Raw genomic sequence first — 137,155 nt, 5'->3', positions numbered from 1 at the left:
GGGCCTGATTCTGACTTTACTTAGGGCCTGATCCAAAGCCTGTTGAGGTCAGTGGGTGTAAATTAGGAGTCATTCCACTGAAATCAGTGAAATTACAGTGGGGATAAGGAAATTACCCCCGTAACTGTTCTGTGGCTCACTACACCTATTTTTCTTTGCCACCTTCTTTTCCCCCCACATTGATAAACTAGTTGTAATGATGCTTCTCCAGATTGAGTAATTTTATTATCTCACTTCATTTAGCATAATGGGGCCCTGATCTCAGCTGGGGCTCTAACCACTGCAGTACTACAAATAATAAATAATAGTAATAATCATAATAGCAGTCAATCACCCAAGGAGAGCTAGATGTAGTGAAAAGAAAGGGTAGACTGCAAAGAATTTTTGGAAATGTATAGCTCCCTGCCCCCAACAGACAAACTTTTTTGGAGTGAGGGCCGATAATAGGTATTCAGGTGTGTTAGCAATACATGTCAATAAATAGAAGAAATTTGACAATAAAATACAAATATATTTGTTTTATTTTAAACTGGTAGGGTTTCAAATTTTGGGGAGAACAGTTGATGATTTTCGGCTGCTGTCCCCTGTGATGCTAGTCCTTTGAGAAAATGAGGATTGCCTTAGAGATTCTACAGAATTCTGGCCTTCAGTGTCCAGTAAAATAGTCGATGATTTTCTGTTGCTCCCCTCCATGATGCTAGTCCTTCGAGAAGATGAGGCTTGCCGTAGAGGTTCTGCAGAATTCTGGCCTTCAGTGTCCAGTAAAACAGTTGATGATTTTCGGCTACTGTCCCTGGTGATGCTAGTCCTTCTAGAAGATGAGGCTTCCCATAGAGGTTCTACAGAATTCTGGAGTTCAGTGTCTGGTAAAAGTGTTGGTGATTTTCTGTTGCTCTCACTGGTGATGCTAGTCCTTCGAGATGACAAGGATTGCCTAGAAGATTCTATAGAATTCTGGCCCTCAGTGTCCAGTAAAACAGCAGATAATTTTCTCTGGCTATCAATGGGAATGATAGACTTTCTAGAAAATGACATTTGTCTTAAGGCTTCAACAGAATCCAGACCTTGCAAATCCTCTCCACTCTGTGGTATATCATCAGAGAATTTTAGAGGAACTATTTCAGTTATTTCTGGCAGAGCAGAGATGTTTTGTTCATTGGGCTTCTCAATTACTTTTACCTTGCCAGTGATTACTTTTGGTTTGGAATGAGCATTTTTTTTGTCACAACTCTTTGAACGAAGCTTTTGGGGTTTAGTGGGTCTTTTTGCATGTACTTGCTGATATACCTCAGCCCAATCAATCTGTGATGATAGCCTTATGCCGCTGCCCTTTAATTTTTTAAAGCCAAACATTATCTCAAGGAGTACCTTTGTTACAGGAACTGAAATAAATCCAAGTTTCTCTGACAGTGACTTTTCGTAGTTATACTTGTACAACACATGTTTGGCTGCATTTTCAACAAGAAAGTCAACAATCTCCTCTTGTCTTCTGGAAAGCTTGCCTTTCAAGTGTCCACCTGATTGATCTTTATTAAAAATCTGGCTGTGAAACTGATGTCTTGAAAGAAAATGACCAGTAGACTATCCAAAATTTCAGTGGGCAAAACAGGAAAAAAGGTTATTCATTAAAAAGTCTATTTAATACCAACATTTTAAATGTAAAATTTAGTAAGTTACCAGTGTTTTAAAGCTATGGGTCCCAACTCTGCAACCACTCACTAGGATATCTCCAAGGATTTCCATGGAGCTATTCTTGATTTATACCCATTTGAGAGCAGAATCAAGCCCTTTGGGCCAAGTTCCACTCTCTGTTAGGTGTAAATTGAAATCAGTAGAGTTATCCTGGATTTACACCAGCCTAACTGCAAATAGTATTTGTTCTGTCAGCTGTGCATGTTTTGCAGCAGATCCAATGTGAAGAGAATCATCCAAATGTTGGTTTTGATTGCTGTTTTTATCTGATTTCCTTTTCGTTATTTGAAGGTGGGGGAATGCAATATTTTGGGCCAGATTTTTAAAGGTATTTAGGCCCCTAAAAATGCAGATGGGCACCTAGTGAGATTTTCACAAGTGCCGAGGCACCTACCTCCCGCTGATTTCAATGGGAGTGAGGGCACCTTTAAAAATCTGGCTCGTTGTGATCTGCATGAATGTGATATGCTACATACCTTCTTAGGGCACTTTCCTTCACATATTTACATTAGAAAATGACTAAGAATTTGTTTTCAGACATTGTCATTTCATCTGCAGTTGTGAAGTAGTTTTATTGCGATGAGCCTGTCACTTGGATTCCAGATGAAACCATTACTCCTACCATTTAGTCAAAGTGTTCATATGTTTGGTCCCATTATTTTACTGTTTGTTAGGGATTACCCTCCTTCTGCCTTCCCCCTCCCAATCTCTTTTGACTTTACAAACCCTTTTATATTTTCTAATTCTTATAAGAATGTGGCATAAAAGCTGTTTGTGGTAGGGACAGATAAACTTATTTGACCTAATTTCAAAAATCATGGACTCCAAGTTCAGCTCAGATGCAAATGTTAATGGGTTTGCATTGTATGTAGGAGAGACTATGAGGAAGAGGAGGGGAATGGAGTAAAATCAGCTGTAAATGAACATTAATTAAATTAAAATATAGACAGGTTTGGACATTCTGACTTAATGGTGGTGTATGAATATTAATTCTAAATAATAGCCAAATCTTGGTCCAGTTGAACTCTAGTGCAGTGGTTCCCAAATTCGATTGGTATATGTACACTTCCTTAAAAACATTGATGTTTGAAGTACCTACCACATGTAAATGTCTCCTTTTTTTGCACTTGTATTTTAGCCTTAATAGGCTTAATATAGATATTTATGGATTCACAGTAAAATAAGTTTTGAATTTGGCTGGTGGAGATCTGTCTGGGGCAAATTAGAAGAGAAGAGAGTTTGCCTGAGGGAGTCTGGGTGGAAGAGTTAGAGGCCATGAGATTTAAAGCAGGTAGGGAATTTTCTGACAAAACCATTATTCATAAGAAAACGCCAGTTTGTCAAAATTGAAACTTTTCATGGGAGCATACCAGTTTCAACAAAACTTGCTGGGAAAGATTTAGCAAATCCAGGATAGAATTTCTGGTCAAAACCAGAGAGAGAGCAAGACCAACCCCATGATAACCTGGTGGCAGGGGCATTCACTTGAAATGTAGAAGGCCCAAGTTCAAGTCCCTGCTCTACTGCATATTTGATTTATACCATGTTGAACAATTCCACCTGAAGATATTGAGAAAGACCCACTCCCTGAATAGTCTGTGGCCAGGGGACTCACCTTGCGTGTGGAAGATACAGGTATAAATCCCTGGTCTGGCTGATTCAGACCAGGTACTTGAACCTGGCTGATTCAGACCAGCCTACATCATAGGTGAATGCCCTGTTCACAGGCTATTGTCTAATCTGAGGGAAGGTAGGGGTTTCTCACTTCGTTGTTGTGGGACAGTTTTAAGTGAAGTATCAGAGGGGTAGCCGTGTTAGTCTGGATCTGTAAAAGCGGCAAAGAGTCCTGTGGCACCTTATAGACTAACAGACGTATTGGAGCATAGGCTTCCGGGGTGAATACCCACTTCGTCAAATGCATGTTCGACAAAGTGGGTATTCACCCATGAAAGCTTATGCTCCAATACGTCTGTTAGTTTTAAGTGAGTGTCTTTGTGTGAGACAGAGAGAGAGAGAGAGAGAGAGAGAGAATTTGAAAGATCTCAGTTTTGTCCTGAGGTGGAATAGGAAATTTTTTGAAACCACGAAAAATGTCACGAGATATGAATACCATTTCTTGGCTATCTCTAATGAGGTTAGACTTATGTTAGTGGTTCCAGCAGGGGAGCTCTGGTGCTGTGTGTGTGCGCAGCCCCTGGATTCTGTCTGGATTGTCTTTCCTACATGTCTCCTCCTCCTGTTCTCACAATTCTTTCCTCTTGGTTAAGGGATTCCACAGCCCTCCTCCATGGGGTTGTGCTGTGATTCAAGCAGGTTTCCTAATCCCACCCGTATCCAGGTTCCAGCCCTATTCCATGAAGCCTCTCTTGGTCTCATTCATTTCTTGCCTTTGGGGCCCCCACAGTCCTCCTCTGTGAGGCTATGGTGTGATTAAGGCAGGCTTCCCTAGCCTGCCAGTCTCCCTTCTGTTTCTAGGTCCCATCCCAGGGAACCTGTCTTCTGACTTGATGCTCCCCTGTAATTCTGCTCTCCAAGTGGCCTGCCCTCTATCTCCTCCTGGGAGTCATCTAACATCTAGGTTTTATCATGTTAAGGTGATAGCTACATGATTAAGGTGGGGGGGGAGGGATAGCTCAGTGGTTTGAGCATTGGCCTGCTAAACCCAGGGTTGTGAGTTCAATCCTTGAGGGGGCCATTTAGGGATCTGGGGCAAAAATTGGGGATTGGTCCTGCTTTGAGCAGGGGGTTGGACTAGATGACCTCCTGAGGTCCCTTCCAACCCTGATATCCTATGATTAACACCTGGTCCTGTTCCCCAGCTAGTCTGTTGCTCCCTTGAAAACCTTTTTCCTTAAAGGGGTCATGTGATGGAATAAAGGTTGTCTGGCCTGAGCCTCGCCACTTTTTAGGGGGGACAGACCACGCTGTTACAGTGTACCACTTCCAACAAGACCACCTACCACAGTTTGGGAATCCCTGATATAGAGTAAAACTCCAGTTGACTTCATTGGGACTAAGATTTAGCCTTAAATGCATATTTAGGCCCTGATCCTGCAAGATACTCCACCCAGGTGGACCCTGCACCTATGCCGAGTCCCACTGAAGTCACTGCAAAGACTCAGGAGTCTTCCCACATGCATTTCCTTGCAGAATCAGGGCCCTAGTTTAACATTTTCATACTGGAAAATTAGCCATTTAATATTAAACCCTATGTGACAGTAAAAGTCGCCACAATCACCACCAGAGGCCAACTCCTCCCTTCATTTACACTGATGCAGCCTCTCGCCCTTCCCCTGGACCAGGTTCTGATCTCATTTACCAAAGTCCCTGATCCAGAATGGGAATTAGAAAATCAGTCTCCCACATCCCAAGTGAGTGCTCTGAGCATTGGGTTGTAAGGTTAAAGGGGCGGAGGCCACCACTAACACCATTTCCTCAATTTTTTGAATGGCTCCAAAGTCCGCTTGTGAATCCAGTCCTTTCTTTCCAAATTTCCCTTGCTTTTATTAAAAAAAAAAACAAAACGCCTGAAATCTAAACAAAATGTTTAGTTTTGGGTTGAGTTTTGTTCAATTCCAAATTAAAATGTTTTCGACTTTTTGATTTGCTGAAAATTCCAACAAGTTTTGGTTTTGGGTTGACACCAAATAATTTTTTTTTCAATTTTTCAGAACTGCCAGCAAACTGAAAAAAAATCCGTTTTTCACACAGCTCTGCTCCTGCGTGTCTGAAGTACAAGGGCTGCATAGTGACCACTGTGAGGTCTCCTAAATTGAACACAGTCCTATAATGACTGAATCTGTGTTTTGAGTCCCTGCTGTTCAAGTGGGCATGAAATCAGGCAAAATGAGTTAATTCATCCCTGATTCTTAAATCGACCTCATACACTATGAAGTAGGTAGAAGTAGCACCAAGCACGATGGAATGATAACAATACTCAAGTATTCCACAGATATATGATTATAAATAATTCTGGTTGAGCTAAAAAAGCAAAGGTACCTGGGAAAATGGAAGTTCGTCTTCTACCATTGCTGGTTTCTTTGGTTTAGGCTTAGGAAGTGGGGGTGGCACATATTTTGGTTTGGGTGGAGGTTTCTCAGCTGGTGGCTTAGGCTTGGATTTAGGGAGTGGGGGAGGTACATATTTTGATTTGGGTGGAGGTGCCTCATCTGCTGCCCTAGGCTTGGATTTAGGGAGTGGGGGTGGCACATATTTTGGTTTGGATGGAGGTTTCTCGGGTGGTGATTTTGGTTTGGACTTATGAAGTGACTGTGGTCCATGTTTTGATTTTTGTGTAGATTCTTTTAATGTTTTCTCTCTTGTCTTAGGTTCCTTTCCCTCTTCTGTCTTTTCTTCCTTTGTCTTTCCCTCCTCTGCATTTTCTGAAGCTGTTTGAGTCGACTCATCTATATTTCCAGGTGAAGAACTTTTTTCATAGAGGTTTGTTACATTCAAATCATCACCAGTAATGCCAGAGTCATTGGCCATGTTAAATAAAGGGGATCCATCTTTCTTTGTTGCATTCAATATTTCTAGAATGGCTTGATTTACAATATCTTGAAGAGCAGAGACTAATTTATTTTCTTCTAAGAAATCAAGCGTTTCAAATGGCTGCTGACCAGGATAGTCAGTATCAGACGGAGTGGGTTGTTTCAGGACATTTGTGATTTCTTTTTCAATGTGTTTAATATCAAAAGATGAGTCTTTTTCAGACTGAGACTTATCTTTCTTCTTAATCTTAGAGAAAAAATCTGATGTAGCTCTTTGTTCATGGAGGCCAACAGAAGAGTCTGCCAGTTGTGCCCAAATGTGAAAGTGTTCTTGACGGAAATAATAATCAGATGCTTTTTCTGAAACACTCTGTAACAGAACAAAAAGAAGGTGAAGATCTGAAAAGAGTAAATAATGTAATGGATAAAAGCAAAAGGAAGCATTAGGACATTGTAGCAAAGGAAGGAAAAGAGGTAAGGTTTCAATAGACAAATCCCATTTCAGATTTGAGAGCTGTGTCCTTGAATCTAAACCCTGTGAAATTCAGCAAAGACTGGAGTTTAATCCTTGTATCTGAACCTGTCCTTTTCAAATATTGGTTCTGGGATGGATCAAAAACCAGAGAGACCTATTTTCTGTTTGGATGCAACACAACTCTTCTGAGAACATTCCCATGAACTGGCTGCATGTAGGGGTGGAATTGTTCTTCTGAGAACAGCTGCTCTCATGAGACTTCCAGCACTTAGGTTTAAAATTGCAAGATTGCAGTACAATAAAATCCAAGCCTGTACTGCAGCTTTCATTCGGCCTCATGCTCTGTTGCCAACTTTTGCAATTTTATCACAAATCTTGCAATATTTGGTATTATGCTTGAAGCCCCAGCTTCTGGAGTCGTGTGAATACAGGAGAAGCTGAGATTTCATATTTTTAAATAAGTAATTTTGTAGCATCATGATTGTAGAAAAAAAGCCTGAAAATGTGACCCAAGTGCACTCTAGAGAAACCAGAAGGCAAATAAAAAGAATCCCAAATTAATTATATGTGATTTTTAGGTACATGATTCATGGTTTCTGAACTGTTGGGCTAGCAATGCTGCCCACACCTGAACCTTTAGAGTAAATCAGATCCAGCCCCAAACACCACTTTCTTGGCCCATTTCCAATTTATGTCCCCATTTTCTAGTTTATAGCACCAGTTAGCTTAATTGGGACTACTCAAAGTGCATACTGTGGTGAAGGGAAAAGCAGTGGAACAACCATCCAGGGGAACTGTGCAGTTCCACAACAGGTTTGAGCAAAGGAAGGGTCCCCAGGCCAGCTCAGGAGATGAGCGGCAGCCCACATCTGTAGTGCAGACGACAGTCCCTTCCATGACTGTGCAGCACAGGCCAGGACGAGGGAGCCTTCTGTGGTGCAATAAGCAGTACACAATGTGCTTAGTGAGGCTGGGAGCTGGAAAGCAAAGTGGGTAGGGTTGCCCAACGTTTTCTATTATAAGATCCTGTTTTCAGTGGTTTATAATTTTGCCAGACTTTCACCATTCAGGCTGAAATTTTCCATGGTTGGTGTCTGCCTCAGGATGAGTTGTTTTTAGAAAATTTCAACAAAAAAGATTCAGCCATTTCTTAGAACGAGATAAGGAAAAAACGTGCTGTTTTACCCATATTAGAAAATTAATACAGCTGTTCACTGACAAGTTCTAGCACCTTCATGCTTTGGAGAAGGAACTTGAAGTTTGGCCAGGGAAGGGGGACTTTGGTGTCAGGGACGTGCTTTTTGCCGTCTCTGTGAAAATACACCCAAATTTGGCCAAGTTATGAGCCTCTGAAAATCCCAGTTTGCATAAGTAAAGCAGAGACTTGTTAAGAGTCTGGCAGCTAAATTCTGCCAACAATCCATTTGCACAGGGATGCAGGAGCTGAGCAGGACTCTCCTGGCAGTTGCTCCTCGGGGGAGCCAGGGGCTGCTGTGATGCTGGGCATAGGAACTGAGAGCAGGGAGACTCTCTCTCTTGTGGTCTCAGTGGTCCCCCTGCTGTCACCCAGGCAGCAAGGAGAAGGAGGAGGAAATAGCCTGACTGGAATACAGAGGGGTGAGGAGCCAGGCCTGGGATAGTGATGGGGGGGACTGTGTTGAGGATCTGAGGGAGAGTGGGCTGGGACTGAGAGATGGCACTGTGGCATGGAGGAGGAAGACAAGCATGAAGAGTCAAGGATGTGTGTGGGAGGGACTGGGACAAGAAGGGGCTGCAGGGACTAGGGTCAAAAGTGGTCAGGTTTTGATGGGACGGGCAGATGGGTCTGAGGTGACTAGAATACACTCCCCTCAACACCTGGAACAGAACCCAGAATTCATCCACTCCAAACAGCTCCACCCCTTCAGCAACGACTGTAAAATATTTCTAAGGTTTCTATCACAATTCTGTACCTTCATTTGTTAGATCTCTAGTCTGCAATTATTTTTGGTGCTTCCTTTGGTGGTTTCCCTGTATCTTCAATGCACAGCTTTGGTGCAGAGAATTCATGTCTCTTTTAATAGCTGGATTCTTCTACATTGTGTTTAATTTTAGAGATGGCTATATCATTCTTAACTCACCATATTGTGCCTAGATAATGCAATGCCCTTCAGACACGGGGACACATACTCCCTGAATTCCTTTGTGGTAGACTAACACGAAGCCCAAAGGAGAAAGTTCAGGATGAAATTTTAGCTGGAACTTGGAATTGCTTGGCTTTTATGGCAAGTATTCACAACTGCATGTGTACACAAAAACGTGTGCATTTGCCCCCATAATTTTTATGTGCAGTTAGTGCAGTTGCATGTGTGTTCACAGCACTGGTGCATGCAAAAGGCAAATTAGATACCCAGAAAGTTATACATGCATATGGATTAGGCATGTGATAGATTATGGGTCAAATCCAGTGCAGTGCTGCATGAGTAACCTAGCTTGGGGGCGGAGGAACAGGGCATAAGAAACCTCTTACCTCCTACCTCTACAAAGCAGCTAGCATGCTGCAGAGCACTAGGGTGGGGGAGTTTGCCTGCACGGGCAAGCACAGCACAGGCCTCCTGGGACATGATCTGGTGACTTGGTGGCATGGCCAAGTCCCCAGCTGGTGAGTGTGCATGCTCTTTGGCATGTGCTACCCCAGGTGTGTATGAAAAGGAGGAAAAGTATGTGCTTGGAAGCTGCCTGCCATGAGCCATTTCGTCACACTCTTGCAGAATGGCTCGTGCTCTGAGTAAATAGCAGGCACAGAACCCTATCTCTTCCCCTGCCACTGAGGCACCTCCTGGTAAGGGCAGAATTTTGCTGCGTGTGTGTCTGTGATAGTCTATAAAAGCAGTGTCAAATAAAAATTAGGAGCACTTTCTTTCCTACTTTAATCTTACAGAAAAGAGTCCTAGTGCCCAGAGAATTAGAAGAGAGGAGTAGAAATACCTTTGTGTGGAATATCCCAGCCACTTCCTCCGTCCCCCTCCTTGTCTCTTTCTTTGTGGCTTGAGCTACAAACTTATCTAGCATGCACTGATTCTGGAGTTTGGTTTCACTGCCCAGCTTATGCCCGGCCTTGCTTTTGAAACATTCTTTACAGTCTTCGTCTGAGCTGGATGTGGAGGGATAATGACTTGAGCTGAAACAATCACACTGCTTTCGACAGGAGATAATCCAAGACTCACTTTCTGGACTAGAACTGACATCCTCTTTGAAATCAGGTAAACCCCCTTCATCCTCCACTATTACTTCCCTTATTTTCCGGATTGCCTCTTCCATGGTTTGCTGGAGGCTGTCCAAGGCATCAATGTCCATCAAGAAGTCCACAAAGTTGGAGAAATCCTGTGCAGCCCCCTGGATATTAGAGAAGGGATCATCCTGCTTCCCTTTTTTCTCCAGTTTATTGTCACTCTCAAATGCGCTAAAAGCCATAACATCTGGTGATACGGTTGGATTCTGGCATCCACAGGGAGAAGCCGGTCTCAGCAGGGCTTTCCAGTCATATGTTTTTCTCACTTGGGTGACAGTTGGCTTGTTTGATGATTTGTCTGTCTGTAACTAAGCAAAGCAGGGAGTGTCATTAATGAGGAGACTGGGAAGATCTGAAGCCCCATTGCCCGAGACTGTGAAAAACGAGATTGGCTTTTGCAGTCTTAACTGTGAAGTCACTATTGTAACTCAATAGTAAAGCCTGAGAAATTACACTAATTATGGAATAAGCCTGCATGTGCAGGAGGAAGGACTAGATTAGTTAGTAAGTCTTTGATTAATAAGAGAATAATCATTTAAGAATACTTTGCACTTTTCTGGTGCTTTCCATCTGTGATCTCTAGATTTTACAAGCATTAGTGAATGTAACCTCACAATAGCCCATGAAAGAGGAATGTTTTATCACCCCGATTTTACAAATGGGGAAACTGAGGCACAGAGTGGTTAAGTGACTTAGCTCATACAGTGAGTCAGTAGCAGAGCTGGGACCAGAGAACTCGGATTGCCTGTCGTGTGCTTGACACTTTGCTTTGCTAGCTCTAACTTTTGTGATTCTAATATTCACTTTGCAAGGAAAAAAGTTTAAACGTTATTTCTGGTGAACAACTGTGAATGTGACCCTGAAACTGGTTGCAGGTATGGAAAGGCCAGGTGTCGAAACTGATGCATTAATGGGGTTTGTTGAAAGTTTATATAAGTCCAGAAGAGGAAACCATCTCACTCCTCTGAGGAAGCATTAATATAGACATTCTGATGAGCTGTAATAAGCAGCCTGTTCTTTACAAAAGCTACTTGTCGTCTCTCTCCTCCCACACTGCTCCCCTGTCCAAAACATATGTTTTACCTACAGCAAGCAGAACAGAAATATCATGGGCAAAATATAGGCCTGATTCTCCTCCCTTTTTCAAACCACTTCACTGGAGTTACAATTGATCTACACCAGTCTCAGTGAGTTGAGAACCAGGCCCAGAGGACAAGTCAGGCTGTCTCTGGTGTGTGCAGGGTGGCAGGGGGAGGGAGCAAGGAGCATGTATGTGGTACTGGTGTGTATAGGGGGTGAAGATGGGGTCCGCTGGGAGGTACTGAGGTACGTCTGGATGGTGTGTGAGAGGGCGGGGGCATCAGCGGTGTGTTTTTGAGAATAAGGTGTGCAAGGGTGGGCAGTGCAAGTGGTGGTGGGGATTGATGTGGGTGAGTGTGTAAACTGGCAGGGAAGGATGACGTGCACATGTGGGTGGTGAGGATGTTGTGTATGTGAGTGTGTTGGGGTGTGGCAGGGTGCATGCGTGGGGGGGTGGCTGGTGAGGTGTATGGGGAGCAGGGGGTGTGTATGAAGGATACTTGGGAGTATTATGGCGGTGGGGGGACAAAGATGAAATCTGTGGGGTGGGAATGGATGTGCAGGGTAGATGGGAGGGACCAGAAATCTTTCCCGTGGGATTGGAAATAAAAGGTTATTGGGGTGACTTCAGGTAGGCAAATGGTGCAGGCCCAGGAGGCCCAGAGTCACTGCTGTCTGCAGTGTTATTAGTTTAAATAATGAAATCCTTATTCCAGTGTGCCCCCACAACCCCCATTGTGTAGACAGATGGCAGGATGTGTCCCTAGAAATGCAAGCTAAGGGGATGTTTTCTCTTTCTCTGATTCTTACCTGGGCTCCTTGAAGATCTTCATCATCTGCCAGATAGCCTGAGTAGTAGCGGCCCACCATGGTGCTGAAAGGACAGCGACTCTCCGTCCTCTCCTGCCTGCAGCTCCCTCTTCTTCTTCCTCCTCCTGCTGCAGCTGCACAAGGCTCTGGAAAGAGTTTTCCACACAGAAGGGCTCTCGAGGGATGAGAGAGACACAGCACTGGTGAAATCCTGACCCTATTTAAGTCAGTGGCAGTTTTGCTATTGTCTGCAGTGGGGCCAGGATTTCACACCATCTGTCAAATACCCCCTGCCATCTCCCTCTGCACACTCATCCCACCCAAAAGCCTTAGAAGTGCCTCAGGAGAAAGTCTAAAAGAAAATCCAAGCACATTTCTAGATCAGATGAATTTGTCACAAGGGCAATAAAACAGTGTCAGAATAATTGGAGCCATTCTGGATTTACCCCAGTGTAACTGAGAGCAGAATTTAGCCCCTTATAGCATATTAAAAACATCAAAATGCCATCAAATATCTAATTTTTCTAGGGCATTTCTTACCAGAAGATAACCAGATAAGAACACAAGAATGGCCATACTGGATCAGACCAAAGGTCCACTAGCCCAGTATCCTATCTTCTGACAGTGGCCTTTGCCAGGTGCTTCCGAGGGAATGAACAGAACAGATAATCATCAAGAGATCCATCTCTTGTTGCCCATTCCCAGCTTCTGGCAAACAGCCTTCCAACTGTGTTTAATACTTACAGCTACTTTAATAAAGGCTGAACTATCCAGACAATTAGAGAGTGTGGAATCCAGGACTTTGGTTTCTTATGATTTCTTCCAATGCCATAAGATCTGAAGATGGAAAGTGCCTAATTTTGAAGTCAGCAGAGTTTCAGTGGACGAGACCTTGCAACCATGAAGGAAAAACCTGACTTGAAAGGTTCAGATGGAAGCCAGAGAGTTAAGCACATCACAGCCCCACCCTCTCTTCCAAGCAGTCTTCCCCAGTGATTGTTATGCAGGAGATTCTATTTGTTTGTGCAAAAGATTCCATGCATTTGCATAGAGGATTCCATTCATTTACATAGCATGACCTAGCTGGTGAAAAAGCAGTTCCAAGCTCTCATTTCACTGATCCTAACAATCATCTCTCTTTAATGCTCTCCAGAAATCATAAAGAATATTCTGCATAAAATGAAAGGATGCACAGTTGTGCATTAAAAGTTTGTAAATATGCCCAAAGATAAATGATATAGGGCATGACCCTTTTCTAGTTGAAATTAGGGGGCCCCCACCATGTAAGACGAGGAAGTGAACCTGAGGAAAGTGGATGGCTCAGGGAACATGGAGCCTTTCACCTCTCAGATGCTGTTTCAAATTAGGTTTGATTTGTTAGGGACCAAAAGTCATTACCAGATAATGACCCACACAAGGACTTGAAGACGTGTTTGTTATGGAGGCCTATGTGAAAGGACTTCATGGTTGCAATCCAGTTCCTTGGAGACAACTGGTTGCAATCCAGTTCCTTGGAGACAACTGCCTTTATCACAAAACAGTGTGTGACAACTGGCCTCCTTTTGAGCAGTCCCACCAAAGAGAAAGGATTGGGTGGGCATAGGAAATGAATTGGTGGCCTCTAATTACCATGCCACAATTCAACCATGAGCTGTTCCAGATTGTGACTTCCCTCTGCTGTGACAATTCTAGAGAAAGGAGGAGAGAGAGAGAGAGAAACAAGGAAGAGGGGGAAGAGAAATGGAGAAGGAGAGGAACAGGGGGGAACTGCCTCTGATGTCACAATCCTATCACAAGATAGGATATTCCCAGCGTGGAAGCAGAGGGAGAGGGAAGAGAAAAGTTGGGGAAAGGAAGGGGCCAGGTGAAGGCTGAAAAGAAGATCAAGATGGGAGATGGCGGGGGGATCAGAAGAGAGGAGAGAAGGAAGAAGTCAGGGCTGTGACCTACCCCTGATGTAAGTACCCCCCAGCCAAAGAAAGTGACACAGTGAGAAATGGAGGAACAGGCAGGGGAAACAAGAAAGCTTTTTAAGGTGTAACTTGCCTCTGGGGTTGCATTATCTCCACTTATGAGTGATCTGCAGAAAGGCTTAAGGACAGTGCTGGATTAGAGCAGCAGAGGGAGGAAAGATGAGGAAAGGCAAAGAAGAAAGGAGTGGTTGGGGGCTACTTCTCCTGTCAAAATCCCACTAACCCACCCATCCTGGGTAAGCTACCAGCTAAGCTGGCTTGTATACCACAGTTGCTTTAAGAGTGTTACTTTTATGTATGGTGAGCACAAAATTATCACCCTCATCCAGTAAAACACTTGATCCTGCTTTCATGAAAGTTAATAGTAGTTTTGCCATTTACTCCAATGGTAGTGGGCCTAGGTCCAGAACCCTTTACTTTCCATGCTGTTTAAGGGGCATCTGAATGTGTAAAAGCACCCCTTTGAAAACAACCTACATATACAGCATGGGGCACACATGACTGTCAGCATGTGACTGTGGAGCTCAGACTGGTATATGCTAGTGCAGCAAAAGCTGGATTCATGTGGGCAAAACTCAGGCCCAGGCACCATCTCATGCAGGCTGGAGCTCTAGGGCTGCCATATTTCTTTGATCTATCTGATGTGATTAATTTATGCATTTGTTTCAAGAAGCACTCCCTAGGAATGGGGAAATGTGCTCTTCTAGCTCACTAAAGCAGTGGTTTTCAACCTTTTTGTGGACCCCGAAAAAATGTCATGTGGCGATGCGGACCCCTTTGGAAATCTTAGACATAGTCTATGGAGCCCCAGAGGTCTGGGGACCACAGGTTGAAAACCACTGTTGTAGGGTAATGACAACCTTTCACGAACCCCTTAGACATATTCTGTGGACTCCCAGGGGTCCGCAGACCACAGGTTGAAAACCGCTGCACTAAAGATTGCAATTCACCTTTCCTGTCAAATTGTATGAAACATGGTCCCAATGGACCTGGCCCTCGGTTCCCGGAGTAATTATGTTTTTTTAATAATTCTACTCTGTTCTATTTGGGTTCCATCACAGCGCTTGATAATGACAGATGATCTGACATTGCCAAAAGAGGCTTTGCATCCAGAGCTGTTGGAATTAAAAATAAGAGAGATAAAGAGGTTTAAAATCCAACATCCTTATGGAAGCCATTAAACTGTCATTAAATGTATTTCGTAAACCGGTGAGACTGGGTCAGAAAAGAAAATTATATATTCTATCATTTTAAAAACAGTTCTTGTATCATCTCATTAAAAATGTCTTTCATATTTTATGAAACACACTAATTTCAAGTAAATTTTATTCTAGGGAAAAGATCCTGTCCCATTTAGCAACCACTATCATCTCAAATGAACATTAACTGACAGCAGCTGAGGGAACAGAAAAACAAAATGCATTTTAATGTTAACATGTACAGACAAAGAGATTTCCCAGCTTGCTGGAAGCATTAATGGTTGACCAAATGACCTTCCAAAATGCAGGAAACCCTTGACAGTGCTATTGTTGATCAGGAGTTTAACTGATCTCTGGGGAAAGTGAGCTAGCCCCTGAACCAGGAAAACACTTAAGCTCATGAGCAACTTTAGGCATGCAAATAATCCTATTGAGTTCAGTGACTTCAACTTAATTCCATGAGCTCCATAGGTTGCTTAAAGTTACGCACATGTTTAAAAACCTGATCTAAGGACCTTTTGAGTCAGTGGGAGTCTTTCCGTTGACTTCAGTCGTCTTTGGATCAGACCCTAAAGCCCAGATCCTTAAAGGTATCAAGGTGCCTAACTGCCATTGAAATTATCTTCTTACTCCACAGGTCTGCTGCTTCTGAGTATTTGGAGTCAAATCAACTGACTCTAGTGACTAGAATAAGTTGTGACTGCTTTTTGTTTCTGTTATCCCTGCAGAGCCAGCCCAGCCCAGCCCAGCTCTAAGACTGTGAGCTGAATTCTCTTCTGACTCATGCATACTCAACACAAGTGTTAGCTAACATTCCAATTGTGGGGTCTTTATTAAAGATGACACACTGGGACCTAGCAGGGAAAAATGGCTGCCTAGATTTGGAGCTCTTGCTTGGCCCCGCTAACATCTGCCGTCATCCGCTATAGTAAGGCCACAGCTTTTATTTCTGGATGGTTCATCCTGCTTTTTAACATCATAGTAGCAAACAGATCCATTTTGAACCCCTCTCTCTACTTGGACTCCCCACAAAGTGTGAAGAAGCAGAGGTTCTCTGACAGCTCTGTACCAGGCAGCCTGGCACAGCTTGAAGAGGAGGTCCCAAGAGGCCTGGATCAAATCCACAAAATGCTGAAGCAGATATCCGGGGAACAGATCCTGCTAAGGAAAATATCAGAGGATCTCTCTTTTGTAATTAAAGCTACAACTGCAGCACACCAAGACAGTTTGCATGGGCAATCCTCCAGGACTGAAGAGGCAGAAACTAGAAGCTCCACCTTAGAAGACAATATGGGCTCTATTAGGATCACTCCAGACTGACAACAATGTCTGATCTGAAAGCTACAAGTTAAAATCAACGACGTGGAAGGCCAGGCCAGAATAAATCATTTGAGGGTGGTTGGGTTCTCTGAGGATGTGGAGAAAGGGAGGCCAGTGGAATTTTTGTGTAAGACCCTCTTGAGATCCTTTCTTTACACCTGGATACAGAGGCAGACGTAGAAAGAGCCCACTGCTCCCTAGCTCCTAAACCTACAGCTAATGCCAAGTCCAAGGCATTTATATTAAAATTCCTAAAATACCATGTGAAAGAATCCATCCTTTAAAAAGCCTGAGAAAAAGGAAACCTGGATTGGATGAGGCATAAAATAATGATATTTTCCAGCTACAGTGGGCCACAGTTGAAAAAAGGAGCCCTGTTCAGTACCTCAAGGAAGCTGGCCAAGGAGAAAGGACTGACCTATTTTATAGCCTTCCCAGCTATTTTTAAGATCAAGTGGGATTGCCAATTCCTTAGCTCCTTCAGATTGATGGAGTCTGGTATTGCCTCGGATGCAATCTTACTTATTTACAAGGAATGTATAAAGTCTTCCTCTGAATGTTGGAGGAACCAAAAGGGGCAGTTTCTTAGCTTACAACCCCAAGCCTGTTAGCCACAACCAGACCCAAAAGCGCTCTCTCTAGCTTTTTCCAGAGTAACACTGTGCATGCAGACTCCTGCTTGGCTCTCGTGCCATTTGCTCTCTGTATTCTTGTCCATTCCCACTTTCTGTATATTTTTCTTCCCCAGCACCAACGCAAAACAATACTAAGCCAAAAGCTGCTGGGTGGGTTTACACATATCTTTTGTTTTATGTGGGGGCTTCTGCTTCCAGTTACATTAATTGAAGGATGAGTTCACCCCAACCAATCTCAATAGGGTTTTAACTCAAATCATAAAAAGGTTTCACCGAGCTCATAACACTTGGAACATAAAAGAAATTGGTAACATTTTAAAGAGGAAGAAAAATGGTCTCACTTAAGAAAGTTGAAAGCTGATATAATACTCCTCCCAGAAACCCCCCTTCCTTGAATCGGAGACTGACAAGCTCTAAAAAAGTCTGGATTGGTGATGGCGTTTTTAGTAATTACTCAGCCAAGTCCAGTGGAGTGTCCATTCTCTTCAATACAAAACTGACCACACAAATCCTATCAACTGATAAACATATGAAGGGACGATTCTTAATGGTTGAAGTTTGTATCTCCTATGTTATATGCACTCTTGTAACCCTCTCGCCCCCAGCAAAGAGGAGCCTTCCTTTTTCAATCTATTGTTTTCAAGACTAATCGTCTCCTCCCTACAAAATTTGATTCATAGCATGGGGCTTCAACAAAGTGTTAAACCTGCTTTTGGACGGATCAAGCAGACCTCAAAGATCCCAATCATCTACTATGCAGACCATTATTGCCCAGATGGAGGAATTGGGTTTAAAGTCTGCAGCACCATATAGGTAGATACGACACCTTTTTTCCCCTCCACGCTTTCACATACTCATGGTTTTTTGGTAATGGGCGGCTTGGTGTGCTCTGTTATTAGCAACGAAATAAAAGTGATTATGATCTCTGATCACGCACCTGTGGTGTTGCAGCTCTCAGCTCCTATAAAACAAAGGGCTACCAGAAGATGGAGGTTAAATTCCTCTTTACTACTAGACACACAATTTAAGAATGTATTTTCCACTGAATGCATCCGATGAAGTGAGCTGTAGCTCACGAAAGCTTATGCTCAAATAAATTTGTTAGTCTCTAAGGTGCCACAAGTACTCCTGTTCTTTTTGCGAATACAGACTAACACGGCTGCTACTCTGAAACCTGTCATTATGCAAGGCACTGAATTTAGCCATATGGAGTGGAAATCTATCCACTTCATGAAAAAACTCATACAGATACAGACAGACATCATCTTCCTTTCCAAATGCAAACAGATGGACATCGTACCAAAAGGACTGAAGGTAAAAAATCCATTACAATCTACATACCACACAGACTATGCTGACAGCTTGTGCCACACGCTCTCAAAGAAACTGCGGAACCATCTGATCAACATCCTCTACAGCAAACAGGGAAAGATTAAGAATGAGCTCTCAAAACTGGATACTCTCATAAAAAACCAACCTTCCACACAAACTTCCTCGTGGCTGGACTTTACAAAAACTAGACAAGCCATTTACAACACACACTTTGCTTCTCTACAAAAGAAAAAGGACACTAAACTATCTAAACTACTACATGCCACAAGGGGCCACAACAGTGGTTCCCTCAACCCACCCAGCAATGTTGTTAATCTATCCAACTATACTCTTAGCCCAGCAGAAGAATCTGTCCTATCTCGGGGCCTCTCTTTCTGCCCCTCCACCCCCACGAACATGATACAGTTCTGTGGTGACCTAGAATCCTATTTTCGACGCCTCCGACTCAAGGAATATTTCCAACATGCCTCTGAACAACATACTAACCCACAGAGAGCTTCCTACCAAGACTACAAAAAGAAGGATTCTGGGTGGACTCCTCCTGAAGGTCGAAACAACAGACTGGACTTCTACATAGAGTGCTTCCGCCGACGTGCACGGGCTGAAATTGTGGAAAAGCAGCATCACTTGCCCCATAACCTCAGCCGTGCAGAACACAATGCCATCCACAGCCTCAGAAACAACTCTGACATCATAATCAAAAAGGCTGACAAAGAAGGTGCTGTCGTCATCATGAATAGGTCAGAATATGAACAAGAGGCTGCTAGGCAGCTCTCCAACACCACTTTCTACAAGCCATTACCCTCTGATCCCACTGAGGGTTACCAAAAGAAACTACACCGTTTGCTCAAGAAACTCCCTGAAAAAGCAGAAGAACAAATCTGCACAGACACACCCTTGGAACCCTGACCTGGGGTATTCTGTCTGCTACTCAAGATCCATAAACCTGGAAACCCTGGACGCCCCAGGCATTGGCACCCTGACAGCAGGATTGTCTGGCTATGTAGACTCCCTCCTCAGGTCCTACGCTACCAGAACTCCCAGCTATCTTCGAGACACCACTGACTTCCTGAGGAAACTACAATCCATCAGTGATCTTCCTGAAAACACCATCCTGGCCACTATGGATGTAGAAGCCCTCTACACCAACATTCCACACAAAGATGGACTACAAGCCATCAGGAACAGTATCCCCAATAATGTCACAGCAAACCTGGTGGCTGAACTTTGTGACTTTGTCCTCACACATAACTATTTCACATTTGGGGACAATGTATACCTTCAAATCAGCGGCACTGCTATGGGTACCCGCATGGCCCCACAATATGCCAACATTTTTATGGCTGACTTAGAACAACGCTTCCTCAGCTCTCGTCCCCTAATGCCCCTACTCTACTTGTGCTACACTGATGACATCTTCATCATCTGGACCCATGGAAAAGAAGCCCTTGAGGAATTCCACCATGATTTCAACAATTTCCATCCCACCATCAACCTCAGCCTGGACCAGTCCACACAAGAGATCCACTTCCTGGACACTACGGTGCTAATAAGCGATAGTCACATAAACACCACCCTATACCGGAAACCTACTGACCGCTATAATTACCTACATGCCTCCAGCTTTCATCCAGACCACACCACACGATTCATTGTCTACAGCCAAGCTTTACGATACAACCGCATTTGCTCCAACCCCTCAGACAGAGACAAACACCTACAAGATCTCTATCAAGCATTCTTACAACTACAGTACCCACCTGCTGAAGTGAAGAAACAGATTGACAGAGCCAGAAGAGTACCCAGAAGTCACCTAATACAGGACAGGCCCAACAAAGAAAATAACAGAACGCTACTAGCCATCACCGTCAGCCCCCAACTAAAACCTCTCCAACGCATCATCAAGGATCTACAACCTATCCTGAAGGACGACCCATCACTCTCACAGATCTTGGGAGACAGGCCAGTCCTTGCCTACAGACAGCCCCCCAACCTGAAGCAAATACTCACCAGCAACCACACACCACACAACAGAACCACTAACCCAGGAACCTATCCTTGCAACAAAGCCCATTGCCAACTGTGTCCACATATCTATTCAGGGGACACCATCATAGGGCCTAATCACATCAGCCACACTATCAGAGGCTCGTTCACCTGCACATCACCAATGTGATATATGCCATCATGTGCCAGCAATGCCCCTCTGCCATGTACATTGGCCAAACCAGACAGTCTCTACGTAAAAGAATAAATAGACACAGATCAGACGTCAAGAATTATAACATTCAAAAACCAGTTGGAGAACACTTCAATCTCTCTGGTCACTCGATTACAGAACTAAAAGTGGCAATACTTCAACAAAAAAACTTCAAAAACAGACTCCAACAAGAGACTGCTGAATTGGAATTAATTTGCAAACTGGATACAATTAACTTAGGCTTGAATAGAGACTGGGAGTGGATGGGTCATTACACAAAGTAAAACTATTTCCCCATATTTATCCCTCCCCCATTGTTCTTCAGATGTTCTTGTCAACTGCTGGAAATGGCCCACCAAAAGGTTCCCCTCCCACCCCTGCTCTCCTGCTGGTAATAGCTCACCTAAGTGATCACTCTGGTTACAGTGTGTATGGTAAAAAGAAAAGGAGTACTTGTGGCACCTTAGAGACTAACCAATTTATTTGAGCATAAGCTTTCGTGAGCTACAGCTCACTTCATCGGATGCATCAATGCTCCAATAAATTGGTTAGTCTCTAAGGTGCCAGAAGTGTGTATGGTAACACCCATTGTTTCATGTTCTCTGTGTATATAAATCTCCCCACTGTATTTTCCACTGAATGCATTCGATGAAGTGAGCTGTAGCTCACGAAAGCTTATGCTCAAATAAATTGGTTAGTCTCTAAGGTGCCACAAGTACTCCTTTTCTTTTTACAGTTTAAGAAGTTTGTGCAGGAAGAAATAAAATTTTTCTTTGACACCAATAACAACCCCTCAGTCTCCCAAGCAATCTTATGGGACACTAAGGGTATGTCTACACAGGAAAGAAAAACCCGAGGCTGGCCCCTGCCTCTCAACTCGAGCTCGTGGAGCTCGGGCTGTGGAGCTGATCATTGCTGTGTAGAGTTCCTGACACGGGCTGGAGACCAAGCTCTGGGACCCTGCCTGTGTGTGTGGGAGGAAATTGAAGCCCCACCACTATTAGAATCAGTTCTAAACTCAGACTTCTATTATTTCCCTAGGGAGAAATTGGTCACAATTGTGGCTATAGGTAAGCCTAGTATCTGGTTGTGTTAAATTTAAAAGCCATCCCTTATTATATTCAGAGTCTTCAGTCTGGGGTCACTACAACATTTCAATTGCCCATAGACCCATTCTGTGGCCCCATGGGATTAAAAAAAGGGATTTTGAACATTCACTCCATAATTGAAAATGATTCCTTCATGTTCTTGCCTCGCTTTAGAGAGGTTCCAACTGGCTCCAAGCACCCAGAGAAGGAATAACAATACCTTCAACTTAAACATGCTCTGCAACACTAGTGTGGGCTGGATGCCTTTGAAGCACCAGAAGCCTTTGACCCCTGAGGCTTTCTGAAAAAGTTATACCACCTACGTAGGCCATTGGCCAGTCTGTAGCCATACCTATCAGGCAAATTGGCAATCAGCAGTGACAGTGTTATTAAGAAATGGGAACGTGAACTGTCAGTTTCCCTTACCAACATTGTTGCATTCCTCATCAGTCTCAGAGCCGCTTATCTGTGACCGTGCAAACCTGAAAGTCCTGCCTATGCAGCTCTCCTCAGTTATATGTAAAAAAAACTATGGAAAGAATGTGCCTCAACCACATACTTGACAGGTTTCAGAGTAGCAGCTGTGTTAGTCTGTATTCGCAAAAAGAAAAGGAGGACTTGTGGCACCTTAGAGACTAACCAATTTATTTGAGCATAAGCTTTCGTGAGCTACAGCTCACTTCATCGGATGCATTCAGTAGAAAATACAGTGGGGAGATTTATATACATAGAGAACATGAAACAATGGGTGTTATCATACACACTGTAAGGAGAGTGATCACTTAAGGTGAGCTATTACCAGCATGAGGGGGTGTAGTGATAATCAAGGTGGGCCATTTCCAGCAGTTGACAAGAACTTTGACATGGCCCACCTTGATTATCACTACAAAAGCTTCCCCCCCCCACCCCCGCTCTCCTGCTGGTAATAGCTCACCTTAAAAAGAAAAGGAGTACTTGTGGCACCTTAGAGACTAACCAATTTATTTGAGCATAAGCTTTTGTGAGCTACAGCTCACTTCATCGGATGCATACTGTGGAAAGTGTAGATCTTTTTATATACACACAAAGCATGAAAAAATACCTCCTCCCACCCCACTCTCCTGCTGGTAATAGCTTATCTAAAGTGATCACTCTCCTTACAATGTGTATGATAATCAAGTTGGGCCATTTCCAGCACAAATCCAGGTTTTCTCACCCCCCCCCCCCACACACAAACCCACTCTCCTGCTGGTAATAGCTTATCTAAAGTGACCACTCTCCTTACAATGTGTATGATAATCAAAGTGGGCCATTTCCAGCACAAATCCAGGGTTTAACAAGAACGTCTGGGGGGGGGGGTAGGAAAAAACAAGGGGAAATAGGTTACCTTGCATAATGACTTAGCCACTCCCAGTCTCTATTCAAGCCTAAATTAATTGTATCCAATTTGCAAATGAATTCCAATTCAACAGTTTCTCGCTGGAGTCTGGATTTGAAGTTTTTTTGTTGTAATATAGCAACTTTCATTTCTAATCGCGTGACCAGAGAGATTGAAGTGTTCTCTGACTGGTTTATGAATGTTATAATTCTTGACATCTGATTTGTGTCCACTTATTCTTTTACATCCACCAATGTGATATATGCCATCATGTGCCAGCAATGCCCCTCTGCCATGTACATTGGTCAAACTGGACAGTCTCTACGTAAAAGAATAAATGGACACAAATCAGATGTCAAGAATTATAACATTCATAAACCAGTCAGAGAACACTTCAATCTCTCTGGTCACGCGATTACAGACATGAAAGTTGCTATATTACAACAAAAAAACTTCAGATCCAGACTCCAGCGAGAAACTGTTGAATTGGAATTCATTTGCAAATTGGATACAATTAACTTAGGCTTGAATAGAGACTGGGAGTGGCTAAGTCATTATGCAAGATAACCTATTTCCCCTTGTTTTTTCCTCCCCCCCCCCCCCCCAGATGTTCTTGTTAAACCCTGGATTTGTGCTGGAAATGGCCCACCTTGATTATCATACACATTGTAAGGAGAGTGGTCACTTTAGATAAGCTATTACCAGCAGGAGAGTGGGTTTGTGTGTGTGGGGGGGGTGAGAAAACCTGGATTTGTGCTGGAAATGGCCCAACTTGATTATCATACACATTGTAAGGAGAGTGATCACTTTAGATAAGCTATTACCAGCAGGAGAGTGGGGTGGGAGGAGGTATTTTTTCATGCTTTGTGTGTATATAAAAAGATCTTCTACACTTTCCACAGTATGCATCCGATGAAGTGAGCTGTAGCTCACGAAAGCTTATGCTCAAATAAATTGGTTAGTCTCTAAGGTGCCACAAGTCCTCCTTTTCTTTTTGCGAATACAGACTAACACGGCTGTTACTCTGAAACAGCTCACCTTAAGTGATCACTCTCCTTACAGTTTTCAGAGTAACAGCCGTGTTAGTCTGTATTCGTGTGTATGGTAACACCCATTGTTTCATGTTCTCTCTATATATAAATCTCCCACTGAATGCATCCGATGAAGTGAGCTGTAGCTCACGAAAGCTTATGCTCAGATAAATTTGTCAGTCTCTAAGGTGCCACAAGTACTCCTTTTCTTTTTGCGAACCACATACTTGTTACGAATAGTGCTATTTATTTACAATAAAACAACTTCCCTATTGCATTTTGACTGTGTTACAAAAATGTTCCAACCTAAGTCTACAGAAACACTATCTATGTATAATGGTAATTTAATAATAGTAGGGCTGTCAAGCAATTAAAAAATTAATCGCGATTAAAAAAATTAATCGCAATTAATCGCACTGTTAAACAACAATAGAATGCCATTTATTTAAATATTTTTGGATGTTTTCTACATTTTCAAATATATTGATTTCAACTATAACATGGAATACAAAGTGTATAGTGCTCACTTTATATTTATTTTTATTACAAATATTTGCACTGTAAAAACCACAAGAAATAGTATTTTTCAATTCACTTAATACAAGTACTGTAGTGCAATCTCTTTATCATGGAAGTTAAACTTACAAATGTAGAATTATGTACAAAAAAAACCTGCATTCAAAAACAAAACAATGTAAAACTTTAGAGCCTGCAAGTCCACTCAGTCCTATTTCTTGTTCAGCCAATTGCTCAGACAAACAAGTTTGTTTACATTTTCAGAAGATAATGCTGCCCACTTCTTGTTCACAATGTCATCAGAAAGTGAGAACAGGTGTTCTCATGGCACTGTTGTAGCCGGCGACTCAAGATATTTATGTGCCAGGTGCACTAATGTTTCATATGTCCCTTCATGCTTCAACCACCGTTCCAGAGGACATGTGTCCATGCTGATGTTGGGTTCTGCTCGATAACAATCCAAAGCAGTGTGGACCGACGCATGTTCATTTTCATCATCTGAGTCAGATGCCCACCAGCAGAAAGTTGGTTTTCTTTTTTGGTGGTTCGGGTTCAGTAGTTTCCGCATTAGAATGTTGCTCTTTTAAGACTTCTGAAAGCACGCTCCACACCTCATCCCTCTCAGATTTTGGAAGGCTAATCAGATTCTTAAACCTTGGGTCAAGTGCTATAGCTATCTTTAGAAATCTCACATTCGTACCTTCTTTGTGTTTTGTCAAATCTGCAGCGAAAGTGTTCTTAAAATGAACAACATGTGCTGAGTCATCATCCGAGACTACTATAACATGAAATATATGGCAGAATACGGGTAAAATAGAGCCGGAGACATACAATTTTCCCGCAAGGAGTTCAAGTCACAAATTTAATTAACGCATTATTTTTTTAAAGAGTGTCATCAGCCTGGAAGCATGCCCTCTTGAATGGCGGCCGAAGCATGAAGGGGCATACAAATGTTTAGCATATCCGGCACGTAAATACCTTGCAATGCCGGCTACAAAAGTCCCATGCGAACACCTGTTCTCACTTTCTGGTGACATTGTAAATAAGAAGTGGGCAGCATGATCTCCCATAAATATAAACAAACTTGTTTGTCTTAGTGATTGGCTGAACAAGAAATTGGACTTAATGGACTAGTAAGCTCTAAAGTTTTACATTGTTTTGTTTTTGAGTGCAGTTATGTAACAACAACAAAAATCTACATTTGTAAATTGCACTTTCACGATAAAGAGATTGCACTACGGTACTTGTATGAGGTGAATTGAAAAGTACTGTTTCTTTTGTTTATAATTTTTACAGTGCAAATATTTGTAATAAAAAATCATAATATAGATTGAGCAGTTGTATTCTGTGTTGTAATTGAAATCAATATATTAGAAAATATAGAAAAACATCCAAAAATACTTAATAAATTTGAATTGGTTTTCTATGGTTTAACAATGCGATTAAAACTGTGATTAATCATGATTAATTTTTTTAACCGCGATTAATTTTTTTGAATTAATCATGTGAGTTAACTGCGATTAATTGACAGCCCTAAATAATAGGCATACTAAGCTTTGATAAAATAATGTTTGGTTAAAGAAATGAACTGAAAGCCCAGGAACTTTATTCATTGCTATGTTTATGATTGATCTGTGATCACACCAAAACGTCTGGATTTCCACAAGTCTCATAATATCATAGGAGAATTAGGTGAATTCTTGAGTAAGTGCCCTTGAAGTATTTCTAGAAAGACAGTCCTGTACTGAACTGACTAGTATTTATGGGCACTACTGCCATCTACTGGAAGAAATTAAAACTGCTCGGCTGCATGTTAGGTAGAAAGAGGCAAATAATTCACATAGAAAGAAAAGGAGAACTTGTGGCACCTTAGAGACTAACCAATTTATTTGAGCATAAGCTTTCATGAGCTACAGCTCACTTCATCGGATGCATACTGTGGAAAGTGTAGAAGATCTTTTTATACACACAAAGCATGAAAAAATACCTCCTTCATGCATCCGATGAAGTGAGCTGTAGCTCACGAAAGCTTATGCTCAAATAAATTGGTTAGTCTCTAAGGTGCCACAAGTACTCCTTTTCTTTTTGCAAATACAGACTAACACGGCTGTTACTCTGAAACAATTCACATAGAATTATTTCTGCAATGAATTTCACCTTTCTCCCCCCCCCCCAGCTTGTGGATCATCCAAACACCACAAAATTCTTGAGCATATTTGTTGTTCACATTCAGTCACAAATTTCTTCTTCAAATTAATGCTAGCTTGCAGATTGCTTGCAATTTGTTACAATATTGTGATGCAGACAATTCACAGTTATTGGAGGGTAAGCTAGCAACAGCCAGACCTCACAGCAATAACACACAAATAAACAAGAAAACTGTACATGAATGTTTTTGAGAGTACCCCAAAATAAAGTTGGGAGGACGCGTGCAATTAGATTTTCTTGGACAGATTTGGACTCCAATTGGAAATCAAACTATATATAGCTCTTCTGCTTATCTAGATCATGTACTTATAGCCCTTATTACTATAGTATGTGAGTATCTCGCAATCATTTAGCATCACAGTACCCATGTGCAATAGGGCAGTGCTATTGATCCCCATTTTACAGACAGGAAATGAGGCACAGAGAAGCTAAGTAACTTGCCCAAGGTCACACAGGAAGTCTGTGGCACTGCAGGGACTTGACCCAGAACTCCCAAGTCCTAGGCTAGTGCCCTAACTACTGGACCATCCATCCTCTCTTGTGAGCTACTGGTTGTCCCCTGTACCTTTATGCTTCTGAGACCCCTCTTTGTCCTGACCACAAACCAGACAGATCACTTGCTTTTATCCTCCCTCTGCTGGACTATTTGAGTGCAGATCTGTGCACCCATAAGCAAAATGTTAGCTCACAGAAAATATAGTTTTTCTCACAGAGATTTCTCAGCTTGGTTGGAGAGAGGTTTCCAGCCCTCCATCAGCAGATGTTTGCACAGAGGGTCAAATTCAGAAAAAGTGCGTAAGATGGTGTAAGTTAGGCTACACTTCCCCTAGCTCTACTTACTCCCACTCTACCAATGTTTGAGGACACTCGTAATTTACATGCTGAGAAGCTGGAAGAAGCCAGAAGAAGCTACTGTTATTTAAAGTACAGTGGAAGGTTCTAAAATTTACAGTTTCTTCCACCTCTTCAGCACGTAAGTTCACCAAGTTCGCTCCTTCACACCTCAGCAGAGTGTGTGTAAGTTGAGCTAAGGCAGTCTGAGGGAATGAAAGAGGCTCTGTACGTTACACCACATTATGCAGCACTGCTGCATTTGGGCCAAAGGCTTTGTAGCTGGTCCACATAAATGAGTTTATTAGTCAAAGACGAACTTGAGCCCTCTGTATTCAACAGACGTGATAGTCCTGGCTGCATGCAAGACTAGGTCCTTACAACTCGTGTGGGACAGAGAGCTTGTATATTCCCACCACCACCGGTCCTGTCCTTAGCTAGGGGAGCCTAGAGCCCTTTCAGTGTAAATGCAATGTGGAATATTATGTTTTTGAGAGGATCAGCTGTGTGGGGAAGGGAAGAACAGCCAAGCCAGGTGGTTGTGGGGAGGGGAGAAGTGTGCAAGGGGCAGGTGTGGGCAGAGACAGAGGGCTGGTTATGAGGGGAGGAGGAAGGAGAGACAGGCCTCTACTACCCACTTAAAGGAGAACTGGAGAGAACTCATTTATACTTCTGAAATGATTCACCCATCAAACATCAAGAGAGAAAACAACCAGGCACTTGTCGCTTCTGCCATAATCTTCCCAGCCAAGAAACTCTGCCTGCCAGGAAACGCTTGAGGGAGTTAACTCACAAAACCAGACTCACTACTATTTGATCCACCCTGGAAAATGAAGATTGGGTATTTTTCCAAAACTTGCTATTTTGGAAACTCACATGGAGACAGCAAATAGATGGTCTGGATATTAGGATACGGACTATGGACAATCATATTGCCATATAGAGACAGGTCACAGACAAAGGCCAAAAACATTGGAATTCGAGAAGCCTGGTAACGAAGATATCTCAGACATGGTCACTTTGATGGACAGCCTGGTGCTCCAAGTTCTAAAACTTAACATTCACAAAGACCTGAGTTAAAGTCCCTAGAAATACCTGTTCTGAGTGTGTCTAAAATGAGGAGACCAATTTTTAAACTTGGGCTTTGTTAGGGGACTCGGTTCTCCATCTGGGCACTCACGCTGGCATCTGAAAGAACAACATGTCTATAGTTCCTTCCATCTGAGGCTCTCAAAACACTTCACAAATATTAAGGAATAAGCCTCCCAGCTGTCCTGTGAGGGAGGTGATTATTACTATCCCCATGCAACAGATTGAGAAACTGAGCGACAAGAAGTATAAGTGACTTCTCCAATGTCTCTCAGTAAATCTGTGACAGCTGCGATTGGAACTCAGATTTCCTGATTCCCAATCCTGTGCTTTAACCAATGACTATTTGAGTGCAGATCTGTGCACCCATATGCAAAACTGGGTGTTCTAACTTACGTGTCCGAGTTTGAAAATTGGGCCCAGTGTCATTGTTCGCTCACAAATACCTAGTCCCCCTACTTGCTGCAGCTTGTTTTACTCTGATTGCTTGTAATTAAAAGCCTCAGAGTACTTGGGAGTAATATATTCCTGTTTATCTTTTGACAGACCAATAGATACTAGAGCCAGCAGCATGATTAAAGACTTAAAAGACTAATTTTTCACAATAATAAAAACATATTAAACATTTCATTACTTATTGATGGCAAATTGCCATCCTGTTGATCATTAGTCAGCACACAATTAAATAGTGATAGGAATAATACACCAAGTGTAATGGATAGTCTACTAACTTACACTATATAAAGAATGCTCTCTGAGAGCAGCTTGGAGTAAAAGTGCTTTTAAAAAATATATTCCTAGCTGTATCACATGCTTGGCTTATAGTCACTCCAGTTCTTTATGCATTTTAAAATGTAGGTCTCTCTGTCTAATCTTAAGGTTTTAATCTACTGCCTAGCAATGTTGTGTCTGAGCACCTTCCAAGTAAAACTGATAGCAATCAATTTCCTATCATCACTCACAATTTCTCTGTCACTAAAGCTGAACAGGTTATTTATTATTTGACAGTGCTCAGGTATGTACTAGGTGCCTCCCAATACAGATAAAAGAACAAAGGAGCTTACAAGCCATGTCACAGATTCAACACATGCTTAACTTTAAGCGTGTGAGTAGTCCCATTGACTTCAGTGCAACAACTCACAAGGGGTTCATGATAAGTACGTGTATGAGCCTTTGCAGGATCCGGACTTTATTTCAGACATGACACTATGCAGGGAGGGAGGATAAGAAGGACCTGATCCAAAGCCACTGAAGTCAATAGGAATCTTTCCAATAACTTTGATGGAATCTGGATCAGATCCCAAGACAGCAAGAAGAGCATGGGGCAAGAAGGGCAGGGGTAACATTAATATGCAGTTGCTCAAGCCAGATCTACACTAGGAAAGTTTTGCCAGTATAGCTACAATTGGCAAACTCTCCTAAGCTTTGTCTACACTAGCTTTTGTCTGTAAAACTTTTGTCAGGGGTGTGAAGAAACAACCCCCCTGACCGACATAAGTTTCACTGACAAAAACACCAGTGGACAGCGCTATGTTGGTGGGAGATGCTCTTCTGCCGACATAGCTTCCACCACTCGGTAGGGGTGGTTTAATTATGCTGGCGGGAGAGCTCTCTCCCGCCAGCATAGAGCAGCTACACGGGAAACCTTATAGTAGCAATTTTCTTCCTCAATCAGTGCCACTGTATGGTCTGTAGTGTAGACAAAGCCCTAGTGTAGACAGTTTATATTGGGGAAAATGCTTTTGCTGGTATACCTTATAACAGTTCCTTGACTGAAATAAGCTATACTAGCACAAACAATTCTATGCCAGTTTAACTCAGTCTACTCTAGGGCTTTTGCTGGTATAGGACTGTCCTAAAATGAATCAGACCCCTAACTGACATTGCTATACTGGCAAAAGTTTCTAGAGTAGAACTGGCCTCTTTGAGGCTAGTGCCCAGCACAATGGAGTAAAGAACCTGTGCTTGGTTAAATACATGCAATATATAAAAGTCCTTGCTAGCCAGTTTCTCATGGCATAGGGTAGTAGCCTTGGGATCAGCTCAGCAAGTGATTTTGGGGTGGGATGTGGCAGCATGGAAGGGATTCAAATATGTCCTAAATTTGCTGAGAGAGAGAGAATAAAAAGATGTCAAAAGGGGGCAAAATGGCAAACTGTAAATGTCTCTTAAGGTGTAGCTCTGCCTCCTGCAGCCCTGATTCTGCAAAGGTTTAATGTGTGCTTAGCTTTAAGCATCTGAGTTATTCCAGTTAAGCCTGCAAGTCTTTGCAGGATTGGGGCCTAATTTAGTAAAAGAATGAAACCTGTGTTAGTACAACATGCCTAGTAACCTTCTTTGCTCTTCTCTGTCCATAATGGCTCCTGCCAGTCCTTCTGTGGCACTGACTGAGGGAGAAAACTGTATACCCCTTCTGTCTAAAACCTTGTCCCCGAGCTGTTACCTAATCCTAGCTTTGCCTCCACTGTGATCAGAGCTCAGTTCCCCTCCGCAAGGTGCCCATATAACAGCTAGCAGTTACTTGTTTCAGGTCATCTGATAGAATCATAGAAATGTAGGGCTGGAAGGGACCTCAAGGGATTATCAAGTCCAGCCCTTTGTGCTGAGGCTGGACCAAGTAAACCTAGACCATCCCTGACAGGTGTTTGTTCAACCTGTTTTTAAAAACCTCCAATGCAGCGATTCCACAGCCTCCCTTGGAAGCCTGTTCCAGTGCTTAACTACCCTTAGAGTTAGAAAGATTTTCCTAATATCTAACCTAAATCTCCCTTGCAGCAGATTAAGCCCATTACTTCTTGTCCTACGTCCTGTGGATATGGAGAACAATTGATCACCTTCCTCTTTATAACAGCCCTTACATATTTGAAGACTGCATTAAATAGTCCCTCCCACTCCCCCAGTCTTCTTTTCTCAAGATTAAACATGCCCAGTTTTTAAAAACTTTCCTCATAAGACTCCGTGGGTGCTCCGGGTCTGGACAAGATGGTCATTTCCTTTGTGGGAAGCTCGCTCAGACAATACATTCCTTTTGGAAACCATTTTCCACTGACTAATGTTTAACTTTTGCCCTCTCCCAAAAATGAATGACTGTTTTCTGGGGGTGTCCATGTCTCATCTCTTTCTCTCTGAGAGTTGTGTACATATTCAGTCTCCTTTGTCGGGCTAATGACTCTAAACAACATCAGCATCTGCAAGGAACTCCCTGAGATTTGGATTTCTTATCCTAGGATTTCACAGAATCGAGAAAAGGCTTTTGGTTCCTGGAGAAACCTACCAAAAGGGATTTGTCTAAATACAGGCAATTTTAACAGGATCCCACACACAACAATGGAGTACTTCAGTTAGCCTCTCTCTAGTCCAGTGGTTCTCACACTTTTGTACTGGTGACCCCTTTCACATAGCAAGCCTCTGAGTGTGACCCCCCCCTTATAAATTAAAAACACTTTTAAAATATATTTAACACCATTCTAAATGCTGGAGGCAAAGCAGGGTTTGGGGTGAAGGCTGACAGCTCGCGATCACCCATGTAATAACCTCCCGACCCCCTAAGGGGTCCTGACCCCCAGTTTGAGAACCCCTGCCCTAGTCCAACACCAGCTACTCTACTTAACCATGCTACTTCTTCTTCTGGCCTATGCAAGAAGAGTACAGCCGTAGTCTGAACATTTAGGGACAATCCTAACAACTGAGATGAGACTTACTGAACATTGATGAAACTTGGTCCTCTACCTTCATAGTTGAGAACATTGATAATACATTTTTGGGACTATTCACACAATCTATTAAACCTTTTTTCTCTCTGTATTAAGGAAAAGAAGCAGTTAAAAGCCCAGAGAAACAGGATTTTACATGCAACATAAGAGATAGGCCTGAATCCAATACTAAATGGTAGCTTGTGATCTAAACTATGTCCTCCCAGACGACTTATCTATTCCACCCAATGCCCCTCCCCATCCCAGGATAAGAATCTTAGGCACTTCCTGGTCAAGGTCAATTGGATTGGATTTCAGCTCTAGATCAACACCTAAACTCAGAGCTGCAAACAGACAAAGGTAAGTAAAAAACAGGACTGAACAGCTACCCTGGCAATTCATGAACCAAATGGTGCCAGTGAAAAAAGATTTTGATTCATCTTACACTGGGGAAACAAAAGAAAACATCTTGTGTGATTGCACTAGTCATGCCATTTACAGCTGCAGGTACAAATCTAACCTCATCAGTAGGTCTGAGAAAGGGAATCATCTCTTTATATGGTGAGTGTTGTGGGCATTTTGTCTGGGAGAGAAGGATATTCTACCTATCTGTCTATGTCAGGGTTTTCTATACCACTCATTACTGTAGTATCTAAGTGCTTCCCAGGCCTGGTAAGGCTGTGTTTGGGAATAGTTTTATATCTGAATCCATCGGGGCATGTTGGGATGCAACAGGTGGGAAATATACACCAAGGTCATACAGAAAATATTAAATACAGTAGAACCTCAGTTTTATGAAGGTCTCACAGGACACCTAAGACCTTTGTAAATGTGAGGATTCAGATAACTCAGGTTTTCTTGATAATTGGTTGGTTGATTTAGCTCACAAGAGCTTCAGTTTCATGGATCTTAGTGGACCTGTAGAGCTTAGCAGATGGTGAGGAGTGAGGCTTCAGTCAGCACAGCATTTGGGGACCTACCTGCTTTATTGTTGAACAGTTTGGACAGTTGGATTTGCTCTAGGAAGCCCAGAGTAGTTGATCCAATGAGGTTTTCTTTCATTCTGAATAACATGCATTTTCTACTGATGGGATTCAGGTTCTCATTAACCTGAGAATGCAACACAAAACTCAGCTGAAACCAGAGCATTTCAACTAGTTTTGTGACAAAGCTGTACAACGATGCAAACTGATGTGAAACCATAAATCAGCCCTAGGTTCAGCTATGGAAAAAAAAATTAGACCAAGGTCCGTGGAAACATCCAGCATTGTAGTGCATCTTTGCATAAATGTAAACTGATTTTTTCATTTATAACAAAGCAGGAAAGAAGGAGAGGTGCCTGTGTTTTCTAGTTTCAGGAGTAAAGTTTGGTAATAATACCATCCCATCTTCTTGCCCTCTTGTACCATGGTGCTGGGTTAGGAACCCTGCCCTTTTGGTATAAATGAGGATACCTGGCATTCTCAGGTACTATGGCACTGAGCTCTGTGGAAATGCCCACCAACAGTCACAAGGTAAATAAAATATCTTTTATTGGACCAACTTCCAATGGTGAGAGAGAGAGACAAGCTTTCCAGCCATGAAGAGCTCTTCGTCAGGTGTGGGAAAGGAACTCCCCGGGTCAAAACAAAATCCAAGGTGGAACAGATTGTTAAGGAAAAGTAGTTCACACATATTGTAAAAGACCATTCAAGGTAGAGTGGCCTGTTAATACCTTTGCTGTCACAGGACAAAAAGAGGGGGTTAGTGGGTTATACGTTGTTGTAGTCGACATCCTGAGAGTGAAGGGCTACGAGGTACAGATGGACGCCCTGATCGTTGGAGCCCTGGGCGCCTGGGACCCCTGCAACAAGCGTGTGCTGCGGACCTGTGGGATCAGTCAACGCTATGCACGGCTCATGCGGCACCTCATGGTCTCGGAAATGATCCGATGGTCCAGGGACATCTACATCAAACACGTCACCGGCCACCGACAGTACCAGGAGGTGTGAGCCGGAGCGACATTGTGCTTCGACTACGAGAAAGGGACTAAGAGACTTTGTCCATTGGACCATATGAACTGGAACCATAATCTCACTGAACGTTAAATCTCGCCAAATGAGGGTCAATCCATCCTCATCATCGTATCCACTCATTATATACTCCACACCTGAACATAGCCATTATATGAACAACATACCCTCATATCTCGATGTCTGTAGTGTGACCCATCAACCTTTTACCCCCAATCAGAAATATTACAGTGTTATACCAATAAAATAAAAACCAGCAGGATCTTATTAAAGGGGAAAAGGCAAAATGTCACATTTATTGTGAATACAGAAAGAATCATAGTAAGCAGTTAGTTATAGCTATAACATTCCATTCAATTTCATATGTATTCACACATTCATTCATACACACACACACACACACACAGGTTCTTCAAGGTTGTTATCATAGTTATCAGCCTTAGAGTTGCTCATGCCAAGCCACTGGCCAGGTGGCCTGGACATGAGGAGGGAGCAGGGCCTTGTCAGATGCTCATCTGACGCTCCTGGAAGTTGGTTTGCAGAATCAGACCCCAAAGTTCTCACTTTCTAGAGTCCATTTTTATTGGAATTTCTTCCTATGCCAGTCTATGGGAATTGCTTCATCATGCTGTTGCTGAATCAATCAGCAGATGGCACATTCCTGACGGCTCCGTGCTGCCAGATGTTATCTTGTTCTTTGGTTCTCCCATTCTTGAGGCTGTTGGGTGGATTCCAGTCTGCCCTCCGGGGGTCCTCTGGTTATTTCCACTTGACACCTTCTTCAGCTGATGGACACTGGATTCTTAGGCTGGCACCAAACTGATCATTCAGTTATTATCCACACCAAGCATCCATCCACATACGTCCTCTATCTCTATTTTAATCACAATTGTTAACAAAGCGAGATGAATACAACAAAAGGTCGGGGAGTCTCTGGGTGCTGTTTCTGTTGTTACAGAGTATTGCTTTGAGTCTCTCTCTGTGTGAGTAGTTGTTGTTACAAAGAATTGCTTTGAGAATAGACTCTGTCTTAGAATGTACTAACACAATTAGCAGCTTGCAAGTTTCACACATAGAGGGAGAGAAACAGTACCAAAAACCAAGAGACCTCTTAATTAGTAATACCCTGGAATTTAAACTATGGGGAATCAAACTCATTTGTGATTTTAATACAGAACTTCTTTAATATGATCCAACAACAGATTATGTATTCCTTACGCCATCCGATCCTAAACTGAACTTCGCACTCCTTGATAATCTGTACGTTATTTCCTGATAACAAGAAACTTCTATGCTTCAACTTTGTACCATTCGCTTTTTTTAAACATCATCTTAATAAAATCCAGTGTCTCTGTTCAGTCCATGATTTTTGATGTCTGGCACAGTCATGAATTTAAGCTCCCAGGCTCATCTTTTGAAAGTGTTGTGCCGGTTTCCTCTGAGGATGAGGACTGACAGGTCAGATATACAGAGATCACTTTGTGAAAAATGTTCATGCACAGGTGATACGGTGTTTTTGTGTTTTATCATTTTCCTGTGTGTGTTCATTCAAGAGCATAGTGATTGTCTGGTTTCACCCACGTAGTTGTTATTGGGGCATTTAGTGCACTGGAAGAGGTATACCACATGTTGTGATAGGCATGTTTAGGACCCATGGATCTTGAAAGGTGTTTTGTTTGGGGGTGTGGATCATTGTAGGAGTGGCAATATGTCTGCAGGTTTTGCATCTGTTGTTCTGCCAGGGTCTGGTGCTGCTCTGAGTTGTTGTGTCCTGATCTGTCGGGAGCTTGCTTCTGATGATGAGCTTGGAGAAGTTCGGGAGTTGTCTGAAGGACAGAAACAGGGGTTCAGCAAAGATTTCTTTCAGGATGGGGTCCCCATCAAGTAAGGGTTGTAGGTGTTTGATGATATCCTGTAGGGGTTCCAGTGTGAGGTGGTAGGCAACAACTAGGGGTATGTAGGCAGAGGGGGTTTTATTTCTGTATTGAAGCAGGTTTTCTTGGGGTATTTGGGTGGCCTATTCCATGATGCAATCTACTTCTCTGGTGGAGTGTCCTTGTATGGTGAAAGTGGTTTAAAGTGTGTTAAGGTATATCTTGGACTTTCTCCTCAGAGCATATTCTGTGATATGGCTGTAGATAACAGATTTCTTGGTGTGTTCGGGGCAGTTAGTGGATCTATGAAGGTAGGTGTGGTGATCCGTGGGTTTCTTGTATATAGTTGTCTGTAGGTTCCATTGTTGAAGCTGATTGTGGTGTCCAGGAAGTTGATGTTAGTGTGGGAGTGCTCCAGAGAGAGTTTAATGGATGTGAGTTGGTTGTTGAAGTGGAAATCTATGAGGGAGTTTAAGTTGTCTGTCCAGAGGATGAAAATATCATTGATGTATCTCAGATATATCACTGGTTATATGGTGCATTTGTTTAGAAATTCTTCTTCAAGGTGGCCCGGGAAGAGGCTGGCATATTGGGAAGCCATCTTAGTTCCTATGTCTATGGCCATGGTTTGGATAAAGTGTTTGCTGTTGATTGTAAAACTGTTATGGGTGAGGATGAAATGGATGGAGGTGTTAACTGGCCACTCTACCTGGAATGGTCCCTTATAATCTCTGCTAACTACTGATGCTAAACAATCCCTTCCACCTCGGATTGTGCTGTGAGTGCTGCCTGTGGCTTGACAGCTTCTCCCTCACCAACAGAAGTTGGTCCACAAAAAGATATGCCCTCACCCACCTTGTCTCTCTAATATCCTGGGACACACTGGGCTACAACTACTGCGCATACAACAGTGGCGCCATATCAGACCCCCACCCCGCAAGCATCCAAAGCTTAATTTGCAAGGAAAGATGTGATGGGGCTCGAACATTGCCCCCCCATTCATAACTGAGGCGGCAAGCCCAGAGGTGCGGGGGCTATGAACTGCCAAGCCCTAGAGGTGCCAGGGCTCAGCCCTGGCACAAATTTAGCGCCGCCTGCCAATCACTCCAGTGCACCGGGTCCATCCCTCTTTTTACTGCCTGCTGATCTGTCGGTGCCCCAGCTGCAGCAGGCCCCTCCACATCCGAGCCGCCGCCGCCCGCCTTCACCACGACGGGGCGCACCGAGCCCCAGCGGCTCTGTGCAGCGCAGCGCGGCGGGGGCGCCTGGCTCGGGAGCGTGTCGTGGAGGCCGCAGCAGCAGCTGCGGCCAGGGCTGGGCGGGCGCTTCATGATGGGTGAGTCCGGGGACCCTCCGCGCCCGGGGGGCGAGCGGGAGGGAAGCGGCAGCGCCGGCGCGGGAGCAGCCGCCGGCCTGCGGCGTTCAAGGGGAGGGAGGCGGCCGCAGCTCCGGGCTGGCCCCTGTGGACGCCGCAGCATGTTGGACTCTAGCTGAAGGGCCCGGCGCTGGCTGTCAGTGCCGGGGCCGGGGGCGGCGCTCCGGGGAGTGGGAGCCCCCCTGCAGCGTGGGGCCCCCCCTTTGCTTAGTGCGGGGCATCCCTGGGGCAGCTGGCAGAGAGCCCGGCTCCCGGGGCAGGGGTTGTGCCGTGGAGTCGCGGGGCTGGGGAGCCTTCTGGCAACAGGCGGCTTAACTCAGGGACGAGCCAGGAAATCATGAGGGCCACACCTTCACCCCAGGACCTTAGGGGGGTCTGACAGCAGCTTGCAGGGGTCAGAAGCCCTCCCATCCCTGATTGAGCAGGGGCTTTCTGGTGCCTGTCTGTCTTCTTCAGGGCGTTCCATCCTTGCCCCAGCAGGGGACCTCCCCTGCTCCTGGTTGTTTCAGGGGGATCAGGGCAGTTGCTGTCACTCCACAAATGGGATTGCAACGTCCCTGCCTTTAGGAATTCTTGTGATGAAATATTGTAGCAGACAGAGTTAAGTGCTCCAATTAGGGTGAGCAGATGTCCCGATTTTATAGGGAGAGTCCCAATATTTGGGGCTTTTTCTATATAGGCACCTATTACCCCCCACTCCCATCCCGATTTTTAACACTTGCTCTCTGGTCATCTTAGCTCCAATTGGGGGTGGTTTGGGGCTATATTTTTATATGATCTACGAGCAAAGGCAGCATGGCCCTGTGAATAAAGCAGATGGATTATACTGAAAAATCACTTAGAAAACGAGACAAGCACGCTATTGCTTCAGCCAGTTACTTTCTGCCCTGTTGATTTTGGGCCGCTGTTATGAATTCTAGGTCTCTTACCCTCTCCATAAGCAAACACTGTGTGGAGTATATAAATAGCTCACTTCTCTGCTGCTGGAGGCACTGCACCACACTTCCTGCTTGTTCTCAGCGCATGCACAGCAGCTGCCTTACTACTGCTGGAGTCCCAGCTCAGAAAAAAAGGCACAGAGACGACGAACCGCTTCTAACTGAAAAGAAGAAAGGAAGAACAATAGAGGGGGTGCAAAAAAAGAGGGTCTGATTGACTCCCAAGGGGCGCTGTGCTCTCAGAGCTTTTTCTGGTGAGGCAGGAAAGCTCCAGCTTCCTGTGTGTCCAATGCCGAACAAACACCGTATGCTCAACAGTTAAATGAGCCTCACATCTGTGTGACAGAAAAGTGCAAATACCGATGTGAAGGAATCTTGCTTATTCTTCATCAGAGGAGGCATGCAAATTGGAAAGGGAGAGGCAGTGTGAGGAAATTAAGACTCTAACCTCTTTCCCTTGTCCACTGTTTTACTTGAAAAAATACCAAATGTGATGCCTTTTTGAAACCCTGATGTGGGAGAATGTAAGCTGCTTCTGTGGAATAGCTGCAGAATTCAGACAGCGTATGCAGAACCAGGAACCAGCACGTACCTTCTTCGTACTGGACTTTTATTGAGATTTGACTATTGGAAGAAGTCCATCTTTTAACAGAGACTAATGGTTTAGTTTCTTCTAGGATTGTCTGAGCTCTGCATTCCTGATGTTTCTCCTCTTCAGATACTATAAGCTAGCTGCTCAATATGATGGAGTCCAGAAACCAGAGGATTCTGAACCTTGATGTACCATCAGTCATTTAAATCATTATGTAAATCAGTGACCTGTTAAACTGGAAAAAACTACTCTTAATCCAGCTGGGTAATATAGCATGACATTCCTTCCTTCCCTGAATAGAAAAGTGAAGGAGGCTGATCTTGGCACTGAGGGAGGGGCAGAGTACTGTGAGTGAGAGCCACAATTACAGTGAAATGAAACTAGCACTGCCAGTATATTCGTCATTACCATTGTAAACAGCTAAGGTGGAGCAGCAGATCTGGCAGGAGGCGGAGTCACTTTTTGATTCATTTCTCTATTCTCTCTCTCTCATTCATATATACTGATCCTGCCTTTTCCTGTAGCCTTTTAATGTGCTGCAGCGTTCATTGCTTTGATTTTGTCTCCTTTGATTTCCTGTCAGGGCTGACCCCTAAGGATGCTTCAGGCCAAAGTGAAGTTAATTGTAACCGGAGATGACTTTGGCTACTGCCCAAAGAGGAACCAAGGAATCGTGGAGTGTTTCCTGGCCGGAGCAGTTTCCAATGTTTCCCTTCTGGTCAATGGCAGCGCTGCGCCAGATGCAGCACAACTGGCGAGAAGGTGAGCTACTTACTTTAGTCCCCTTCACGTGCAGCCTCTGCAGGCTGTATGAGCAGAGCCCAGACTGTAACGTTCAGTGAATTCATAACATTTATAGCCAAATGGAAAAACTCAACTTTCCCAGACTTGGGCAGGAAAACTAGAGCTAGAGCATAGAGAGACAAGGTGGGTGAGGTAATATAAGTTATTAGTCCAACTTCTGTTGGTGAAGAGACGTTTTCGAGCTTACGCAGAGCTGTTCTTCAGGTCTGGGAAGGTACTCAGAGTGTCACACCTTCTATTTAGTTGTAACATCTTGTTACATAAGAAGTTAACACATTGCAAGAGTCCATTCAAGGTCAAGTGGGCAGTAATTTGACTGCAGTTGTAGGACAAGGGAGGGTTAGTGGATTACAGACTGTTGTAATGAGCCATACATTCAGTGTCTATCCAGTCCATGATTTTTAGTGTCTAGCACAGTTATGAATTTAAGCTCTCAGGCTCATCTTTTGAAGGTGTTATGCACATTCACCAACAGAAGTTGATCTAGTAAGAGATATTACCAACCTGACCCACCTTGTCTCTAATATACTGGGACTGACACAGCTGCAACATTACTTTATTAACATAGTCAAACAAAGTATACTCATCTGCAAACGTTACTCTAAGGGTACGTCTATACTGCAGTTCAACACCTGCGGCTGCCCCGGGTCAGCTGACTCAGGCTCGTGCTAAGGGACTGTTGAATTGCAGTGTAGATGTTTGGGCTCAGGCTGGAGCTTGAACTCTATGACCTCCCTCTCCTGGGATCCCAGAGCCTGGGCTTCAGCCGGAACTCGAACATCTGCACTGCAGTTAAACAGCCCCGTAGCCCGAGCCCCACAAGCCTGAGTTGTTTTTAATTGCAGTGTAGACGTATCCTAAATGGCTCTGCTTTCTCTTAGCCACTACTTTGCACATTTTTCCCCCTCACATGTATGGGGGGTGGAATGGAGATTATACTGATAGTTATTTCTTTCATTGTCACAATCTGGGTTTGTTGGTCTCTCGCTTTCCAGAGCACTTCAAGGGACACCACCACGCTTTAAAAAGCAAATGTCCTTACTGAACTGCTTACACCCTAGATTATTAGAACTGAATTAATTTTAAACATCTCACTTATTTTTACTATTTATGCTGTTTGTTTACTTTTTGCATTTCACTCAGCTTGGCCACTGAAAATAAACTAGCGGGTTTCACTCTCTCTGGTTCTCAGACACTAGCGCAATTTTGCAACGTTTGGGTTGCAAACCTGTGCAATTCCAACCAAAAAACCATAGTTTTTAACAGTCATGAAAGCATTTTACTCATATTAAGTTTTGTAAAACCATTAATAAAAAACACACACACAAAAAGAAGTTTGGGATGTCAGGTACCTAACTTATTTTATATATTCCTGATTACTGCAGGGGCTCTTTAAGAGATGCTGTCACACTTGGCTCTGTATCACATCACACGGTATGTTCAGGGCTCCTGGACTAACCCAGCAAATCCTTTAATATGAAATATTACTTGTAACTCATTTAGAAGGTAAAAGCCAGCTTATACCGCAGCTCCAGACTGGGTTAGCACTTGGAAAGAGAAGTACTTCCTGAAACAGTGAGCAGCTCGGTGAGCTGGACCTTGAAAGCACTGTGTAGTCTAAAAAGCGGGCTCTGCTGGGACTCTGAAACCTTGTGTCCCATTTCCCAACTCCAGTTGTTCACGGGTGACAACTTTATATTGGGAACTTCATGCTAGTTCTCAGTGCACATCCAAAGCCGCCTTTGGAAGAGGTTTGGATATGCTTGGAGGGTGGCATGTGTGTTTTGCATGGTGTGTATAACTGTAGTCATATTTTAAAGACAAGAATGTCTTCAGTGAATTTGGCCATCAGGGAAGGGGCCCAATTGGCAGCCCTACAGACTGATCTTCTAGCAACAGATCATAGGTGGCAGGTTTCCCACCATCATACATCAACCCTGAGCTAGGGACTTTCTCTAAGGGAAAGGCCTCCAGGCCTCTTCAGTCCATCGCCTCTCTGCCTAGAAGAGAACAATTATTAGTGGTAGGTTTGTCTGTTGTTAGAAATGATATGCTACTGTTGACAGGAGAGCAGATCAGGCAGAAGGAAGTGTCAGGGGGAAATGTAACCTAGAGGCCTGCTTATTAGTAAATCAAAAAAATCATGTAAAACAGTGAGTTTAAGTGAACACTTTCCCAAGATACAGCTATACCATGAAAAGCTTTAAACCCTGGCACTCTGGTAATAGTCTACTATATATAACTCTACTTTCCAGCCCTACTCTCCGGCAGGTTTTTAAATATAGACTCCACCTGGCCTAGTTTCTGATTACTTACACTTCTGTATTCAGAAAGTAGACCATGTGAGTGCAGTTTTAAAAGGCATGACTAAATCCAGGTCACAGCATTTATACTGTCAGCTGACTAAGTGTTCTAGAGCAGGGTTGGAGGGCCATTTGCCAGTACAAACTACAGCCCTCCTTTCCCCTCCCTTATTTTATTAGTGCAAACAGGGATTGTTTTGGATTCTAAACGTGTGAAATTGATTTAAATCACTTCTGGGAAAACAAGCTGTGTGGCCTGGGAAACATTTTCATACGGAATAACTGTAGCCCAGGTCTTGCAAACACTTACACATATGAGTAACTTTAAGCAGCTTTGGTAGTCCCATCTAATGCAATAAGAAAAGGAGGACTTGTGGCACCTTAGAGACTAACAAATTTATTTGAGCATAAGCTTTCGTGAGCTACAGCTCACTTCATCGGATGCCTGTAGCTCACGAAAGCTTATGCTCAAATAAATTTGTTAGTCTCTAAGGTGCCACAAGTACTCCTTTTCTTTTTGCGAATACAGACTAACACGGCTGCTACTCTGAAACCTGTCATTATGCAAGGCACTGCATTTAGCTGTATGGAGTGGAAGTCTATCAGGAATGCATAAGATGAAGTGAGCTGTAGCTCACAAAAGCTTATGCTCAAATGAATTTGTTAGTCTCTAAGATGCCACAAGTACTCCTTTTCTTTTTGTGGATACAGACTAACACAGGTGCTACTCTGAAACCCATCTAATGCAATGTTATTCATATGCATAGATGTTTGTAGGATGTTATTGTTTATAATGCTCCAAAGTGTTAACTCCCAGGGGAGAGCCAAATTCAGGTAGCGTTTTTGCTTGTTGCCACAATAAATGTAGCATCTGATTATGTAAATGAACCCTTTTATCTGTTTCTGCTGATTGAGATACTAGCAGCTCTAATATAAAGGCTCAAGCCAGCTTTCTGTCAGAAATCTGATTTTAAACAACCCTGAGGCTGTGACCTTCTTAAAGTCCTTAGTGAATCCTGCACCAAAATTTTGACATCCCACAATGCCAGGTGCAGGAAATCCCTATTGTCTGAGTGACTCTCTCGTGTATGGAGATTTTGAAGTTTAAGCTTTACTATGAATTTTGTGGCTTTTCAATGCTCTGGCTTTTGGGGAGAAAACTACAACATTCTTTCCTGGGTTCCATCCCAGCCCACGAAGTAACTGGCAAATATTTGCAACCTGAATTCCATAGTGAGGTTTTCAGCCTGAGAATGGGCAACAATATTGGTGAGGCACTTACCCGTTTTGAAATTAGCTTTGGATTTAGAGAAGGAGCCTTAAAGTAACTGGCCTCAAATTTATCAGATGCAGGCAAAGCTTAACTATGAATACAAATAAATGAGGGCTCTTCTCTCTCTCAGATATCTCCTTTCAGAATGACGTCACTTCTTAAGCAGGTTTCAGAGTAACAGCCGTGTTAGTCTGTATTCGCAAAAAGAAAAGGAGTACTTGTGGCACCTTAGAGACTAACCAATTTATTTGAGCATGAGCTTTCGTGAGCTACAGCTCACTTCATCGGATGCATACTGTGGAAATTGCAGAATACATTATTATATACACAGACACCATGAAACAATACCTCCTCCCACCCCACTCTCCGCAGGAGAGTGTAATTGTAAATGGGAAATCATCATCATTAAACAGGTGTATTTCTAGTGGGGTCCTGCAAGGATCACAGTTCTTGGACCTACACTAGTTAACATTTTTATTAATGATTTGGAAGAAAACATCAAATCATCACTGATAAAGTTTGCAGATGACACAAAAATTGGGGACGTAAATAATGAAGAGGACAGGTCACGGATAGAGAGTGATCTGGATCGGTTACTAAAATGGGCACAAGCTAACAGTCTGTGTTTAATTTCATCTAAATGTAAATGTATACATCTAGGAACAAAGAATGTAAGTTTTATATACATGATGAGGGACTCTATCCTGGGAAGCAGTGAATCTGAAAAAGATTTGGGGGATGGAGTAGATAATCAACTGACCATCGGTTCCCAAGGCAACATTGTGGCCAAAACGGCTAATGCAGTCCTTGGATGCACAAACAGGGGAATCTCACGTAGGACTAGGGAGGTTATTTTACCTCTGTATTTGGCACTGGGTGACCGCTGTTGGAATACTGTGTCCAGTTCTGGTGTCCACAGTTCAAGAACAATGTTGAAAAATTGAAGAGGGTTCAGAGTAAAGCCACGAGAATGATTAAGGGATTAGAAAAAATGCCTTATAGTGACAGACTCAAGGAGCTCCATTGATTTAGTTTAACAAAGAGAAGGTGAAGAGGTGTTGTGATTACAGTGTATAAGTACCTACATGGGGAATAAATATTTAATAATGGGCTCTTCAGTCTAGCAGAGAAAGACAGAACATGATCCGATGGCTGAAAGTTGAAGCTAGAGAAATTCAGACTGGAAATAAGGTGTACATATTTAACACAGACAATAATTAATCATTGGAACACTTTACCAAGGGTTGTGGTGGATTCTCCATCACTGACAATTTTTAAATCAAGATTGGATGTTTTTCTAAAAGATATCCTAAAGGAATTATTTTGGGGAAGTTCCATGGCCTGTGTTAGACAGGAGGTCAGACTAGATGATCACAACAGTCCCTTGTGGCCTTGGAATCGATAATCCCAGCCAGAGATTCAGTGAAAGTGAGGGTGGGATCTGCAAAGCAATGCTGTGAGGGATGGGAAACCTGATATTTGCCAAGTTGTCCATCTCAACACTGCACAATTTCTGACTGCAAAGGCGCTGCAAGTTAACATTACCCAGGGCAGCCCTGCCTTGTGCATGGGAATAATTATGTGCTGGCTGTTTGGCTCACAAAGGCTGCAGATGCTTGGGGGAAAACACAAGTCATCTGTCCCCACTGTGGATGGCCTGGGACAGAGACTGTCTAAATACTTCCATACTCAGAACTACCGATGGCTGAGCAGCTCCTCTTGTCAAAGTGCAGGGTATAGCAGTTTCCCGGAGACGCCACTGACAGCTCCTGCTTCTCTGCAGTGGGGTTTCACCCAAGCTCACTGTTCCTTACAACACTAAGGAATGTGTGCAGATCCATGCGCATCTTAGAGCAACACTTCACTGTAGACTTTTGCAGATGCTGAATACCTGCACACAGACTTCCCCCAAAGTTTTCTGAGGCAGGAGGCCATGCAGTACAGCTCCGCAGCAAATAAGGCTGAATGCTGGTATTCCTTGCATGGGGGCTCAGGGACTATATGAGTGGCTGGAGAACAGCCAGACAGGGGACACTGTGGGAAGGCAAAGATCTACATCCGGATGTTGAAAGTTGGCGGGGGAGTTGGTATTTTTATTTTTTTTGCTGCTGTTTGCCACACTCTACAGTCTCTTGTTTTGCTTTATAGTAGCTAATTCCTGCTGTCTTTCTTCTGCTGAGTCGCCCAACCACAGCATAAGGCAACCTATGGTGCTCCAAAGGAGGCCTAGCAAAGTGGTGGTGAAGTGAAGTCTAGGATGACACACACTTCACCATCACCGGGCTTATCTGAACAAATACTTAGTTTGCAGCAAGCTGGGGTGTGAATCTTCTGTGCGTGAAGTTTCATGTGAACCCTGCTGACGCTCACTAATAGTTCCCTAGTGTACTTTGATCTACTCCTGTGTCAAACCACGATAGATCAAAGTGCACTACGGAGCTCTTATTGCATGGCTGCGGACACACAGTCTCCAGCAGGATACATTCACACCCTGGCTAGCCATGACCTAAGTATTCATTTAGACAAATCCATAGCGTGGCACAAAAAGAAACTAATTCCCATCAGAAGGGTTTTTACTCCTACCATTTCAGTGCAGGATGGGATGCTTAAGAAGTAAAAAGAAAAGGAGTACTTGTGGCACCTTAGAGACTAACCAATTTATTTGAGCATGAGCTTTCGTGAGCTACAGCTCACTTCATCGGATGCATACTGTGGAAATTGCAGAATACATTATTATATACACAGACACCATGAAACAATACCTCCTCCCACCCCACTCTCCTGCAGCTTTTAATGCATTTAATGTGTGCCATGTTAAATGTATATCTTTCTAGTTTTTTAATCAGAATGTCATATGGTATCAAAGTCAAATACCTTATATTAGTCTGTAAGTCTGTTACATCAACACTATTGCCTTTCTCAACAAAACTTGTAGTCTTACAAAAAAGAAAAAGATCTTGTTAGTTAGACGGGATCTGTTTTCTATAAACCCATGTTGATCAGCATTAATTATATTACCCTCCTTTATTTATTAATTGAGTCCCATGTCAGCTGCTCCATAATTTTGCTTGGGATTGAGGTCAGACTGACAGGCCTACAATTACTCTGGTCATCCCATTTACCCTTTTAAAATATTGCACAACATTAGCTTTCCTCCAGTTTTCTGGAACTTCTCTGGTGTTCCAAGACTTATTGAATATCAGCCCTGACAGTCCAGTGAGCTCCTGAGCCAGCTCTTTAAAACTCTTGGATGCAAGTTTATTTCAACTCGTTGATTTAAAAATGTCTAACTTTAGTAGCTGCTGTTTAACATCCTTTGACATACTAGTAGAATGGAAATAATGTTATCATATGATATGACTACGTCATCTGTTTTTTCCCTAAATACAGAACAAATATTTATTGAACACTTCTGCCTTTTCAGCATTATTAATGATAATTCTATCATTTCCATCTAGTAATGGACCAATACCATTGTTAGGATTCTTTTTGTTCCTCATATGCTTAAAAAAACTGCTTATTGTCCTTAACTCTGCTGGCCATACATCTCTCCTTGTGTCCCTTTGCTTCCCTTATCAGTTTTCTAAAATTCCTAGTTTCTGATTTATATTCATTACTGTCAACTTCCCCTTTCTTCCAATTGTTGCGTTTTTATAGCTGCTTTCACATCTCCTCTAAACCAGGTTGTTTTTTTAAATCAGTATAGCCTTCTTCCTCAATTGTGGGATTGTGGCTTTTGGGCATCTAGTAAAGTGTTCTTAAACAATTCCCAATTTTCATTCGTATTTTTCTGATTAAAGTCTTGGTTTGCACATGGGAAATTCCTTTGCATATGTGGGGTTTTATACCACTGTTGGGGTTGTGTTCAGGTTTTGTCTCACAACACTTAGCTTGTCAGTTTTCAGTACTGCTTGGCTTACTTTGTAGTGCTCTTCTTTGTTCCATAGCTCACAAGACACTAGTCTGCAGCCATGTTTGCAGGTTTTAAAAAGCTGAATAAATACAGCCTCAAAGATATAAGATGCTAGTCTAATAGTCTGAAAAGAAAAATATGACTCCCAGGGGCATTCGGGTTAACACATACAAAGTTTGAAACATCTTTTCCCCTTGTTAGGCCCCTCATTATATCCTGCTCTGAATCTTGGCTCCCAGTCTAATGTGGCACCTTCCATCATGCCCCAGCTGAAGACACCTCCACAGCAGGTTATTGGGTGTTCTTGCAAAGTTATATTAAAAAAGCACAATGAAGCCCGGCTTAAGACAGCCACCCAATGGGCCAACAAAACTTGGTTGCCTGATGTAGACAGGACTTTTACTGAAGGTCAACTTAGTTCACACTGGAAAGCTTGGGGACGTTTTAAAGATACCTCTGAAGACAAGGCTTGCCTATTGGAAACGGCCCTGAGTGCAGGTTTCACTGTATCAATCACCCAGTGGGACATAAAAATATCTAAGGAACTGAGGTACACTTAAGGGGAATTCCCTGCCCCCTCTGCTGGTTCAGTGTGACCAGCTGTGTGTTGCAGCAGGTTTGTGGGTGATCAGAACAAGGCCAGGATGTTGCAAGACTTGAAAAACAACTTTAATATCTTCTTTCTCTTAGCTCGTTGTGGGACACTCGTAAAAAGATTTATTGATCACCCTGAATTGCAACTCCACCAGTATCACCAGCATTCCATAGGAATGGAGACTTAGACCTGCTACGGTTATTTTATTGCCCTTCATAGATAGATTCCAACATCTTATCCTTGCTGGAGATGGAAGGGCCTTTTAAATGCTTTCCACAGTATTTTCTTCATTCTTTTGTCAGTTCAATGGTGACTGAACATCAGCGTCCCTTATCTCTTATGTGCTGCTTAAACCAAAACATTTGATGAAAAAAATGAAACATTGTGAAATGGACGTTGATAGTCTTCCCTACTCTCATTTGTTTTTATAGCTCAGCTGTAGAATGTTGGTTGCACAAACTCTACCGCATCTGGGTACATTTAGAAGAAAAATTCGAACCAAACCACATGTAATTGCCCTCTGTTTTCACTTCCTTTCCCATCAATGCTAATTGCAAAATGTGTGTGTAAACAGTGACTTCATTCTGATCCTCCTGCTTGACATTTACCTAATCTGGAAGTATTTCTGCTGCTCCCTCCACACTCTCATCTGACTGCTAACTGCATCGCCCTCACTTCCTTAGTGAGCTGTGATGACCCAACCATTGAATGAAGGGGGGGCTGCACAGTATAAGGCCTTGTCTGCCTGCGAGGTAGTGTACTCAGCCTCAGGAGCACCCTCTTGGATCAGGGTGCAATGCTGGAAGGGGCCCTTGTCTCCAGTGCCTCCTGGAAGCTGTCTGCCTCTCACCAGGTCTCTTGTGGCTCAGCCCTCTGGCCAAGTCATAAAGTTCAGTCCCCTTCTCGGGTAGCACAAGGTCCAACTGATAGTCGAAGCTAAATGTCCAAATAATAATTCTTCCGCCCTCAGGCTCCATTGCAGTGTTTCTATGGGCCCTTCCTCAGGTCTCCCTCCCAGGAGCCTGACCTGCTCCTGCGGAGTTCTTCCTTCGTTACTTCTGGTCTGAGCAGGTTTTCCCTCACTGCCTGCCTGCCAGGTTCCCCTAGACATCTCCCTACTCTTGTCAGACCTAGCTCAGGACTTCCCACACAGGAGCCTAACCTACCCCCTGGGGCCCTTCTACCTAACTTTGTCCCTGGTTAAGCCCTAGCTCAGAGCTTCTACCCCCACAGGTGCTGGACCCTGCTCTGCAATCCACCCTCCCACCACTGAACTCCTAGCTCTGCGTAAGTAGCAGTTCATGATTCCCTGCAGCTGGGATCACGAATGATCATTAAATGGCCACATCACTATCAGCCAGGAGCTAGCTACTATGTGACAGAGAAGGCTGAGCCTGGCTTGCCTTGAGGGCCAGCCAGTGACCTTCCCCTCAATAGGGTTTATTGGGATAGCTATTCCAGCAAACCCTCCTACTGTAAGTGCAGCTTATACCAGCAAAAGTGTGCTTTTACTGCTGTAGTTTATTTCATTCAGGTAAGTGGTATCCGATTACTCCAACAAAAGAGTGCTTTTACCAGTATAGCTTATACAAGCGCCCCACATGAAGTTACCTATACGGCAAAAGGACTTTTTTTGCATCTGCTTGAGGGCTTTTGCCAATATAAAAGTGTCCTAATAAAACTACACCCCTAACCAACATTACTATACCAACAAAAGTTTTTAATGTAGATCAGACCTAAGAAGCCTTGTCTCTGTATAAAAGGCCTTGGAATCAGAAATAATGGGAAGAAAAACAAGAACAAGATGCATGACAATTAGACGTGTTCTTTGACCAGCTCTTGAAGTTTGCCAGAGGGAGGCAGTGACTAACTCTTATGCAACAACCTTTTTTGTATAAATGTGTTAGATGGGGTGGGATCTGAGTTACTACAGAAAATTCTTCCCTGGGTATCTGGCTGGTGAATCTTGCCCATATGCTCAGGGTTTAGCTGATCGCCATATTTGGGGTCGGGAAGGAATTTTCCTCCAGGGCAGATTGGAAGAGGCCCTGGAGGTTTTTCACCTTCCTCTGTAGCATGGGGCACGGGTCACTTGCTGGAGGATTCTCTGCTCCTTGAAGTCTTTAAACCACGATTTGAAGACTTCAATAGCTCAGACGTAGGTGAGAGGTTTTTCGCAGGAGTCAGTGGGTGAGATTCTGTGGCCTGCGTTGTGCAGGAGCTCGGACTAGATGATCATAATGGTCCCTTCTGACCTTAGTATCTATGAATCTATTTGGCAAGCTGAAATCCGGAGGTGCTTTGCTGGCACAAGTTCTTGTAAGCATTGCATGGCTTAGCATGGCTTTTCCTGGTGCCAGACACTGATACTTACAAACGTGACATCTGTATGCAGATATTTCTATCTTCATCATGTCACCACTTGTAATAAAAGCTGACAAGCCCAGCCAGCTGGTGGTTTCCAAGGTAGGGATATAAACAGGATGCAAACAGAGATGCATTTACTTATAAAGGAAGAGAATAGAATTCACCCAGCAGCACTGCTATTCGATGACATGCAGCTTAAAGCAAGAGCTCTGTGTAAGGGCCTAGGAAGATCCCTTCAAGATTCCCAGCTAGGAATTCAAAACAACTGAAGATACTGGTCTCTAAGAATGAATCCCAAGTTTTGCACTGGGCCCAGCATATGGCTGATCAGGACTTGGGGTCAGGAGACAGACATGTTCAGAAAGCTGATGGATATGTTAACAAGAAGTTTAATGCAGTTATGCATGAAGCTCCCAGTAACCAGAGATACTCAACTATATTCTGAACTCAGCGTTTACTGTGATTGAGGATAGGTCAATTGTTTCAGCAGGAACATTTGCTTAGAGTACTCACACTGAGAAACAACAGATCCTTGAAAAGGAAACTATTCCAATGATTCATTTATCGGGTTTATTCCCCTCCCTTGTTTGCATTTCCCACAAGAGTGCATTCTCCTCTCCCTACCCCTGATTTGGATGATGGTTTTTGAGAACACAGCCAGTGGGCTGGCTTTGACAGTTACCCTTCACTCAGGAGAAGCTGGATGCTGTCCCATTATTGAGTGCTGACAGTATGCTCAGTGTGGTACAGAACACAAAACAGACTAGAAATCTGCCCCAAGCAGATTACAATCAAACAACTAAATCCTCCTTGCCTGATTCCTGTGGATAGCCCCATTGGTTATTTGTCATGGTGTGTGTCCGAGTTCTCAGAAATTGTGTCTTTTTGGCTTTGTTTATCACAATTTAGTTAAACCCTGGTGCTGCACAGCTTGTCCTTCTCTCTGTTACTCAGAGATTATCAAGACAATCTTGTAAACATACATTTGCAGGTCTCAGTCAACTGATCATAGAATTGTGATTGTTGCTTAACACTTGGGTAAAATCGATTTAGAGACCAAACCCTGGTCTACACGGGTGGGTGGGGGGGTGGATCGATCTAAGTTATGCAACTTCAGCTACGTGAATAACGTAGCTGAAGTCGGCATACTTAAATTGACTTACCGTGGTGTCTTCACCGTGGTGAGTCGACTGCTGCCGCTCCCCCGTCAACTCCGCCTGTGCCTCTCGCGGCAGTGGAGTACAGGAGTAGATGGGAGAGCACTCGGGGGTCGATTTATCGTGTCTAGACTAGACACGATAAATTGATCCCCGCTGGATCAATCGCTGCCTGCCGATCCGGCAGGTAGTGTAGACATACCCCAAGTGAATCCCTTTACTTTAGGGACTCTCTTCAATATGTTCAGTATTTTGCATTTCAGGCCATTGGACAGCAACTGTGGTTGTGACAAGTCAGCGGTGTCATCAGATACCGTTTGTAAAGCAGAAAAGTGGTATCAGTTTAATTAGATTGGGTTTGGAGTCTGATCTTTTAAAAACCATTTGTGTTTGTGGCCAGGAGTGATGGACCATGCTCATTCTGGAACTGCCTGTGAGGGAAGGGGGCCCATGCATAGTCCGGACTGCAAGCCAGGAGAGCTGCATTCTGTTTGGCCACTGAGCTGCTAGTTGGACAAGTTATTGTCTCTGTGTGTCAATCAGTGCAGTGAGGATAACAATCCCTCCCCTCCTTTGTAAAGAGCCGTGCAAGAGTAAAGTATTGCTACTTTGTAGGTGTGAGACGTTATCTGCCCCAGGCTGGAAGTTTTCTTCGAAGGAAGGGTAAGGGTTCATAGAATCATAGAATATCAGGGTTGGAAGGGACCTCAGGAGGTCATCTAGTCCAACCCCCTGCTCAGAGCAGGACCAATCCCCAATTTTTGCCCCAGATCCCTAAATGGCCCCCTCAAGGATTGAACTCACAACCCTGGGTTTAGCAGGCCAATGCTCAAACTGGTTGTCCCTCCCTGTTCCTAATGGACATGAGTCTTGGGGATCCTCCCCACATATCTCAGCTTTCACCATCCTTTTCTTATATAGCTCATCAGTGGCTGGAGAGGTTCCTTTTCAGTGCTGAGAGGCACTGCAGCCTGTAGAAGTAATGCCCATTGGAGTCCGCTCCTATAGACTTCAGTGCCCACTGGGTCAGTGTTCGCTCCCTGGTGTTGTTCCCTCCATACACCTGTACCCCACTGACCTGGATGAAGTGTGCCTGGGATCAGGAACAGAACCCTGTCTCCCTCGCGGCAGTGCAGATCGCTGCCAAAATGCTACTTTTGCTTGTGTTTTGCATCCAGTTTAATAAATGTGGGAGAGTATCTGTCCCCAGCGTTGGAATTGTTAGGAACACCACCCACTGCAGAGCATCTGTTGCTGAATAAATGCAGGGACTCAGCGTTAAATGGCTTATGGTATCCCAAAGAAAACACACACAGGTAGGACAGGAAGATGACATGTTATCAATACCCCTCAGAGGACTATAGAGTTAGAGATCTACAAGAGCAGAGGGTCAATCTCTTTGCCAGAGCAGAATATAGCTCCTCAATAGAGGACTTACCAGATGTTCAACTGATCTTAGCCAAAGTTTTGGAAAATGCTCTGAAGTTACCTCAAAGCCTCCTTTTACCATGAAAACAAACCCAGCTCTCTTAACCTTGTGACTTCAGCATATCTGCTGAAGGGAAGGGAAGCCAAGAAGCAACAGAGCTGGGAGCAGGATGTGCTCATGGATTCCCCACGATCCAGGGGACTGTCCTTTGTATTCCCTATGGATCCAGTGGCCTCTAGAGCAGTGGTTCTCAAAGCCGGTCCACCACTTGTTCAGGGAAAGCCCCTGGCATGCCAGACCGGTTTGTTTACCTGCTGCGTCCGCAGGTTCGGCCCATCGTGGCTCCCACTGGCCATGGTTCGCTGCTCCAGGCCAATGGGGGCTGCGGGAAGGGCGGCCAGCATGTCCCTTGGCCCACACCGCTTCCCACAGCCCCCATTGGCCTGGAGCAGCGAACCATGGCCAGTGGGAGCCGCGATCGGCCGAACCTGCGGACGCAGCAGGTAAACAAACCGGTCTGGCGCGCCAGGGGCTTTCCCTGAACAAGCGGCGGACCGGCTTTGAGAACCACTGCTCTAGAGCCTTTCTTCAGGCTTTCCCTCCCTGACAACTAGAAAACTCCCACGTGGCAAACCATACAGAATATCCATTGTAAGTATTCCAGCCCCATCGAGTGCCCTGTCACGGGGAAAGATCAAACCCCATACGCATCGCTACACCAGGGAATGGTAACGAAGTTCCCAGGTAGGTTCAGCTGGATTGGTATTAACTGCATTGGGGCCCTTGTGGAGAAGGTTCTCTGGCTCCAGCAGCTGTTTTTAGCGCCATGTCAGGTAAATGTGCTCAGAGCATGTGGCTGGAAACAGCTGCTGGAGCCGGAGCCCTGTCCACAGGAGGGCACCCAATGTAGCTGACAGCAGTACTGCTGCCCCACGTAGTTTAAAAGTGGGGCTTATGGAAGTCAGGACGCACTGGGGAACCCAGGAGTGGGGCTGGCTGGCATGTGGAGTTTTGAAATAATAAGTTCACTTTTGCCAGCTTTGTTCTGGAATCCATCGTGCCCGAGAGTTCCTACTGCCCTTTGCAGCACCTACGTGTAAAGGTCACATGAAAGGTGGGATTTAAATGGTTGCAAACCCGACCGTTTTCAGGTATGAAGGTGCAATGGCAAAGTCCCTCAAAGTGGCCACTCAGAGGCTGGTAGTGCTCTATCACGGCAGCCGTGTTGCAGCAGAGCTAGTGAGAAAGGCACTATATTAGTCCTCCACCCCTTCCTGGGTCTACAGGAGACCCAGGAATAGCTCTGGGAGGCGTTTCAAAGCAGAATTCAGCCAACACAGAAGCATTTCCAGAAGCAACAGAGAAACAAACAACATATCTGAGCACTTGTGGTTCCTGTATTCATTGTAGGGGAAACCATAATAAACACTGAGCAAGAAAATGTAATTGCTATGCAAAGCATTTCAGTAAATTACATTTCAAGAGATCTGCTGGCTTTTGTTAATTTTTAATCCAGTTATTAAGTCAGACCCTTGCTGTTATTTAAGTGTAGGCTTTGCATTTATCCTCTGCCAACTCTCTGCTGTTGCCATCCTTCTCTAATAGAGAGAAGTGCTAATTCGTACAACACCATCCATGTTGTTCAGTCAGCAATTGTCCTTGTACATAAACAGAAGACCTGGGCACTGTCTGTGACCACAAATTCAGCCTGTTGAACTGAGTTGCCCTTAAATTCTGGGGTTTCTTACCATACACTCGTAGCTTGCACTGTTACCATAATATCTACTGTATAGGTCTTATGTACTGTCTATAACTGGATTTTATCAAAGGGCATCTTAAAAATAAGCTGTCAGGCAAACCTGGAATATCCCGTAAACAATGTATTTTTAATGTAATAAACACCATCTCTGGATGCATTGTCTATGAAAATACCAATGAACTGCTGTCAGAAGCAGGGTGATGAGGGCCAAATTCACTACAATGGAGTTACAGCAGGGCAGAGTTTGGCCCAAGATTTTTCATTGCTTCTGTTCCTGCCATTGTGTCGCACAGAATCAAAGACATTTGAGGTGGAAGGGACCTATTAGATTGTCTCCCAGCAGACAGCACAGGAGTGATCCCCAGAGAGGATCTACTCTTGTTCAGCATCTTGCTCTGCCTCGCTTTCCAGAGGAGCAGCAGCAACTCTAAATTTCATGATGAAAAGAGACTCTGAAACCCCTCCACATAAATCCAGCTCCTTACCTAGGACCTCGCCCACTGGCTACAGGAAGGTGAAACTTAACCAGCCTTTTGTTCATATTCTAGGCATAACATTCCAATAGGTCTGCACGCCAACCTGTCCGAGGGCTCTCCCGTCAGCAAGGCACTCAAGAAGAACTCCTCCCTGCTCAACAAAGACGGATTCTTCCACGGAAAGATGGGATTCAGGACAGTTCTAGCAAAAGGTCTCCTGAAAATGTCAGAGGTGGGAGAAAAAGCAGCTGACGCTACCCAAACACTTTCCGTAGACATAATTTTCCCTAGAATCATTTTGCTTTATTGCTCATCCATAGATCATGTGGAAAGCTTCTCGAGGTCAGAGCTCAGGGTGAGCTCCAGGATTAACGTGGCCTGTGTTGGAGACTATTGTCTTGTAGTTGGAGCAGGAGCCTGGCAGGCAGGCGCTCTGGGTTCTACTCCTAGATCTGCCTTGTGACTATAGGCAAGTCACAGCGCTTTTCTGTGCCTCGGTTTCCCCACATGCAGCTATGTTATAACCGCTTACCTAAGTGGATGGGGTTTTACAGGAATTATTGTTTATAAGGTGTCCTGAGATCATTGCATGGGAAATGCAATAGAAGCACTTATTAGGATTAATTTGCCTGCTGAAAAACTGTTTGATTCTGATAGTTATCAACTTGAAGATTCAGAGTATGTTAAACCCATTGACTTGGTGGGTTGGTGCAAGAAGTTTTCATCTGTGTTCCAACAGGATTTTGGTAGCAAGTCAGAGAAGTTTTGTGGCTTCAATCTTGTCCCCAGTGACTCTTTTAGAACACAAAGCCACCACACAATTTAACACCTCTGGGTGGATCTTCAGGAGAGGCCCAGGAGCGTGGTAACGTGTGCTAAGGTGCATGGGTGGGTCAGGGTAGGAATCACCCACACAAGGGCTGGCGAAAGCCAAGAGCCTTCACTTCCCTGTTGTTTGTGAAGAGCTGCGCATTCAGCCACGGATAACCACATTCAAGGAGAGGCTTCCCTGCGAACCTGGCAGTGGTGCCTGAAGGCCCTGGCCAGGACAGCCCCGTTGCACAGACTGAAAGGTCGGCAGTGCCTGCTTCAAAGAGCATACAGGGATGTTGGGCTCAGATTGTCAGAGCTGAACTCCTATTTCCCATTCACTTTAATGGGAACTGGAAATCCAGCTCCCTTAGGTGGCTTTGACAATCTCACTCTCCATGTATAGCCCGCGCACACAGGCCGTGCTCTAGGGGCCTGATCCTAGAAAGCTAATGGGAACCCAGGGCCCTTGGCAAATTACAGAGTAGAGTCCAGGGTTGGCTTTGCTGCCAGTTGAGGGTGCTCAGCACCTCCGAGGAGCAGGCCCTACAAGAGTAATAATGGACGGTGTGGTGGATGGGGTGGGGTGTACTCCAGTGAATACCTTGTACCAGACATCTCCTATTCTCTACACTAGTGACAACTCTCCCTCTCTCTCCCCTCCCCCTCCCCCCACCATCTGCTGTCTTCATTATTTAGGTGAAACAGGAGCTAACGGCACAAGTTGACCTCTTTCGTGAATTGACAGGTCATGTCCCTCATCACATGGACGGACACCAGCATGTTCATGTTCTCCCAGGTAGGGCGGTGGTGATATTCCTCCCAGCCCCACAGAATTAAGGATAATTCTGCTTTGAGGGAACACCCCTCCACCCCACCCCCACTCTCGATTTGCTGAATGATCCTTCACACAAAGGTATTTGGTCAAGAACTATAACATGAAATGTCCCCAGCCAGCACGAGAGGAAATTATCCTTCTTGTGCCTGAATCAGCTGCCATTTAACTTCCCTTTCGCTGCCTCTAACATTGAGGATCTTCACAGTCCTAGAATGGCAGCTTCCCTTCCAGGGCTGACAGTTCAGAGCAGGGTTTTCCTCTACTAATTCCCTGCCCCGTCACAGTTGGAGTCAAGCGGGGGACGGGCAGCTGACTGGCCATTCTGAAACTCAGAGCGTTACAATGCTGTTGGGGGAGATTTTTGTTCTTAAAATTGTTTTAATTTTGTCAATAACTGGGTGTTTCTTTCCCCCGCATTTTATTAGCATCAGACATTTGAGATGATTGTGCTTAAAGGCATCACGACAAGAGAAGAAGAGACCCTTTAATCCTTTCGGGGGAGGGATGGGGCAGAATGTACAGAAATACAAATGGCAGTTAGGTGACTGACTACATTTTGTGCCTTTGAACATGTTCCCTTCTCCCCCCGGATATCTGTGCTGGGCTCTCCTTAAATGGCAAGGCTCTCTGGCCTGTGCTATGCAGGAGATCTGACTAGCTGATCATGAGGGTCCCTTCTGGCCTTAAATGCTCTGAATCTATGAATCATTCTGACTCCCTGCCCAAACCAGCAGTTGTTTTGCTGCCATTCACTGCAGCTTTCTGATCTCCGCAGCACATTTCTTATAATTAAGTAGCAGGAATTGCACACAATACATTTAGGGCTCCTACGTTTCTCCCTCTCTGCTGAGCACAGAGGGGAGCAAGCGGGTGGAGAAGGATCGGAGAGAGATTTGTGGGTGGGAGGAAGGAAGCTGTGCTATACCATCCTATGCCCCTTCCTGTCAAATACATGCAGTGCAGAGGTCTGTGTTCAAAGAGGCAGGTGGTCAGTCCAGTCAGAGAGGAGTTGGGAAGACATTTTACGCTGCATGTTTCCCAGACACGTCTAGATAATAGATGCTGAAAACACCCAGGGAAATTCAAGCTTCTGAGTGGAGGGTGGAGATTTCCCTGGCTTCCCTTCCAACAGAACAACTCAAATGCTGCCTGTTAATTCTTAATTATAATAACAAAGAGCAATAAATATAAGATTTAATTATAATAGGAAGAACTGATCAAATTACGCTTCCAAGCGGCCCAGGCCTGGTGAGAGAAGTTGTTGTTCTGATCACACTGTCGTAGGAAGATTTTGTGCAGCAGTAGGAGGTGCCAAAGCTCCTGAAGTGCTAACACCAGAGCTTTGCATGCAAACACCCAGAAGTATATCATGCACTTGGGAGGTTTCAGCCAAGCTGTTTATCCACCATAGCTGTGGTGCTGGCTTCAGGGAGCAGTAAATGGAGTACAGCTGCTGACAAGACTGGAGAGGTTTCCGCTTCTGCCAGTCTCCCAGGACAACAGTAACTGATCAGCTGAGCCTCACTTTAAGGTGTACATTGGGAGATCTGGCAGTGGGCCACAGAGCTGCTATTTCTAGGGTGAGGAATTTGAAGCCCCAGCTTCAGAGCAATTCAGGCCCCACTCTTCCAGCAAGTCTCTGAGAATCACAGGGCCTGACTGGAGTCACCTTTCACCCGTCAGCAGAGATTCAGATAGAGACAGAGCCTCATTCTAGGCCAATCAGCTCATTGCAGCAAAAGAAAACTTCACTGGCGGCTGGTGATTTTAGAGCAACTCGGTGAAATTGACACATAAAGGTGCACTCAGAGCCAGCTTCTATTAGCAGGGTCACGATATATGTGAGTCACAGTAGCTCAGGATGGATACATCCTGAAGAGCCTCCACTGCAAAATCCCATGTTAGCAGATCATATTAAAGCTGATGATGTCTTCAAGTACAAACAGCCCCTAATGCCAATAATGCTTTGTATTTATGGAGCACTTTCCATCCAGAGATCTCAGTGTGCTTTATGAAGGTGGGGGAGTATCTTTATTCCCATTTTACAAATGGGATCAGTGGGGCACAGCCAGTGCACTGGAACCCTTTTAATAGTGGGGATGCTGAAAGCCAGTCCCTTTACCCCTGTCCGTGCCTCCCTCCGCCCTGGAGCTAGGACCGGGAGCAGTGCCGTGTCTCCGGGAGCGGGAGACCCAGACAGGGGTAAAAGTCTGGGAGTGGGCATGGGGCCAGGAGCGGAGCCCCAGGCACAGGGCCTACAGCTGGCACCCCGTGTGCGGGGCCAGTAGCAGAGCTCCGGCTGTGGAGTAATTTTACCAGGTGCTGATGGGATTCTTTGGACACTGTGCTTTGTGGGTGGGAGGGAGGTAAAGGGAGAGGGTCTTGGGACGCCCCACAGGTGAAGACCCTTTCAGGGGGAGAAAGGCTATGTGGAATTATATTTTTCAATTGGAAGGAAAAGGGGAGCTGATTTCCTAGTTACCTAATTTCTACCTGTACATTCTCTCTGGCTTTTCTTGTAGAGGTTAGATGTGTGTTTGCCCAGGTGTTAGAAGAGTATGGGATCAAGTATACACGTGTGCCAATAGAGCCAGGCCTTCACAGCTGTGCGTGGATAGAGCCACCTCTAATGGACTTTTATTTGGGAGTGGAAAAAGATTCCCTTGACACAGTAGATGTGTTTACAAGACATGGAATAAGGTAAGACAGACACACCCATCGCATATATACATTAAAGAACTCAGATTTTACCAGTTCTTGATGTTCTTCATCTTCCCATGCAGAACATTATAGAAAGAGAGAACAGGCATTGTCCTACCTCAAAGGGACAGTTTCTGTCGTGGTTTGTGTGTCCTTTGGACTCAAGGGCACAGAGATAAACACTGGGTTATCTTATAGGAAACACCATCTTGAATCAGGTAATTGGCCTGCAACTGCTGCTGATTTATAGCCTCCCACAGCACCAAGTGGTGGTAGACATGCGGCACTGCAGTCTCCCACTGAGACATGAGGGAAAGTGTAAATACCAACTTCTGTTTGCAGTGCTGTAGCCATGTCAGTCCCAGGATAGGAGCGAGACAAGGTGGGTGAGGTCATATCTTTCATTGGACTAGCCCTCTGTTGATGAGAGAAACAAGCTTTCAGCTTCAGGACCTGAAGAAGAGCTCTGTGTGACCTCTCTCTCACCAACAGAGGTTGATCCAATAAAAGATATGACCTCACCCCCCTTGTCTCTCTGACTTCTGTTTGTTCATGTCTGTTTTACTTCCACTTCTCCATCTAGGCCCCTGTTGGCCAAAGGGGCAAACTGTGATAAAACAAACACATGCAAAAAAAACAATAGCAGAGAGGTGGAGGGAGACAAAATGGCTGAAGCCAAAGGGAAGCAGAGCGAGACCCCATGAAACTGATCTCTAGCATCTGTGCAGGCCGTTCAAACCAGACTTCTTAAAGTGCTCCAGCCATGACTTTGTATAATTGGTATGACCCTATGTTTATTGTGTAGTAATGGTGGTTATGTCAAATTCCATCAGTTTACAATTAAAAAGACTGAGTTGCTGTCAGTCCTGCAAACTCAGCCTGAAATCTGAAAGTCACATTGGGGTCTTGCCTGCTTATGCACCATTCGCAGTAATACAGATTAAAGCAGTCACTCACACGACATTCTGGTGCTTCCGGGAGCAGTGTGGGCCCACCCCTGCTGGCATGACCTCATGTGTCCAGTGCGTGAGGTCCCACCACACAGAGGCGGCTCCATCTTTAAGAGCTTGCTGCCCTGGCCCCATCAGCATAATCTTGTACAAATGGCGCATTCAAGGTCATGCCACACAGGGGTGCTATTTTTAAGAGCTGGAGGGGGCAGAGCAGAATCCCTCAGCCAATACCGAACAAAACCACATCCAGTTTTGTCCCAGTACCAGACAGGGGACAAACCTTTCAAAAAGAGGACTGTCCAGTTTAACACCAGACAAGTGGCCTTCCTAGGCCAAGTTCTGTCCTCAGTTATACCTGGGAACTTTATTGCGTTCTAATTCTGCACTCCCTTACACACATCAAACCCGTTTGGGATTGCACAGGTGAAACATCAAGAGTTTGGCCCCGCAGCTGGAACATAGTCAACAATTCTGTTGCGAATGCATAAGAATGCATTGCCTCTGGCTCCCTGCCTCTTGGGTTTGTTGGCTCTTCCGTACTAACTGTAGGAAAACCCTGTAATTTTGTCCCTAAAGTAAGCAAGCATGTCTCTGCTATGCACAGGGGGCAGATCTGTTAGCAAGGTTTCCCATTTTAGAGTCAAATTTAAGCTATTAGAGGTAACTATAACCTGAAACTATGATTTACTCATTTTAAAAAAATGAAACTTTCAATAAAAACACACTATTTTCATGTATAGTAGTAAACAATATCCTGCATGGTCACCACCCTTCCTCCCCACATTCTAAGGTGGGTCTACAGCCACAGGGCCCCAGCAAGAGCCGTACCATGACACATTTAAACATTCTCCAGTGGGACTAGGGTTGACTTTATCGGGGCTCTCTGTGGGAGCAGGGTCCTCCCACACCGAACAGCCTGCAGGAATGGAGCCTTTGTTCAAAAACTGATGTGTAAAATGCCGGTGCTCTGTGTTGGCGTATGCTAATAATGAAAGGAGGAGTTATCCTGTTCAGTGGTAGTTGTATTTGATTTTATTTTGTATTAAATATTTACACTAACAAAAGATCATGTGAAATTAACTTTTTTTTGAGAGTCTAAGGCTACAGCTAAGTTTCATGCCTTTTGTTCATATTAATTTTTGTATCCTCCCCCCAACAGGTGGGCTGACATTTATATCGGTTTGAGCACCATGGGCAAAAGCATGTCTGTCAGCAACATTCAAAGCGCCATTGATACTGCCGTGGCGGCTTCTGCCACCAAGGAAAACTCTCTGATGACTCAATTTTCACCTCAACATCAGCAAAGCAGAACAGTCACAATTGAACTGATGGTACATCCAGGGTACCCCACTATTCCACCTGTTGGTGGCTGTGGAGAAGGACCAGATGATTTTTCACAGTCATGGGAACGCTTGCATGAACTCCAAACATTAATGAATCCAGAGTTGCAAAGCTATTACAAAACAAGGAACATTCAACTTTGCGCATTTAAAGATCTTTAAGCAAGAGAAGCTAAATATAGCTTGTGGCGGGGGGGTGGGGGATCTGTCGCTGATCGTATACCTCTCGTTAACACAGAAGGGAACTGTGAATGGACTGGCAGCAGCCTATATTTGCAGTAATTTGAAATACCTGGACTCTCCAAAGCACCTAGTGGCAATATCCCAGTCTGTCTCTCTCTCATTGTCATCAGAGTTGTAAAACACCCCAGCTGATTGGAAAGTGATGGATTTCCTGTGTGTAACATATTCACGCTCCACCCCAAAATTTAACTTGAAAGCCAAGGCCCAACTGACAGACTAACAATCAGTTCCTGCAGATGCTGCAATAGCAGATCCACACACGGCTGACAATCACGCATCAATTTTTGGAAGATTTTGTGTGTGTGAGGTGGCAGCAATTAGTTGCAAAAAGATACATACCCCAGACTCAGCTGGCCCGGGGAGGCTGATTTTTTGTCAGCCTAGTAGCCTTGAGCATTCCCCTTTTTAAAGTAGTTAAATAGTCAGAAATTACTGTATTTGTCTTTCATTTTTTTACTGTTGCAGCTTTACTCATGCCTACGGAAAAGGAATGGTCACTGCAGGCCTTTTTTTTTTTTCACTAAAAGTAATCAACTCATGCTATTAGCCTTCTGATGCCTTCAGTCATACTCCACACAAGTAGTTGGATGCAGAGTTACTGTTCTATTTAGGTAGGCTCTAGGCATTACGCAGTCGAAAGAAAGTCATTTTAGTGACAACACTTCCAGACAGGCTTTTTAGATGACTTTACAAGAACAGCAACCATTGACCCATTAGATAGTTCATGAAGAATGTTACCTGTAAAAATCCTACCATCGCCTGTCAATACAGCATACTCTTCCCTTTCATGAGCTAGTTCCTGTGATGGCCACTTACTGTAAACATGAAGGTAGTCTAAGGTCTAGAGGGAGCAATGACAATGAGAAGGGCAAAACAAAACTCTGATTATCATCAGTGCTTTCTAATTTCTCCAGTTCCTGGCACCATTTGCTACAGTTCTACTACAGGTCAGTTTTCATTCATCTAGTACTTTCTGAAAAATCCTCCTTGAGGTATGTTTCAGAGTAGCAGCCGTGTTAGGCTGTATTCGCAAAAAGAAAAGGAGGACTTGTGAGAGTCCTTAAGAGTCTAACAAATTCATTTGAGCATAAGCTTTCGTGAGCTACAGCACCGATGAAGTGAGCTGTAGCTCACGAAAGCTTATGCTCAAATAAATTGGTTAGTCTCTAAGGTGCTACGAGTACTGCTTTTCTCCTTGAGGTATGAGATTTTTCTAAGCTTAGTGTATCCAAAGTGTAGTTTAATGTGTCAGTGTTGTTCAGCCATCTTGGATTTATAAAGAGATGGAAAAATGCACTTCATCCCAGCCTGTCCAGTGTTTTTCCCCTTTTAGACAACGCAAACCTCATTTTAGCACAATGCCTTTATTTTTATAAAGTCTTAACTGTTTGAAGCATAAACTGTAGAAAAATCAAAGTCTACAACTGCCCAGTCATACCAGGGCTGTGTGCTCAGAGGGCACGATTTTTTCCATGATTAACAGGACCTCGTTGGCCTCGGGTTCCTAACCAACTGGGAACTTACTTTCTGTAAGGGGAAAAAACCCAAACAAAACTAACATTAATGCACTATTAAGATTGCTATATCAAGCACCTTTCAGGGCAATTCCATAAATTTAGATTATGCCACAATATTAATTCCAGATTTACAATCTGTATTGTAATATGTACATGGTGTACAATGTGGGTGAGGCAAAATTACAAAAGAAACCAATTTCTGGAAGTGCTCGATACGTCAAACAACTTTACATTAATACCAGTCTTTACATTTAGTGGTAAAGTTTCCAGGTTACTGATTGTGATAAAGTAGAATAAAAGAACAAGGAATGGAAGAGTTGCACTCAGCCATGAAAGAATGAGATTGTAAAAGTGCTGTTAGAAGTATGAGTGCCACCTAGTGTTTGATGATATGTTTTTCATGTGCAGTAATATACCTGGAGGCACTGTGGATTATCTAATACTGGATCGCAGATTTTTACACAACATGACCTTGTTTTATTACATAATTTTCAACCTTTGATTTATTCTCATGAGTACTTAGTATGAATTTTCTTTGATCACACAATCATCAGAACATCTTCTCTTTTCATGTACTGTACTACCATTTGTGCTCATTTTCTGCTTCCTTCACCCGCACTGAACACTGTGAAATCAGCATGAGTGGCCTTAACCGATTCAGTTCTGTACTGTGAATATTAGATAATTTTGTAAATGTCCATATTTTTAAATAAATAGGACAAAAACAGGATTTTAACAGTCAAATGAATTGAAAGCACTTTCAAGTGGAAGTGTGAGTAAAGAACTCCTCATTTTAAGTACATGGACTTCTAGCTGAACTATTTTTATGTAAATAGGGAAATGATAAAGTGCTCTGAGAAAGTCTTGAGAGATATGAAGTTCACAAGAAGAATACTCAACAAACCAACGATAAGCTTTCCCTGTATACAGATATTTTCAAAATTCAGTCTGTCTAAAAATAAATCATGCCACAAAGCCTTTGAGAGCATTTTTATTACAGATAGCAGAATGGAATTGCAGAAAGCCTATACCAATACTCTCGGGTGTATAGTTTCACCAGTATGCTGTAGTTTGGGGTTTTAAACTGGATGTTTAGAATTGAGCATGGCTTAGAGAACCAGACAGGACAAGAGCTTGAATTCCTGAGTTAACACAGGACTGGCTTAGTACCCTTCATTTGTCTTCTCCCACTTCAACCATACAGTACACATACTTATTTGGTCTGTATCTTTTGCAAAGAGAGTCACCTATAAGTAAAAGCTACTACTTGTGTTTCACATCTTGTGGTTTGGGTACTGGACTATAAAGAAAGCAAGAAGAGAACTGAGATTAATATTTTCTTCCACCTAACCCCTACACATAAAATTAGATAATAGGCACGACCTTGCTATAGGCTGATGTGAATTTGAACTGCAGTTCCTGGAATTATCCAACCTCTTCAGTTCCCTTTCAGTGGTATCTAATGGCACCAATTCACATGTATGCAGCATTTATCCTGAGAGGTTTACAATCAGAAGGTATATTCACTTTTATATAGAAACAAGAGTGACAAACAGGTGCTACAGTTTTTATAAATATGAAAGGATAATTTGGGCAATGGCAAGTTTCCATGCTAACAGACGTGATCAAGAGGAGAGAAAAAACAGTGGGCTATTTAGGTATCTGAGGCAGAAGTTACACACACTTCAGTTTGACAGATAATTTGGCTTTTTTTTTTTTATTATGAATCAGTGAGCGTGAATGAAACAAAATCAGTACGAACTTTCTGCAAATGAAGACACAAAGATGAGAAAATTTGGTAATAGACAGTGCTCTCACCAAGCCTGAAAACACTTAGGATAAGGTGACCATGGTTTAACTTTATTTACCTGCCAAAGAATCTGTCTAAGAATACTTAAACATAAAAGTTCTTAAGGTCCCTCACTTTTAAAATGTTTTACTTTTCAACAAAGGTACTGGGCTGTCATTCTTTATGCTAAATTCTGAATCAAAGCTGGATCTAGATAAAAAGGGCTGGGCAGAAAAGACTGGAAACATACAAGACATTAAAACCGAAAGGGTCTCTACTGCTCCCTAGACACACAGAAGTCCTGAAACATCGCAAAGACAGAGGCTGTACTAATGCTGAGCATAGGAGTACAAATAACCATCTGGGTGTGAAGAACTTACTAATACAGCTTCCTGCACATCAAAATGATATGCACTCCTAATTTCTGGAAATTAACCTGCTTGTTCAATAAGATATCAAAATTCTAATGGTTGAGAAGAGAAGGCGGTTTGTGTGGCTATGACCTCACTTTAGATTTAGGGGGGAAAAACAGGCAGCTAAAAAATATGAAAAACAGATTATAAAGGGTACTGAGTCCTGAACAGTCCTTTTTTCTGAGCAGGCATGCCTTGGATTGAAGGGAAAATAACTTATTCAGGTAAAAATAAGATAGGAGGGAGTGTTACTTTAAATACTCATTGAATCATCTAACTCAAGCATAGTATATTATTTCTTACAGATATTTATGAACAGTACTAGTGAAATGTATTCTATTTATTAGTTTATTGCTTAATGCTATTCTCATACCATTTTCAAAAAAAGAATCATACAATAATTTGGGGGGGGGGGGGTGGCCATCCCAAAAAATACAGATGGTTTCATAATACATTTTGATGGAAAGATGTACTCAAATGATTAGCCGTGGTGTCAGATTTAGCTTTTAATTTCAAAATTAACATTTCCAAAAAGTATTGATTTTTAATTCAAACACAGTTTGTTACTTTGGTACCTATTGGTCCCCAATTTCTGAAACTCTTCTAAAGTGGTTGAAATGCTGTTCTGTGCAATTTTTTCCTAGCTAGTCTGCATAGATATTAAGAATTAAAGTGAAAGAACTTCCTAATCACATTCCACTATTCATTTGCTACAGAATTTTTTTTTTTTTTTTTCAGTTTTCCGAAACCAGCACATAAGTCATATTTTAATTCAATCACGCACACAAAACTTGGGTTTCCCCATTTAATAAACATTATTGTGGTAACATCAGCCAGATTTACATAAGACCTAGGCTTTGTTTCTGATTGTTTTTGTGGGGGGTTGTTTTTGTTTATTATGTTACAAACTGAAGTTAAGGGGAACTTGCAACCTAAGTTCCACAAAGCACAGTGCAACATCTAAAGAGAAAAGTAAACAGAACTGCCAAACATTCAACCATTTTCTGTCAGGACAGGAATATATGTTTTCTAAGACATCAGTTTGGGGGAAGAAAATTAAATGAAAAATTAAATGAACGCAAGATAGTGGGAACTGCAAGGGAAAATAAGAAATAGCCACAACCTTTTGAATTTTAAGGGCAGAATATAAGTCTAAGATATTTTTGATAAATTCTGACAAGAAAAAGAAACAGCATCCTTTAAAGTATACTGAAGCAGTGATTTTTAAACAAAGAAAGCAGAACTAGAACATCTTAAATGTTTAATCCTTTCTTTACAGGTTACCTAGACCACTTTTGATTAAGAAAACTGTAGAAAGTTAGTAACAGCCACAAGTTAACACCAAAAGGTGGCACTTGTCAATTTTCCATAGAGTCCTGCTTTGTGGTGTGTCTGAAATGCACTGCTCCGGATCTTCTAACACACGTTGCTGACATCAATTGTGTCAGATTTTAGTCCACTGGTCGCTTTTCACCATATTTCTTTGTAAACTCTTCAGCGTTCTTACAGAATTTTTTACGGTCCTTAGAGTATTCTTCAGCTAGGTCAGCCCGAAGGGGGTGCTCGGGCTGTGGGTCATTCACCAGTGCTATGAGGGACTGGATTACTGTCAAAAGAAGTACAAGTACTGTCAGTGATTTGAACATTTAATTTTTAAATAGCCAAAATGTAAGAGAGATGCACTAAAAATAAGAGTTTAAATGGTGTTAAAGAATGTCCCTATAAATCTGTATGCTTTCCAAAGACAGGCCAATACATTGTATGAACAAGTACATAGCAACCGCACGCAGTTCAAAATTTTAGGTTGGTAGTGATTCTGAATTCATAATTCATCTCAAGAAGGGAAAAACTGGAAGTTGACACTAGAAAACTAATAGACAAATCCCATACAGCTCAAACCGCATTCCAGATTTTCTGGCTAAGTAATTGGCGCGATTGATGAAATATATTTTATCTAGCTGTATATGGAAGAAACTACCATTGTTACAAACAACCTGGTCTAAAATGAATACAATAAATTGGATATTCTCTCATTTCCTGAAACAATTTCTACCATTACTCCAACATGAATTGCCAAATATACCTGCTGGTGAAGATATACTGGATGAACAAACTGGTAATACTTCAGGGTGATTATCACCCCAATATTCATGACCATGCTCTAAAAACGTCAATGTTCTTCATGAGAAATGTCTGTCTTAACCACATTAACCTAAACTAGACTCAGCACTCAAATTATGGACCTGGCAAACTGCTGTGAAATCTAAAGCTACTTTTTTTTTTATGTTCCTTTGGCCATTAGGAACTAATTATCTAAACTGACAGGCTGCAGCAATCACAAATTCTCATACTGTACTACACGGTGTGCAGTCATTGAAAGGAATATGCACAAATGGAAGCTAGGTTATCTGCGATAAATATCTTACATCTACAGAAAATAGGTGTGTAGAAAAAAACAGGAGTTCACTGTTTGACATTCATTCATCATACCCCAATCCAGTCAGATTTAGGGGTCTCAAACAATATACAGCATTGCTCCCCTGCTTTTCAGGCAACTATGCCAAAACTCTATTAACTTAATATTTTCCACACTGGTAACCAGCTGTCATATGGAATGGAAAGCAGCTCTCTGGAATGTTCGGGTATAAAAATCATTTAAAGGAAGCTTCCCTCCCTCAACACCACAGTTGCTTGATAAATATAGTACTTGTAGAAGAGGGGGAAGAGGGAAGTCTCTACTATACCACTGAAATGCGCTACAGACTTTTGTAACATGTTGCAAAGGCTGTAGCAAAATTCAAGGGGCATGGTTAACACACAGTTCAGTCTCATCAATGCTATAAGGATGAACCATATTATAATCTTGTGGGAGGATAACTGTTTGGACATGTTTTTGAGAGTTTGGAATGGCCTCAAATCAGGCTACAAATTACTGTTCTCCTGCAGGCATATCATCTTCCTTCTCCATACTTCCCAACTTTAAATGCACTCATATTTCCCCATGCTCAACTCCACAACAGCGTCTCAGCAGATGAGGATTTGGACTCTGTTCATCACTCGGGCATCTATCACATCATTTCAGAGTTCACCAAAATGGTAACTAGAATACTACATTCAGGTGCTTCTGCCAGAGGGTCTAACATATTGCATTCACATCACTCGCCCGTCTGGGAGCGAGGAACATAGCTCGAGACCAAAACTTGGATCCCAGTAGGATAACCTATTCCTCTACTTCTAAGGTAGGGGCTGGCTTACATGTGCTTACCTTAAACTAGAGTTGTTTAAATAAAGTAGTGTTGATATTGGCTGATTTCACAATTGACTTATGAGACAGCTGCATCTGAGACCTGCCACCATACGAAGCCAAATATCAACACTACAGTATGCCACAGCTCCTCTTTCACAGACATTACATAATTAAATGAAAAAAAATATTACAGCAATATTTAACACACACAAGTCAGGCCCTAAAATAGTATTAAGATGAGTTAACAGTAATTCAATCACAATGCACATGTATCTTTTTAATATTAAGCGGCTGTAACCTTAAAATATATATAGCCTTAAGAGGTGCATTTGGTATATGAAAGGTGCGATGAGTTGAAACCCCTAAACTTTCCTTTTTCCTGACATTTGTGTGTTTAAAGCTATCATGATACTGCATTGAGTGATGCTGCATTTTTCCCTTTGGTTCCTGCAGACTGTAAAAGTCATATCTTGTAGCACAGCATGGGGATGAGGAAGAGTGCAGGGGACTGGACTAGATGATCGAGGTCCCTTCCAGTCTTACGGTAAGAGGAATGTGCACCTCAGCCAGACTGGCAATATTTGGTTGCAGACAGTTTTATGCAAGGCTGGGGCAACAAGCAGTGAATTCACATTGTGAAGACTCTTTGCCATTGCAAGAGAGAAACTGAATTTTTAAACACAGCGTAAACTTGCAAAATGCAGCAAAAATCAGCAATGTTTTTTCACCCAGGATTTTTCCAGATTCCTGATTTTAAGGCAGTTTTATTTTTCCCCTTGTTTATTTTAAAAAGAGGATTTTGCTATTTTCAATTATTAGTATCAGCTGAAGCTGCTGAGCAAAGCCCAGGTGTTAGGCCAAGTAGAGAGACTGTATAGTTCTCCTTTTACTCTTCTGTACCAGACATACTCTGAAGCACCATTTTAAGTTTTTAGCAGATGCACAGTCCCAACTTAAATTTTCCCCCAAGTTTGGCTAAAGGGCTATTCCTCCTGGAGGACTCACCATGTGATAGATTTGGTGGTTTTTATTTGGCTATTTAAGTTACTGGTGGGCAAAAATACCTCAATTAGTTTCCTAAATCCTTCTCTGGGCTGAGATCAGACATAGTATTAGGAAGTTATGAGTATATGGAAGTGAAAAGGGGAGGTCAGAGATGTAAGGGTTTTCATGGACATCCATATTAACTATAGTATTTGTTTATTGTCAACACATAGTTCACGGCGAGAAACTGACAGATGGGGACTAGGAGAAGGGAAATTTTTGGTCAAGGATACCTGCACAGACTCTGCCTCCTACATAAAAAAAAAGCTCTTTGTGGTCACTAAAGCTCTGATGAAATATAGAATCTCTCTATTATTAATTTGGGTTTATAACACTAAAAAAAGCCCATACAAAAAAGGAGCTCCCTAACAATAGTTATACTTACAATAGTCACCCAGCAGCATTCAATACCAATATATAAACCAATTAGCTCTGCCAGCCAGCATCAAACGGAGACAAATTCTCAGCCTGACAATAAATGGAAATAGAAAAAAGTCCCTCAAACCCAACCGTACCCTAAAATGTTTAAGGTCTTATCCAAGAGACCTCCACACTAAGTCTCAGAGTACTCAATTTATCATCTTTTAAGAACTAAGAGAGGAGCCATCTTTGTTAGGATTTGAATCTGTCGTTCTATGGTTTCCAGGTATTTCAAACCTGACGCTCTGATCATCAGTGATGGAGCTCCACAGCAACACATGCTAAGTCATGGCATTATCCTAACGTATAACTGAAGATCAACCACCACTGATTCACTACATTCCCAGAGGGGGTACTCCATTGCACAAACCTACAGACAACAGATACCTTGGGATAATACCAAGCATCCCTTGGCTTTAACCAACACAGTTACTTGAGATTAAGCTCACCATACACAGTGTCTTACCTTGGTCAGTTTTGGTTGCTGGCTTCCAGTTTTCAGCACTAATTACTGGCAGACAAACCTGCCCCTTTTCATCGATGTTAGGGTGATAGATCTTTGTTTTAAATGTAATCTTAGGAGGTTTGAATGGATACTCTGCTGGAAAGTTGATTTCGATTCTGAAGGCTCCCTTATCATATGGAGGATTGTCCTGCAAATGAGAAGACAGAACATTACGGGACTTAAGACATCAGAAGAGATACACGGGAAGGGACTGTGTGCTCAGTCTTTTGAATGGTCCATGTTTAAGATACACCTGTTGTCTGTATAGGCCTTCAAGTCCATTTACATGTCTAGATTTAGGTTTATGTGCCAGAAAATATCAAAACCATAATATTCTTTTGCAAAGGGGTAATAGTGTTTTGTCAGTATTTGTATTTGCCTTGAAAGGAAAAAAAAAGCCACGCATGCTATGGCAGCCCTGAGGGGTGGCTGACGTGTCTACTTGGTGAAAGCAGAACGTTGTGACATTGATAAAGAGGCCTCCAATCTCACAACTGTTACTTATTCCCAATTTCACAAAGGTTTTCGAGTCCTTTCTTAGATACCAATTTTCTTCCTCAAGTTTTCAGTTTCTGTCTCTAAACCTAGTTATTTCATTTCTCCCAACATGGTGGTACAAACAGAGCAATTTGACTTGTCAGGTTTCCCTCTATGTTCTGAGAGAACCTTTTTGCTTTAGCTGACTGCATAAAATCTGCTGATCATTCATATTTTTTTACTACTTCTGCTGATGAGAACACTGAATTCGTGTGCGGTTTCGGGTGCTTTTCATCAGATCATATTGGGAGGACACAATAAGAGGACTATGAAAGTAGGGAGAGTGAAACTGAGCAAGACAATGCTCAGAAACTGACAGCAACTGCGGCTAGACACAGTAGTCCTAGTTTCAAAAATTATTTTGAGAAACCCAGAAGAAAAATCAACTATTGATATTTTTAGAGTTTATCAAAATATAACATTTTATACTGCAAACAATAATTCCAGCATGATAAAACTACTCAGGATACTGGGGAAAGGGAGATTCAGAATAGCTGGAAGTGAGTTTTTACTTAGTGTACGGTTTAACTTCCCCCACCTAGCAGCCAGTCAGTCCAATCCCTTTAATCAAAGCCATTTTAGAAATTAAAAATGAGCTCTCCAGTATTAGCATCTTTAGGGAAAGAACAACACTCTACAGGGAAAGGAAAATAGTATTAAACCTATGGGGAGAGATTCTGTGTTGTCCTCGAAGATAGAAAAGAACTCAAAAGCTAGGATGTGGGGTGGTGAAGATGCCTTTAAACCACTTTACATCCATCCAGTTTTCTCAAGTGACCCTGGCATAACTTAGTCAGCCTTGGAAGCCTGTTTAACTTACAACAGCGTGCCCTATGAGCCGTAGTGCTTCCTGGAATCTCTGCAACACTTCATACTGAGGCTTCGCCCTGGCCCAGATACACTGTCGAGTCAGGGCTTACAAATCTTTCACATATCCTGTGCTGGCCAGATCCTGGGCTTTTACAGCTACTTTATACAGCTATAACCCTTATTCCCAGCACAAGAGGTCAGAGCAGGGGTAAGGATCTGACTCAAGAAGCTGAATTACAAGATTGCATGCAAAGGGTTGTTCATCACTTATACCTGAACATGCATGACTGTAATGCTCACTTTGAATGTTTGCGCTACACCTTTCACTTCCCAAAGGGCCATCCATTGTGACCAGTATTTAAAAGGAAGATTCAGTTTATGATAAATCAATAAATGTATTTTACAAGGGCACAAGGAGTCTGATGTTCTTTTATGTTTCATATTTTGAAACTGAAACAAATATAGTATAGAAATTCAATGACATGCATAAATTTGTTTCAATGTATAGAATACGAAACCATCTTATCCTGCAAGGTTTTTTTTTAAAATTAATGTCCTGTTATAAATCATGTAAAACAAGCAATATAAAAAAAATCTGACACAAATCTGTAGAGGAAAAACCCAAGATAAGAAGCTGTCTTTGACTTGTTTCATAACCGGGTGACTGCTTATTTCTTTAACAATGTTTTAGAGACAAATGTAGCAGGCTGAGCTACTTCTAGAACTGTATCCTCCACAACAACCTTAACGGGGCATTACACAAAATATCACTCAGTAAGCCTGCCTCCTGCATACGCCAGATAATTTCTCAACTGTACATCAAGCATCACTTTTACAAAAGCTGTGGAGAGGGGTTGGCCAGAAGGGAGATTAAAAATATAGAACTGGACAATCAATAACTAGCCAAAGCTAGTTGAAATACTGATAATTTGTTGTTTTTAAAAAAATCCTTGTCAGCACTTTTAAAAAATACATATACCTGGTACTTCAAAAGCAAATTTAACATCAAAAAGCTTTCATCTGTACCCAGATTATGTCTGCCGATTTAAAAAAAAAAAGTTTACTCAGTGTGACAGCTGAATTTCAGACAATTCTAGACCAGTGAAGCAAAGAAAGGAGAGGATTATTATTTGTATTATGTCCTCCCTTTAAATAATGACCCAAGGTGCTTTTTAAATATGTACAGAAACATAAGATCCTTAATACATATAGATTCAGCGACAAAACGTTATTTTAAAATAATTTCCTCATAATAATGCCAAAACAGGAGCTCAAAGTTCCATTTCTCCTGCAAAAGCACATAACAAAAACCTAAAGCGGTCTTTGGGATGCAGCTCCCTGCAATGCTGTTTTTGGTGTTTGTGATGTCATGTACTTTGCAGAGGAAAGTATTCCAAATTCAAGTCTTGATGAGCAGAAATCTTTGTTTTAAACAAACACTTCATTTTTAAAGCTACATATTTTCTGTTAATTTTTTTTTTTTAAATCAAACATTTTGAGGGTTTTGGGGTTTTTTTTTTTTTATTTATTTTTTAAGAAATAGATCACCATAAAATGTTTTTCTTTTAAAAAAAAAAGGCACACTCTCAGCTTTAGGAAGAATGCCAAAGCAGTAAAATGCTGTACAAGAACAGTGTTTTATTAAAAATATATTACTTAATAGAAATCTCCTCTCTAACAGTCAAATCCTGCTCACTTTATTCACAAAAGAGGCACTAAAGACTCAAAGGGATTATTTGCATCAGTCGTTCTACAGTGTTTCAAATCCAAAGGATCAGCAAGAATCTTGATGTAGCACACATGATCCACGTTCAGGAGTGGCTTTCAACTAACAAAGCCAGAAGCGCTGCAGAGCTGATGTTGAAAGTCTTTCAGATCACATGCAGATTATATTTCTCTCCAGCTTTCTACTGCATCCAACCAAAAGGCAGTATTGATGTCCAAGTAGCCCAACTCTCCTTTCCACAGACTAGGTGCAGCTGTTCATTCAGGAAAGTGAGCACGAAACTTGGCAGTGGAAAATGCCCAAAATAAAGAAGGTGAAAATCCATATGACTTCAACCAAACAATCCAATACATTGGATTCCTCCCTTCCCCTTTCCAACAAATCCCTCTCTATTTGACTAGTATAGTAGTAATTTACTTTTAGGGTTTGTCTAAACAGTGGGGTAATACAGTCTACAGAGGTGTGATTTCTAAAGCGCTCTAACATATCAATATATCCCTGTGGATCCTGCTGGTGCATACTACAGGTTCCCTAGTGAGTTTTCACATAATATAAACAGCATGCTGTTAAGCACACCAGCAGGTTCTACACAGACCAATTAGTGCACAGCACCTTAGTGCACTTTAGAAATCATACGCCCATATAATACATTACCCCACCATGTAGACAAGCCCCAAAGTTGCCTATTAACACTCCTCTTTCAAAAATACAAAACCACGGGCAAGGTTTTTAAAAGTGGATGCCTAAAGTTAGGTACCTAAATCCTTGCCTAAGTGCATACATAAGTGGCCTGTTTTCCAAGGGGTGCTTAGATTTTAAAAACCTAGCAACTTGAGCCTAACTTAAAATACCCAATCCTGAAAATCCAGGCCAAATTCTTTCGCACTGAGCATTTTAAAGTAGTGAGACTAAATTTTTTTGGAAAGGCTATCAAATGGAATTAATTGCACATGTTTTCCCATGTATTTCCATCCTTTTCTCCATTATCTTGAGTCAACAGTTTTAAACCATGTGGATAGTCAGCTATGATACCACAGTACACCTTCGACTCCAGCTTTTTTTGTACTGCCTGCACCAGTTTAAGACCTGTTGGTTGAGGCCCACCTTCACTGGCATAAAGAAAGCATTCTAGCAGAGCTGTTTTAAAACAATTTCAAAATTATTCCTGCTAAAATGAGGGTAAATACGGTTTGCCTGGCTACTATTATACAACCATAACTGTTTTAATACTCTTGTCACCAAGTCTTAATGGCCAGGCAAACTATGTTTACACCAAATTAGCAGGAACCATTTAAAAATAGTAAAAATGGATTCACTAACATGATCTAAGTGCCAACATACACAAAGCTTTTGTATTTGCTTAGTCTAGCTGTTTCAAAGCAAAACATTCTTTACATGTTACTGCGTGACCTGTGAATTATGGGCTACCTCCACATAAACAGATACCCGGAAAATAGTAGCGTGCCTACATCTCTCTCTCTCTCCCCACCCGCAACTAAGTTGACAATAAGTGATTGTTAAGCAACTTAAATGCTCAAATCACCTTACAACAGTGTTTGTTTTATAGTCTACGCAGCTTAATCTCGAAAGCTCCGTCCTCCCTAGAGACTTCTAAAAATTTCATTATGCATCACGTACAAACCTAGGTTACATTTAGTGTGGTCAGAATTCAATTTTTTCTAATTTTTACTGTTGAAAATAAAAATTATTATTTTTTTTTTTTTAAAAAAAAGGTTTTTTTCCCTATTTTGAACTATTGTGATTTTTGCTGTTGGGGGAGTGGGGGTAGGGCTGGGGTTAGGGCAGCGCTAACAGCAGGGTTGCAGGGGGTTTCCTGTGCAGCTGAGGGGCCCAAGACACCAGGTACAGGGGATGCTGCAGTCATCCTGGCCCAGTAGAGATCTCCTTCAGACCTGGCCGGGGGTAAGGATTAGCCCTGGGTCATGAAGCTGGCCACCCCACTGCTGAACTGCTTCTGCTTGGGGATGGCTCCCATGTTCTGGGCTGGTGAATGAACAAGTGGGGCTGTAACCATGGAGCTGCAGGGCCGGTGACACTGGATCCCTGCAAGCACAAGGTGCAGGGAAGGCTGGGGTCCTGGCGGGGCACAGGAGAGATCCCCATCCAGGACTGCGAGGAGGAAGAGGAGGAGGACAAAGATGAGTCCCTGGCTGTGGGGGAGGCCACCCCACTGCTAAATGGCTCTTGCCCAATGATGGAGCCATTCAGCAGTGGAATAGCCTCCTCCACGGCTGGGGAGAATACTGACTTCTCCTCACAGTCCTGGCCAAGGGTCTCTAGTCTGCCGGGCCAGGACCACAGCTTTCCCTGCATCTTGTGCCTGCAGTGATTAGGTGTCTCCAGCCAGGAATGTGTGAGCCAACCCCAGGCAGGAACTCTTCAACTACAGGGTGGTGTCTGGCACAGCCAGAGACTTGTGGTCCTTCTTTGCAGTCCTGGCCAGGGATCTCTGCTCCGATGGGCCAGGATAATCGCAGCCTCCCCCACACCTAATGCCTGCAAGGATTGGGTGTCACTGGTGCTGCAGCTGTCTAGAGAGCCCTCTGCAACTCTGCTGACACACAAGTAAGGGAGTGGGGCTGTGACAGCGAAGTTTCAGTGGGCTCCCTACATGGCTACAGCACTGGTGATACCTAATCCCTACAGGTGCAAGGTGCAGGGAAGGTTGCAGTCTCCTGGTACTCTCAGCTGGTGTGAGAGAATGCAGGTCCGTGCTAGTGAGGATGCAGAGGGCTCCCTGAACTGTCGCAGGAGCCATTCAGCAGTGGGTTGGCCTCCCCCACAGCTGGAGGCTCGTCGTCCTTCCCCTTGCAGTCCCAGCCAGGGGCCTCGACCGTGGGATCAGGTGAAGCGCAGGGAGCCCTCTGCAGCTGGACCCACTCACTCCCCTGACAACAGGACTCCAGAGTACTCCCTGAATCACCAGAGGGCCAGTGACACTTGACTGCTGCAGGCAAAGTGACTGTTACCGATTTATTTTCTTTTTTGTCAATTTCAGTGTGTCATCTGAAATCAACATTTACCAAGTTATAAATTAAAACTGAATCCTGCTAAGCCTAGTTATTTTTATAACCAGTAAATAACAGGTATATTTTCAGTCAACCATTCACTGGATCTTTTCTTCTTCAAACATAACCAGAATAACCAAAGTAATGTTTTATAACAGCAAATAATCACCCATTTGTCAGGGTGCAACAATTATGTAATGGCCACCTACAGTACTAATAAACTATGGATTTGTGAGAGTTTTTTCCCCCCTCAGCACAAGTCATCACCAGGTACAAATGGTCTGTGGATTGCTTTTAAGCACAATATAAGTGTTCTATACTCACAGGAACAATAAGCCCTTGCCAAGTCAATAAATTAGCTTCATCAACCTGGATATTACGGAAGTTTTTCATTCCACATTTGCGGATTTCTTCAAGCTCCTGAAAAGCAAGCAGAGCGTAAGTATACATTAATAACAGTAATAAGCAGCATGTTCATTTATTTTTTTTCAAGAAACGAAAATGGGTTCCTTTGTTTTATATTAAATGAGTTTGTGGTTTCAGAAGTGACAAGCCACATAATTAATAAAACAAATGGAATTCCTACACCTATAAAGAATCGGGGTTATCTAAGGCAGGGAATCAAAATCTTTATTTGCTGAATTAAGGGATATGCCATGGAGCTACAACAGAAGCATGGTTAATAATATTGCATCATAGCTATATATTTTATTTACACTTTTGTTACACTCACTTGTATATCAGATTCATTTGTTTAAAAAGCTTATTCTCAAAGAATTTGTGGATTGAGAATATTGTATCAACTTGTCAGCTACAAATACAAGTAACAGATGTGTTAGGACTTGTCTATGCGAGAAAGCTACGCTGGTTTAAAGGTATTATTTTAAACCAATCTAATTAAATTTATACAAACTACCGTGTGGACACTTATTTCGGTTTAAGATTTAAACTAAACTGAAATATGCCCACTTTAAACCAAAATAAGTAACCAGACAGAGGTCTGTACCAGTCTAATTAGATTGGTTTTAAAACGAATCCAGTGCACCTCCATCATGTAGACAAAGATCCAAATTAAGGCTGAAAAACAAAACAAAGTTAACAGCAATATTACAGCCATTTGGATACTTACTTACCTACCTTCAGGAATTGCAATATAGTTAACTGCATGAGCTAAGAAACTATATTTTCCCTTCCTTCAGAAATTATTTCTGAGGGAATGACAAGCCTTGTGAGCCAAAATGTTATTAACTAGTTTTCAGTGAAAAAAAGCGCCAATTACATACAAGTGTACACAATATTTTAAGAGAGTTTAGGTCAAGGAAAACAAACACTACGTCTATCTCCTTTATTAATAAATACGTCAGTAGTTTGCAAAGGGCACTCCCAGTGAAACAAAAAGACTACTCTCTTATTCTTTCAGAACTAGAGTGTTACTATGGCATCATGATTAAATGTAAGTTCAACCGGAAGACCAAAGTCCAAACTCACATACAACATACACAATAGAAAATGAACCTTTAAGTATGTCAGAATAGACATAAGCAAGTTAAGGAGCATGTCCAGAACATAAGGTTCAGACTTGTTTTCGGGACACTAGAAATGACTAATTAATTAGTCTGGTCCCCTGGCTCCAGTGCCATTAAATATGCCCCAACTTGTTCAATATTACAGAAATAGGGGTTTTTGTGATTAGATTATGCTTTAGAGCATGAAGACACACACATCACGAGTCCCATGGATTGCCATTCATAGGGATATGCTAAACCTAAACCATGCTGTTCAGTGGAAGATAACCTTTATTAGCAGCAGCAATAAGGAGGCATCATATGTCCATTTTAACTATGAATCTAGTACTATGCTAGGTATTTGGTTTTGGACACTGAAAGTACAAAAGGTCTCAGTTCAAAAGCACAGAAGATTGTGGTGTTTTTCTGAGAAACTCAGGAAGGTACGTAACTAATTCAGTTGCATTTTCAGCTGGTTCATTTCTTTTTTTTTGCATGTAGCACTGTTGTGCAGTCACACTGAACTACCCTTTTTCATAACCCACAATTTTAAACAATGAAGCCCATTCTAAACCAAAAATAACTTATGGGATATCATGAAACAGGCAAGTTACAGATACAGATCAACCAGCACACATTTAAAACAGAACATATGCATGACTGATGCCTTCTCCCACAAAACACAGATGGATAGAAAAATTGGTTATTTTAGACATTATCTAACTCTTGATAGATGTTTATATAATATGTATAATTTATATTAATTTCTCTCAAATGGCCCCCCATTTAAGATCACGGTCACACTGTACTAGGTGTTACACAAAAAACACAGGAACATATGGTCCCTGACCGGAGAGCTTACAATCTAATACATATAAAAGCAGATGAAGGATGAAGTAGTTATATAAAGACAAGTTGTTAACTATCAAGTGATCAGTGTCTGTCTCCCTCTAAATAATTAACACATTTAAATGTGGTAAGCTTTGAAAAAATGAAAAAAAAAAGATGTTAATTTAAAGAGGTAAACTCTCAAGTTTGTTTTAAAAACTTGACATGTCTGTAATGTGGTTGATTTAAGAAATACAATAAATACAGTGCAGAAGTTAACTGTGATCACCACAAAATTATTAAGCTTTGTATGTAACCAAAGAAAGTTTCAAATGAACCAGCAAGCCTCTCTCTGGTTCCCTTAAAATCCTTCACTCAAAGTTGACAGAATTAAATTTTTTTCGCCAGTAACCCTACTGGCTCTGCAACGCTTCCATGTGAAATGACATATAATAGTGAAACCCATTCAAGAGATCCCCAGCCCATCAAGTATCCCCAAATATCTGAGCCTGATTCTCCACCAGCTTTCACCTACTGTAGCAATTTCTACTTATGCAAAGGAAGTACAAAGTAGGTATAAAAAGTTGCCATCTCAGACTAGAATATAATACATATATTTTAAACAGGCATGACTACACAAGGTGCAAGATTGTGGAGAATCAAGTCCTTGAGTACAATCCTACTCTGCCTTTACTAGATCATCATCTCCATTAGACAAACATTTTTTGTCAGTCCCTTGTGTGGCTGCTTAAAGTTTCACTTTATACTCAAAAATGACTGTCTGAAAGTAGCACTGTGAGGTTCCATATTTATTGCAAATCAGTAACTTCCATATTAAATTTATTCAGTTTAGAAGTGGCTTTTTGCTTACTGCCCCCCCTGCAAATTCAACCAGCAGCTGCAAATCAAATTGTGTTCTTTCTGGATGATGCAATGCCAGGAATAAAGATTTTGTAACAGAAATTTAGTTACTTTTGTTGGTGATACACAATTCATAATAAAATATTAGCACAGCAAAGGCAACATAGCTAATGAATAAAAACATACTTTTGTCAAAGAAGAAAGAAAATATGATTCTGCTGAATGTCCACAGGCAACAGGCTGGTAAAAGGTAGTAAGTACCATGTTCAGAGACAGAAAAATGACTAATTTCACCTTAAGATCACTGACTCTGAAAGGACAAAAAGGTCTTTTGGAAGTGAGAGAGTGAGGCCAAACATGCATATTTTTCAAAAAGAAACCTTAAGGTTAGAAATGTAGCGAATAGCTGAATTCCCATTCTCTCCCACCCCCTTTAATGTTGTTGTTTTAAATAATGTAAATTATTGCCTCTGAGAGAATGTACTAATAGCTAGAACACAGAAGTGGGAGTGCACACTCCTAATTCCAGTTCTGCCACTGACCCTGCGTGTGACCTTGCTGAATTAGGTTTCCCTTTTATAACATGGAGACATCTACTTATTTTAAAGGGATGTGTTGGGACTTCAAGTCTGTAAAGTGTTTCGACAAGTTCAGATAAAAAACACAGTACAGTATATAACATGGAGAATATACTGTTTGATATGTAATATTTAATCTTCAGGTACAGCACTGAAGGGACCGGATCACAAAAAGCATTTAGTATTTTTCCTTACATATGTTACAGTACTGAAAATGAAAAAAGTACTTTTCACCATTTATGCTGTTTGAAAGCATAAATTAAAAATTCAAAATCAAGCAAAAAGTAAAAAGAAAAGAAAAATAACTTGAAATCTAGTCAGTTAAAAAAGAGTTAAAAGTAATTTCAAGTACTGCACTTGCACCCGAGTCCCTCTGTCAGTTTGTGATTTTATAAACAGGCTAAAAAAAAAAAAAAATGTTCCTGCTGCTTTCTGAAAAAGCCACACAAACAAGGAAAACCGACTTTGGTCTCAATCCTGCAAACTCTTGCGCATATGAACCATCCCAAGACTGGGGCCTGCCTCAGTGATTGTCTACACAAGGAAAACAGGGAAACTGACTATACGCAAAGGGTTTAAACCCAAAGCCCATTGAAATCAGTGGAAAGACTCCCATTGACTCCAATAAGCTTTGCATCAGGCACAAAGTAAATAAACCGAATAGAGAAAAAATATTCTGTAATCTTTTATTTATGAACAAGAGTAGGTAAACAATTTCTAAACATAAGTGTTTTTATGATGAATATGTCTCTTAGCCAGTGGTAAGAAGCTGATCTATTTCAATTTCTGGTTCTCTGGTACTGCAGGGTAGTGTTTTGTTTTTTTAAAAAAAACTTTAAATTTAAATTAAAAAAATCATGAGAATATTTAGTTTTCATAAAAGCTGCAGTTAAGGTTCCATTGAAACATTACAATTGTGTGTTTTCACATATTCTTTATTTTCTGAATAATTCTTCTTTCCAGCAGAAAGTTTCTACGTTTGATCTCTGCTCAAAAGTGAATTTTGAGTAAAATATCGTCACCCATTTTTGAGTTATAAAACCGTACTGTTCTCACTCCTGCTGTAAAATGTGTAAGCTTTTTTTAAAAAACACCAACACGAAAACAGATAAAGTTTATGTTTCTCCTGACTAGTTGTTACTGAGGAGTAAAGGCCAGAACAATTAAAAACCTACACATACAAAGTATGAAAGCTATAAACTGAAAAAAATCTGATTAAAAATACAAAATTCTCAATAAATTTGGGGTTGTTATACTGTTTACAACACTAAGGCATAATGTAAATACATGCCATCAACATTAATTACATGGGTGTGGTTCTGAGATTTACTTCACCGTGGAGTTCAATGCTTCATAAATGTTTGCTATGCAAATATGGGAGTACACAAAGAAAAGATTAAAATAATCTTCCTTTTCCATTCCTCACTTCCTTAAAACATAAAAACAAAAGCTTACATTAACAGACTATTAATTATACTTTGTTAAACACTAAAAACCCCCAGGAAGTGGAAATATTATAGACCTAATAGAAACCTTTACTTGGTCATATTATAGTTGGGACTTCAACAGGAGCTTTACCTGAGGAAGGAGTGTCAGATACTGTCCAAGAGTGTCTTCTGGACTACTAATTATGTTTTTAAGTATATATCTCTATATACAGTAGTCCCAACCCAATTCAATAAAAGTACAAGTTCCATACATGGTATTTTATATTAACATGATGTATACCTACAAAGACAAGTAACTTCACCACCTTTCTCATATAAGCCTCCCTCTCATCTTTAACTGTACCTCCAGCTAGTGTCATCTCTCCATCCATCTACCTTAGGATTTTATACTGTTGCCTATCACTGTGGTATCCAAGTGACTTCCGCATAAAATCAATAGCAACAACAAAATCCTTTATTATGGACACCACGGAGTCTCTGGCACTCCTCCCTTTCTGGGATCAAAACTCTACTTGGGGTAGGGTTTTTGTGGTGTTGGTGGATGAGGGTTAGTAACAGTCTGGAAATAAACAGGGTCTTTGAATTTTGAGTGTCAGCTACGGTGTAAAAGCTCTCTCAAAAGGGAAGTCCTTACAGGGTTTCCTAAGACAGACTCCAGATTTACCACTTCCCTTCTGAAAGACTGTTCCATAGCTGGATCCCCTCGACAGAGAATGCTTTGTCACCAGCTCTCACATGCTTTGAGATCTGCACTGTCCTAGAAGAGCTCAGCTGTCACGGTGGCTCATAGATTAAAACTGGGTCTTTGATGTACTCGGGGCTTAATCCACTAACTGCGTTTGTTATGATAAACTTGGGGCCTGATCCTGTAAAATGCTCATGCAAGTAGCCCCCAATGACTTCAATTAGACTATTCAAATGAATGAGAGTTTGTGACGAAACGCCATTATTTGCTGTTTGTACAGGGCCTAGCACATCGGGGGTCAGGCCCCTAGACACCACCACAACGCCCCCTCCCTGTTTTGAATGTTTATGATTGTAACCATACAATTGCATTTGTGTAAATTTTAGTATGTCATATTAAGATTTGAAAGTTAAATATAATTTTAGAAATATTTGATTTTTATTGGTAAATATCAATTTCACTGTCACAAAACAAATTTCAATCAATAATAACTAAAATGTATAGCCAGGCAAAGAAAGAAAAATGCTACTTGAAAACAGAGTCAAAACCCAGGGATTTAGACTTTTGAATTAGACTTGTTACGAATGGACTAACGAGAGGACTAGTAAAAACAGCTATGATTTGTTGACTTAAGGATATTTACTTTGTATATTTTGACATATTGAAAATTTGCATTTTAAGTTATAAAGCTTGAATTTTTTGAATCTCAGTGTCTACTGTCATTAAATAATCTTCTGATTCCCCATAGCTTCCTGCAGCTGAACATTTAAAATGATAGAGAAAAGTGCTTATGACCCATAATTTCACAGAAATGTAAAAAAATTAATTGATAAAAATCTAAAAAATGCTCAAAAATAAACATCAATATTATCCATTGAAATTACAAAAAATAAAAATTGAATTCTGCCAAGACTAAATATAAATACTGGCTCTCTCAATTTAAAGAGAGAGATCAGTTTTCACCCGTAAAGTGGGGGTGATACTACGATCTCCCACACTTTGTCTTGTCTCTCTTCACAGCAAGCACTATCACCTACCACAACAGGACTCTGATCTCAAGTGCAGCCTCTTGTTGTAGGTGTAATATAAATAAATAACCATGATCCATGTCAATGGTTCCAAACAACTCCAGTACTTTGGAAATTGTTTTATTTTAATTCACTTACATCCTTGTTCACATGAATGTTATATTTTGAACAATCTGCAGGAGGTTCCAAATTTATTTTCAGTTATAAAACAAACTATATTTAGTTCAAAGATCTGTAAGAAAGTTAAGAGATTTTAAAATTATTATTAATTATTATTATTAACAAGTGTGAAAATACAGAGCTAAAATTGGATTTCCTTTGAGGTTTTGAGCATTCATTACATTTTATGACCCTAAGCTTTTTTAAAAAGTATAATTTAAATAACTGAGAAAACATCCAATTATTATCACTATTTAAAAACAAAAAACAGAATCTGTTCAGCAATGGAACACTTACGGATGCAGTTTGTGGTACTGTGGAATTGTACTACAGTCCAAAATCCTGAAACTGGGGGTGGGGTAATGGGAGCGGGTAATAATATCTACTAATTGTGGTGTATAAGAAGGAAATTTCTGAACTGTTAAGAGCATTTTGCAGCTGCTGAACTCATGGGGAAAAGTTTCTGATTACCATGATTCATGAACACGAAACAAAAATGAAAGTAAAATCGAGTAATAGATTCTCTATTCCCAACCAAGCTCTCAAATCAATCAAGGTCTGGCCACAAATTTCTTCTAGAAGAGATATGTCTAAGTGCAGACAGAAGAATCAAATACTTCAAAAAACTATCATCTATATACTGTCTCTGTAAACATACTGCGGCAATAACACCATAAAATGTAGCAGAATGATAACTAGCTTTGGTAGATACTTAGCAATATTAACTATTGCCTCTGCAGCCCTCCAGACTTTTAAGATTATATTTTTTTGCTCCTGTTTAGAAATGTACTAGGAGTATTTATGTACATTTTTTACTTTTCACAAATTTTAAAAAGGTATATGACTGAATATGAAATTCAATTTCAAATAAAACAGAAAAGCTAAGGTTATTAAAACATAAAATAACTACTCTTGTTCACCATGTGAAATGGAGGGGGTTCTTATTCTGACATATTTGCAACAACAGCTTCATATGTGGTAGCAGTTAAGATATATTATTAAAAATAAAATATATCAAAAAATAAACAAAAACCTAAGTTAGTTCAGTCTCATCAAGCTCCTCAGGAGCAGTTTATGTTCCTCGCTGATGTTATGGATGTTATCTTGTGTGCATGACTCTGCATCGAAGGTGTTCTACTGTTTAAATTACAATCTACACTCAGAACAAATTTAAAAGAGCAAAGCTAATCTTAAATGAAATCAATATTAAACTATCACAATTCTCTTTGTCCTTATAATCCGTGGGCATTTTTGAATGTATAACTCAAGTTTCACACCCCAATCCAGCATCCGGCTCGACAAGGATAGAACCCTATGTCCGGGTGGAACCCCACTGATCTCAGTGAGGCTCTGGGCAGGGTTCCACTGGCCTGAAGCCAGTTTCAGAATCCAGACTTAAAAGAACAAAACTAACGGAAGTGGCACCAAACTTCTCTCCCATCAAGTACAAGATATGGGAAAAATGAAGAACATTGAACAATATTCAGTTTAGTTCTTGCATCTATGTATCACGTGGTTAAACTATATCATCTATCTAACTCAGGTTATGAACACCTAAGTGCAAAGATCAAGGTATGTTTGTATTAATACCAGGTACAGAAATAATGACAGTTGTTGCAGTCCCACTAGGTGCTAAACAGAAAGTGTGGCAGATCCCTGCCCTGAGTAGTATGCAATCTGAATTGATGATAACGATGTCATCCACGACAGAAGACTGTAAACTTCTGGGGGCAGTGACTGTCTTCCTAGGCATCGGAAAAGCATCTTACACATTGTGAGAGCTATTGCAAGAGAACAAATAATAAAGATACAAAACTGAACAACAGAATAGAATAAAACTACTGAATAAAACCAGCCTTAAGTAAAAACCAGCCACCACAGGCGGCGGCCGCGCTTTACACTATTATACATACGTCAGAAGGAACGGAGGTTTGGAAACGCAAATGCGTTTGTGTTTAAGGCAAACTGAGCGAAGTGACTTCTGAACCCAGGCCTATATGTCAACGGGATAAACCAGCCACGTCTGCCTCACGCGCGGGACAGATTAACGTTAAAAGCACACAAATGCCGGACAAAACTCAACTTAAAATAAGCCTGGGAGGGGGGAACCCTCCGTCCGTCCGTCCCACCCCGTCCTATCCTCGTGGTCCCGGCAGGCCGGGGCTCCTGCCCGCCGGGGGCTGCGGGGCGCTCGGGCAGCACTGCAGCCAGCTCGGGCGAATCGCCGCCATCCCGGCGAGCCCGGGGGGAGAAAGCCCCCGCCCTTCCTCTTTGCTTAGTCACGGCAGGAGCCCCCTCAGGGAGGGGCCCGGCCCGGCTCGGGCCCCCCCAGCGCCCTTCGCTGGCTCCCCACACGGGGCCAGGCAGCCGCGGGGGCTGTGGGGCCCCCTTGAGCCCGGCCCCGGGCAGAGCGGGTGGAGCGAGGCCCCGCCGAGGCGCGGCCTAGATGCCGGCTGTTCCCGTTCCGGTCTCCTCGTCCCGCGGGCTGCCGCGGGGGGGGAGGGGAGAGCTCCCCGCGAGCCCCGAGTCGGGGGGGGTCGCTGCCTGCCCCCCCCCGGCACGGAAGGGGCCCTGGGCGGAAGCGCGCCCTCCCCAAGCCGCCCCCCGCTCGATCCTTCCCCGGCGCGGGGCTGGATGTTACCTTCATCAGCCTCCTGCTGGCCGCCATCTTGGATCTGCTTCTGCTGCCCCACAATGCATAGCGGCTGCGGGCTGGGCGGCTAAAGCCCGGCGCTTCCTGGAACGGAGGGAGGGGGGGAGCGTGCGAGCGGCCCCTGTCTCCGCGCCGGGGCTGCCCCTTCCCTCGCTCCCCCCACCTCGGGGGGCAGGAGACCAGACCCCGCCCAGGGGCAAGGGGATGCTCGAGGCTCCCCGCGCCTCTCCCGTGGAGAGCCTGCAGCTCTGGGCAAGGGGAGAGAACACACCCCGTCCCCTCCTAGGGGGCCTGTACCCTGGGGGCAGGAGCGAGGGGTCCCCCCGCCCCGGAGGCCTGCAGGGAAACATGAACTCCCCTCCCCCCCCCCCAGGCACACGCTGCGAGTGCGAGCTGCACACTCTTGCGGGGGGGCCACAGGGACTGCACAGGCCACCCTTCTGAGAGAGGGACCCCTGGACCCCTTTGGGGGGCTCCCTCTCAGTGCTCCTGGGGGCCTCTGTGTGCGTGTGTGTACGAGCAGAGATCTACACACACAGTCCTCTTGGGGCACAGGGCGAAAGAGGGGAGGGGACCCTTCGTCCAGCCCTCTTGGAAAGCCCTGATGCGGGGCAGAGGAAGAGCCCAGCATTCACACTTCTGGGCTGAAGGGAGGGAAAACTGGGGAGGGCGCTGCACAGACCTTTCTTTGGCACTAGCTTTAAGACAGTTTTAAAAGCTCCTTCCTTTATGTTGTTTGGGTTGGGTGGTTTAGTATTATCCGTTTTTTACTATTACTACTGCTGCTGGGTTGTATTTTATTTACTGTGCACCATCTTCCATGGAAGCATCTGTGGAAAGAGGAAATGTTACTGAATAAATCCACCTGATTCTCTGAGCCACTAATACTCCCTCTTTGGGGGTACCCTTACAGGAGTGGGGGGGCTGCAGTTCCAGCATAGACCAGGAAGTCATTTGAAACTATCATATGCCCCACTGATATCAGACAAGATGCGCTGAGTAGCCCCACCACAAAATACACTAGTACAGCTAGTTCAGGTGCCATCATCCTGCTGGCTTCCCCGCTGAAGCTGTGCATTCCTACTTTCTCCAGAAAGAATGAAATCTGTGGAATAGTATAGCTAATACTAACCAACACAACAATGTGATGTGCTTTATAGCCTTTTCCCAGGTCTCCAAACATGGTTGCTCCCCAACTTCATCTCTCCCTGGCTGGCTTCTCAATTTTCAGTAGACTTTCTAATTAACATTGTTGGCACAATCCTCTCTGGGAGTACTACCCAACTCCATTCTGTTTGTATTTGTGCCCCTTAGTTCCTCTCTGCATTGGACATGTCCCCAAGTGACTGAGACTTGGCAAATCTGACTCTTTAGGAAATGCTCTTCCTCTTTCCTGAAAAGCTTTAAGTCTTACAACAAACTTGTAGAGTCCTGTCAAACTCAGGTAATTTGAAAGGGTGAAATTTCAAACTGTTATGAGAGATTTTTAAAGTCTCATTAAAACATACAGAATAAATTCCTTTGAGTGGCATAGAATGAATCCATCATATAATAATTATTATTTAATCAAATATTTTGCCTTTTTGTGGTGCTTTTTGTTCCAAGAACTCAAAGAACTTTACTAACATTAGGTAATGAGTTAAATCATGCTACAACCCCTGGCAACTAATTTAATACCTACCTCATCGGGGTGTTGTGAGAAATAATTAGTTTGTAAAATGCTTTGACGGTTAAAATGCTATATAAATGTTAAGAGTTATGATTACTTTATTCTAATATTAGGCATTTAGGGATTATTATATCCATTTTGCTGATGGGGAAAATGAAGCACAGAGAGAGGTTAAGCAAAAGGAGCAGGGTGACTCAGAGAGGTAACTGTATATGTAGAGCAATTGCAGCTGTGCCTAGCAGGTACACAGTGGGAGAAAGCTGACTATTGCTCAGGAAAGAAAGGGGAAAAGGCAGATGAGATGGAAAAGCTGCAGAGTCTCTCTGATAAAAGTTCCTGGTGTACTACTGAAGTTGGATGTTTGTACTAAAGGTTTAAGAACATTGATATTTGATTAACAAGGACTAGTTGAAGTCTTACTGTACTGAAACCTGAAATATCCAAATCTGATACCATACTGACTGGGGAGAATAGCACTTATGTGTCTTCCAGTCCTGTAAATATGTGACACATGAACTGTTTCAAACCTTATCTTCATTTCTTCTCTGCCAAAACTCTTAATCACACCAAGGCTATAGTCCTTCAAAGACACCATAAATCCCTTTTCTTTAAACTTCAGTTTTTCCAACATACAGATGCTCAGGTCCCCACCTGTTGCTGGAAAAAGAAATCCACCACCTTCTTCTTCAACATGAAGTCCTAAAAGCACTAATGAAAACTAAGCCATCATCTGCAATTCTGATGAATGCCCTCCGTGGCTGGTAAAATAGAGTCCAAACAGTATCTGTGACCCTTACTAATGGAGATAGTCAACACTTCCTTTGTAGAGGAAAAGCTACCACCCATACTATAGTAAGCTATAGTCCATCCATTCTTAAGAAACCATTGTTCATTGCAGTTGTCTTCCCAAATAACCATGTGAATCCCTAAATCCCTTTTCTAGCCAGATGATTGAGAAGCTTGCAAAGAACTGTGTACATTCCACCTACCAACTACCAATATCCTGCATACCCCTCAAATCAGGTTTCAGACTGAACACAACAGATACTGTGGTGATCACACTGGTGGATGATCTCTTGTCCATGGACAAGGGCTATGTAACAGTGACCATGCTGCTGCATCTCTCTATGACATTTGTTATGGTCAGTCATGAAATGCTGCTGTATCATCTCAAAGATGTGGCAGGGGTTTCCTCCCCCAGGGAACTGCTCCTTTGCCTCCAGAGCCTGTACCACCATTCTTCCACATGGAGTGAGACCAGGACCCCCAACTGTACTGAATTTGCAGCATGTTCTGCATTTGGCTAACGTGATCCCAGCTTTTGTGACCTTCAGGCTTGACTACTGCAATACGCTATACCCAAGAATGAAACTTATGACTTAAGCAAAAACAAGAAAAAACACCTCCAAGAAATTCAAAATGTATGATTGAGTTTACTTGACAATGAATACTGTCCAGAGCACAGGTTTCAGTCCTTATCTTCCAAATCCTCCAAGGGCCTGCCCAAAACTACCTTAAGGGCCTCTTCGCACTCAAAGATCATGATCTCCCATGACAGTTCCATTGTTGCAGGATAGATAACTCATCCTTGAGAGGAAATAAAGTTTTCTCAGCCACTAGCCCACAACAGCAACTCAGTCCCAGAGGATATGATATTAGACATATCTCACAGACTCATTAGACAAATGTAAAACCCATATCTTTGATTAAGCTTTCTCATAATAACAAAAAAAACCCCACAAAAACCCATGCTGACCCAGGGTGAGGGTGGGCGGGTGGAGCAGAGAGAAAGAAATCCTTTATTATGTTTACTTGTAGAATTTGTATATGCTTAGATAGAAATTCAGTTAAAGGGTCTATCTCTAATCTAGTACTGTGAAATTCACTTCCAATAACTACTACTAATAGGATAAAACATTTACAAAAATCCATTTTCCATGTCCCAAACCATTTTATATGCCTCTCAATTGCAACTGTTAAAAGAATAAAATGGATAAAAGAATGAAGACATACTTTAACTTTTTTCATTTGAAATTCTTCACCCTACATTCCCATAAATTTGCTGACAAATGCTGTTTTTATATGTGTTGCCTTATCTCTTGAGTTGTTTTCTAATAGTAAGCATTTTTAAGCAATGAATTATGTATTGAGGTGGTTATTGTGACTCTTACTCTCTCATTTGAGGATTTAATACAAATTTATAAACTTGTTTTTTCTCCCTCTGTCTTGCCTTCTGTGATTTGGGTAATGTACATTGTCATATTAATTCTGTTTTAGGCAGATGCTTTCTACGTTATGGAACATTTCTTAAAGCATTCATGAAAAAAGTAAATACAGCCTCCCAGCCCCTCTCCCTCCAGAAAAAAAAGTTCACAAAGCTCTCCATCCTGAGAAAAAGGCTGGATGTGTTGACTTAATTGGTATTATTGTGTGCATAACACTAACACGAACAGATGCACAAAACCTCTAATACAGAGGTTTCTCACGCTTTTAGATAATATGGGCCATGTCTTAATGGACAGATTGACTCACGGACCACTATTCCTCCCATTCACAGCAGTCGCCTCCCCTTCCATTCATGGTCACATAACACCCGTGTCACAACTGCAGTAATTGCTTCCATGGAAAAACAATATTTGAAAATATGAAATATATTTTTAGCTTCCTTTTAATGTGATTTACCAGCTGGAAACAAGGAAAGCCAGCACCAGGTGACCAGCCTGTTCTGCACAGACCAGCAGTCGAAGATCGAGTACTGTTGCTCTAAGAGCTAGCAAGATTTCAGCTAATACATTACTTGGGATCCACATATACAGAGTTTCCCCAAAGCTAGGAAACAAGTTAAAACACCATTTCTTCAAATACAGTTATGTTGGATAAGGTGAATGAAGCGTAACTTTGTTGAAAACATTTTTGAAAAATGTCCTCAAAACCTAGTCTTGTGATTTGTTTTGTATATATATATATACATATATGTACAATTCACAAGACTAGGTTTTGAGGACGTTTTCAAATATATATATATATAGAGAGAGAGAGAGAGAGAGAGAGAGATTTAACAAAGATATACTCAATTTACACTGGCTGACATGACATTTTTTGCAGAAACCATGTTTAAAAATTGGTGGCTGACACAGGAAACTAGTGTACAGAATACAAAGCTTTGGTGATGCAAACTTGTACAAAGTATTAAAATCAATGTGCTATGAAGCTTTACTTTATATAGATATAGATAAAAATCAATTTTTAAATTTGTATTGCATCAGTGTCTAGTTGCCCCTATCAGGGATTGGGGTCTATTGTGGTAGGCACGATACGTAGATATAATGAAACGACAGGATCTACTGAACTGAACAGAGGCCAAGAGTACATCCATATCTGAATAAGCTATGGGGTTTGATGGTTCTAAAAAGTAGCATGACATTTCTTGCAAGCTATTTAATTATATCTTAAAATAGATAACTTTATGGCTAACAGACAGCTTACAGACAGCCCTCCAACCTGAAGCAAATACTCACCAGCAACTACACACCACACCACACCACAGAAACACTAACCCAGGAACCAATCCCTGTAGCAAACCTTGTTGCCTACTCTGTCCCCATATCTACTCTAGTGACACCATCAGAGGACCCAACCACATCAGCCACACCATCAGAGGCCCATTCATCTGCATGTCTACTAATGTCATATATGCCATCATGTGCCAGCAATGCCCCTCTGCCATGTACACTGGCCAACCTGGACAGTCCCTACGTAAAAGAATAAATAGACACAAATCGGACATCAGGAATGGTAATACAAAAAGCCAGTGGGAGAACACTTCAGTCTTCCTGGACATTCTATAACAGATTTGAAAGTAGCTATACTTGAACAAAAAAACTTCAGAAACAGACTTCAAAGAGAAACATCAGAACTAAAATTCATTTGCAAATTTAACACCATTAATTTGGGCTTGAATAGGGACTGGGAGTGGCTGGCTCATTACAGAAACAGCTTTGCCTCTCCTGGAATTGACACCTCCTCATCTATTGTTGGGAGTGGACTACATCCACCCTGATCAAATTGGCCCTGTCAACACTGGTTCTCCACTTGTGAGGTAACTCCCCTCTCTTATGTGTCAGTATATTTATGTCTGCATCTGTAACTTTCACTCCATGCATCTGAAGAAGTGAGGTTTTTACCCACGAAAGCTTATGCTCAAATAAGTCTGTTAGTCTTTAAGGTGCCACCGGACTCCTTGTTGTTTTTGTGGATACAGGCTAACACAGCTACCCCCTGATACTTGACATTTATAGCTAATGTTATTTTCTACATATTGTGCATGTTCTTTAGTTCCTGTTCCTCTCTGATGGAAGTTTGATTATACTTTAGTTCTAATCACATGAATGCAGTATGCCATAGCAGGTGTATACATAATCTCAATTCTAGCAATTGCTTTATATTCTGGAGATGAGGCCTAATTTGAGCATATGCTACATGTGCCATCTATTTTGTGAGCAACTAGTTTGTGACTATGTGTACCAGTGCCCTCTATTGGAGGTTTTATGTTTGTCTTTTGCTTTTTAATATTTCTTTTTCTTTCCAAAACTAAGATTTATACACAACAGAACCTATTCCAAAAGCAGCATGTTGTGCCAAATCTGAATTTGGTCCACTATCAATCATAAGATAAGAATATAAACAATAAATCAAAAGAAACTCTTACACGTAAGATAATAAAATTACAAAGTAGATGAACAAGAAATATTAATAATAAACTACAAAAAATGGGAAACAGAAAGAAAACCCAATCAACAAATGTCCCATAATTTTTTCATTTTTATCAGTCAATTGAAAGGAATCCCACTGGCTAGACCCATGTCAACCTCCATCAGTTCCTTCTACTCTCTTTTCTCTGACTCTAACTCACATGAAGTTGACATCATCATTTGGCCCCATCTACAGTGGGATTTTACATTTGATAGAAATCATATTTAAACTTTATTTAAAGTAAATTAAGCAAAATATTTTAACATGGTTTAGCCAACCAGACTATTTGAAAACATGATCTAGCATAGCACAGACTAGAGAGCTAGGCTCAGATCTTCAGGCCCACATTCTCCCAATTTCAGGCTGCTTCAGGAGAATCAACTGAATGGTGGCACAGAGCTGGTAGAAGCATTTCTTCACTCTCCCTGTAGCTGGGGCATTTCTGCGCTAGCTGCTGTGGTGACTCTTTGGAGCCACTTGCAGGCAGCATAAACTTATGACCGGAGACTGGACTGATGCACAGACATCCCAAGAATGAGAGTGTGGCTTAATGTCACCTTAGCACTCTTCTTCCCTGAGCTGTGCTGTGCATTCCTCAGTTGTAGCCAAGGATCTATTTTTAAAAATGTCTTTGCCAGCTCCATCCACAGTAGCTTAGACAAACTGTATTTCAAATGAGTTTGTCTGAATCAGGCCAAACTGTTCAAGCAATATGGTTCCTCACCCAGATGGACCCTAAAGGGTGGCTACAAATCTGAAACATGGATCCCCACTGTTCCCTTCCTTGTGTTCTGCTGGGAATGAGAAGGGTCACTCATCTTACTGTCTCTCTTCTATTGCTACACCTAACTTTAAAAGTTTATTTGCACTAGGAAAGCAACCCATTACCAACAGTCTAAGGCCCTGATCATACACAAATTTACCCATATGCTTAACTTTACACTTGTGAGTATTCTCATTGAGCTCATTGGACCACTCGTACGCTTAAACCCATCCATAAATCTTGGCAGGATCAGGGTCACTGTCAATAATGAGTCCTCCTGAACCAATGTTACAAATGGTTTGACTGCTAGTATAGATATGAAAAATCTGTTTTCAGCATCATTACAAAAACTGACAGAGACTTTCAGAACCAAGTGTCCCTACTATATGAGTGCTTAAACCATTTTCAGTACTAGTTCAGTGACCTATTGATAAACATTGTCAGCCACGATCACTTTCCTAATGCAGAGGAAGTTCTAGTAGCTGCTGCCATTACCTTGTTTTGAACAATGATGGCGTGTGTGAATGACTTTCTCAAAAGCAATACATCCTGATTAATGAGGGGACAAAGAATGGGGCATTTTTAAACAGCAGTTCCCAAATGTGGTCCTCTGAGCACTGTTGCTCTGAGGAGTTTTCACTGGCTGGTAACATAGTTGCTCTTGTCCTTGTTTCCAACTGCCTGTACATGAATTCAGATCCTTCAGTGCAAAAGAGTGGAAATCTGTAATACTTCCAGATGCCTGGCATAAAGACAGCAAAAAAAGTACACAAATATTTTCCGAACAAAATTGCTGTATTTGCAACAGGGAATTTAAGGCCATGTCTACACTACCAATTTGTGTCGACAAAAGTGACGTCGACACCCGTAAGTCGACATAATAAAAATCGCAATTTTGTGTTCACACTTGTTCCCTCTGTCGGCAGACCGCATCCACAGTGGGGGCACCATCATCGAAGGTGTGAGCAATGCCCTGTGGGTATCTATCTCACAGTCCTTCTGTCGCTAGGTGTTGTGGGATGACGGAGTGGAACGTGGTGCATCTGGGGACAGTGCTAAGTGTCCCGTGATGCACTGCTTTCTGACCCAGCACTCCATGGGCTTCCGGCTTTCTTTTGCAGCATTTTTTCAACAGCCCTTCTTTGCTGTGCACCCTGGCATCTTTGTGAGAAGGGATGGATCTCACACTGCTGTCCTATGCTCTGTTAACTGTCATGAAGACATTGCAGATGGCAGTGCAGTTAATCATGAAGTTCCTACCTGAAGAAGACTCACAGGTGCCCGACATGTTGCGTGATATGGATAGGAGCAACTTTAGATTGCTTTTGGCATTCACAGAGCAGGTGATTAGGGTAAGCTGTCGCTTTGGGGCTTGTAAAACAAGCACTGAATGGTGGGATCATATCACCATGTAGATGTGAGATAGCGAGCAGTGGCTACAGGACTTTCGGATGCAGAAAGCCACCTTCCTGGAACTGTGTGCGGAGCTCGCCCTGGACCTGCAGCGCAAGGACACCAGAATGAGAACTGCCCTCTCGGCAGAGAAGCTAGCAACTCTGTGGAAGCTAGCAACTCCAGACTGCTACCAATCAATTTAGAGTGGGGAAGTCGACTGCAAGTGTGCAAGGCAATAAATCGCATCCTGCTATGAAGGACTGTGACTCTGGGAAATGTGCGTGAAATAGTGGACGGCTTTTCAGAAATGGGTTTCCCTAACTGTGGAGCAGCAATAGATGGCACACATATTCCAATTTTGGCACCAGATCACCTTGCGATGGAGTACATCAGGAGGAAGGGGTACTTCTCCATGATGTTGCAGGCACTTTTTGATCACTGTGGGCATTTCACTGACATCAACGCGGGGTGGTCTGGGAAGGTGCATGACGCTCACATGTTCAGGAACAACAGCCTGTACAGAAAGCTGCAAGTGGGGATTTTCTTTCCTAACCGGAAGATTACAGTGGGGGGTGTTGAAATGCTCATAGTGATCCTGGGGGACCCTGCATACCCCTTACAGCTGTGGCTCATGAAACCTTATATGGGACACCTGGACAGCAGTAAGGAGCGGTTCAACAACAGGCTCAGTAGGTGCCACATGGCAGTTGAATGCGCCTTTGGCAGATTAAAGGCACGCTGGCGATGCCTTTATGGGAGGTTGGACCTCACTGAGGATAATATTTCTATGGTCATATCTGCATGCTGTACGTTGCATAATCTCTGTGAAGCTAAGGGTGAAAGGTTTGCTCAGAGGTGGAGTGCTGAGGCAGACCGCTTGACTGCTGATTTTGAGCAGCCAGAAACCAGGGCTGTCAGAGGAGCCCAGAGGAGAGCTATTCAAATCAGGGAGGCTTTGAGGCAATGACCACCAGTAACATATTTCTGTCTGAGTTGCTTCAATGTTACCTTACATGCAGTTTTTCTATGGGGCAATGGTGACATTTGGGGCCTTATATTCCTGTAATAAAGTGATTTAAATGCCTGTGCCTGTATTGGCAGTGCCTGCAATCTCACCTTGAAGAAAAAAAATAAAGATGATTTACCATTATAAAAGTTTGCTTTTATTGCACAAGAAGCTAACTTTGTCCTCGGGGTTAGGTCCTCTTTCCGCCACCTCTGTGGCGTCTGAAGTATCCATGGGACTCTTGGTGATGGAAGTGGGGTCATCACCAAGGATGGCATCCAGCTCCTTATAGAACTAGCGGGTCTTAAGTGAAGCACCCGAGGGAAGATTTGCCTCCGTCGTGTTATGGTACGCCTGCTTCAGCTCCTTTATCTTCACGCTGCACTGCAGCGTGTCCCGATCATAGCCTTTTCATACAAGCCTCGTGAAATCTGCCCATAGGTATCCCAATTCCTATGGCTCAAGCGCAGCTGGGACTGCATAGCCTCCTCTCCCCATATACTGAGCAGATCCAACAGCTCTGCAGTGGTACAAGCGGGAGAGCGTTTGCTGCGATATCCTGCCATGTCATCTGGGAAGATGCAATGAGACCTCTCCACCCCGAGCAAACAGGAAATGGAATTTCAAAAATTCCCAGGGCTTCTAAAGGGAAGGGGCGGATGGTTGTTTACCTGACTACAAGGCAGTGGAGTTCAAACAGCTGACCACAGTGGTCAGGATGGGCATTGTGGGACACCTCCTGGATGCCAATTAAAGTGATGAAATGAAGCGTGAGGTCTACACTTGCACTTTGTTGACAAAAAAAATAGAGGAAAAAGATGTAAATCTCTCATGAGGGTGGATGTATTTTGTCTCCAAAACCGGGCATTTTCCCCAATAAAAGTTGCCTCGCAGTGTGTACACACTCACTGTTTGGATCAACAAATGGCAGTTTTAGCGACAAAACATGGCTGTGATGGTAAATGGGAGAAAAGGTGATTCCTATAATAAGGAACAGGAAGGCTGCCAACGAGATACTTCTTGTGTTACCAAGTGGGCCATGCCATTAAAACGTTTGACAACCCCTGCTCTGAATGCAACGCAGCAATTCCTCTGGAGTTTCAGCAGATGGCATCTTTGACTTGCTCCGTTTTGGCTGTCTCAAGGGGGGTGGGGTTGTTGCATAAGTGGGAAGAGTAGCAGCCTCTCAGGTTTGGAAGATAATCTTGATTTGGTGAAGAATGCTTTATGCTTCTTTGTGCATGCAGTCCGGTTCGCGCTGCTGCTAGGGGTTAACCCGACACAGGAGAAATCCACGCACGGGCTGGGGATATGGGGAGCGGGGTTACCCAGCGCACACCGAGGCGATCTCTGAGGACTGCCAAGACGCTGACTGTTCACACCGGCCCCAGGGGCTGGGGCAAGGCCGGGTCAGCGGGATGGAGGCAATGGGGGGCAGAAGGGGGCCGCGAGGAGGCGGCTGCCCCGCTGGGGAAGCGGGGAGTTAGGGCCTCGCCCGAGGGGCCCGAGCCCAGCGCTGAAGGGGCCGCGCGCGCGCGCCGGCGGCGGTTGGCGGCCGTTCCCCGCCGGCCCGCGCTCCTCGCTTCGCCCCTCGGCCGGCCCTGGCCCGCCGCCGCCGCGCCTCCCCTGGGCCATGACCCGAGACAGCCCGGGCGGGGGCCCGCCCCCGGGGGGCCGGCTGTCTCCCCGCAAGGCCCCGGCGCCGCCCGCCGGCAGCCAGGCCCAGCACGACGAGCACAAGCGGGAGCTGGAGGCGCTGCGGGCCGAGCTGGACGGGGAGCGGCTGCGCTCGCAGGAGAGCCGGCGCCGCTTCGCCGCCGAGGCCCGCGAGCTGCGGGAGGCGGCCGAGCGCGACCGGCAGCTGCTGGCCGACCAGCTCCGCTCCAAGTGGGAGCAGCAGCGGGCCCGAGAGCTGCACCAGCTGCGGGAGCTGAGCCTGCGGGAGCGAGAAGCCGAGATCCGCCAGCTCATTCGCTGGAAGGACGCCGAGCTGCGCCAGGCCCAGGAGCTGCTCCAGCGGGAGCGGGACGCCGCCGTGCGGCAGGCCCGGGACCTGCAGCGGCAGCTGGCCGAGGAGCTAGTGAGCCGGGGCTACGGCAGCACCCGGGGCGGCCCCGCGGGGCTGAGCAGCGAATGCCGCGGCAAGCTGCAGGAGGTGCTGGGCAAGCTGCGCTGGGAGACCGATGGCGACCAGGCCGCCCGCATCCGCCACCTCAGGGCCGAGCTGGAGCTGGAGCGGAGCCTCTTCCTCAAATACATCCTGGAGCGCTTCGAGGTCGAGCAGCAGCCCGCCGGCTCCCCACACAGGCCCAGGCACAGCCCGCAGCCCCGCCTCAGCAGGAGCCTCCTGGAAGGGCCGAGGCCCCGCTCCTTGGAAAGCCTCATCGCCGCCGCCTCCCCAGATGGGGGAGCCGCCAGGTCGCGCTCGCTGGACAGCAGCCTAGCCAAGCCCAAGTCTTCGCAGGCAGCGCGCCAGGCCCCGCTGGAGGGGAGCCCCCCGCAGAGCCCCTGCCGGGGGCAGCAGCCGGCCCAAAAGGCATTAGAACAAGCTGCCAGCCCCCAGGAAGGAGCTGCCAAGGAGCTCCCTCTGAAGCCCACCAGCCAGGAGCGGCCCCTGGAGTGCCTGGACTCGCCTCCTGAAGGGAAGATGGGCAGCTGGGGGTCTGCAGGAGAGGGTGGCACCCTGGCAGTGGGGCAGCAGCAGGAGTGGCTGTCTGGCAACAATTACAACCAGCTGGTGAAGCAGAACACCGACCTGCTAAGTGCCCTGGAGGATCTAGAGCGGCGATGCACGGCCCTTAAGGAAGAGAACGGCCTTCTGAGGAGGAGCAGTTTCCTTGAGATGCAGGAGAAGGTGAAGCGGCTCAAGAAGAAAAATGCAGATCTGGCCATCATTGCCAAGCGATTGGAAGAGAGAGCCAGGAAACTCCAGGAGTCCAACCTCAAGGTGGTCAATGCTCCAATACCACTTTCCCTCAAAGGCTCCAATGTGGAACTGTGCAAGAAAGCATTTGCCCGGCAGCGGGCTAAAGACCTGAGCGAACAAGCTAGCATCCTTCTAGCCAAAGATAAACAAATAGAAGCCTTGCAGAGAGAGTGTTGGGAGCTGCAGGCCAAACTGGCCACAGGCAAGGAGGGCTCATGCTGGCTCAATTTAAGTGACTTTGATCGTTTGTTGCGGGAGTCTCAGAAAGAAGTGTTACGATTACAGAGACAGATCACGCTGAAGAACCTGAAAGAGTCTCTACAGTCCTCCAAAATGGGTCCAGACAGTTCTTCTCCAGCTGTTACCATGTGCCTAATACAGGAAACACTTGCACCAAACATTGGTGCAAGCTTAGATGGTTCATCTTTGCCAAAACAGACACCACCAGGATCAATCACTTTGGCAAAGGATATTAAGCCAGTAGTATTACCTTCTGGAAATGTGTCTGAGGAATATGAAAACATCCCTTTGAAAACAGACCCAGACAGCAAAAATCAAATACAGCATTTGGAAGTAGAGCTTAGTAAGAAAAGTAAGCAGTGTGAAAACCTTGAACAAGAAATGGAGAAAAAGCAGAAAAAATGTGAAGAGTTGGAAATGCAGCTTCAGGAGGTGCTGACTGAAAATGCCAAAGTGGCTGAGGAAAACGCTCAACTCAGTGGGAAAACTAAATGGACAGAAAAGGTTGAATCTGAAAATGCTGACCTGAAGGTGAAACTAATGGGAGTGACAGAGGAGCGGAATTCTGCTGTCCAATTGACCACAGGACTTCAAACCAAGGTGGAGGATTTAGAGCATGTACTGAAGGACATGAAAGAAATGGCAGAGAGAAGGCAACAGCTGGAGGTTGACCATGAGGAAACACTGTTAGCACTGCAGAAGAAAGAAGAGGAGGTCAAATATTTGCAGCAGGCCCAGGTAGAAGCAAAAAGGGAACATGAAGAGGTAGTACAGCTATTAGAAGCCCAGGTGAGGAAATTGGAGAATCAGTATCACAGTCAAACTGAACATTTTAATCTTCTGTCTCAGGAACTCGAACAATTACAAATAAAAAATTCTGACCTTGTGACTTCAAACTTGCCACATGCTACATGCTGTTCCTCAGAAGATTGCCATGCTCTTCAGTGTAGTAAAAATATTAGTGATGTAGACTTTGTATCCACTCCTGCTGCTTCTAAGAAGCAAACCAAGAAACTGGAGTTCCAGTCAAACTCCTCAAAATCAGAATCCACACAGTACAGTCCTAAGTCGTGCCCCACTCCAGAGGGGGATAGTGCAAGTGAGGTGGATGAATTGGAGACAGACAAATTTTCCCTAATCTTGGAGCCTGAGAGACAAGGTCCCGCAAAACTTCAAGTGTTTTTAGCTCGATACAGCTATGACCCTTTTGATGGTCCTAATAAGAACCCTGAGGCAGAGCTTCCACTGACAGCTGGAGAATACATTTACATCTATGGAGAGATGGATGAGGATGGCTTCTTTGAAGGAGAGCTGATGGATGGCAGAAGAGGGCTGGTTCCCTCTAATTTGATAGAAGAAGTTTCAGATGATGACCTCATGACCTTTGTGCCTCCAAAGACAAGTGACCTCTCCCATACTTCAGATCATGAAATGAGTTTCCTCAGCAGAAGTGCTAGTAGTGGAGAAAAGAGTGATTGCCATGATGAAGAAATCAGTGTCAATCTATTGCCCAGTAGACTAGAAGGAGACATGGAAATGCCTGATCATACAGCGGTGCCTTATCCAAGAAATTTGACTCTAATCAAACAGTTTGCAAGAAGTGTTGTTATAGGCTGGGAGTCACCACTCATGCCAGCTGGCTGGGGAGATGTGCAGAGCTATAACATTTATGTAGATACAGAACTATGCCAAAATGTGAGGTCTGGTTGTCAGACTCAAACAGCAATTGAGAATCTGGATTTAAAGATTAAGGCTTATCGGATCTCAGTACAAAGTGTGACAGAGAAGGGAAACTCGGATAAGATGCAATGTACCTTCCTTGTAGGGCAAGGTTTTCATATAGCACCAGCACTTCTGAAACTTAGGTGCATCACTGCCACTTCAGCAGAGGTCACCTGGTTACCAAGCAGTAGCAACTACACTCATGCAGTGTACCTTAATGAGAAGGAGTGTGATGTGACAAAGGCAGGGATCTACTGGTACACTTTCCATAACCTGCAACCCAGCACTCAATACAATGCAAAAGTGGAAACACAGCTTCAGAGGACAGTATGGGATTTGCCTCAAGAGAAATGGGAGCAGAAATCAGCAATGATTAAGTTCGTAACTCCATCAGCAGGACCACCTGATGCTCCACTTGATGTCCAAGTACAGCCTGATCCCTCAGCGGACATTCTAGTTATCAGCTGGCTACCAGTGACAATTGATGCAGCAGGATCATCCAATGGGGTACGTGTTACTGGTTATGCTGTGTATGTCAATGGACAAAGAGTAAGAGAAGTTATATCTCCAACAGCTGGCAGTGCCATAGTAGAACTGTCCCAGTTAGACATGCTACAAGGGTCTCAGAAGGTTTCTGTGAGAACTGTCTCCCCCAATGGAGAGTCAGTTGATTCTGTGCCAGCTCTGATTCCCTCAGCCATGTTAAATGTTCCCAGTTGTTCTTCATCATCAAAGTCTATGTCTACCAGCCTGACCTCTGGACTACCCTATGGGGAATTCATAGATTCTCAGCATGTGAAAATCCCTTTGACACATTGCATATCTTCACCCTCTTCAGAGATGTTCATGGCCAGTCAAGATAACAAATTCACCATTCACTTCACCTCCAACTGCAGAGACTCAGTAGCTTCTCTGCCAGCAAGCATCCCTCCACCCCAGTTGTTCTCCTCGCAGAGTTCTTCCTTGATACATGAGCTTTCAATGTGCAACATTGGTGATAACGTAGCAAGAGATAAAGACGATAAATGTTTAAAGTCTTATCAGCAGACAGCAGTCAGTGTGCAACATTCAGGCCTTGTCTTTCCAACTAGATGGTATGAAGAATCAGTCAATTCCAGGATGTCACCGTTAAAAGAACTTGCTGAAGACAGCCAGAGAAAGAGGATAAAAAAGCTCTTTGTTACTAAAAAAGCTGTGCTTGAAAATCAAACAGACACTAGCAACATGAAAATGTCTATGATCACCCACTACGTGCACTCTGACAACAAGTCTGTGAAAGATTCAACCACTGGAGATATTGAGGGATATGATGAGAGCTGCTTGAGTTCTGTGCCTGACCAGTGTTCTAGTCAGCTTGAATTGGAGGAGGACAGTTACAGAGACATAGGTATACATGATATCTGTGATCAGGAAGTCCCAGATATTTCCACTGAGAAGAAACAGATGAAAGGATTATCCAAAGAAGTCCCCAGCCTAGCGATGTCTAGAGGTGAAATACAGGAAGACCAAATATCAAGAACAGAAAACTGGCAATTGAATCCTGTTGGTGACCACAGCCACAGTTCTGATCTTTCAGATATTTTGGAAGAGGAAGAAGAGGACCTGGATTTAGACACGCAGGAAGAGAATAGAATAAAGGTGGTTGGTAATGATTCCAGGCTACCAGAGCTTCCAGAGTTTCCCATGCAGTGGGCTCAAAACAGAAAAATGAGCAAGGCTTTAAGAATAGGCCAAGCAGGGACATCTTCATTTTCCAAAACAGGCCCTCTGAGAAGCTTCGTCTCAGAGGAAATAGTTAATGATGATTCAGTAAGGATATTTGTGGCCCTTTTTGACTATGATCCCATATTGATGTCACCTAATCTTGATGCAGCTGAAGAGGAGCTCCCATTTAAAAAGGGGCAGATTCTAAAGGTGGTTGGTGATAAAGATGCTGATGGCTTTTACAGAGGTGAATATGCAGGAAGGGTAGGGTATATTCCCTATAATATGGTGTCTGAAGTGCAGGTGGAGAGTAATGAAATGAAACAGCACCTGTTAAAACAAGGTTCCATTACTGATGAAAAATCTGTGATAAACTTAGTAGAGGTGGATACACAGAATAACAATAAGTCTCGCACAGAACATAGCTGGCAGGATAGCAAGGCTGAACAGCTTACTTCTAAGACAATGGTGGCTGTCTTTGACTACAATCCAAGGGAGAACTCATTAAATGTAGGTGTGGAAAGTGAGCTGACATTTAGTGCTGGAGACATCATCACAGTATTTGGGTCTGTGGATGATGATGGACTCTACTATGGGGAGTTACACGGACAGAGAGGCCTTATCCCTTCTGACTTTCTAAAAACTATCTCTTGGGATGAAGAGTAAAAGAGGATTCATTTAAAAGACACCTCTGCAGAGAGTTATAGAAGAAGGAAAAGAAAAATCTGATATATCAACAACAAAAAAGCACAAAATGTAGATGAAAAATTAAATCTTTAGCGAAGTCTAGCATTAAAAACTATCCATGCAAATGCCTCCTACAAAATGTATATTTTTAAGAATTGAACAACTAGACAATTCATATGTACATGAATCTCCGCTCATATGAGATTAATAGTTTGAACTATTTGCAGGAGACTCCAAATAGATTTTTAGTTGTGAAACAAACTGGGTACCTTTAAATTTGTTTCAAAGACCTGTAAGAAAGTTAGAAGTAACTTTTAAATATTTTCCTGTAGGGATTATGAAAAGACTGCATCGCAGAGATAAAAGTGACTTTCACATACAGTTTAAAACATTGTATGACCTTAATCTTTTTTTTCTTTTTCTTTTTAAATAAGGAGGAGATGTACATAGAGAAAATATGTTAGTACTTAATGGATCAACTTTTCCCACTTTCTAGAGTACATACAGTATTGGTGTGAAATGGCTGTTAAAAGCATGCCAGATAATCTTTTTCTTAAGGGGTAGATGAACTTTGACTACTTTTTAGTATGTCTTTCTCTACAAAAATAACTGATTCATTAGCCCACTTCTCTTCTTCATTGAGAGTTGCAGTTCAAAGAGAGGAAGATGTTCCAAATGTGTAGAATGCTACAGTGACTGTGGGCAGAATGTTCCAATAGCTGACATAGAGCAAAACAAAAATATTTAACGGTAGACACTTACCTATTACAGTGTCCAAATGATTTCCAGCTCTGAACTGAATATAAACCCTTTTTCATTTGAGATTTGATTTTAAGGAAGACACTGGTTTCTCTCTAGCCAGTTGCTCCCATTAAAGCTCATATTATCTAGGAGAAACTTAACAGCTACATATGCTTTAATACTGTGGTTTCTTTGTGTGATTTACACTGAAATGTTTCTTTCGTGTTTCAGAGTGGGAGGTCTGTAATACCTCAAAACTTGTTGAAAAGAATATGCCCTCTCCTGCTGTCATTGAAATCTGTAGGAGTTTTTCAGTCAATTTCAAGGAGAGCTGGATTGCGTCCACTGGTTGCACTTCATTGTCTCACATCTCAAGGGTTACTAACATAGGCATTTGTCCTATAAATATGCATTTGTGCTTAGGATCACATAAGCCATGCTCCACATAGGAGTTAGTACCAAAAGTGTTCTTGCACTAAGGGCTGTGTTAAATAGCTTTGCACACTGTAAGGCTTACATTTGCTGCAGAGAATAATCCTCCCAATGACAGGCTTTCATAGGAAGGATTCTGTTGGTTAACGTTAGGCTCCCAATCTGGAGATGACTCCATTCAGGCACAGCAGTCCGCTTGCACAAACTTACTCTCAGGGACAGGGCGTCCTTTTGTGCCGTTTGTATTGAAAATGGAGGGGTCAGTTTCTGTCCTTTAACTTATTTAAATATTTTACTTGTTCACTTATTTATGGAGATATTAAACTGTTTTACTTGTTTACTTATTTAAATATTTTACTTGTTTACATATCTAAATACTTGTTTTACTATTGTATGATTCAGACTATGACTACAGAAGCTGTGAAGAGTGACTCAAAGCTCTTGAAGTAGGATCAAAGCTGTATATGTAGACGGGTTTGAAAACAGGAAAGTTTGCAGATGTTTCCTTATGAGATGTATTCTTTGTGTTATGATGTTACTTTTTAGACCTATGGGAAGTTTACTGTCTTTTATACCAATGTTAATTTCCTTGCATATTTCACTTTAATTGTCTTAAGAAAGCAATTTGTTTCATTTTGAAATTTGAATTTTAAAAGTGATATCCATCGGTGCTGGTGATACATTTTTATTTTAAAAAAAAGTATTTTAATAAAACTTATTTCTTATTTTCTGAGAATTTGCCCCTGTTCTTCATTGACACTTAAAGTGGTGTTATGAACTTGCAAAATTTTGATTAAAAGTTTTTTGACTTCTCTTGTTTGGTTTTCCCATTTCATCCTGCGTCTAAACAATACACCAATCACTTTGAAGCCTAATAAATTTTCAGATTTAAGGCCCTGATTTTGGGTTGTGGCAGAATTGACCTTGGTTTATCCCTAAGGGTAGAGATGGTATTTTTATGCCACCTTTGAACCTCCTGGATTCTGGGCAGCTGGGGGCCGGTTTTGTCCCGGAGATAAGTAATTGCCCAGTAGCCTAGAATAAACAGAGCACAGATTGTTCCAGCCATGCCTCCTTCTGTTGTGCACCCTTCTGTGGTTTCAGATAGTATTTCTTTCTAACATTCATTTATTTTCTAGATTTAAATGAGCATGCATGGTGGCAACAAATACTTGTTATGAGAAAATTGTCACCCATGCAGAAAACAGCAGTATATGCTAATTATTCATTTATATAAATAATTATATGGTACCACTAGATGGCAGCAGAGCCCACGGTATCAGACTATATGGCCGTGTTAGCTAAGGACATGGTCAGGTTAAACATCACTTTGTTTTTTTCTAAGCTGTTGGTGGTGACACCGTTAGATTATTTTTAAAAAGAACTGTTAACACTGAATTTACTTTTAACTGTTTATGCTGTTTATTTTTTGCATTTCTCTTTTTTGCACAACATCCCAAAGTGCAGAAAGAATAGCAAATATGGCAGGCGACCAGCTTGGCTTAACAGTGAAATCTTCGGTGAGCTTAAGCTCAAAAACGAAGCTTACAAGAAGTGGAAATTTGGACAGATGACTAGGGAGGAGTATAAAAATATTGCTAGAGCATGCAGGGGTGTAATCAGGAAGGCCAAGGCACAAGTGGGGTTGCAGCTAGCAAGGGATGTGAAGAGTAACAAGAAGGGTTTCTACAGGTATGTTAGCAACGAGAAGAAGGTCATGGCAAGTGTGGGACCCTTACTGAATGGGGGAGGCAACATAGTGACTGATGATGTGGAAAAAGCTGAAGTACTCAATGCTTTTTTGCCTCGGTCTTCACAGACAAGGTCAGTTCCCAGACTGCTGCACTGGGCAACACAGTATGGGGAGGAGGTGAGCAGCCCTAGGTGATGAAAGAACAGGTTAAGGACTATTTAGAAAAGCTGGATGTGCACAAGTCCTTGGGTCCCGATCTAATGCATCTAAGGGTGCTGAGAGTGTTGGCTGATGTGATTGCAGAGCCATTGGCCATTATCTTTGAAAATTCGTGGCGATCGGGGGCAGTCCCGGACGATTGGAAAAAGGCAAATATAGTGCCCATATTTTAAAAAGGGAAGAAAGAGAACCCGGGGAACTACAGACCGGTCAGCCTCACTTCAGTCCCCAGCAAAATCATGGAGCAGGTCTTCAAGGAATCCATTTTGAAACACTTGGAGGAGAAGAAAGTGATCAGGAACAGTCAACATAGATTCACCAAGGGCAAATCATGCCTGACCAACCTGATTGCCTTCTATGATGAGATAACTGGCTCTGTAGATATGGGGAAAGCAGTGGGTGTGATATATCTTGACTTTAGCAAAGCTTTTGATACGGTCTCCCACAGTATTCTTGCCAGCAAGTTAAAAAAGTATGGATTGGATTAATGGACTATAAGGTGGATAGAAAGCTGGCTAGATTGTCAGGCTCAACGGGTAGTGATCAATGGCTCGATGTCTAGTTGGCATCCGGTATCAAGTGGAGTGCCCCTGGGGCTGCTTTTGTTCAACATCTTTCTCAATCTGAATGATGGAATTAATTGCACCCTCAGCATGTTCACAGATGACACTAAGCTGGGAGGAGAGGTAGATACGCTGGAGGGTAAGGATAGGGTCCAGAGTGACCTAGACAAATTGGAGGATTGGGCCAAAAGCTGATGAGGTTCAACAAGGACAAGTGCAGAGTCCTGCACTTAGGAAGGAAGAATCCCATGCACCGCTACAGACTAGGGACTGACTGGCTAAGCAGCAGTTCTGTAGAAAAGGACTTGGGGATTACAGTGGATGAGAAGCTGGATGAGTCAGCAATGTGCCCTCATTGCCAAGAAGGCCAACGGCATATTGGGCTGTATTAGTAGGAGCATTGCCAGCAGATCGAGGGACATGATTATTCCCCTCTATTTGGCACTGGTGAGGCTACACCTGGAGTATTGCATCCAGTTTTGGTCCCCCCACTAGAGAAGGGATGTGGACAAATTGGAGCGAGCCCAGCGGAGGGCAACTAAAATGATTAGGGGGCTGGGGCACATGACTTACAAGGAGAGGCTGAGGGAACTGCGATTATTTGGTCTGCAGAAGAAAAGAGTGAGGGGGGATTTGATAGCAGCCTTCAACTACCTGAAGGGGGGTTCCAAAGAGGATGGAGCTCAGCTGTTCTCAGTGGTGGCAGATGACAGAACAAGGAGCAGTGGTCTCAAGTTGCAGTGCGGGAGGTCTAGGTTGGATATTAGGAAACACTATTTCACTAGGAGGGTGGTGAAGCACTGGAATGGGTTACCTAGGGAGGTGGTGGAATCTCCATCCTTAGAGGTTTTTAAGGCCCGGCTTGACAAAGCCTTGGCTGGGATGATTTAGTTGGTGTTGGTCCTGCTTCGAGCAGGGGGTTGGACTAGATAACCTCTTGAGGTCTCTTCCAGCTCTAATATTCTATGGTTCTCTGATTCTTGGCTCAGACAAGGAAAATAGAGTAGTCAGATTTGCTTTGGTTATGAATACTGCAAGTGAAGGTTTGGTATTTTTAATTTTTTTACATTAATGGAAGCATTTTCCTGTTAGTCTTAAGTTTGGAAAAGCTTGTTTAAAAAAATCTAAATTTGGGACCAAACTTGACCTGACAGCACCCCTTCAAACTGTGAGTGGCTGAGGCCCCAATCCTACAAACACACATGAATTTGCTCTTAACTCTGAGCATAAGTTGTCCCACGGAAGTAAATGGTATTACTCAGATACTTTATGTTAAGCTTGTGAATAAGCGTTTGCAGGACTGACACATGTTTTAATTGCTTGACAAAAGGATGCTATGAGAACCTTTAGGAAACCCTACGTTCAGATAGTTGTCAACATTGAACCTGCATTATTTAGGTTTCAGAGTAGCAGCCGTGTTAGTCTGTATTTGCAAAAAGGAGTACTTGTGGCACCTTAGAGACTAACAAATTTACTTGAGCATAAGCTTTCATGAGCTACAGCTCACTTCATCAGATGCCTTACCTGATCACTCTCGTTACAGTGTGTATGGTAACACCCATTGTTTCATGTTCTCTGTGTATTTAAAATTTCCCCACTATTTTCTACTGCATGCTTCCGATGTAATCTCATATTTCTTTGACTTCTGTGTAAGTCAAAAGCTGTCTCTTTCACCAGCTGAAGTTGGTGCAATAAAAGATTTTTGGTACCTCAGTAAGACTGAATAAATAACTGGATGAGGGATAGGGAAAGGATGCACTGAGAAAGTTTGCTGGTGGACAGTTTAGACGATGAGTGTGATATGAGGAGAAGAAAGGAATGAAACTGATTGTGGGGCAGAATCGGTTTTACTAGCCAATGCTGATATGAGAAGTCATCTCATATTTCACAGGTTCTCATATTTTAGAATAATTTCAGGGAAACAAAGTTTTTAACACCAGGAAAAACAGATTTTGATTCCCCAAAGCTATGCTATAATTATGCTAACATTAAACAGATAGGAAAAGCAGGAAACTTACCATATATGTAATATATGTCGTTACAGGAAAGTTGGTCTTTATATGGCCGAAGTGCTTGTAAATCTGCACTGAAGTTAATAGAAAAAAGACATAATAAATATAAGGAATAAGAAGAAAAACTATAGGTTATTTAGAAGAACCTGTAATGGATCAATGAAAATGCAGTTAACATAATGCTAACTGAAAATCCTAAACTTGCTTTTAAATTGCCCATATCATTCTTTTAAAGCCCATACCTAACAGTGATTGTAAAATATAATAATAATATAATAATAATGAAGGGTGGCTTCTTTGCACAGGCTCTTCAGAATCCACCCCAATACGGTTACTGATGTCAAGGTCAAAGTTAAGAGATCAGAGTGGTAAATTGCTCCAAGCAATACTTTAGGGAGGTAATATCCCCAATATGCTAGAAGTCAGACTTTCTTGTTGAAAATGGAATGCACTTGAATCTGATTTCAGAGATAAGAACATGGTCCAAAGGGGAGGCCAAATTGTATGCAGTTGCATCTTATATGTGTTTGAGCTAAGGAGTCCTGTGTGCCACCCAGACCCAGTTGGCTTGGAAGCACCTGGAACCTAGCTACTGGGGCCACTCACAACCAACTGGTGCCATACAAAATAATACTGGGCCAGGCTGCAACAGAAGGCAGTGCTGTAGACGTAGGAAAGAGGAGAGAGTAGCTGTATATGATACTAAAATTAGAAAATTAATGTGTAGTTGTGTCAGATTGTGAGCTCTTTGTTATGCTGAGTGAAAACAAGTCTGGAGATGCCCAAAGACAGCCTACTATAATGCATTCAGACTGCTGCCCTGCCCAGGTGTTTGACAGCTCATTGAAAGACTAACGCTAAAAGCCATCAAGAACAATCCACGTGGAACGACTCAACTGCTGTCCCCCTCCGCCATGGAACAACAGTTTTTCTACACTGGTGGGGTACATGTGACTGGGCAAGGAGACTGGAGCTTTCCTGCAGAGCACATCACAGAAGAGAGACCCTACTAAAGACCAGGGTTCTGCTCACTGCAGGGCGTCCACCAATCACTACATGTAAGCAGAACGAACAGGCGAGAGGGCAGGAAGGATTCTGCCCAGCCTGATGATCCTTGGACTCACAGGAGGAGTGAGATTAGACTAGGGGAGGGTGCATCTGAGAACTTTTGTTGTTTTCAAAGCTCTGTAACTCTCAAGTACTTTAAGAGTAAAGTTTCTGTGGTTAAAAAATTCCTTTCCTAAGCCTGTATTCCTTGCTTTTTGCTATGTTGTCCCTGTGGGGGTTAAACTAGAAATGCAAATTGCTCAGTGCCTAGGCAGAGCTCTGGGGGAATGTAAACAGCTGGGGGGGGGGATTTTGGAGGTCTCACACACACTGGTTTCACAGCCTAGGGAGGTTGGCTGGCAGTGACCCACCTCTCAAGAAAGGGCGTTAGACAGGCAGTCTGAGTCTGCGAATGTGCCTAGAGTCCTAGAGCTAGAAACATTGACTAGACTCCATCCAGACGCAGTTGGCTTGGGTGCATGTGGAACCAAGTGATTGCGTTTACTCACAACCAAATGGTGACCGTACAGAATGGTAGTGGGCTAGGCTGCAATAGAAGACAGTGTAGTAGGTGTAATATTTGGATTTTATTGAAACATGTGCACTTAGCAATGTCTCATGAAATCCTACTTAGAAAATCTAGTTGTCTTGGGTATTATTACGACTGCCACCTGGTCTGTAAACTGGATGAAGGACCATATAAAGTAAACTAAGGGCAATGGTGTTGTTACAGTTGGCAACGGACTTTGGAGGATTTATGTAGAAGGATGCTGCAAGGGTCATATGTAAAATCCACTCTTACTATATCTTAATTTGGAAGTGTGACTACACAACATGTTGTGTGCATTGTTGTAGCCATGTGGGCCCCAGGATATTAGAAAGACAAGGTGGGTGAGGTAATATCTTTTATTGGCCCAACTTCTGTTGGTGAGGGAGAAACAAGCTTTCGAGCTTAAGAGCTCTGTATAAACTGAAAAGATTGTCTCTCTCACCAACAGAAGTTGGCACAATTAAAGATCTTATTCACCCACCTTGTCTTTCTACACACTATGGTAACAGAATTGGCACGTGCGGTTAACAGAGAGAGAGGTTAGTTTGGAGTCTTGGTCAATCTGAGCCCCATTTAAACTTACTGATTGCGTCAACGAGGCATCTGATTGTGAGACCTTTTTTCCACTTCCCTCTGCAAAACCTTTAACTTATGTTGAGATAGTTATACAACAAGAGGATGGATGCCAGGGGTTGTAGATCACCCCCATATTGTCTCTTTGCCTCTTCCTCTCTGATTATCAAGCGTCTGTGTTTTTAGAAGGTATTACCCAAGTCCTGCCTCACCTAAGATTTTAGGTCACCCTTGTTTGTGATTCTATTTTCATTACATTTTGTTACATCTTGGCTTCTGATCACACTGCTAAATTATTTCATGAGATTCTAACACATCATGGTTTACAATGACAAGTTTGTGATGTGAAAATCAGAAAGTTTTGTCCTCAACTATATGAACCGTGATCTGCATCCCATGACACAGAGGCAAGAAAAAAGTTTTTAATGATTTTTGATAATTAAATCATAAAGTAGAAACCCATTCTATTAACCATATCACACATTGCTATTCTTCTATCAAGCTATATTCATGTTTGATAACAAGTACATTTATTTGTGCCTTTAGCAGCACTTCATTACATTTTTGATTGCAAATATAGCCTTCAAAACTCTACCAGAAACCTTAATTGCCTATCTTATCCTAAGGAAGAAAGACAAAGAGAAATATTCCAGGGAGAATAATGCTTCCATGGCTTATAGCTTTTAGAAATTACCTGCCGAGTGTGTAATTTTAAAGTGATTGTCTTCCATTAGGGCTCCAATAAACAGCACGGTGGAAAATTCAATCTGATTAGCTTTTCTAATGAGCTGTAGGAGGTCGTGGAGGCCAGAGCAGAAGAAAACTAAACATTTCATCATTCTGACTACAAACATGCCTTTGACTTAAAGAGATAATGAAGTGCATGGTTTTAATGAACCCACTGCTATCAACAAATTATCAATGATCCCCATGGACTTTTGCTGTGCTGAAACTCATTCTTTCCAAGATTTCCTAAAATAGTGAGGTTGCAAACAGCATACATATTTCATCTGATATATAAATAAATAAAAGTTATAAAGGTCACTGGAAGTCAACCTCATAGTTAAGGATGCAGAATGATTTCCGTTATAGTCCTGTTTCCATTTACTCATAAGTTGATGAAACTTCCCTGTTTGATCTTCTGGCTGGCGGTTGAGGCAATTTGGCCAGGACACTAAGATTTAACACTATGAGCTAAGTTCCACTCTCTATTCTATTGACACAACCCCACAACCAAATTGAAGTCAACGGCTTTCTATCAGTGCAAATGAGAGCAGAATTTGTTTCAGGTACTGCATGCTGTGTAATAACAGGAGAAGATTCCATGTTTCTAAAATAAATTTAGCACTTTATTAAGAGTACTATAGAGAGAGATGGTGCAATTGTAACTAGCATTCCAGCCATGTGGTCACAGACTGATTTACTGCCACCACCTCCCAATTCTTCCGTCCTGCAATCTGTGCTCCTCCCTCCCATTCCATGCAGGGTACTACAGAATTTAGCTAGATATTTGCATTTTACAGCAGAAAAACTTATACCGGTACCTGAATGTTGTTTTTTCTAGCTAGGCAGGAGGATATACAGAGGGAAAAATAACACTATGTTTATGGTTTTAGCAACATCAGCATTTCCCAGTGAGGATTAACCCCATGACTGTGCCTAAGCAGACTAATATAAATTCTTGTGAGACAGGGAGCTAGAACTCCGTTTGAAGCATAAAGAGAAATTGACTCAATCGCTGTTATTTCTATGTTTTGGGACATTCTGCTCTTGGGATCTCTGTTCAATTTCTGCTTTGTCACCACCATAATCCTTCGCTGCTTTCTGGATAACAATCATATATCCTCCACTTAGAATACAAATTGAGAAACTAAAATGCTATAGGCAAGCCTTTCAGTTAAATGATCACTTATTGATTTATAAAGTACATTTCACTTGCACTTTTAACAGGCTGCTGAGCAAAATAATATGTTTCAGTTTGACAGCACCTTTCATCCAAAGATCTCAAAGGGCTTTACAAGCGTTACTGAATCAAGCCTCAGAACACACCCCTATCGGCTAGGTGATAGTATTGCCCATTTACAGTCCATAAACAAGTAGACCCTTCCCTGGACACAGCTGAACCCCTGAACAGTACACACGTGCCATCTATCTTCATTTATTTATCTTCAGAATTAATCAGATGGAGTCATTACGAGAGATCTTTTGCTAAATCCTTCCACCTATTGTTCCTGTATGTTTTTAGCTAAGAGCAGACTTTGTATTTACTGTTAGCCTATTCCCCCCGTGGTACTGAAGAACCTGACTGCTCACACTATTCTGCTGCCAGTTTCCTTGCATGTCTTCTTCTTTGGTGTTTCAGATACAGGAGCTAATCTATTAGGAAATCCTGCTGGTTTTCTGTAACAGACATAGACTAAAGCACATTTTCGATGCAGCTAAATGACCAAACCACTGGGAACACGAAAATTTCACGAGGCCTATTTTACATTTGTTTTTCAATTCACTTAAGAGCAGAACTGATGGCACGTCACTAGAGAAAGTGAAAATGCAGAATCATTAGAATGAATTGACTTATATTTTATATTATGCCAACATTTTCCACTTAATTCCAGAAGCTTGGTTACATCTCAACAATGAAAATAAGTTAGAGGAAAAATTGTATTTTAAACAGTTTTTATTTAAAAGTCTGTTAGAACTTGGCTTCCTTTTGTCTTTTCTTGTATGAGGACAAATAAAATCCCCAGGCCCCAAACAAAGACTTTCAGTTTGGTTTCCTAGACTTTGAGTTATCCCGCTTAAACATAACTCTCAGGGAGGGACTTCATTTCATTATTTTTGTGAATGTCCATACATGTGCCCAAATTGTGGGTTACTGGCATCCAATACGTAACTTTGTTGCCTTAAGCCCTGACGCTGCAATGAGATCCATGCAGATGAACTTCTGTCTATCCCAGAGCCCTACTGAAGTTCTAAGAGCTTCTCAGAGGCATAGAGCTCTGCCTGAATGGAGCTCATTGCAGGATCTGAGCCATATTAATTAAACTCTATTATACAAGCTTTTCTTGTTCTTGTCCCTTTAGGGACTTCAGTTGTCTGAACCAGTTGACCAAAGAACTCAACTCCCTGATGTCTTTCACTGGATGGACAAATATTAATATAGATGAATACTGATCCTCCTTCAGAGGACCTTTACTTTCCTGCTCTATAGAGGTGTCACAAGCGGGTGAGGAGGGGGATGAAAAAATGTAATGTCTTTAAAAACTAGTTTAATCTAACCTGGGGCCACAAAATAGAAACACCTTAATCACAATGCTATTGCATGATGTCTCTACAGGGCAGAGTTAAGATTGCTTGGGCACCTTGACTATGCATTACTTCCCTTTAAAATCTCTGGGTTTCTTTTGACTGTAGCCTTAATTCTGAATGATCTGGGTTTAAAATTCTTGGTTTGGGGGTAATTAAATCATCCTTACAATGCTTTTTACCCTTACATTACTGATACATACTCTCAGCCTTAGCTCCATCTTAACACAGGGGTTTTTTGTCTGGGATAGATATAGCCTATCAGAAACATGGGCCCTCTTAACCTCAGGGGCCAATATGATCGCATCAGCCCCAGTTCAGCAATAGGGTCCCCCGCTTGTCGCCTGGATCATTATTGTATCAGGGTGCCGACTTTGCTAAATGGATATATGAAGCAGAAGTAAAAGCAATTATGTGAGATTTATATTGTTTTAAATAAGCAATTGGGTGTTGTTTGCACCTGAGAGAGAATTAACTTGCCTTTTTATTTGTGAACATTGTTGTTAGAGCTGAGTAGATGATTGCAATTTCCTCAAAATTGCTCATTATTTGAGTTTATTTTCAAATATCTTAGGGGTTGTTTGTACTCAATTGATAGTAGATATTTGAAATTGAGCTATGTGGCGTAGTTGTGATTGATCAGCAAATACAGTCTTTTTCATGTTCCCTGCTTGCATGAGGCCACAAACATGTCCGGCATGGACACCCAGGCATGCAAATTTAAAATTGGATTTCCACAAATACTCATGAATGTGACTTAAAATCCATTTTCCACAAAGGATTGTGCCAGTAGAACTCAGTCTCACTAACATTCCATGGAAAGTAAACACAAAAAACGTGTGAATATGACTGACATGAATTCATTTAAAAAAAAACCAAACCAAACCAAACTATTAACAGACAACTTTTACATTCACAGCTCTAGTAATAACTCCCCAGTTTTATCTGTTTTGTTATCTTAAATGGTTGTCTCTTTGATTAAACTTATTAAATACTATGTATTACTCCTTTTCTTATAAAAACATATCAACGTTTTTCTTTCTATTGCAGTTGCTTGTTTTGGTTTAAAGGGGAGGAGGTATTTATAGGACTATAATAGCAGCCACATGGGTTAAACCATTATTTCACTGAAATCAATAGGAGTTTTGCCATCAAGTGCAGTTGGACCATGACTTTGCCTAGCTGCTTGGAAAGTGGCTACTCTGTTTTAATGCCTAGTTATTGCTTATTTGTCCATGACATGATTTATCCTGCAATGTCCAGAATGTGTGTTTTGTCGACACTGCTTTTATCTACAGAAGACTCTGGTGCTTCAAATGGAAATACCGGGGTTTTTTTATAAAGCAAGATTAGTAAGTAGATAGTAGATATTTGAAATTGAGCTATGTGGCGTAGTTGTGATTGATCAGCAAATACAGTCTTTTTCATGTTCCCTGCTTGCATGAGTCCACAAGCATGTTTTTAAAAATTAAAAACTTAATTTTTATCTCAGTTACTGATTTACAGAGGCTCAGAGTCACTGTGGGGTTGAAGTTGGCGGATTATTTTTGAAAGTAGCTTCTACTAACCATTTTTATCGAAGAGTGGGAATAAGTCAACTTTCGCGGCTATCGACATTTTGCATGTTATTGCTACAATCAGTGAACCACTGAATGCTGGTATGTCTTTAAATGGTTGTACGAATGTGTTCTAAGTACGATACCTTTGAGATTCTGAAAGGATATAAACACAAGAGGTCAACCAAACCAATAGATATGTAATTGCATCTAGAAATGGACTGGGCTAACTGTGAAACTTTTAGAAAATAATTTCAGTTTTTTCTTTCAATTGCAAATAACGTATTGCTCACTGCAGGACTGAAAGTGACAGATGGCGCTTAAACAACGTCCTTTTCTGGGGATGGTTTTGTGAGAAGTCTGTGTAAGCAGCTTCACTGCTGCTGAGTTTTGATGAGAAGCTTCCTTGATAAGGGGCAGAAAAGAAAAAGTTAGGGCTTCAGCAAACTCCGGCAGGAACACATTTCGATGACCCTTACGAGAACAGCCAGGGTGGTATTAGACACCATCGAAAGGGAACTGGAACCACAGAAGCAGAACGAGGACTATTTTCTGAGCAAACTTTTTAACAAGTGCGACCTTGCTTTCCAGAGGTGCTGAGCAATCACAGATTTCGCGGACTCCAGCTAGAGCGATGCACGCCCAGCACTTCCGAGTGTCAGGTCCTAAGGAAATGTAATAGCAAACAGGCAAGCTGACCAAGAATTGATACCTATGTTTTACAAACTAATAGTCAAAAGGTAAAAAGGTTTGTCCCTATAATGGTGCTCCTCCACATTTATACATGTGTAGCTGAGCCCAGGGTCAGAATTTGGCACATGGTCTATATATAGGATGAACAGAAACCAAAAGAATGTGCACACATTTCTCTGTATCTGTGCTCATTTGAGTTCCTCTATCTGGGGAGCAATTCCTTGTTATGCTGGCTTGATTTTTCCCCTTTTGCTTCTCCCGCCTCGCCCGCTGTCTCTTTGCAGGAACTCTCTAATGTGGTTAAAACAACTTGCAGATATAAAATAGTTATATTATTTTTTGTTTGCTTAACTGACCTGCCATCATCACTTCTATTAAAATTAGCTTTCTGTATAAACCAGGTTTCCTAGAAAGTTGAGATACATAATGGCTTTCGCCTTCCCAAGTTTTGTAAAGGGACTGCCCAGTGCAAGAAATGTAAGTCTACTCACAGGACTGCAGGGTGGGAAACTTGCTGCTTAATTTAACCCCCTCGGGGGGGGGGAGGGAAACTCCCACTGACTAAAACAGGAAGGAAGAGAGGAGTGGAGTAAACCTTCATCCCATCATACTCTGGATAACTCGGGCTAAGCCTATCATGACCACCTTACTAACTAGGGTTGTCAAGCCTCCAGGCTTGTCCTGGAGTCTCCGGGAATTAAAGAAAAGGAGTACTTGTGGCACCTTAGAGACTAACAAATTTATTTGAGCATAAGCTTTCATGAGCTACAGCTCACTTCATCAGATGCATTTAATTAAAGATTATGTTGTGTGATGAAACCTCCAAGAATATGTCCAACCAAAATTGGCAACCCTAACTACACCAAGTACTTTGAATATTGAAACTATGACTTCGGTTCACACCTGCCAAATCATATAATGTCATAGAATGGTCATGATTAGAGCTCCCTTTCAGGTATTTAAAATCGAGATCTGAGTTTTGCAGCTTGACCCATCTCTAGATATTTCTGGTGCTTCCTGCTGGCTAGAAACATCACAAGAACAGCACCTTCTCATGGTATTTTGGAACTTTGGCTTCCAGACCTCATCAGAACCAGGAAGTAGGGCTATGCACAAATGTGAAATAACTGTAAAATAGGAGTTAACTTTTTGAAGCCTCTGCAAATAAATATTTGCTTCAATTCAGTTCATGTTGAAGGAGGTGATTTGGGTTTTGTATTTTGTAGATACCTTCTTATTCCTGAAGGGGAAAATAACTGCAGCCTGTTGGAGCTGGGAGTTACATTCTCATTTGCTGCCCTAGTCTAGCCCCACTGAATTTTCCCATTGACTTCAAAGGGGTCATGATTTGGTCCTTGATTTTCAGTCTTCCTTCCCAGTATTGCTCGCATTTGAAATACTTCTTCAATTCTAAACAACTAGTAACCTTTCTGAATTTCCCTTTGGAGTTATTCCACAAAACAGTTCTCTCCCCATTCCCGCCTTGTACAGCAGAAGTTGGCCAAGCTCTGAGAATTTATTTTGGGGAGAGCTGGGGAGTGCTGCTCCAAGTCACTGAGGGAAGGAATTCATTCTTGATTTTAAAACTAATTAAAATGATCATAAAACAAACAATAAAAGAACTTCACTGGGGATCGGCTGATAAACACAAACAGGATGGTCATGACTTTGTCCCCTTTTAATACTGGCTTCTGTGCTTTGTAATGCTTGCATAGAGACAATACTGCAATCCTTAATTTTAGTGGATAGAGAAAGATAAAATCATTTAAGAGCTTAATTGCAGTGGTCTCACTATACCGGTATAATTATATAGGTATAACTGGACACATTTCCTGTGGAGATATATAGTCCTTCAGAGTCTATGGTTAAAAACGCGTCAGGGGAAGGGTCATGTCTTTTTATCTGGGCTGTAAAGTATATAGCCTGACTTTGGGCACTGTAAGCATAAATAATATTACAGAGCCGCCAAGCAAGAATTCAGGGTTTTGCAGGTGGTTCCCGTTAAGAGGAGAAACGGATGACGAGTCAGGTAATTTTGATGCTATCTTGTTTACTTCCAGGAAATTTACAAATCCTTCTTTCCTCCAAGCACAGGAAGAACCAAACAACAGGAGACAGTTTCTTTGCTTACAGCCCCAACCCTCTTTTAGCCAGCTTGTCCAGGCTCTGTACACAGCTTCCTTCTCTCTGCATTTCAGTGTGCTTCCTCTTTCTTGTCCTGTTTCTTACTACTTCACACACCTTTACCCAAAACAATACCTAGTGAAGCCCTCCACTCACATATTCTAATTCCTGGGGAGACTTCCATGTACCTTTGTTTTAGGCAGGGGCTGCTATAAAGGAGCTTAACTGTTCTTACAGCTCTCTGCAGTTACACCCACCAGCTTCAAGGATGTTTCATTCAACCCACAACTATAATAATTATCTTCCGCAAGTGGCCATGGCCAAATTCACTTCTGTTGTACACAGGCATGACTCCTTTGGTTTGAATGGAGTTGTGCCCTTTTACCAGTGGTTACTAAGTCTACTTGCCCAAATACCTTCTAAAACTCCCAACGTGCCTAGTCACATGACAAATGACTGCTCGCTAGATTAACTGCTCACACAAATTTGTATGACCTGACTGACACACTGTCACTAATCACTTCAGGTCTGTTGGAACCTTGGGACATGGGGCTGTTTTTTCAGTCATGCAGAACTGTGAAGGTTGCATGTCAAACACTCGAGCCGAACAAAATGACTCGCATGCCACTTTTAAAATATATAGCTCTATACATCTCAGTGTGGCCTTTTCAACTGCATATTATGATATCACCGTGGGAAAACCCCTTTTGTGAGAGAAATGACACAGTTGATATTTATCACTCCAAAGTCCGTTGCAACATACTGTCTCTTTCTGTTGAAAAAAATGCTTTTGAATTCCAATATTCAAACATATTCACACCCCAAGCGAAACCAACATATTTCTGGCTTTTTGCCAGTATCAGCATGTGTGTGAAATTCTTGATGTTTTGCATTCGGGTTTTTTTGTTTGGGGTGTTTTTTTTACAGTACCACTTCATCTTAGGTACACTACCAGTTAATAGAAGCCACCATGGAACAATCCTCTACCTCACCTGGAGATTTGACACCCTGGAAACTTGGTGACCATGTTTTTACTTTAAAACAACCAGGATATTAACTGCAAGATCTATATTAATACAAACTGCACAGTTAAAATAGCCTGGAAACATGAGTCTTAACTTTCTAATAGCCCAGTAAATTGAGTCACATTGCACGTCCTGGGTATTTTGAGGTATGTATTTAGAGAGAGTTATATTAAGCTACACATGTAACCAGTAAAACAAGAATAGGCAGGACTGCATGTGTGCATGTGTGGATGCGTTAACATTGACCTAGAACCTTACATCTGTATTTCCCAAATCTCTAATTGCGCAACCTTAATGTTGCAATAACATCTCTTTCTGTGTTTATTTGTAATACAGTTTATTTGTCATATAATATCCGTTTCTTTTGGGGAAGGAGACACTTCAACAAACTGGAAGAGAGGGGAATAGGCTTAGAACAGGGATCAGAGTAAGGAGCACGTTCTAAGTTCAGCTGTAATACTTTCACTTAAATGTTTCTGGTAACATGTATATTCATTCCTATATGACAGATCTTTATTTTGCCTAGAAGGGTAAGGATTCCTGTTACAAGAAACCAAGAGTAAACCCCATCAAATGAGACCTCTGGCACAATGAAGAGTGAAGATGTTGGACAAATCCGCGAGGAACAGTTGTAACAGTAACTAACAGCTTTCAGATTGTTCAGATGTCCTCATACCTATAGTGGGATTCCTAAACCTTACTATGACACTGCTTGGGAGGAAGATCACAGCCTTCACTCTGCCTCTGACTTTATGCCTAGACAGTTACCTCCTTCTTTTTCTCTTTCCTTTGAGAAGGAATCTCTTCATATGCTCCAGTAAGTAACTGGCCCCTCTGTCTTCCCAAGCTCCAAAGCCTCTCTAGGTTCACCCTTCTTTCAGGGCCAGGACTCACAGGACTCTCCCCCTGGAACCCCAGAATCAAAAGTAAAAAGTTAAACTGACTTCTGCCCTCCTCAGACTTGACCTTTCATCCCTCTTGTTTCCCCTGCTGCATTCCTCAACTGAATAGTTTCCAGAGCTCTCTCTCCCTGCAAGTCCAGATCCTGCCCTATTATCAGTGCTCACCACTGGAGCTTGCTCCACCCCAGCAAGTGCTCTGTGTCTCTCTTGACCTCCTAACAGACTTCTTTACTCAGGAGAGTATCACCAGGCCAACTCTCCCCCTTGGCCTCCTCTTCAACTGCTCGCTAGATTAACTGCTCACCTGCCAGTCTCACCGCCTTCTAGTACCAAGAGCAGGACTACAAAGTCCTTTCCCGCTCTCTCCGTAGCCAGCCTTCTACTCTGAGCTTCCTTTCTTTAAACTGACCACCCAGCTCCACCCCAGCTGGGATTCCTCTTTACTTGGGCCTGGCCCATCCTCCAGGTGTAACTATGTGCCTTAACTGAACACGCCAGCTCCAGTTAACCCCTTCATTATGCATATGGTGTACACTCCCCATCACAGTACCCATGACTAGACACATTACCAGAGCATTCTGAGTGGTGAACAAGTCCAGAATATTCCCCAACTTTAAGAGGTGGGAATTCTAAGTCTTTCTTACGGCAGGTTAAAGCATCCTTCCCTGATATGCCTGTGAACTCAAGAACTCCTTATGCCCAGAAGATGTAAGTATAAAAATGTTCTGTTTTACAAATGAACTAGTACATAATTAATGAATGAATTATTTTTAAAAAAAATCCCGATAAAGAACATATAATACATTAATGAATTTGCATTGGTATCTCTTAGGTCTACAAGGGCTTGCTTACGGGCTTATCATGATAGACGCTCTTCTCCTATTCACTGAACGTGGTAACACTCAGGGCCAAGACACAATGATGCACATCAGCCTATAGCGTGCAAGTGGATAGGAAATGAGTTTGCCCATTTCTCATTCACACAGGCACAAGAAAGCAAGTAAAGGAAAGTATATGTAGGTGGGAGAGAGAGGAGCCACACAAGGTTCCAACATCATACAGTACAGCTTTAAATGGCGACAGTGTTTGTACTGACCACATTTCACATTGACAAGGCAGACCTTTCCGTCAGCGTATAAAGTACCTTGCATGTGCAGAGGATAAACGAGAAAAAAGACAGTGTGAAGCATGCATTGGCCACATGCTGCCTGAAATGCTGAAAGCTGCTTTGTAGGAGACAATTTGCAGAAAAATAAAAAACGTTACAAACTTCTTCATGAGACAGTTAAATGGTTGGGGGGTGGGGGCTTCCTTCTAACTGACTTATAAGCACAAAAAGAGTCTGAGGAATGGGCAAAGGCCTTGAGGCCCAACATGCTTGACTTCATTTGGGTTAACGGCGCTGCTGGTTCTCTCACTATAACCTTCAGCTGGGGCACAGTCTCTAGAAATCATTTAAACGTTTTGCTTCAGCTGCCTTTGTTATAACTTTATATACTTTTTTGTGAAATAGCCCTGCCTGAGTGCCCGGACGTTCAGTGTACGCCCCTTAGGTTTTAACGCTTTACTGGCAGTGGCATGAACATGCCTAAGAACTTTGTCAGTACCTCCCATAAATTTGCTAACATTCCTCCGGTCATCTCCAAGTTGCCTCTTTCCTTTCAGAATAAGCCCACCTCCCTTAACATTTTCCCCGCCTAACACCTATCCTACCAAAGAGATTAGCACACCTAATATTACATGCTCTCCAAGGCAACAATATACTTCCTGTGGGATGGTGCCCAGGACCAGTGGGAGATTGGCCAAGGGGGCCCATGACCAGGGGCCCCAACCAATTGGGGGGGCCACCAGAAAAATGGGTGCCCTTGTGCCCTGACCTGCTCCGCCCGCCCAGTGCTCCTGCCGGGGAGCCGGGTGGAGGTGTTGGGGCTTGCCCTGCTCTGCCCGCCCGGTGCTCCTGCTGGGGAGTGCGGGGAAGCGTCTTGACCCCATTTCCCCGGCAGGAGTGCTGGGGGGGGGTGACTGCAGGTGGAAGGGGTGGGGAAGGGCCCCCACTTGCCCTGGCGCAGGGCCCCACAAACCCCAATCCACCTCTGACCAGGACTATATGCATGATTCCAATTAGAGATCTAAGGGCTTGGCTAGATGAACAGTTAGCATGCCGCAAGCAGGGGTATGAATCTACCCTGCACTAGCTTGCCTCACACTAACTGTCCATGTGGACCCTGCTGCCGTGCACTAAACATTCCCTAGTGCACTTTGATCACCTCTGCTTCGAAACGGGAGTAGATCAAAGTGCAAGGGAGCAAGGCAATTAGTATGCAGCAGCAACACTAGTGCGCTGTAGATGTACACCCCAGGTTGCCTCGCCGTATTTGTCCAGACAAGGCCTAAAATCCTAAATGAATACAGGAAGGGCTAAATCAGGAGAAGTGGAAAGCACCCATGACTCTGCTGAATTCAGGTTTGGCCCTAACACTATCACCTCTTTCCCTTAGTATTCCATCCTTCTGCTGATGTAACGCAGTGTTTGTCTTTTTATCTGTGGTCATATACTTTAATGGCTACAGTGATTTTTCTGTAACAATCCCCAGATCTTTTTCCTCCTTCATGTACATGATGGTGGTTGAATTTTGAACTCACTTAGTTCCTTGCCTTTGGCCTCAGCATTTTACATGTCTACACTGAACTGCATTATTCCTCTCCCGACCCAGTCACCAGTGCCATCCAAATCATTCTGAATCTGGCTTTCTTTGTTTCACGATTATTTCCCTCTGTTTTAAATATCAAGATTATCTATGAAGTTTTGGTTCATGTTCTGTATAGAAAGACAAATGTTTTCCTCTGTGATTTCTTTGCAGAGTGCTCAAGCCCACCTGCAATTCAATTTGCCACCATTTTTGTTCACGAAATCTGCATGAAGTGCTCACGAAGGATATGTCTACACTGCAAAAAAAAAAAAAAAACCAAAAAAAACCAAAATGGTATGGTCTTAATCCAAGTTAGCAAACATGGGTCAAAATAGCTGTGAACACATGGCAATTCAGCTTTAAAGTTAGGTCAGCAGCAGCTCTAGTTCAACCCCAGGCTCTTCTCAAGGTTTTAACTTGAGCTGCTAATCTTCATTAAAAGATGAATTGCTGAGTCTTCGCTGCTATTTGGAGTTTGCTAACCTGAGTTAAGAACACACCGGTATTTTCAGTGCAGACAGACTGAAGCAGCGAACACCCCTGTTTGAATCTATTTGTGGGCTGATTTTTTCTTTTTTAATAGTAACACCACTGCCGCGCTAGAAGCTCCCACAACCTATTTACACTGGGGTCATGGGGGAGCAGAAGGGGTGGAAGCAGGCACTGGTCCTGATTCTGCCCTGCTCTTCCCCCGTGTGGTCGTTCCATTGGTGTAAATGCAGCCTAGTCAGAATTCTTCACTCACATCAGTTTTACACCCATTTTGTACAGGTGTAACTGATCACCCAAGGTGCAGCACAGAGGGGAACAGCTCTGTCTTGCCTTCCTAAGACACTACGTTGCTGAGGTGGCAGGGGAACATGTTGGGTAGTGGGACTGTTACAACTGCCCAGCAGTGTCCCCTTCGCGTAGGCCCACCCAGATAAGCCCGCTCTGGCTATTGCGTTACCACCTTTCAAATGCAAAAAAAACCCAGCCTCCTACACGCAAGGAAAGCCTGCCACAACTTCAACCCCCAACCACAAGACAACTCCGGAACCCCCCCTTTCAGCAGCCTCTTATAGTATCCAGAGCGATAACACATATGGGTAAGATTGGTAACATCACAGGTCTCCTCACTTTCCTGTGACTCAAACCCTCTCTCACACGCACACGCGTGTGGTGCGCTGGCATGTTGCTGGGCAGACGCTGCTGTATTGTCAACAGGGTTAATCTGTTATCGCTTAAACTGTGGACGTGGGAATGCGGCAGCCTCTTTAGCTGGACACAGACACTTTTAACATTAGATATCCCAGTGCACTGTGATAATAATGCAAATCTTTAGACCTATGTTAAAAAAAAAAACCAGTAGATTAAATTATTTTTCTGGTAATTGGCAAATCCATAAAAAAAACTGGCCAGGCTGGTCAAATACCGGCCAGGTGGTAACCCTAGCTGGCTACCTCCTAGCACTCTCCAGTCAAATGAGAGCAGCCTCTTTTGCATGTGCTATAGGGTCAGAAAGGGTTCCCTGAATCTTCTTCCCCCAGTGCACCTGAACCAAAATGAAAATAATTTGTCCCATATCAGTTTCTGCACAGGAACTCCTGAGTTTTACTCCTGGCTGTAACACTGTCAGTATCACGGTGGCCCATGGTTAAGTGACAACCTTTCTGCCTCAGTTTCCCCATCTGTAAAAAGAGGATAACTGTGCTTACCTACCTCTTAGGAGGTTTGAGGAGGATTAATTACGGGCTTGTAAAGTGCTTTGAAGAAGAAAACGGCATTGTACAGTAAGTGCTAAGTATTAATTATTCAATGGCAATCAGACTTCAGGAGCTTTATAACAGAGAAAGGTTAAGAGAGTGTAATAACAGAGATACATGTAATGAAGCACTGCACTGCCCTCTAATAGTGCATGTAAAAAGCTAATAACCCACAGCAACAATTCCCGCTCTGTGGCCTATGCAGAATATTCTGCTCTGCTGCTATAATGATGACACTTAGAATTAGACCGACATAACCCACAGAGCTCTGGGGACTCATCATCTCTGAGATTTCACTTAATTATTGGCAAACTCTGTCATTTAGTATCCTGAGCAGGCTGCGCTATGTATAACCAACACATCTAATTTCATTTCATCTTGAATTGCTCCTATGAGTGGTCTTGAATGGAACCACATCTGGTATCTTGGCAACATCTCTTCTTCTCTTGGAGAGAGCTGTCCTTGAATCTATAAAATGGATCTCTTAAACAGGGGGTGTGTGAAATAAACCCCTTCTGAGAGCATGATGGAAGGCTTTGCGCACATGTACATTTGATCTGTTTAGGTTTTTAATCATGTTGTCTAGGTAAATTAAGTCCATGAATGTTTGTGTAAGTGAGTTTAAGACAGGACAGCAGATTTAAAAAAGCATTGAGGCTTCTTTGTTTTTAACTGGATCTTTGAAGACAGATTTGGCTGCTGCTATGCATGGTATGAAATGTTCCTGATTTTCCCTCTGCAATATACAGTTATAGGGGAGAAAATCAAGTGTATGATTAAAGAAAAAAAAAGACTTAAAAACATGTTCAGAACTCGATGGGTCAGTTCCAAAATGTAACCTAATGAAGTCCAGAATGTTCGTATACTCAGGGCCAGCCTTGAGCACGAGCAGCCACTTGGGGTTTGCAGTTGGCCATTCACTGTCCAGCCTGCTCTCCCCTCCAGCAGAAAGTCTGCAGGGGAAGGAAACTCTCCCCGTCCATATCCTCCTTCTCCCTTTATCTGCCAGACAGAAGGGGGAGGCAATTCATAACTCAGTTCCTTCCCCAGCGCCTTGGACCCTGCTTTTGCTGGGGGACCTGTGGAATGTAAAATGAGCCCTGGTAAATGAATGAGGATAGAACAATTTTTTAAAGCAGAGACTTCATCTCTGCACTCAACTGCTCTGATTCCATATGGTGGGAAATGCATAACTATCACACACACAAAAGCTATTTCAGTAACTGTTTCTCTTTGTTAAACTGCAGAATAAGAGCTTCCTCTGTGATACCCAGCTTGCTTGCCTTTCAGTTATGATAGGCTTATGAAGTCATTAGATTTTCTTTAGATCCACACCAGTTCCTAGTTTACAATAAGAATTGGTCCCACAAATCTGAAAGCATGAGGATTTTATTTAATTTATTTATTTATTTTAGCACTACTGGCCCTCCACAGGGAATTCCAATCAGCTTTATAATGGGACTAGGATTGTTGCTATAATTATGGAAAGACTGCCCCCATTTCATAATAAACTGCCCACGCTTGCAGAGGCAGATTTGGAAGTATTCTCCCAGCTCCAGAAAACAGGTCCCTGCTACCTGAGCAGAAGGAAGATCTCTTTGCTGGTATTTATAGAAATAGTCTAATGTTCCTTCTAATCTGCAGCCAGCCAAGAGAAACATCTCTGCACAAAAATATAGTGCCCTGATCCTGCTCCTACTAAAGTAATGGCAAAATACTCCCAATGGTATCAATGGGAGTAGGAGTTGGCCCTGAATTAATAACAACTTTGGTTAATTTCTTCCTATGTTCTTCAAAGGTAGACAAAGCAAATGTTTTCAAGTTTAACTAGCTACAAGTTTGAAGGGGTAGAAATAAACTGTTGCTGAGCTGGAAGGAGAAATAAACTTTAGGGGGGAAAATCAGAAATGAACGAGAGTTGAAATGTCAATGAGCTGTAACTCAGAAACCATTCGATTTGGGTTGTTTTTTTTTTTTTTTGCAGACTACTCTTTTGCCTTCAGAATAAATGCAGCAATTTTCAGGCCAAACCAACGTTCCACATTAAAGTTATAATGGGACTAGAATGAGGGAAGAGGGTCCCAACCTTAGTTATGGAGAGGCTGCTGCCTAGTTTGTAAACAAATTTTCCTGTAACATCAGTCCTTTCTTTCCCCAGTGGTGATCCACCGTCTCTGTACCTAAAGGGAAACCTGTGCTGTCTTTTATGGGAAGGATAGAAGAGCTCCTCCTAAAAGTTAGGATGACACAAGCCGTCATATGCAGTATCTACTGGCTCTTCCTCCCCTCCCCCACACCCTTTCACAACCTCTCCTAAGCAGAATGCAACACCAGTAATATCGGCATTTCTTTAAACCCGCAGTGTTTGAGTGGCCCAAGAGCATTCCCCAATCCCTAATAACAATAATACTTGGCACTTGCATTCTGGATTTACATCTTCAAAGCACTGGACAGGCACTCATTAGTTAATGTGTGTGAGCTAAGCACGTACTAGCATTACAAACCCTCCGATGACATTAACATGAGGACTTTGGAGCTGCGGCATGCCAGAAGGATGATATTAGAATGATAGAGTGATACACTGTACAGTTCAACAGACTCAGCCAAGGAGTGGCATACCCTCACCCAGGCAAATGAGGAATTAATAATCAAAACATGGTGTCTTCAATTAGTGTTCTCTCATGCAATTCTACCTTTCACTTAAAGGATATCTTTCTGACTGGTTATCCTCCTGCATCATTATAGCCTGCTTCTTTCAGGTGTGGGATGGCCATTACTATTTATAATTTTTTTGTGGCTGTGGTTTGGTACAGTATCTTTCCATGGCCTCGCAGATAATCTTAGGAAATAAAAATGGCATAGGCCCCATGGGATTCCTGATCAAGTTTGAAGGGAGGAAACATCTGGAATGGAACTGGACTTGGTTGTGCTGCTCAAATAGTTCACACCAAAGTGTAACCTCCCTGGGGCACACTTCAGGAAGTCAGTGGAGTGATGCTATGGATGCAAATGGGACTTCCGATTCAAACAGAGACTCCACAGTTCATTTTGGTGTAGATCTAGTCTAATCAATGCTTACAACATGTTCCAAAAGTCAGGTTAGCCAGCAGAGTCTGAACAGGGCTAGGAGATTTGTGCTTGGTTTTAGTAACGATAGGCCTGACCCAAAACTTTTGAAATTTTAGAACCAAATCTGGGTACAAACTGTGTCTAGTTTGGAGCGACCTTTCACTTAAAATCCTGGCAAGAACGCAGTCGCTGATGTATTATCCAGTAGTTTCATACTAGGGATGGTGCAACAAGCCAAGTCCTCCTTAAGTGCCCCCAGCATGGCAGGAAAGTGCCCTGTAGGGGCTCAGCCTCAGTTTCCCCCTTCTTGGGATCCCTCCAAACCCTCCTCCAATACTCTCTGGGGCAGAGAACATCCTTGTCACATCTCAAAGGCATCACCCTTTTTCTTTAGAAGAGAATTCCTTCACCCTCATTCCTTCAGCTTGTCCCTCTTCCAGTTCTCCTGTCTCTCCATGTATTAGTGATAGAATCATAGGATCATAGAACTGGAAGGGAGCTTGAGGGGTCACCTAGTCCAGCCCCCTGCACTCAAGGCAGGACTAAGTATTATCTAGACCAGTGGTTCTCAAAGCCGGTCCGCCGTTTGTTCAGGGAAAGCCCCTGGTGGGCCAGACTGGTTTGTTTACCTGCCGCATCCGCAGGTTCGGCCGACTGCGGCTCCCACTGGCCGCGGTTCGCCGCTCCAGGCCAATGGGGCTGCAGGAAGGGCTGCCAGCACATCCCTTGGCCCGCGCCGCTTCCCACAGCCCCTATTGGCCTGGAGCGGCGAACCGCGGCCAGTGGGAGCCGCGATAGGCCGAACCTGCGGACGCGGCAGGTAAACAAACCGGTCCAGCGCGCCAGGGGCTTTCCCTGAACAAGCGGCGGACCGGCTTTGAGAACCACTGATCTAAACCATCCCTGTCAGGTGTTTGTCCAACCTGCTCTTAAAAATCCCCAGTGATGGAGATTCCATAACCTCCCTGGGCAATGTGTTCCAGTGCTTAACCACCCTGACAGTAAGGAAGTTTTTCCTAATGTCCAACCTAAACTGCCCTTGCTGCAATTTAAGCCCATTGCTTCTTTGCCTATCCTCAGAGGTTAAGAAGAACAATTTTTCTCCCTCCTCCTTGTAACAACCTTTTATGTACTTGAAAACTGTTATCATGTCCCCTCTCAGTCTTCTCTTCTGCAGACTAAACAAACCCAATTTTTTCAATCTTTCCCTCATAGGTCATGTTTTCTCGACTTTTAATAATTTTTGTCGCTCTTCTCTGGACATTCTCCAATTTGTCCACATCTTTCCTGAAATGTGGCCCCCAGAACTGGACACAGTACTCCAGTTGAGACCTAATCAGCAGGGAGTAGAGCAGAAGAATTACTTTTCATGTCTTGCTTACAATACTCCTGCTAATACATCCCAGAACGATGTTTGCTTTTTTTGCAACAGCATTACACTGTTGACTCATATTTAGCTTGTGATCCACTGTGACCCCCAGATCTCTTCCTAGGCAGTCATTTCCCATTTTGTATGTGTGCAGCTCATGGTTCCTTCCTAAGTGGAATACATTGCATTTGTCCTTATTGAATTTCATCCTATTTACTTCAAACCATCACATACATCACATACATCTTCCCATGGCTCCCTGGGAGGGTCTCTGTTTTTGCTCCCTACCCTAGATCACTGTTCACAATCTTTTATTTCAAAAATCCCTTTCAATTCACTGAAGAAGTTAGTACATGAAAAGAAAAAGTGGCTGGTTTGCTATGTAGGAAAAGGGAAGTGATTTTTCTGAAGAGCAGTTGGGTTTCAGTAGGAAGTAATAGCTTTCTGATCGGCCAGCTGTGCTCAGACTGGGGTTTGTGAAAACTTCCGAGCATGCACATGTCCAGAAAATACCCTGATTTTTTCTTTAAAATATGATTTACTGAAAATCATGATCAACCGAAATAGCGAAAGGCTGTGATTTTTTTTAAAGCATTAGCAGATAAGGTTCCTCAGCAGCAGCGTTTGAGACGCAATGTTCTTCCATACATGGAGCTGCATTATAATTTCAGGGCAAATGTCACAGATTTTAGATCAACAGGAACAAAGCCAACCCAACAAAAACCAAAAAAAAGGTGATGTATTCCTGGGAGAGCACAGTGAATATGTCCTTGGTGACATTCAGAGTTTGGTCCACCTCTCTAATTACAGCTCCCCACAAACAGGGAGCCTCCTTCAAAATGGAAAGATGTCCTAAAGAGAAAACAGTCGTATCAGTCCCCTAGAGACAGTATCGATACCGCAGCGAACCCCTGCAGTGCTGCATGCTGCCATTTTGTTGCTGACAATACTTTGAGTCATAACCATGAGCTGGGACTCAGTATGCGATGGGAAAGTGTCCCCATGCTGATCTCTGGTGGCTGGATGCCTCCATGTATTGTGTCAGTATAACTCTACTTTACACGCCATATCCCTATGTGAGAGACAGAGACCTGAGGCTAAATATACAATCACCACCACCACCACAACAAACTTACAGAGACGCAGACTTTAGTCCTTGCATCCTGGCTAGGAAATATTACTTCATTTTGGAGTGCAGAGCAATAAAAGTGCATAACTAAACCACACCAGATTTCAAGACAGAGTCAGTGTACCGATTTGTTTTACTGGCCTGAGCTACAATACTTCTATATTCTCTTTCACCCTAGCATGAGGAGAGGGTGCTCTTAACAAGCACTGTAAGAGACCCCCAGTTAAGCAGAAGGTGGAAGCAAACGCTGGTACCATATTATTAATCTTAAACTTAGTATTTGCAATTTAAACACACTGTTCTTGTTGGCCTGTTTATTTTCCATTCACCTGATGCGCACTCACTGATCTGAGAAACACCTGGCAAAAATGAACTTTCTGAAGAAAAGCACAAAAGCTCATTCTATAGCTAGCCTCTCTGACTTACAGTCAGGATGTATTCTGTTTGTCAAAGAAAAAAAATGATTCCCGCCCTCCCCCCCACCCCCCAGCTATTGCTTTAACTGCATTATTTATCCTGGGTTCGCTACTGGTGCATTAGTGCTGTGACTCTGAGTTCATTATTTAGACCAAAATGTGGAGATGCACAAATCCTTGCTTTTATGGAGCAGGTGAGAATTCCAGAGTCTCATTCTGCTCTCCAAGTCCCCTTCCCAAATCCTTCTCCTTATGGCTTGCCTCCCACTACTAACCGGACACCCCGTCTCACATCACTTAGCTTATATTACAATTTAACCATTAAAAACAAATTTTTAAGAAGCCATTGGAACTAGGAGGATGTCTCTGCTCAGTCGCTCTCCTTTTAGGTTGCATCCTGCATTGGTGTGCGTTTAGACTGTGAGCTCCTTGGGGCAGGGATTGTATCTTCTGACCTGTCTGTGAACCATGTGTACAGATGGCAACACTGTCACAAGTGGTCTCTGCCTTTGGGTGCTGAGCGTGAGACACGCTGTGCTTGATTTTCAAAGAGGGCTGAGCAGCCGCAGTTCCCACTGATTTGACTTGGCAATGCGCGTGTTCAGCAGTTTTGGAAGCAGATTGTCAGGTGTCTCAAGCCGAGTGTCTGAAAATCGAGGCGGCCAAATTCACTTATGACAATTTGGGGCCAGGTGAATAATATTGTTGCAGATGCACACCCAACCTTAGGAATTTTTCTTTGAGTGCTTAATACATTGGTTCCTAGAAAAGGCTGAAAGCAGGGGGTTGGACTAGGTGACCTCCTGAGGTCCCTTCCAACCCTCATATTCTATGATTCTATGAAAGGAGAATCTGGAGATTGCCCCCAAATTTTTGCTGTACATTTGAGATCTTGTTTTGAAAAACGCAGCCTGTTGTCAAAGGTGCATGCTCAGCCTGCAGTAAAACCATGTTTGCTTTGGCCCGTAAGTAAGCAGATGCATGTGCTGCGTACCAGGGTGTGTAAGCGGTTCACAGTCTGGCCCTGAGCCTTCATTTAACAGCACAGCTGCCCGAGGGTTGACTCTTTAATAATGGGTTTTGTTTTGGCTTTCCCTGTCAGGCTGTAGCTCTCTCCACCTTCCGAGTCCCATCTTCTCCCCTCCCCTCCCCCCCAGGATTTTGCCAGGGGTTGGGGGTGGGAGGGAGCATGGATTGGGGGAGGAAAGGAAGAGCAGGATCAATCTTTTCTCCCCGACGTTGTGATTCTAAATTGCTCTCGCTCATAACAAGCCTTCCTGCTATTTACTAGTTAGATTATTGCCTCCCACAAGTAACCATTAAAAAGAGGAAGGAGGAGGGAGTCAGGTTCCCTCTTAAGCATTTAGGAAATATGGTGCATTTTAGAAGTAAACCCTAAGGGAGAAGCAGGAGGGCGACGGGCTGACCCTGCCCCACTGAAAGCAACGTGAGTGGGATCAGGCTGGACCCGAGCCACCACTCTGAGCGGGAGCTTGGCACAGCTGTCGATTGATTCCTCCAGTGGGAGAAGACATCACACTGACACCCCACCCTGAAGATTGTACTGCTGCCAGAGGAACTGAAAACTTTTCCCTTCCCCTGCTACGTAACCTCTGGGAGAAAACTGAAAAGAATAAAAGCAAATATGGGCTGGCTCTGGGGAAATGAAAGTAACAAAATGAAAAAATGGCATTATGTGTGGTGGGGAAATAGTTCTATCTATAGTGTCTATATTACACCTATTGTAATAGGTTCTCTTCAATATCTTCATCAATGATTTAGATAACGGCAGAGAGAGTACACTTACAAAGTTTGCAGATGATCCCAAGCTGGGAGGGGTTGCAAGTGCTTTGGAGGATAGGATTAAAATTCAAAATGGTCTGGACAAACTGGAGAAATGGTCCGAAGTAAATGAGATGAAATTCAATAAGGACAAATGCAAAATATTCTACTTTGGAGGGAACAATCAGTTGCACACATACAAAATGGGAAATGACTGCCTAGGAAGGAGTACTGCGGGAAGGGATCCGGGGGTCATAGTGGATCACAAACTAAATATAAGTCAACAGTGGAACACTGTTGCAAAAAAAAGCAAATATCATTGTGGGATGTATTAGCAGGTGTGTTGTAAGCAAGACAAAATAAATAATTTTTCCACTCTACTCTGCGCTCAGTCGGCCTCAACTGGAGTACTGTGTCCAGTTCTGGGCACCACATTTCAGGAAAGATGTGGACAAATTGGAGAAAGTCCAGAGAAGAGCAACAAAAATAATTAAAGGTCTAGAAAACATGACTTTTGAGGGAAGATAGAAAAAAATGGGTTTATTTGGTCTGGAGAAGAGAAGACTGAGGGGGACATGATAACAGTTTTCAAGTACATGAAAGGTTGTTACAAAGAGGAGGGAGAAAAATTGTTCTTCTTAACCTCTGAGGATAGGAGAAGAAGCAACGGGCTTAAATTGCAGCAAGGGCGGTTTAGGTTGGACATTAAGAAAAAACTTCCTAACGGTCAGAGTGGTTAAGCACTGGAGCACATTGCCCAGGGAGGTTGTGGAATCTCCATCTTTGGAGGTTTTTAAGAGCAGATTAGACAAACACCTGTCAGAGATGATCTACATAATACTTAGTCCTGCCATGAATTCAGGGGGCTGGACTATATGACCTCTCAAGGTGCCTTCCAGTCCTATGAAATTCTATGATTGTCCAAAAATCCCAGTCTCAGGAACTGTTTGTGTTTACCTGTGGATCAGATTCTGTTACCAGTTACAGCAGTACAAGCCTGGGGTAAAGCCACTGACATGTAGATCAGAATCTGGCCCAATACAGATGTACAAAAGGGTATCAGTCTATTGCTGATTGTTATTTTAAAATCTCAAACTTCTGATTCTTATGTGTCCCACAAGGAAATATACCCGACTCACCTGTGGAGTGATTTTTTATTATTATTCCTCTTAAGAGACACAGGACAGATTGCAAACAAACAGCCTGCTCCTGCCCTCATTGAGGCAATGAGATTACAAACAAGAGTTCATTGCGTGTTCCTCTGTGGGCTCTAGGATACAAAGAAATAAGTCAGAGCCATAGTAGGTTAGAAGGTGAGCACTGACATGCTAGCAGACCCCTGATCGCCTTTGAGGGAAGAAATTCTGATATATATATATATGGATAAATTCACCTGGCCTTTAATGAAAATGAACAAATTCCAAAGAGTTTCTTCCTCTGCCTGCTTTGCGATCTGCTTCAGCTTCATTTCACGTGCTGTCTCACACAATAGCCTCCAGGGATTCTCAGAGGAAAAATTTAGCTGCCTCACCTTCCATACCCGACTCTTGCCTTACTGCATGAAACTTATTTGCTTCTGTCCCAACAAATCAGCTTTAGTTATCACTGTAGTTAAGACTATGTCAACACTTCTTGTTCTAAGCTTTTCTTGTTGGGAATTTACAAGTTGGCTGTAAAAATTCCCTTTGGACTGAATCTTGGCATAGCCGGTGAAAGCCTTGGAGCACATTATTAAAAAAAATAAAAATGTATTTGTTAGCGTTTAACCTGTTCCAAGAACTGTACATTTCAGTATTAAGGGTAGACACTGTATCATCAAGGCACAGAGTTAAAGTAACACCCCAAGCCACAGTTGTAGTGTGTAACCTCCATTAAAATAAGTCACCTTGGAATGTCCTGTGTTATCAGGCCTCTGTATTATTGACAATACAGGAATTTTCATATATTGAGTAGTGTAACAGGAATGAGAATACCTCCTCCCATGCTCTTTATGCCGTAATAAATACACTGCAAATTATCCTGTTTATCTACAGCTAAATCCTGTCTTCCATGCTAAGCAGCTGGTTTAAGGCGGGGGAGAGGGGCTTTCTGGAGCTGAGGAAGAATTATTTACATCTCTATCTTAGGCACTTATATGGCTCCCCCATCACCACCCCAGCACCTCACAATCACTAATCACTGTACCCTTGCAACACCCTTTGTGGCACAGAAGTGCTGTTATCCCCATTTTACAGATGGCTGACTGAGACCCCCTATGGCTATAGCGTAGTCCTGGGGTGCAATCACAGCTTGCGTAGACCTACCCGAGCTAGCTTTCATCTAGCTAGCTCAGGTCCTGAGCAGTGAAGACATGGCGAGATGTGCTTCCGCACAGGCTGTAGAAGCCTGCCTGGAACGCTGGGTAATGATTTGCACAGCTAGCCTGTGCTGAAACGTGTGTTGCCACGGGCTATGTTAAAGCTTGCTCAGGTACGTTACTTGAGCTTGCACTCACACCCTGTGATTGCAGGATAGACACTCAGTGACCTGCCCAAGAGCACAGAGGGCATCTGTGGCAGAGCAGGGAATTGAACCCAGGTGTTCGGCTAGCACCCTAACAACTAGAGCATCCTTTCTCTCATGGAGGGTGCGGGGTGGCAGAGCAACTCATGGCCCTTAATATAGCTCTGAGGCTGCTGACTTGGGCTCATGGGCTTGGGCTGCAAGGCTAAAAGCTGGTGTGTAGACATTTGGGTTCAGGTTGGTGTCTGGGCTCTCGGAGGACCCTCCCCCTTCACGTGATCCCAGAGCTCAGACTCCAGCTCAAGCCCAGATGTCTACACAGCAGTTTGACAGCCCCACAGCCAAAGCCTGGCAAGTCCAAGTCAGCTGACCCAGGCCAGCTTGAACTGCTGTGTAGACGTACCCAGTGAGTACAAGTGACTTCAGTGGGACTGCACGTGAGTATGGTGGGCTAGATGTGATCCTCAAATTGTGTAGGCCTGATGCTCATCTCACCTTGGTGTAAATCAAGAATTCATGCCTTTGAAGTCTGTATAAAACCAGTGTGAGATCAGAATGGGGCCCAATAAGAGCAAAAGAAATTTACAAAGCATGCTTTTGAGTGATATGGTCCAATGGCTTTTAATAATAAAAACTACATTATAAATGGCCAAGAAATTAATCTTTAAAAAGGCTGCAGTACCCCATGTGTATTAACTATTTTTCAAAGACATTTCTTCTGGATTTTTGGTTATCTCCTTTAATATGTGTTGCTAGCTAGCAGATCTGTTATGCTCTGTGGAGTAAATAGAATATGCATTTTTAAAACATTTATAAATATGTATTCACCCTATGGACCACAGTGGCCTTGTACAAGCTGGGTTCTGATCTGTCTTGAGAGTAATGCAGTCTTTAAAAATAATTATAAATATACTGAGGTATATGCTCAACGCAATGCATGGGGATTTAGCCACATAAATTTCATTAACGCTAATGAGAGGTGTGCAGCTAAAGCCCTGCTATCAAGACGTCGTGCATAAAGAAAAGCCTGTCTAATGATATATTTACTTGTTAAATCAGCACAGCTCTGAAGGGCATGACTGTTGATCAATTTTTATTTATTCTTTTTAAAAATGAAATTAACCACACACACACGTAGGCACTGTAGAACTGAAAATAATGACTGAAAATTAATTTTTGCTCTATTCATGAATTTGAAAAAAATCTGTGAAAATGACTCTTCAGCAATTATTTTTTGCAATAGGCAAGTGGCAAGCATCCTCTGTGGACGCTGCTTGCATTGCAAATAATTCAGGATAAATACAGGTCCTGTTGCTTTTGTACTAGAATAA

General features: G+C 42.9%; 3 protein-coding genes across 4 annotated transcripts; 2 read left to right on the top strand and 1 right to left on the bottom strand.

Moving 5' to 3' along the window:
* Window positions 1–37,409: 37,409 nt before the first annotated feature.
* On the top strand, window positions 37,410–64,539 carry YDJC (YdjC chitooligosaccharide deacetylase homolog). Of its 2 annotated transcripts, none has more exons than XM_074973150.1 (6): window positions 37,410–37,511; window positions 39,664–39,842; window positions 55,229–55,388; window positions 56,666–56,765; window positions 59,327–59,504; window positions 61,617–64,539. In XM_074973150.1, exons 2-6 carry the CDS (start codon window positions 39,679–39,681, stop codon window positions 61,957–61,959), a joined length of 945 nt encoding a protein of 314 aa, XP_074829251.1. In that variant the 5' UTR covers window positions 37,410–37,511; window positions 39,664–39,678; the 3' UTR covers window positions 61,960–64,539. The 2 variants fall into 2 exon arrangements, with proteins under 2 accessions (XP_074829251.1, XP_074829252.1); XM_074973151.1 differs by lacking the exon at window positions 37,410–37,511 and adding an exon at window positions 39,195–39,344.
* Window positions 64,540–65,079: 540 nt separating this feature from the next.
* UBE2L3 (ubiquitin conjugating enzyme E2 L3) lies at window positions 65,080–86,953 on the bottom strand. The gene is made up of 4 exons (XM_074973152.1): window positions 86,811–86,953; window positions 77,402–77,497; window positions 70,937–71,123; window positions 65,080–67,365 (listed from the first exon to the last, which is right to left on the bottom strand). Exons 1-4 carry the CDS (start codon window positions 86,835–86,837, stop codon window positions 67,211–67,213), a joined length of 465 nt encoding a protein of 154 aa, XP_074829253.1. The 5' UTR covers window positions 86,838–86,953; the 3' UTR covers window positions 65,080–67,210.
* An 11,087-nt stretch (window positions 86,954–98,040) lies between these two features.
* On the top strand, window positions 98,041–103,751 carry LOC141999253 (peripheral-type benzodiazepine receptor-associated protein 1-like). Its single transcript, XM_074972477.1, has one exon. It carries the CDS (start codon window positions 98,041–98,043, stop codon window positions 103,663–103,665), a length of 5,625 nt encoding a protein of 1,874 aa, XP_074828578.1. The 3' UTR covers window positions 103,666–103,751.
* The last annotated feature ends 33,404 nt before the right edge of the window (window positions 103,752–137,155 follow it).

This window comes from Natator depressus, chromosome 15, assembly GCF_965152275.1.
Source record: "Natator depressus isolate rNatDep1 chromosome 15, rNatDep2.hap1, whole genome shotgun sequence".
In the NCBI taxonomy this organism is placed as follows: Eukaryota; Metazoa; Chordata; order Testudines; family Cheloniidae; genus Natator; species Natator depressus.
This window is presented reverse-complemented; position numbering and strand designations above follow the sequence as displayed.

Excerpts from the sequence above, each read along its gene's own strand:
- YDJC (XM_074973150.1), top strand. The coding sequence starts at position 39,679 with ATGCTTCAGGCCAAAGTGAAGTTAATTGTAACCGGAGATGACTTTGGC. Across the intron at positions 56,766-59,326 it reads GCATGTTCATGTTCTCCCAG|AGGTTAGATGTGTGTTTGCC; the intron begins GTAGGGCGGTGG and ends CTTTTCTTGTAG. Across the intron at positions 59,505-61,616 it reads TTTACAAGACATGGAATAAG|GTGGGCTGACATTTATATCG; the intron begins GTAAGACAGACA and ends TCCCCCCAACAG.
- UBE2L3 (XM_074973152.1), bottom strand. The coding sequence starts at position 86,837 with ATGGCGGCCAGCAGGAGGCTGATGAAG. Across the intron at positions 77,498-86,810 it reads CCAGCAGGAGGCTGATGAAG|GAGCTTGAAGAAATCCGCAA; the intron begins GTAACATCCAGC and ends CTTGCTTTTCAG. Across the intron at positions 71,124-77,401 it reads GGCAAGGGCTTATTGTTCCT|GACAATCCTCCATATGATAA; the intron begins GTGAGTATAGAA and ends TCTCATTTGCAG.
- LOC141999253 (XM_074972477.1), top strand. The coding sequence starts at position 98,041 with ATGACCCGAGACAGCCCGGGCGGGGGCCCGCCCCCGGGGGGCCGGCTG.